This window comes from Lontra canadensis, unplaced genomic scaffold, assembly GCF_010015895.1.
Source record: "Lontra canadensis isolate GAN:19392208 unplaced genomic scaffold, GSC_riverotter_1.0 scaffold8, whole genome shotgun sequence".
Classification (NCBI taxonomy): Eukaryota; Metazoa; Chordata; class Mammalia; order Carnivora; family Mustelidae; genus Lontra; species Lontra canadensis.
The window spans coordinates 11,231,692-11,353,587 of NW_022631002.1; the positions used below are offsets into that span (position 1 = coordinate 11,231,692).

Consider the following 121,896-nt stretch of genomic DNA (forward strand, 5'->3'; position numbering starts at 1 on the left):
GTATGATTTATTTAGAATTAAACTATACTTCTAAAATAATACATTGGAAGTTTTTTTCTTTACATTGCAAACCATCAACATACCAAATGAAAAGGGTACAAAAATATTTTTAAACTATGCGATAGATTAAAAATTACCCAAACAAGTCATTATGTCATATGTAAAATACCTGTAATGTATACAGGATATAACTGCCATAAAAACAAGATGGTTGAGAGATACTGCAACACAGATTTCAAAGACTTTTTGTAACTGTGTTCCTCATTAAGGAGATAATAAATGTCCATTTTGAAAAAAGTAAAAGGGTTTTTTTTTAAGATTTTATCTATTTATTTGACAGAGAGAGAGACAGCTAGAGAGGGAAGCACAAGCAGGGGGAGCGGAAGTGGGAGAAGCAGGCTCCTGCTGAGCAAGGAGCCAGATGTGGGGCTCCATCCCAGGACCTCGGATCATGACCCGAGCCGAAGGCAGATGCCTAACAACTAAAAACTAACAAAAGGGGTTTTAAACTAAGTTTTTTTAAGGTAAATTACAATGAATTATTTATTTTTTCCCTAAAGATTTTATTTATTTATTTGGCAGACAGAAATCACAAGTAGGCAGAGAGGCAGGCAGAGAGAGGGTGGGGGGAAACAGGCTCCCCACCGAGCAGAGAGCCCGATGTGGGGCTCGATCCCAGGACCTTGAGATCACGACCTGAGCCGAAGGCAGAGGCTTTAACCCACTGAGCCACCCAGGCGTCCCTACAATGAATTATTTAAAAGAAAACAAAAGATCACCAGAGAAGACTATGAGCACAATTTGATAGATAATCTTCCAAACTGGTTTTCAAAATGTACCCTAACACACTGCTATTTTTTGGAAAGATTTGTTCATTCACTTTGATTCAAACTCAAAAGAAGGAAGAGGAGAGGGTGGAGGAGCAGAAAGTGCTGAAGAGTGTCGAAGTTGAACCCTCTGTACTGCATCCCCTCATGGTTCACTAGCAAATAGCTAATAGAGAGTTTCTGTAAGCAAACAGGTCAGTGTATTTATTTACATGTGTTAGTTCAGTAGGCCTATGTCTCAGCAAACAAGACACATCATGTAATTACAAACACATTTGGAGACCCTGAGGTTCTAGGCAATCCTACACCGCCAAGGTGCAAAAAGGTTCCCCTGGGGCTGGATTTTTTTTTTTTTCCCATGAAACATGCACGTTTATTTACACTAATACTGCCAATGTGTTCCTGGATTCTGGTTCCCTTGTGATAAGGAGAGGGTGTAAATATCATTAACATACAGGAACACCAAGAAAAGTGAAGGCATCATTGGTATGCATGTCAATAACATACTGCCACCCTACCACTCTGCTCGAAGTCAGCCACCTCTTTTTTAATAACTGAGCGTCACGTGGTTTTCTTTTCATAGAAAAATGGAAACTCTTCTTGGACGCTGTTCCAGTCAGTCAAGACTACACACGCTTACTGAACAGCATCTATGTACGTGCCAGCCACTGTTGCTGGTGCGGGCACTTATGGTAAATTATTCTATCTCTGTAACATGTTATTTGGAGGCAGATTGACACTACTGACAAGGAATTTAGGGTTTAATTCTCATCTAAAAATTTTAAATACCCATAATTGTGGATGGCCAGGAACATTACCCATGGTTAATTTGCATATTGTTCCCGTTGTCCCTAAAATGCGAGGACATTGAGCAAAACTTTATGCCACGTGACATGGCACACCAAACTGAAGGCAAAGATCATTTGATGGATGCTTGGTATGGAGGACTGGTGGAGTCACGATGAGCCACCAGGTTCAAGTCATGCCCACTGAATCTTGCCTCTGAGCTTACCTCCTGCCTAAGCTTTTGCAGATTCATCCCAGAGGTGTCTGGCTCAGTTATCTTGGTCCTGCATTGCTGTAAGCAGAATTGTATTTCAAGAGGTTCAAAGGGCTCAGGGGTTATCCTTCCGGCCAATTCCATTTCAAAAATTAAAAAAAAAAAATCTTGTGCACTCTGATCAAATTGACATTTTCCCCATCTTATGTGTCAATAGCACAAAAGCTAAAGCTCCTTCCATATTGAGATTCTGAACTTTATTCTCCTTTAATGTAACAGTCCTTTTCCTAAATCCTTTCTCAGGCTCACTGATTGCTTCTCTTGAAAATACTCTAACCTTGTATCCCTTTCTTATAATGAGTAAAACAGTTATCCAGACCTCGAGAAATTTTCCTACGTCTCTAGCACTTTCAACCTGCAACTCTATGCCAATAGTAAAAATTGAATCAAGGTTCTGTAGGGGAAAAAATTGTGCTTCAAAGGGAAACAATGCATCGTCTATACAGCACGTGTCTTCCTGTTAACTAATTATGATTCTATGACAACTCCTCCCCATCTCTGCAAACTCTAGATCACTGATAGCAATGAAGAATAATTCTTATCTGAAGAAATGCAAACCTGCCCTGTCCACAGAGAGCCAGCTGGCCTCTCACCCCAGCTGTGGAGAAGCCATGATTTTCTTTCGAATCTATTAAATGTCCACTTGATTCCCTCCTTGATTCACCAGTTAAAGAAAATCTCTAAGAATTATTCACTTTATATCAGCACAGGAGCCACAATTTTATCTTGCTTTGGAAATTGTTATTTAACAGCTCCAAATGAGGAAAAAGAAACATAACTGGAGTACTAATCAGGGAATGTATAAATATGAGATGAGGAAAGAGGACATATCCAGCAAGAGGGGACCAAGAGTCATATTCTCTCATGCTTTGCTTGCTTGCTTGCTTGCTTGCTTGCTTTTTCAGAGAGAGAGAGCATGAACAGGGAGAGGGGCAAAGGGAGAAAGGAAACTCTCAAGCAGACTCCCCACTGAGTACAGAGCCCATCATGGGGCTCAATCTCAGGACCTTGAGATCATGACCTGAGCTGAACTCAAGAGTCAGACACTCAACCAATGGAGCACCCAGGCACCCCTCATCCATTTTTAAGCATAAAAATATCATAATTTAGGGGGGATGAAAATGAAGATTTATTTAATAATTTTCTCTTAAAGTAATAACACTTTTACATTCATACTGAAGTCTTGATGGAAATGATTAAAGGGTGATGGTTAGTGTATGAAACCATTGCCAAAACCACTACACCAGACAAAGTTAAACAGGCAAGGAAGACTTTACTCAGGGTGGTTGCAGTAAGGGAGAAAGACCATTCTGAACTTGATTCCAGTAAAACTACAGGCAGGAGGGTTTTTTGAAGCTGGCCTGGGTGTTATCATAGGTCACCTGTGTTCAAATATTGGTTTTATCAAAGGGAAAATGGAAGCAGAAAGAGATTTTAACCCTGAGAGAAGGTAATACAGAGACAGAGCAGAGAGAGATTTGAGAATTGGGGTGATGTGGTCACAGGCCAAGCAATCCTGGTATCCACCAAAACCCAGAAGAGAGAAGGAGATTTTCCCCTCTAAGGCCACCAAAGTGAGCACAGCCCTGCTAACATCTTGACTTTGACCCAGCAATACTGATTTTGGGCTTCTAGCCTCCAGAACTGCAAGTGGAAAAAAATTGTTTTAAGCCACCAAGTTTGTGGTAATTTGTTATAGCAGCCACGAAAACTAATACAGGTGTGCCTGGGTGGCTCAGTCAGTTGGGAGACTGACTCCTGATTTCAGTTCAGGTCATGATCTCGGAGGTCACAGAATAGAGCCCCATATTGGGCTCTGCACTCATCTGGAGTCTGCTTGTTCCTCTCCCTCTGCTCCTCCTTCTGCTTGGATGCTCTCTCTCTCAAATTAAATAAATAAATAAATAAATAAATAAATAAATAAAATATTTTAAAAAAAAGAGTACAGATTTTGGTACTAAGAAATTGGTTGTTGGTGTAACAAATACCTAGAACTATGGAAGAGACTTTGAAATTGATAATGGACAATGGCTGGAAGAATTCTGAGGCAAAGCCTAGATTGCTTTAAATGGACTATTGGTAGAAATACAAACATTAAAGACAACACTGGGACCACTCAGAAAGAAATGAGAAGCATAATACAAGAAGCCTGGATCATCTCAGAAAATGGCTATATTGCCATCAGCAAAATATTGGAAGCAAAATGGCCACTAAAGATGCTACTCAGGAGTCTCAGAAGAAAATGGTAAATGTGCTTCTGGAAAATGGAAAGGCAATCCTTGTAATATAGTGGCAGAGAGCTCACTTCACTGAGTTGGGATGTAACACTGCATGGGAAATAGAACTTGCGAGTAATGAATGCGGGTATTTAGCTGAGGAGGTTTCCAAGCCAAGCACAAAAAATGCAGCTTGGTTTCTTCTTGCTGTTTATGCTAAAATGCTAGAGGAAAGAGATAAAGTGAGGAAAGAATCATTAAGCGAAAAGGATCCAGGACTTGATGACTTGGGAAATTCCCAGACTGTCTATATTGCAAAAGATACTAAAATCAGGAGATTCGATGTTAGGAAAGCGTGCTCAGGAAATTAAGCATGCTCAAGAGATTAAGCATGAGCTAAGAGGAGCAACAGTTGGGGGACTGGAGCAATCTAGGTGAAAAGAAGGGTGCACTGGTCCAGGAATTATGCGTGGTGATCCACCACTACAGGTCCTGAAAAGTGGTTCTGGATATATGGTTTTTTTTTTTAATATTTTATTTATTTATTTGACAGATCACAAGTAAGCAGAGAGGCAGGCAGAGAGAGAGAGGGGGAAGCAGGCTCCCCGCCTAGCAGATAACCCAATGCGGGGCCGAGCCCACTGGGATCATGACCTGAGCTGAAGGCAGAGGCTTTAACCCACCGAGCCACCCAGGCACCCCAAGTTCTGGATATATGTTGAAGACAGAACTGATGATATTTTCTGATTGAATGCACATAATTTGTGAGAGAGAAAGGTTGGGGATTGTTTTAAAGCATTGGGTCTAGATAACTGGAAGGATGGAGTTGACATTTCCTAAGATAAATGTATAGGAAAATACCAGGAGGTCAGTTTTTAGCATAATAGATTGATATTTCCATTAAAAAAAAGTGGAGATTTTGGAAAGATAACTGAATTGAATATGGGAGTTCAGAGATCAGCTTCTAGATCCAGACAATAGCTATAAATTTGGCATTATCAGTATAGAGATGCCATCTAATGGATAAGACTAGAGGAAATCATCTGGACCAGACTGTAAATACAAAATAGAAAAGGCTAAAAAAACGTAGTCACGACAGCCCTCAAAATTAAAAAGTCTAGAAGAGAAGAGACCGAGCAGAGGAGACTGAGAAGAAATGTGGTAGGAGAAAATCCAGGAGATTGTGGACTTCTGTTAAGCCAAGTGAAGACACTTTCAATGAAGGGGAGATCAAAAATGTCCAGTCCTGCTGCGCAGGTGAGTTAGAAGAGGTCTGAGAAGTGTCTATGGGACTTAGCAAATGCAAGTCCTCAGAGACAGTGTCTAGAGAAGTTCTAATAATGGAGATGGAAGATTAACATGATGATGGCAGAGAGGGGAGGGGATAAGAGAGAATTTAAATATAGTATCTACAGGAAGTGAAATGAAATGGACTGGAAAGTCAATTAATTTTGTTTTTAAAAAAATCCACAAATTTGGCCAGATTAAGCTCATTACTAAGTGAAAAGAGAAAACTTATGCTGAGAGACACCAGACGGCTAGAGGTACGGAGGAAATGAGTAACCAACATGACTCATTCAATTAGAGAGTTTGCTAATTAAAGAAAGAGGTAGTAAGTGCAGCATAATTTGCAAGATCTAAGGGGAAAGCAAATGTGATTGTTTTAATCTGTTAAATCTGTGCGGTAAAATGGAGTCAGAAGAGGCTGAGTGGGGTTCTTGAAGGATGAGAGGCGATGTGAACAACAGGCAAAGGTGAAGGAAGGAATTGATTTTTGGAAAGAAGTACCTTTTCCTTAGAAACCATAAGGATGGGCAAGAAGGTAAATGTTCACCAGGGTTTCTCAGTCTGAGCACTACTGACATTTTGAGCTGAATGATTCTTTGTTGTGGGAGAGCTGTTCTGTGCACGACAGGACATTTGGCATCCCTGACCTTGACCCACTAGGTGCCAGCAGCACTCCCTCCCATCGTGACAACCCCAACTATCCCCTTAGAGAAAAACCACCTTGGCTGAGATCCCCTGATAGAGAAATATATTGAAAAGAGAGAATTTCCCTGTTGAACTTAGAGCACTAAGAGCATACAAAGCCTGAGAATGGGCTGGGTGATTAAGAGAATTTCTTGGAAAGACATTTTTAATAACAGCTGATACTGTGGTGGCTTTGCTCTGTATCGATTTAGCTGACCACAGACTGTGTTTGCCGGAATCCCTCTTTCTGTGTGGTTCTAGACTCCTGTGGGCCACAGGGGATGTTTTACATGAGAATTGGAAGGGGAGGGAGTCAAGCCCATTCCTTCCATACTCAGAAGGCTCCGTAGCAGGCTCTGGTGCAGCCCACGGAGCACCCCTCATCTGTTGATTCACCTGGGAGTGAGGTCACAACCATACCACAATTCCTCCAGATACCTCCAAGTGCCCTCCTGCTGTCTCTCCTGCTTGGGGAGATCCATCTCATTGAAGGGGAAGACTTGGAAGCAGTGCGAAACCCGTGAGGGTTCCAATTCATATCTGAGGGCTCCAGCCCATCCTTGGATTTCCAGTTTGTGCCTACTTGCCCCTGCTTCCCATCCATCTTTTTTCCTAACTGCCAACCCTGCTGACTCCAAGCTGTAGTGTCTAACGTAGACGCCATAACTGTACCTAAACTCTTTAATGAGATCTCTCAGTTGTCAGAGGTGAAATCCCCCCCAACGAATCCCACATTCTATACCGCTTCCTTACTACTGCCTGTATGTCTGGTATAACAGCACTATAAACTATGTTTTAGCATCCTTATTTTATAGAGGAGGACACTGACGCTCAGGAAGACTAACTCCCTCTAGGTCCCATGTTTAGTAAGTGGTGGACATAGAATGTGAACAACATTCACTTTTCTTTAAAATCCTCTCTCCTTCCACTACATTGGTCTATCATGCTGTCAGTGGCTTTGGGAGGTGAAAAGGAGTAGAACTTTTTAAATGCATTAACCTTGACCTATGGATAAGCGACTCTCTATTGTATTCTAATAACGGTAGCAACTAAATAAAGGCTCCTTCCAAGATAGCATTTAATGATTACTAGAGGTAGGAGGCACAAAACTCCAAGATACAATTTACTTGCTCTTCACAGATAGAAAATAAGAAGAGTTAAAGTTTCCCATCTTTTATGACTGCATAATGCTTATGAGACACTAACATTTGGTGGTAGCAGATGTCCTAGAAGTTTAGAAGGGACCGTAATCAACCCATCAACATTCAGTTTAATCAGAACTAGGAAAGAGTGATCAGGGGTTTTATGGCTGTACTCATGCCACCATCAATGCCCTGGCTCTAACTTCCTGTCTCTTACTACCACAGGCAGAGCTTCTAAGCCTCTCCCTCCCCAAGTTACATTTACAGTAACAAAGCAGCCATATACACAGTACACATGGACGGTGGCAGTAGACCAAGATAGAACGAGTCTTTATTTTTATTTGCTGGTGTTGTACAAATCAGCGGCATAACCAGCCAGGCATTGATGAAAACATATTAGGTTCTCCGGGTGAACAATCTCAGATGTACATCTCTCTTGTGTCTGCTGTAAAGTATAAAGTCCTAAGGTACAGGGACAAATCTATGAATTGCTTTCCCAATAAAGCTAGACTCACAGAATATCAACATTGGAAGAGATTTTTTTTTTTTTTCAGGTCACCTAACCCATTTCCATTCCAAATGGTTGAATCCATTCTAAAACAAGCTAGCTGTCATCCATGCTCTTTTTGCACTCCAAAATGCCAACCCAAAAGAGAGCCCACATTCTCCTCTGATAGCTAAAATCTAGGATGCATTTCTTGCTTTGAGCAAGACTCAAATATGCCTGCCCATGATTGTGACCCGAAGGTGTTAGAAGAGTCATTTTGCATCATTCAGAGTATATTTCCTCCATCCACTGTGTGCCATATTTAGTATCTAGTGCATGCTCTGTTGTTATAATAATGGCAATAATAACGAGATTGACATTAAACCAGCTACTTTGCACACCAATTTGTTCCATCAGTAAAATCTTCATTAGAGTGATTACTAGAAGCATAAATGATTATTGTTTTTGCCATATTTTTCTCACTTTATATCATAGTAGCATGGTGGTTATAAAAGCTCAAAAAAGGTAATAATTGTTTTAGTAGTCATTCTGAAAAGTCTCTTTTTCATGGATTGCACAGAAAATTATTCACTTGAACAGTTTTTTTTAAGTCATAGTAAATATAGGATATGTGGGTGTTGGGGTTTTTTTTATCTTCTAAAAATAAGCTTAGTGTTCCAAGCCACCCTAAGATCACAGTTGTATTACCTGAGGACAGGATAAAATTTTAAAATTGTGTATCTTCATCAAAGAGGGAGTGTAAGTTGGCAGAGTAGGACTCCAAGCTCCAAACGCAGATATCCCACGTTTATAACTAGATATCACTCACATCCAAGGAAATGAACCAGAGAGCCATCCAAAGACTGGCAGAACAAGCTCCGCTAGTAATTGTAGAGAAAAAGCCCTATCAGAGAAGTTAGGAAAGCAGAAACGGTGGTTGGGAGCTGCTCACAGGCAAGAAGGAATTGGGTCATAGACAGGCAAAAGCATCAAGGAGTCCACACAGGTGAAGTATCTGGTTTATCTGGCCTTTACCATACTCAGTGGGGAAAAACTGAGACCTTTTCCCACAAGGTCAGGGACCCCGATAAGGATGTCCACTCTCACCGCTTTCATTCAACATAGTACTGGAAGTCCAAGCCACAGCAATCAGACAACAGAAAGAAAGGAAAGGCATCCAAATTGGGAAGGAAGAAGTAAAACTTCTACTATTTGCAGATGGCATGATACTATATAGAGAAAACCCTAAAGACTCCACCAAAACACTGCTGGAACTGATAAACAAATTCAGGAACGCCACAGGATACAAATCAATATGCAGAAATCTGTTGCGTTTTTATACATCAATAATGAAGCAGCAGAAAGAGAAATTAAGAAAGCAATCCCATTTATAATCGTGCCCAAAATAATAAGATACCTAGGAATAAGCCCACCCAGATAGTGAAAAGCCTATATTCTGAAAACTATAAAACACTCATAAAAGAAATTGAAGATGACACAAAGAAATGGAAAGACCTTCCATCCTCATGGATTAGAAGGACAAATATTGTTAAAATGTCTAAGTACCCAAAGCAACCTACACATTTAATGCAATCCCTATCAAAATACTAACAGCACTTTTCACAGAACTAAAACCAAAAAACTCCTCAAATTTGTATGGAACTACGAAAGATCCCAAATAGCTAAAGCAAACTTGAAGAAGAAAAGCAAAGCTGGAAGCTTGACAAATCCAGAGTTCAAGTTATATTACAGAGTTGTAATGATCAAAACAGTATGGTATTAGCATAAAGATAGCACATAGAGCAATAGACCAGGATAGAAAACCCAGAAATAAACACACAACTATCTGGTCATTAATATTTGACAAAGCAGGAAAGAATATCCATGGAGAAAAGACAGTCTCTTCAACAAAGGGTGTGGGAAAACTGGACAGCTATGTGCAAAAGAATGAAACTGGGTCACTTTCTTATACCATACACAACAGATAAATTCAAAATGCCCTAAAGACCTAAATGTTAGACCTGAAACCAAAAAACCCTTGAAGAATACACAGGCAGTAGCTTCTTTGACATTGGCTGTAGCAACTTTTCTCTAGTTATGTCTCCTGAATCAAGGGAAACAAAAGCAAGAATAAACTATTGGGACCAAAAAAAAAAAAAAATCTTCATTACAATGAAGAAAATAATCCACAAAACTAAAAGGCAACTTACGGAATAGGAGAAGATATTTGCAAACGACATATCTGATAAAGGGCCGGTATCTAAAATATATAAAGAAATTATAAAACTCAACACCCCAAAACAAATAATCCAATTAAAAAATGAGCAGAAGACATGAACAGATGTTTTCCAAAGAAAACATCCAGATGGCCAACAGACACATGAAAAGATGTTCAACATCACTCATCACCATGGAAAGGCAAATCAAAACTACAGCGAGATATCACCCCATGCCTGTCAGAATGGCTAAACTCAACAACATAAGAAACAACAGGTGTTGGTGAGGATATGGGGAAAAAGAAACCCTTGGGCACTGTTGGTGGGAATGCAAACTTGTGCAGTCACTGTGGAAACAGTATGGAAATTCTTTAAAAGTTAAAAATAGAACTGAGGCACCTGGGTGGCTCAGTCAGTTGAGCGTGGGACTCTTGGTTTTGGCTCAGGTCATAATCTGAGGGATGTGAGATTGAGCTGATTGGGATTCTCTCCCTTTCCCTCTGTCCCTCCGCCCCGCCCCACCCCACGCCCCCCCGCCCCCGGGCTTGTACTTTCTCTCTCTCTCTCTCAACCTCTCTTTCTCTTTCCCTCTCTACCCATCTAAAAAAAAAAATATATATATATATATATATATATATATATATATATATATATATGTATATATCCTATGATCCAGTAATCACACTACTAGGTATTTACCCAAAAAATACAAAAACACTAATTCAAAGAGATACTAAGGTCCTGATGTTTATTGCAGCATTATTTGCAATAGCCAGACTATGGAAGCAGCCCAAGGGTCCATCAAGTGATGAATGGACAAAGAGGTGTGTGTATATATATACATATGTATATATATAATGGATATATAATATACATATTATATATATATTATATATAATGGATATATAATATACATATATATAATGGAATATTATTCAGACATTTAAAAAAAAGAATGAAATCTTGCCATTTGCAATGACATGGATGGAGCTAGAGAGTACACTGCTAAGTGAAATAAGTCAGAGAAAGACAAAGACGATATGATTTCATTCATACGTGGAATTTCTTTTTAAGATTTTATTTATTTATTTGACAGACAGAGATCACAAGTAGGCAGAGAGGCAGGCAGAGAGAGGAGGAAGCAGACCGCCTGCTGAGCAGAGAGCTGGATGTGGGGCTGGATCCCAGGACACGGAGATCACGACCTGAGCAGAAAACAGAGGCTTTAACCCACGGAGCCACCCAGGCGCCCCTCATATGTGGAATTTAAGAAACAAATCAAATAAGCAAAGAGGAAAAGAGAGAGAGAAGCAAATCAAGAAACAGACTCAACCATGGAGAAAAAAACTGGTGGTTACCCGGCGGGGGGCGGGGAGGTGGAGCGGGGTGGGGGGGGTGGTTTGGGTGAAACAGGTGATGGGGATTCACGGGTACACTTGTGACGAGCACCGGATGTTACATGGGATTGCTGAAATCACTGTATTGTAAGCCTGAAACTAATAACGTACTGTATGTTAACTGTACTGGAATTTTTTTTTTAATTTTTAAAAGAACACCTTCATCAAAACTAGGAACAATTAACTCTTGCGTATTATCTTCTGCTAGTGCCCGATGGATTTTGATTCATGTTGTACCCCTTTCAAGATTGGAGAAATCAAGTCACAAAGGGCTCTTACTATTTTTGAGATCTCACAATCATCTGCCAAATACAGCAGGAAGGGCTTTCAGTGGCCTCTCCTGGTACTGAGAGCACGGTCCCTCCGGGAATGCCTGATTTCACCTCATCAGGCTCTGTCTCCGCTGAGGGAAAGTGGATAGTGCAGGTATGGACAATATAAATGACCTCAAGAAGAAACTTGTAGGCATGACCAACATGTATTAAAGCACAGAGTTTATCAGGATTAAGAACTGATTCATGGGGCGCCTGAGTGGCTCAGTCAGCTGAGCGTCTGCCTTCAGCTCAGGTCATGATCCCAGCATCCTGGGATCGAGCCCCACATCAGGCTCCCTGCTCGGCAGGAAGCCTGCTTCTCCCTCTCTCACTGCCCCTGCTTGTATTCCTGCTCTCACTCTTTTTCTCTGTGTCAAATAAATAAAATCTTTTTTTTTTTTTAAAGAAAGAACTGATTCATCAGTTTAATTTCTCAGTAACTGGATTAGTATCTGTCCTCTGAATAAATCTGCTTCAGGGATGCCTGTGTTCTGCTCAGTTACAGGTAAAATAATGTTTGATATGAAAATGAATGAAGGATCACTTCTTTCAGATAAAAGAGTGAAAAAGTCCTAAAGGGGAAAAAAACTAGAAATAAGAAGCAAATTTAATGATTCAACTTTATATAGCAGTACACAATGGAAAAAAACACATTTAGTAAAATTCAATAAATAATTCCTTTAAATTAAATTATTTGTTAAAATTAAGCTGTGCTCTGGGTTTTTAAATCAAAATGAATATACTATGGTAATTGGGGATATGAGAAAAAATAAATTAGCGCTACTTGGAACATAGTTAATGTGTTTGAATGGATGCCAATACCTGTTTGTGAAAGGGAATAATATTCTAGTAGATGAAAGTTGCAAATTATGTTTTAATAGGTTCATATACAATGATAGGCACATTCTGATACTCGTTTTCTTCTGAATACTTCAATTTGCACTGTTTTCTTCCAATAATTTCTGCTTCAATGATTGTATATTGATCTTTACTATGTATTATTTTTCCTTAAATTAAATACTCTATTTGTAAGTTGCAGGGGAGGTAGGGGACGACACACATGAAGACTCACCCAGATTCTCGTGAAACCACCCAATCTTTCATCACTATGGTGTTTCATTTTCAAAAATAATTCCTGTGGGGTTTTTTTGCCTTGAATATTCAGGCATTGGCTGTCCAATTCATTTGTATTTATTCATCTTGCTTTTTCTTCATATTTGATCTTTGTTTCTGCCTTGAGTCATTTCACAGCTAATTAATTTCTCTACCTCCCAAGTGAGAAAAAGACAAAATAATGTAAGCTATTCTGGTAGTGTGGAAGGAGAAAAAAATTAGAAAGGGACTACAGTTGCTCCAAATGTCTGTGGCGCTGACCCTGGGTCCACCTCCTTCCTTCCGCGCTGCCCTGAGTAGAAACAACTTTTGACACGCAGCTCTACCTCTGCCCTACTCAGAGATGCAGCAATTCTGCCAAGCCTGGCTATTTATGTGGAAATAAACATGACAGCTCCATGCCTGTGAGGTTACCAACAATCTTGGTTCCCTAATACAAGATAGCCTTGGAAATGGCATGCTTACTGAGAATTCCCTCCATTACCTCCAAATCAATTTCTCCTAAAGAATACAGCTCTACCTCCTTTTCCTGACTGGTAATCTGTCTTCTTTGAAGGGTCTGGAGTTCTCCTCACTCTTGCCCTCACGTAGCTAAATTTCCAACCACACACCAGCTGGCTCGCCCTTGCCTGCTCCCTTCTCCCAGGGATGAGAATTTGAGCCTGTAACATCAGACACTGTTTCGAACTAGACATACCCTTGGGAAATCTGTACCACTCACTTACGACAAGTATGTCCACCACCTAGAGACCTCAATAAAGCAGCCCTGTAGAAAGCCATAGCTGGCTAGAATATGGTTCTCTTCAGCGCTTCCCCCACGGATAATGTTTGGAGACTTAGCTACTTCACTGAAGGCAACTCAGCCTTTAATTTGTCCTACCAATTAGTTATCCCCTGACCTTTCTTGGTTCTCTCTGCTCCCCCACACCAGCCAACATTCTAAGTCCTATGACAGCTCATATAATTTAGGTTAATTTCATCTTTTTGTCACTGTTTCTTACTCCAAATAACCAAAATTTGCCAGCAGTTATAGTAATGGCTCAGAACCAATGTCAGGTCTCTCTATAGAAAGTTTCTTTTTAGCAAGGTTGATAAAGTCTACAACAAAACTGGTATAAAATATTGACCCACTCTCTCTGTATGTCTATGAATGTTTTGACTAATATGAAGAAGGCCTGGAGAGATACCAACTAACTAAAGGGATTACCCATACATTGATATTTTAGTTGGCCTCGTGTTACAGAACTGAAGGATCCCCAACGATACAGAAGCTTATTGTCTTAATCATTGCTGCATCCCTAGGACCTATTGCAGTACATTACTAAAGGTGGGTTTCTAAAACTTTAGTTAAATAAATAAGTGAATGGATGAAGACAGGACCTTGTGTCTGAATTCAAGGTATCAAAAATAACTTGAATAAACACCAGGCATGAAAGAATAGTGCAAAAATAGTGAGTACTATAAAAATCAGAAGAAAAGAGAGAATGGAATTTAATGAAGAAGTTGGAAGAGAATACATAGAGAATTTGGAACTATTCAGCCTTAAATTTTGGGTAAGATTTAGCATCAGGTAAGGGGAAACATGTATTCTTAGCCCAGAGAACAGAATACATTAGAACCCACAGGTGCGTAAGAGAATGGACCAACAAGGAGAATGACTCTTTGGAGTGAAGAACGTGCAGGAAATACAGTTAGGTGGAGAGACTGAGGCTAGAACATGGAGATTGTGAAAATTCAGGCTAGGGAGGACTGGAAAAGCACCAGTAAAGTTGAGTCTAGTCAAGAAAGATGTTTGTTGTGCATCAAGACATCAACTTCCTCTCCATTCCACTAAGTCCATTTTACCAAAAGATGCTTATTTCTTTCTCATCCTCTGTGTTGAACATAAAACTCCCAGATAAGCAAAGGGTACAGAGTTCATGGTGGACTGAAAAGAGAAAGCCACAATCAAGTACACGACATAGTAACTTGGGCAAGGATGTTGTCAAGTGCCTGTTTCCCAAACTGTCACCAAAGCATCTATTGATAAAACAAAGCAGTTAATTGCTCACCATGGTACCGGAGAACACTAGGTCAACAGAGTCTAGTAATGTCCTAGAGAGGGAAGGACAAAGTCGGGATATCTATTGAGATTTTGGAGTCTGCTTAAGGCAGGTGTTTCAGTGTGGAAGCTTGATGACTACTGAGCAGGAGTCATGATGTAATGGCTTAGACTAGTGGGTATAGCAATGTGAGACCGTTGAGGTGAGGGGTCAGGGTCTGGTATAAATTGTCCACAGGTGCTTTCGGTTCATGAGCTGATAGAACTATCTGGAAGTCCTTGGAATGAAAAAGCTAGTTACATGTTGTATCTTTCTGGGAAAGAGTCTCACGAAATATTGAAGTCATGTCAAAGACAATGGAATAATTAAGTCATGCTGCAGAGATAGTGAGCCACAGAGATGGTTTCAATTCTCAATGTACATGAACGCAAAGAGTAGAGGAAGCAGAACCAAAGGAAGAGGGGCCATGCTGTGCTAAGTAGATTGGGAAAAGTCTTCAAAGAAGACATGACCTCCGTGCTACCTCCTGAAAAAATGAGCGGGAGTTTGACCCATGTACAGAAAGAAGAAAGAATTTCAGGGCATATCACTGTGTACAAAAAGGTCTGAAAGAATGTGTTTGGTCCAAAGGACTCTAAGGAGTTTCCATAAGCAGAAGGCTTTTATTCTGGTTCTAAAATAGCAATTGGTGTCCTTCTATTTTATTAATTTTAATGATTCAGAATATATTATTGGGAATGATCTTTGTGTATAAGAATGATTTTTTTTCTAATTATTCCTGAAACCCCTTTAGTGTTTTAAGATTAGTTCAAAATAAATATAATTTGGAGAGACAAACTTAAACTCAAGTCGGTTTTTTTCAAAATAGATTTTTTTTAAAGAACGAATTGTTAAAACATATAGAACCTCACTCTCACCTAGGGAGAGCTAAAAAGAAAGGAAGCATGTAGCTTCCAACAGGTTTCGTAGTTTCTCTGATACAGTGTGATAGCATTCTAACCCTCCAGGAGAGAAAAGGAAATATTCTGTCCTACTGAAAGCCAGAGTTGAGACCATTTAGATCTCTCTCCTCCTGCATGTCAGGGGATTCTCGGTAAACTAACTTAGAAATAAAACCACATAGGAAACGACTGCCATGCTGTATAATAAAAGAAATGGCTTTGAAAGAGATTTAATCAGAAAATAAATTTCAAAATCAAAAGCATGTTTCACCTGGATTCACCATTCCGGACTCAAACTCTGGACCACAATGGAGCCCAGCAACAAGGAACTAAAATCCCTCTGTGAACCCAGAAAGAACCTCAAACTAGTCTTGAAGTGACTAGATAAGTCTTCTTAAATGTTATTTTCCCTATATCCCATCAAAATCATATCCTAAAAAAAAAAAAATCTTAATCCTTAATGCACTCCTTTCGCCTGCCCTCTCCTCACAGCATGCAGGAAGTTCACTAAAACAGCCTCTGTCTCCTTCCGGACCCCTGGCTGTACCCTGTCTTGCATTGTGCTTTGGGCCTTGCCTTCTAAATGCCCTAACCTGCTTTATATCCTCTGGAATAAAGGTCATCAAACTCCAAATGGTGGTTCAGATGGAGCCTCCCATGGAGGTCAAACCAAACATTGACAGGGACCCCTTAATAGATGGGGACAAGGGGAACCCTGACTGCTGCCCCATCCAATCACTGCCCCTGACCAGCAGGAAGTAGCTACAATCAGTGGTCACTCTTCTTCCCTAACAGCAGTTAGGGTTACCTCTTCAAGGGGGAAAATGATGAAGGATAGTTGGAAGGCAGGCAGTCAGGGACAAGGGCCCCCACCCCACCCTAAAAGGAAACCGCCCTTAAAAAGATTTTGCACCGGGCACCTGGGTGGCTCAGTCATTAAGTGTCTGCCTTCAGCTTGGGTCATGATCCCCAGAGTCCTGGGATCGAGCCCCATATTGGGCTTTCTGCTCAGCGGGAAGCCTGCTTCTCCCTCTCCCACTCCCCCTGCTTGTGTTCCCTCTCTCACTGTGTCTCTCTCTGTCAAATAATAAATTTAAAAAATAATAAATAAATAAATAAATAAATAAATAAATAAGGATTTTGTGCCACATTTATGTTAACTTTAAAAAAAAAAAAAAAAAAGGATTTTGCACCAGGCTGGAAGGAGCCCTCCACCCTTTCCCACATGATAGATAGGTGACAAAAACCTGATTGGATGACAGGCGCCAGGAAGGTTCATCAGATTAAAACAACCTACCAGCAAGCTCATAAAGACCCCTCGACTGAGAAACTCTGGTGGCAAACCTCTTGGGTTCCCTCCCTCCTTGAGAGCTTTGTACTATCACTTTGCTATGGAGCAATAAACCTTGCTTTGCTCTCCACCAAAAAAAAAGGCATGCTTTGGTGCCAACCAGCATTTGATCTCAGTAGCCTCACCTAGAAAACTGCATCCTTAACTCTTTAGTGTCCTTGTCTGATAAAGGTCAAGGCCCCACAACCTGGCCGTTCCGTGAGGTGTTCGGACCCAGGTCCTCCAGCCAGTGATGAGCACAGCTCAGACTCAACAAGCTGCCAGCCTGCTAACCCCACACCTGAGAACCCAAACAGATTCAAAACAACCAGCTAATTAAACCTGGAGCACCAAGCTATCATCATCCAAGATTCATGGGCGTCCAACAAGCAGAAGAACTAGCAACACGGCATTCAGCAACAGCTGTCACCTGCTATAATGTTCTTTAATTATCTTAAAATCTCTAAGAACTGACAAATGGGTGACAAAATGCAATTTTCTGTGTCAGGAAGCGAGAGACAAGCCCGTGTTACTTTGATGAAAGGAAATACTGTAAAATCATCTCTCTCAGCTCTTCTTATTGGGAAGGGGGGCTGTTGTCACTCAATCCTAGTCTGCAAACACTGTTTTCTTCTTCCTAAAGATGAAATGGAAGAAGTCAGAATGAGCACTGGGCTGTGCCAGGCTGTCCCCTGACCCATCTCCAGTCCCAGCCGCACAATGTTACTTACTTCCTCCCACCAAGATGCCCTCCTGGGCTGGACAATTAGCAAAGACTGATTGACCCAAGTTCCCTGGATCCACATCATGCCTCTTGCCACAGATTTCTCCAGGTGCCTGTCCAAATTGTGACCTAACCCATCTAGGTTGCCATAATGTCTGTTAAGACCCCCGTAAGGATTTCCAGTGGTCCCTAATTTCTGTTTTGGTCATTACATTCTACCAAATACACATGATGACATCATTTGTTCCTCTGGGGCAAGTTTACTTCTACCATTTACACAGCTTTTCCAGCCTTTATACGTAAAAAATGTTCATAAGAACACAAAATAAACTGTAGAAAGAAGGTCACTGTGTAGTAAACAGCTCTTAACATCAGCTAGAAAACCACATCATCTATATAGAGTAGCAGGTCACTCATAAGCCAAGAGCATTCCGCTACTCATGGTCACAGAAATAAAACAGAAAAATATGATCAAGCTCACATTGCCTGAGAGTATAAGATAGCCCTTACAGCTGGAGGAAAACATATATTAACAGTGTGCTACAACAGATTGTTACATACAATTAAAAGTGATAGATGTGTGTGTAGTTTTTGTATTTGAGAGACAAATAGCATAACCAATCAGCATGCTAGTGTGTTACCAGGTGTAAACAATCCAAAAGGATCACTAATAATTCTCGAAACATACAGTATTTGTGACTTGTTCTTAAAACATGTGCAAATACAGACCTGTACCCCTGGCGCTAATAATACATTATATGTTAATTTAAAAATTTTAAAAATAAAATAAAATGAAAAAATTTTTTAAATGTGCAAATATATTAATGCATGTAACAAGGACTGCAAGCTCTGGTTACATTTTTGAAACACCAAAACACAGTTTTTATATTAAGATGTTAAATTAGAGTGCTAATAGCTGATCCATGAACAACCACTTAAACTTTGTGTTCGAAAATATTTTATATAGGGACACCTGGATGGCTCAGTGGGTTAAGCTGCTGCCTTTGGCTCAGGTCATGATCCCAGAGTCCTGGGATTGAGTTGTGCATTGGGCTCCTTGCTCAGCAGGGAGCCTGCTTCTCTCTCTGCCTCTGCCTGCCTCTCTGCCTGCTTGTGTGCTCTCTCTCTCTCCTTTTCGCTGACAAATAATTAATTAATTAATTAATTAATTAATTTTTAAAAAAAAGAAAAGAAAATAGTTTATACAGTTAGTACATTATTTTTTAATGCCTGTTAATAGTTAAATTAGACTGTTTTGTGATCTCTGAGATGTTAGTTCTCTGGGGACAAGGCCAAGATCTGTCAAGAAGTTTTGTTAGTGACATCCTGATAATGTTAATATTATCAACATTTGGTATCTGAATTTCTTAGAGAGAGAGAGAGAGAAAGAGCACATGTGTAAGCAGTGAGGGAAGGGGAAGGGGCAGAGGAGAGGGAGAGAGAGAATCCAAGCAGGCTCCACACCCAGCACAGAGCCCAACACAGGGCTCAATCTCATGACTATGAGATCACAACCTGAGCCAAAATCAAGAGTCAGACGCTTAACCGACTAAGCCACCCAGGGGTCCCTAATAATTTTTTTTAACGGTTTTATTTATTTATTTGACAGACAGAGATCACAAGTAGGTAGAGAGGCAGGCAGAGAGAGGGGGAAGCAGGCTCCCTGCTGAGCAGAGAGCCCAATTCGGGGCTCAATCCCAGGACCCTGAGATCTTGACCTGAGCTGAAGGTAGAGGCTTAATCCACTGAGCCACCCAGGCGCCCCCCCTGATAATTTTTGATGACAGAGAAAAGTCAACTGTTTTCTTTAAGGCCATGTAGTCAAATTCATCCATTTTTTTCTTTTCTATTTTCAATCTCACTATCCATTCCCATCACTGCAGCTCACCTTATCACTTCAGAGCACAGGTCTGGGAATCCCAGTGTTCAGCACATGATTAGGCCAATTATTGAAATGGCACCTGAAAAAAAAAAAAAAAGAGAAGAAGAAATGGCACCTGAAATGGACATGCCACTAATCTAATGAGATGAGAAGATATTTATTTTCTCCATTGGACATCCACTGAAAACCAAGGGTGGGCATGATGTTGATAAGGCACAGCACCAAAAATAAATTAATTAAAAAAAAAAGAAAAGGGTGGAATCTATGGATTCAGAGAGACTTAAAAAACATATTGATAAGTGCAATTTGGAGCCATTTAGGTCCTTATTATTTTGCCCCAGATGTAGAAAGAAAGAAAGAGAAAGAAAGGAGGGAGGGAGGGAGGAAGGAAGAAAGGAAGGAAGAAAAAGGAAAAAGGAAGATAGGAAAATTTATACAAGCACCAGGTGTTTGATTGCATTAACTATTATTAACAATTTAAGCCTAACAATGAAATCACTTTTATATTTTAAAGATATACACTGAAATATTCATGAACAAAACAATATAATTTATTTAAAATTCATTCAGGTGGGAGTGGGGTGGGTTTATTTTTGAAACAAAATTTTTGAACCAGGAACGTGGCTGATCACTAAATTATTCCGTCTTTTTATATGTTTGAAATTTTCATTAAAATTTTTTGCAAATAAATAAAAAATAAAACTCATGGTTTGGCTTGTGGTCCAGAGTCATGTATTTTTTATTCCAATGGGCTAACTAGATTCTATTTAGAATGGAATGTGGTTTATATAAAATGCAGTATTCGGTTCAGTCTAATTAATCTACCTGTCCACCCTTGAAAAAAGGGAATAAGATAAGAGACACACAGCTTTCCCCAGTAGTTCCTACGCCATGTCCAAGGCCAGGTTTCAACAGCCCATGGTTGAGAGCATCAGCGAGCCACCTTTCAAGTGCGCCAGGCGACTTCCCGCTGCCTCCATGGACAGGATGGCCCCTGAGGGCCACTCCCTGCACACTGGCCTGGCAGGCAGGAAGTGCTGAGGAAGTAGCAGCCCAAGGAGTGGTCCTCAGCAAATGACTATCAGGAGTTGTACTTATCTTCATAGCCTGTTCACTAGTAAGTTCTGAAGCATGAGCTTTGCATGTTTCCCAGATTCCTTGTGGGATCATTCCAGCTGACCCATGATGGCGACTGGCCTGGGGACCCCCCTTCATCTGGTTCCCTTTGATCCTTCCCTTCCTACCAGTTTCCTACCAACGTCCCCTTTGCTTCCCTACTTTGCATCTCAGAATCTGTTTTGGGGAGAACCCGAACTAAGAAAAATAAATATAAGCAGTGAGCTTTCCTTAAAAATAAACTTATTCAAAAATACTGATATGAAACAACTAATAACGACAAATACCTAAATATGCTAACACATACTGAGTATTTACCGTAGGCCGTGAATATATGTATATGCATATGTATATATGTAATAAATACGTGTTGTATGTAATAATTATTATATATAATTATATAATATATAATAAACATGTATATTGTATATATTTATCTCACTTGATATTCACAATTACCTTATTTTATACATAAAAAGAGATATTAACCTGACCAAGCTCATACAGCTAGTAAATGATGGAGTCGATAATAATATTCTTACATTTTGGTATTAAGTTGATAGTGTTAGTTGTTTTGGGGAAAGTTTGGGGAGGTGTGTGTGTGCTATGATAGTCTCACTCGGCAAAATAAAATGTGTACTGTAAGTCCTTCTCACTAAAATAATTATGAAAATAACCAGGAAAACTACATTAGCCATATTTTCTGACAAGGAATATAAACAAATGAATAGTCCTTTTATCCGAACCTCCTCCCCCACCATCATAATGATGCCAATTGTTTTCTCTCAGAAAGAAACATTTTGAAAACAGAATGAAGGGGAAATGTACACCAATAGGATAATTCCATCACTCCAGGCTTCCGCCCTACAGAGAAGAAAGCCTTCCTGAAATTAAAGCTGTGGCCGCTAACAGAGCACCAAAGACAGCTCAAGATAACTCAAATCGCCACATCAGTAGAACAGAGCTGAACCTCAACATGTAGCTGGCTCTGAGATTTGCAAGAAGTAGACCCAGCTGTCAGTCAAAGGACATCTACCTTTAAAACAGAAATACTTTTTAAAAAAAAGAAAGAAAGAAAGAAAAAGAAAAAGAAAGACCTCAAATACAAAAGATCAGTGATACTAAGGGAACTGTTTTATAGCACATAGCAAAAGAAGTAAATGCTAATGATGTCTGGCCCTGGGATATATCCATCCTGGACAGCGTGAATTAAAATGATTCATCCTAAGGTCTTCACATTTTTGACAATGCGGATGGACCTAGAGGGTATTATGCTAAGCGAAATAAATCAGACAAGAGAAAAACAAATACCATGGAATTTTTATGTGGAATTCTATGTGGAATCTAAAAAACAAAATAAATGAACCAAAAAAAAAAAAAAAAAAAGAAAGACTTACAAATACAGAAAACAAACTGGCGGTTGCCAGGGTGATGGGAGGAGGATGGGAGAAATAGGTGAAGGGGATTAGTAAGTACAGACTTCCAGTTACAAAATTAAAAAAATTAAAAAGTCACAGAGACGAAATATAGGACAGATCATCAATAATATTGTAATAACATTGTATGGTGACAGATGGTAACTCTATTTATTGTAGTGAGCATTGTATAATATAATCAATTGTTGAATCACTATGTTGTACATCTGAAAGTAATAAAACATTGTAAGCCCACTATACTTCAATAATGAAAACTTAAGTTACTAAATAAATAAAATTATTCATTCTTAGATATAGTTGTTCTCTGCTTTAAGAGAACCCCAGTGGAATACTCAGGTGAGTGCATTTTTATATTCATAAAACTTATCAGGCAGTAGATGGTAATACATATCAAAATGTACGTCTGTTTACATTTTGACTTGGAATTTCAATTCTGGGAATTAATTGAACAGAGATAACAAATATAGTAATATGTATCTATAGGATTTTTTATTAAATTGATAATCTTGATAGCACAAAACAGAAAGAACTAAATTGCATACAGTATTGACTGAAGTATAATATACATATAAAATGCAATCACAGGCATCCATTGAGAAGAAGGAATGATGCCATCTTTGGGCATGGAAAGTATTCTACCAGAGAACATGGTTAGTGAGGGCTCTTCATGTTCTAAACATATATAGAAATATTTAGAACTTTGCATAACAAATTCTAGATAGCTTTATCTCTTCAACTAAAATTAGTAAGTTTTCATTTCAAACCTCATTAATTTCATTATTTTCCAAGTGTATATTTTTACACCACTTTTTTACACTTTTGCAACCAACAGAAAGTAAAGATGTTTCAAAAATCTAAAAAGGCAATATAACACAAAAGAAACTGAGCCTACCTGTAATATTATAGCCCTAACAAGGAAATTCTATCCACATCAAAATTCTTCATCAAAAGATAACCTGAGGAATGAATTGTGTTGGCGCTTTTATACTTAGTCACAGATTATAGGCTCCTTGACTGAAGGTGCCAGAAACAGAGAAATTCAAGATTGAAGTCTCAAAGGCTATTGTCAAAAAGTGAAAAAAATCTCCAAATTTATATCACTACAAGTATTATAAATTGGAAAAAACATAAATTTGCAAAACTCCCACTGAAATTCAACTCATACAAGCCTATGTCTATAGCTGCTTAAAATAGGGTCCAAAAGCCATTGTGCCAACCCAGCTTCCTTCAGGTCTCATTGGAGCCCAGGTCACAGCTGTGCCTCCTTAGGGGCCATTACACCTGCATAGACAACAAAGCAGCAGCACCAGAGCACAAAGGTAATGGATCCGAGTCCTAAGGAAGGAAGATAGAAGTCATGGGCAAGATACAGGAAGTGTGGTGCCTGCTGACTTATTACAGCCTTCTGGTTTTTTATTCTATTAATTCTATGTTATTTTTTACCTTCCTCTTGCATAACCAAAGAAGACATCTTTGTAAGTCTTTGGCACCCTCTTTTGGACAATCTGATAACTTCCAAACTGAAATTTGTTTCAATGAAACAGATTTCCGAGTATGTTATAGGCAAACTGAAATTATGGACTCTGAAAAACAATCTGAAGGGTTTGAAGAGGTGGGGGGGTGGGAGGTTGGGGGAACCAGGTGGTGGGTATTAGAGAGGGCATGGATTGCATGGAGCACTGGGTGTGGTACAAAAACAATGAACACTGTTATGTTGAAAATAAATTTAAAAAATGAAAAAAAAATCTGTATTGATATTTTTAATATTTTTGTTTTCTATAATTGATAGACTTTACTTTTAGAGCAGTTTCACATTTGCAGAAAAATCAAGCAGATAATACAAAGCCCCCTTACCCTCCTCTCCCCCATAGTTTCCTCCATGATTAACAACTTGGGATTACTATGGTACATTTGCTAAAGTTAATGACAGACTATTAGTATATTACCGGGAATAAAAATCCATAGTTTACAGGAAGGTTGCACAGTCTCCTATGTCTGCCACTATAGTATCAGGGAATAGTTTCACTGCCAACTTCATCCTTCCTCTCTTCACCCCCCCCCATCCATGTAACCGCTGATCTTTATTAGTGTCTCTACAGTTTTTTTAATGTCTCTATAGTTTTCCAGAATGACACATACACATATACTGTATAATAAAATATGTATTTTGGGGGCATGTGGGTGACAGAGACAGTTAAGAGTCCTGAGATCAAGCCCCAAGTCATGCTCAACACAGAGTCTGCTTGAGTTTCTCTTTCCCTTTCCCACTGCCCCTCCCCACTGCTCTTCTGCACCTGCTCTCTCTTTAAAACATAAATAAATAAATCTTACTGTGAGTGTGTGTGTGTATGTGTATTTTTTAGACTGGCTTATTTCATTTAGCAATATGCACTTTAGGGTCTTCCATATCTTTTTGTGGTTTGATAGTTCATTTCCTTTTGTCTGAATAATATTCCATTGTATGGTGTACCAAAGTTTGTTTATCCATTTCCCATTGATGAACGTTTTGATTGCTTCCAGTTTGGACAACTATGAATAAGACTGCCATAAACATTTATGTGCAGGTTTTTTTGTGTGCATTAATGGATATGTTTTCAATTCATTTGGGTAAACACCAAGAAGTTTGCTGGTAAGACCATGCCTAGAAACTGCCCAACTACCTTCCGAAGCGAATGCACCTTTCTGTATTCCCACAATGTATTCTGTATTCTCCCACAATGAAGGAGAGTTCCTGTCATCCTATATCTTCACCAGCTCCTGGTATTACTGGATTTAGTCGTACACACTTGACATATATCCTACTTAGTCATGATGTATAATCTCCTATTCACTGTTCAATTCAATTTGCTAATATTCTGTTGAGGACTTCGCGTATATGTTCAGAAGAGATGTAAGTCTGTTGTTTCCCTTTTTATAATGTCTTTATCTGGTTTGGGGCAGGGGAGGTTAGTGTAATGTGAGCTTCATAGGATGTGTTAGAAGGTGTTTTCTCTCCTTCTAATTTCTATAAGAGGTTGGAGAGAATTGGTGTCATTTCTTCCTTAAATGCTTCATAAAATTCACCAGTGAAGCCATCTAGAACTGGTGCTTTAGGTTTGGGAATTTTATTAAATAGTGATTCAAAATCGTTAATAGATACCACCCTGTTCAGATTATCTATTTCTTCTTGTTTGAGTTTTGGTGGTTCTATTCCACTGACCCATTTTATCTAAGTTACCAAACTAGTGTCAGAGAGGTATAAGCAAAATTCTTTTATTACCCTGTTATTGTCCATGGGATGAGTAATGAAATTTCTTTTTTTTTTAAAGATTTATTTATTTATTTATGAGAGAGCATGTTAGTGGTCAGGGGGGCAGAGGGAGAATGAGAGAGAGAATCTCCAGTCGACTCCCCACTGAGCAGGGACCATGATGGGGAGCTCGAGCTCACTACCCTCACAATGTGAGCTGAAATCAAGAGAGACTTTTAGCCAGCTGAGCCACCCAGGTGCCACAGAGTAATGATCAGTTCTATCAGTATTTTTTTTAAAGAGTTTATTTATTTCTTTGACAGACAGAGATCACATGCAGGCAGAGAGAGAGAAGCAGGCTCCCTGCAGAGCAGAGAGCCCAATATGGGGCTTGATCCCAGGACCCTGAGACCATGACCTGAGACGAAGGCAGAGGCTTTAACCCACTGAGCCACCCAGGCGCCGCCTTCTTTCAGTATTTTACTTCATGTATTTTGATGCTGTTTTGTTGGGAACATGCATATTAAGGATTGTCCTGACTTCTTAGAGCACTGACCCCATTTTCCCTGTGCAATACCTCTCTTTAACCCTGATAAGTTTCCTTGTTCCGAAGTCTGCTTGACCTGAAATATAGTTACCCAGTTTTGTTTTGATTGAAGTTGGCATGGTGGAACTTCCTACATCCCCTCCCTCTTTATCTATCTGTGTCCTTATATTTAAAATGGCTTCTGGGGCGCCTGGGTGGCTCAGTCATTGGGTGTCTGCCTTTAGTTCAAGTTTTGGTCCCACGGTCCTAGGATCCAGCCCTGCATCCGGCTCCCTGTTCCCTGCTTGTGTTCCCTCTCCTGCTGTGTCTCTCTCTGTCAATTAAATAAATAAAAATCTTTTTAAAAAATAAAATAAAATGGCTTCTTTATAGACAATATATAGTTGGGCCTTTTTTTCTTATCCACTTTAACAGTCCCTATCTTTTAATTGGTGTATTTAGACCATTCGCATTTAAAGTAATGATTGATATTTTGGATTAAAATATGCCATATTTATAACTTTTCTATTTGTTGCCCTTCTTTGATTCCTTTGCTTTAATCCTCCCCTCTCTTTCTGCCTCTCTGGTTTTAACTGAGCATTTTATATGATTCCATTTTCTCTGCCCTCTAACATATCAATTATACTTCTTTCTAAAGTTATTTTCCTGGCTGCTATAAAATTTGCAATACTTATTTACAACTAATCAAAATTCACTTTCAAAGAACATCATAACCTTTCTTCGGTATTGCAGGTATCTCATGACAAAATATCTCCTCCAATTCCTTCCTTCCATCTTTGGTAACATTGATGTCACTTATTTCACTTAAAATCTCTACCTAATGAGTGCTGTGAAGTGTGTAAACCTGGCAATTCACAGACCTGTACCCCTGGAGCTAATAATACATTATATGCTTATTAAAAAATTAAAAATTTATAAATGCAAAAAAAATAATAAAATTTAAATAAATAAATAAATAAATAAATCTCTATCTAAGGGGCGCCTGGGAGGCTCAGTCAGTTAAGCAGCTGCCTTCGGCTCAGGTCATGATCTCAGAGTCCTGGGATCAAGCCCCACATCAAGCTCCCCGCTCAGCAGGGAGCCTGCTTCTCCCTCTCCTTCTGCCTGCCACTCTGCCTACTTGTGCTCTCTCTCTCTCTCTGTCAAATAAATAAAATCTTTTTTAAAAAATCTCTACCTAAAATCACCCAATACATTGTTGCTATTCTTGAATAGTTTTCTATCATATCAATTAATAATAATAATATATCTTATTTCATCTTCATATATGTATATCTGAGTTTCTGACATGATTTTCCTTCTCCTTTTGACATTTCTTATAAGGCATGTCTACTATCAATAATTTTCCCCAGTTTTCTTTGTCTGAGAAAGTAGTTTTTATTTCTCTCTCACTTTTGAAAGATGATTTCTCTGGACACAGGATTCCAAATTGGTGGGTCTTTTTTTTTTTTTTTTAAGATTTTATTTATTTATTTGACAGAGAGAGAGAGACACAGTGAGAGAAGGAACACAAGCAGGGGGAGTGGGAGAGGGAGAAGTAGGCTTCCCACCTAGGAGGGAGCCCAATGTGGGGCTCAATCCCAGGACCCTGGAATTATGACCTGAGCTGAAGGCAGACGTTTAACAACTGAGCCACCCAGGCACCCCCAAACTGGTAGGTCTTTAAAAAAAAAAAAAAAAAAAAAAACAACAACATGGTGAGGATATGGACATTGGGGAGTGTATGTGCTATGGTGAGTGCTGTGAAATGTGTAAACCTGGTGATTCACAGACCTGTACCCCTGGGATAAAAATACATTATATGTTTATAAAACAAAATTTTAAATTAATTAAAAAAAATTAGGGGCACCTGGGTGGTTCAGTTGGTTAAGCATCTGACTCTTGGTTTCAGCTCAGTTCATGATCTTAGGGTCATGAGATCGAGTCTCATGTCATGCTCTGCACTCAATGCAGAGTCTGCTTGTCCTTCTTCCCCAACCTTTGCACCTCCCTTGGTGCTCGCTCTCTCTCTCTCTCTCTCTCTCTCTCACACACACACACACACACACACACACACAGTCTCTCTTTATCTCTCTCTCTCTCTCTCTCTCAAATAAAAAAACAAATAAAATCCCTTTAAAAAAACACTTTAAACATTTCACTACACTCTTATTTGCATGGTTTCTGACAAGGAGTCGAATATAATTCATATAGGGGTCCCTCTAAAGAGAAGTCTTCCCACATTCCTGACTTCTTCCTCTGTCTTTGTTTTTTTGTAGTTTGAATATAATATGTATAGGTATAGTATTTTGGTGTTTATTCTTCTTGATATTACCTGAGCTTCTTGGTTCTATTATTGGTGACTGACATTCACTTGGAAAATTCTCAGCCTTATTACTTCAAGCATCTCTTCAGCTCCTTTTTTAGTTTTTCCATCTGTTATTCCCATTCTGTGTATGTTACACCTTCTGCAATTGTCCCACAGCCCTTGGATATTCTGCTCCACATTTTCATTCTGTTTTCAGTTTGAGAAGAGAGAGTATGGTGTTTGCTTTGATGGTATCTTACTCATTTTTTATGAAGCTAATTTGATTCATGGATTTCAAATTCATAGCCCTAACCCCCAGTATCTCAGAATCTGATTATATTTGGAAACAGGGTCTTTAAAGAGATAATTGAGTTAAGATGAGGTCACTATGGCAGGTCCTAATCCTATATGACTGGTTCCTTACAAGAAGAAGAAATTAGGGCATAGTTACAAAGGGAAAGTAATGTGAAGTCAGCGGGGGAAGACACTCATATACAAGCCAAGGATAGAAGCCTTGGAAGAAACCAACCAAGCAGATACATTGATCTCAGATTTTTTAACCCCCAGAATTGTGAGAAAAATAATTTCTGTTGTTTAAGGCACTCACCTTTATGGCAGCCCCAGCAAACTAATACAAACACCAATCGGAGGATGGGCCCAAGTTCTTCCAATGTACATTCATGTACCTACATTGCAGCACCAAACTTTTATTTTGAAACCATTTGTTTTCTTTTTGGCTTTGTAGAAATAAACAGGAAAAGTAATAATAAGCAGGGAAAGTTAGACAGAAATGTGTCTGCCACCATACAGATTTCACGTGGCTCAAGTGCGGCTGCTTCTTGGAGACTGGGAATGTTTATAATCCCCAAATAATACCAAGGTCAAAGCCAAGTCCATGAGAAGAGCTGTGGGGCTATGCAACGCCTTATGGTATCTCATCACTTTCAAAGTCTCACAGGGACTTGCCACATGCCCAAGTGAAAAGGGAAAACACGTATAGAAGGCTGGGTGATGAGACTTGGGAAAACTGCAAAGGTTATGTACTGAGCATTTTTGTTTGAGCTCTAACCTGTCGTCTGACTTCGATTCTAAGCTCAACTACCAACTACAGGAAGAAGCCAAACAATTCACTTCACTCCACAAGAGGTGCCAGTTTTCTCATGTGTGAAACAAAAGCATCAATCCATTAGCCACCCTCTGAGGCTTTTAACAGCTCCCAAACTTTATAAATAATAAAAGTAGAAGAGGCTAATACCCAGTAAGAAAGATCTGTGATGACAGACTTAAAAGAAGCTTGAGTCAATCTCTCCATAGCATCCACACGACTTCGACAAGTCTCTATGAAAATATCCAAAGGCAAAGCAGTGATCTCACTGCTGTGTAAGTCAAGGAATTGAAGTGATAACAGAAAATGTCAGAATAAGAACCTCTGGAAATTTTACGCCCTCATCAGAGCAATGAAACACTAATGGCAAAGATCGTCAGAACCAACTTTTTCGGAGCTTGGATATTAAACCAAGACCTGCAGTAACCCAAGGAATATTTATCCAAGAGAAAAAAAAAAAAAAGGCTAAGTAGTTGTAAGAACAGCAAGATTCTGGTGGGTTTTGTTTTTTTGTTTTTTGTTTGTAAGATTTATTTATTTATTTTAGAGAGAGAAGAGATGGAGAGGGACGGAGGAAGAGAAACTTTAAGCAGACTCCCCACTGAGTATGGAGTCTGACTCACTGCTCAGCCGCACAGTCCTGAGGTCATGACCTGAGCCAAAACCAAGAGCCCAACGCTCAACCAACTGAGCCACCTAGGTGCCCTGCCTTGTGGTGTTTTAACCTATCCTAGTACCATCCTCCCCTGCCCATCTGACAATAGCCTTGGAGACCAACAGTCTGAATTCCTAGGTGCCAGAGAGAGCAAAGGGCATCATCAAGAGACACACCCCACAGAATGGGAATTGGCTATAATTTTTTTTTTTGTTAGTGGAATATAGCAAGTGTTGACAAGAATTTGAGAAACTGGAATCCTCATACATTGCTGATGGGGATGAAAACTTGCTCATCTGCTGTGGGAGACAGTTTGGTGATTCTTCAAAAAGTGAAACACAGGGGCACCTGGGTGGCTCAGCCAGTTAAGCATCTGCCTTTGGCTCAGGTCATGATCTCGGGGTCCTGGGATCAAGCCCCAGCACCAGGCTCCCTACTCAGCAGGGAGTCTGCTTCTCCTTCTCCTTCTGCCTCTCACCACCACTCATGCTCTCTAACAAAGAGATACAATCTTTAAAAAAAAAAAAAAAAGTAAAACATAGAGTTACCACATGACTCAGCAACTCCACTCCTAGCTATAAACTCAAGAGAAGTGCAAACATATGATCACACAAAAACATGTACACGAATGTTCACAGCAGCATTATTCATAACAGCCAAAGAATGGAAACAAAGCACATGTTCATCAGTTTATAAATGGATAATAAAATGTAGCACAGCTAGTTGTCCAAAGGGCTATAATCCATCCATAAAAAGAAATGAAGTATTGACCCTGGCTGCCACATGGAGAAACGTGGAAGTCTTTGCTAAGCAGAAGCAGTCAGGCACAGGACAGGACTCTGCTCACATGACATGTCCCGTATAGGCAAATCCATAGCCACAGACGGTATATGGGTGGTTTCATCTTTTGGGATTAATGAAAAATTCTGTAATTAGTTACGAAAGTTGCAAGACCTGGTGCATGTACTCAAAATCACTGAAATGTACACTTCATTTTTCTTTTTTTTTTTTTTTTTGAGAGAGAGAGCATGCGTGGGAGGGGAGGGGCAGATGAGAGGGAGAGAGAGAATCCCAAGCAGCCTCCACACCTTGCGGGCTCAATGTCAGCACCTCGAGATCATGACCTGAGCCAAAATGAAGAGTCAGACATTTAACCAACCGAGCCATCCAGGAGCCCCCAAAATGTCTACTTTAAAATGATTAATCTTACGGTATCTTAATCACATCTCGACAACAGCAACAACAACAACATGCAATTAAACCAAATGCTGTTATGGATTCCAAAAAGTTGACCTTAAGCATGGCGCAAAAACCAGCCACATCAATAAGAATAAAGAGAACACGAGCACTGTGGCTTTTCTGATTCTGACACACATCCTCAACCTTTCAAAAGTCCAATAGTGTTGCCAGGAAAGCATTTTCATTTTAAGCTTCATAATCAGCCGGTCCATTGTTGTCATCATTCCTCGCCGGACATGTGATTTTATTTTATTTCCAAAACATAGTAAATTTTGATAGATCACAGTAATTTCAATCCATGAGGAACTTTCAGCTGTAGGAGTGAATTAGAAAGATATTTTTATATTGCCTATCTAAGATAACAGGTCCTAGCACCATGCTTCGGGCAAAATACATCAAAAGAATGACCTGAAGGTTAAGTTTCCTTTTAGATCTCAATTTTTATAACATCACAAAAATTCTTGCCTAAAAGCAATCCAAATTATTCAACTGCAAGACATTCTATAGTCACCTCGTTCAGCCTGAAGGAAAGAACAAAGCCAGGAGCTGGAGACACTTCGAAGGCTGAAGCACATTCATCTTCTCGTTGTGCCTTTCTCAGTCACCAATCCCCGAGCGCGACACTGGCCCCTCAGAGAGAAAATGCAAGTAAGAGCTCTTTGAAAAGTTTTCTATGATGTCAGATTTGCAGAGGTAATTCTCACGTGAAAAGGAGCCATGAGAAATTCAAGTAGTGAAATTTAAATACCATGTCCGACAATTATTGCCATTTTACCCTACCCAAATCAATTAAATTTAACTCTCTCTCTAGTGTTAGATAGCACTGGATCCCAATTTGATTGGTTTTTTGTTTTTTGGGGTTTTTTTTTTAAGATTTTACGTATTTATTTGACAGAGAGAGGGATCACAAGTAGGCAGAGAGGCAGGCAGAGACAAAGAGGGAAGCATGCCCCCCATCGAGCAGAGAGCCCCATGTGGGGCTCGATCCCAGGACCCTGAGACCATGATGTGAGCCAAAGGCAGAGGCTCAACCCCCTGAGCCACCCAGGTACCCCCCCAATTTGATTTTTTAAAAAATACTTTGTATACTTGTTTCTATTTTTTGATAATTTTTCTTGTCATTTACTTAAGTAAATAAATTATTTTTTATTTCTTATTTTTCTTAAAGATTTTATTTATTTATTTGACAGAGAGAGAGCGAGCGAGCATGAGTGAGGGGTGGGGCAGAGGGAGAAGCAGGCTCCCCAGTGAGCAGGGAGCCCCATGCAGGGCTGGATCCCAGGACCCCCAAGATCATGACCTGAGCGGAAGGCAGAAGCCTAACCGGCTGAGCTACCCAGGAGCCCCTACTTGTTTCTATTTTTAAAAGTATCTTGCTGTGATGATGAATGAAATGTGGGAACAAAGTGTGGTTTGTCTGCCTCTAATGCTGTGTATGACAGAGCAGGGTTGGTACTCAGTGTCAGAGGGCTCTATGGGGATCTTTACCCGAAAGGGTTTATCTACTGAGCCACCCAGACATCTTCATTACGATATGATTCCAAATATAAAGGAAGCCACAGGCACATGATCCAGGAGCTACTTAGATGACAAATTTCTATATAGTCGGGTCCTCCTGGCATCAGTCCGTTCTGCGCTGGGCCTGGTCTTACACACACACACACACACACACACACACAGCCCACTGGGGTTGTGCAACACTGTGGTGCTGCTTAACAAACACTTCTTTTTAAAAAAACAAAAACAAACAAACAAACAAAAAACAAAACGAACAACAACAACAAAAAAAACAGAACAAATCTTGAGGCGCCCGGTTGGCTCCATTGGTTAAGTGACCGCCTTCCCAAGATCGAGTTGCGCATTGGGCTCCCTGATCAGTAGGGAGTCTGCTTCTCCCTCTGACCCTCCCCCGTCTCGTGCTCTCTCCCTTTCTCATTCTGTATCTCAAATAAATAAGGAAAATCTTTTTTTTTTAAACTTTATTGGGCTATAACTGACATATGAAAGGTTGCACACGTTTAATGTATACATCTTGATGAGTTTAGGCATCTGCGTGTACCCATCGTACATCACCACAGACAAGATAGGAAACATAACCATCACCTCCCCAAATTTCCTTCTGTCCTTTTGCGGGTTTTTTGTCTGTCAGTTCGTTTGTTACTGGTTTGGGAGTTAGAACACATAATATGACCTATTCAGTCTTCACGTATGTTCCACTTCACAATGCCATATGGGCACAACGTTGAGTTGAGTAAATGCTTCATGACAATGAACATGACATCAGGTACTACTGCATATGTTCATTTACTTACACAATCAATGATTTGGTATTGACCACTCAGTTTGTGCCACATCCGGTCTTGGCAGTGGTGACAGGCTGAGGAATAGGAAAACAAGGCCCCTGACCTCCTGTGGTTTTACATGTCAGTGAGGCCGGGGAGAAAGTAAACACAGCGTATGTAAACAACATCATTTCATATACCGGTAAGTGCTATGGAGAAAATACAGTTGAATAATAAGATAGGAAGTGATCAGGCAAAACCGTGCCCAAAGGTTCACTGAAGTGCACAGGGGAAGTGGTCAGCTCATCGGGTCATCCTGTGCTTGCAAACACCAAGGGAGCTCCCATAGAGAGAATATTGTGGAAACATGACATATGCCAACAACGGATGTTTGAAGGCCAAGTAAGAAATCAATTTATCAATAAAAGCATCCCACTCACATCAGGTTTATACCGGGGTCTGCTTTAAAAAGTCTCCCCTAAGATTTGGTGCATATACCTTTATACACATGTAGCTCCAGGCTTTTTCAGCTTTCAAGATTTTACTTATTTATTTATTTATTTATCTGGGGGAGAGAGAGAGTGAGAGAGAGTACAGGCAAGCAGGGGCAGGAGCAGAAGGAGAGGGACAAGCAGACTCCCTGCTGAGCACATAGCCCCATGCAAGGTCTTGATCTCAAGACCCTGAGATCGTGACCTGAGCTCAAACCAAGAATCGGTCACTTAACTGAGTGAGCCACCCAGATACCCCAACCTGTTTCAGCTTTCAAAAGGTGTTTGCCTAAAGACTAGCCACAATTCTGTTGTTCAGCAGTGAGAAAAAGCATACTTTCAACTTTCTCTGGAAGACGGAATTCAGAAACTATAAATCCTGAAATGCCTCACTGAACTGATATCACCCTCACACTCAGAAGTAAGAAAAGGGATGCAATTTTCCAATCAACCAATGAACAAGGTCAAGATGCAATCTGGGCATGAAGAAGTGGCCGCTGCAAATGGTCTAGCTATAAATTTTTACGACCGTTTCTTTCAAGCCAGCGGTCTTAATACTTCACATGATATTAATTAAGAAACAAACCTTCTCTGAATTTATTTAATATCTCTCATGTACTTGATACAATTTATAAACAGTAATTTATAAGGTTTACAATAAAGCTACCTGGAAAATTGAGGCGGGAGCATGATGCTCCTTGCTACCTGGGAGAGGCTCAGCATCTTCAGTGAGGTAGGCATGCGCATTTATGAAGGGCTAGTGTTTGGGCAGAGAGACAGAGAGATGAATGCCAATTCAAGTCTCCCTGGGCACCTTCTGTAATACTGCAGCAGAGAACCTAGGTTAAATATTCCTGTTCATCTTTGTTCTTGGTCCTGGTCCATTTGAGCTCCTGCAACAAAACATCACTTGTAACTAACAGATACTTACTTCTCACAGTTCTGGATGCTGGAAGTCCTAGAACAGGGTGCTAGCATGGCCGGGTTCTAGGGAAACCTCTCTTCTGGGTCACAAGCTACTGACTTCTCGCTGTATCGTCACCAGTGAAGGGGTCTTGTTTCTAACACACTGACCAGAGAATCTATCACAAAGTATTGTTCCAAGATAATTCTAAACTATGTTCACTTATAATACCTGAACTTTGGGGGACACAATTATTATTTTTAATATTTTGCTTTGTTAATTTACAAGAGGCTGAAGTGAAATATGTATTATTTGAATTGTCCGGTAACTGTTTATCTCAGATTTAATTGATCTCTGCTCTGATTACTAACAGACAAGCAGCTCCTATTGGTGTCTGCGTTGGTCTCCCACCTACGTTCTGCAGCCAGAGCCACAAAGCCTGGGGGTGTGTGAGGACACGGGTATTGTAGGCTGCCCAGATGCTCCACAGGGGACAAATCAAACAGTAAGTCTCCAATTTGCACTTGTCTTATATTAATAAATAAGAAAGAAGTTAGACCTCTAATATTGACTTGGGAGAACAATCCTACTGTTTGTGTGTGAGGTGGGCAGTATGCCAGGCTTGAAGAAAGAGAGCAAATTCATTGCCATGTTCAAATACCTTGAAGTGATCCAGAGATAAAGAGAAAGACATTGAGACTCAGATGTCTTCCGTCCCACTTAAATTAGCTCTGCTATGACTGAAAACACAGATCTAATCAGACCTGATGCGTAATCCGCAAAAAATTCTAAATTGTCAAAGGCGATGTCATTATTACCACAAGCTTCATAGTTTTGTGCATCTTTTATAATCTGCATAATATGTCTGCATAGTGCTACATATGTATACCTTATATATACATAAAAATTTATTGGATGTTCACTAAAACAACATTTATTATAAAGGCTGTTCAGCATAGTAAGTTAGAGACTCTAGTCAAAAACACCATGTTAATCACATCAATCACTTAATTGAAAACTATTATTCACTCTCCACTGGCTACAAGTTCTATTCCAAGCCCTTAGGTAGCAAATCTGGCCCTTCCCGCTGTGGTCCCGGTCCGCTTCCTTATCCTTATTTCCCACCACTCTTTTATTCCTCCTAACTGCGTGGACCCACTCCATCGTCTCTGATCTGGTTATGATATTTTGAGTACCTACCTCCTTCTACGTAATATTTCTACTGCTGGGGTTGGACCATTATTTGCCCCCTTCCCCAGTGAAAAATTTCTACACATCTTTGCACCCCGATAGATGGTCACCTACTCTGTGAAGCATGCCTCGTTGGTCACCGCGGGTCCACATCTGTGTCTCTGCCATGTGGACAGGAGCCCTCTGAGGCAAGAAACACATCTTATCCTTCTCTGCACGTCAGGAATGAATGTTACTTGACGTCTTCATAAATATATCTAAATCCATTTAGAGGTGGAAAACTACCCTTAACAACGGTAGCATTTCTCCTACAAGGTCCTAGTAGACATGACAGTCAATCTAGGATATGTATGATTATAGGCAAAATATCTTTATAAATTTTACATGGAAGTAAAAAGAGACATAGAAATAAAGTAGAGCTCAACAAGACAGACGTGTGTACCCAAACTAATGACGACTATGTGATGTCATAGATCTCTTAAAAGAACTTAAAAATCCGGGGGGCGCCTGAGTGGCTCAGTTGATCCAGCGACTGTCTCCTGCTTAGGTCATGATCCAAGCCCCACATCGGGCTCCATGCTCTACGGGAAGCCTGCTTCTCCCTCTCCCATTCCTCCTGCTTGTGTTCCCTCTCTCGCTGTGACTCTCTCTGTCAACTAAATAAATAAATAATCTTCAAAAAAAAAAAAAAAAAAAAGAACTTAGAAATTCTGTGTCCTGGGCCTTTTCTGAAAAGCATCTCAGTTGTACAACATCGCCACCTAGTGGTAGACTTCAAAACACAGTAAATCAATCCTGTCTTCCCAGTTTCAAAGATACTCTCTGTAAGACCTTAGCTTCTGGCCATAATGGAATGATACAAGATGAATTTGCCCTTTCCCCAGAGAGGGGGAAAAAAAAAACAGATAAAATACACCACACAACTACTTGCAAGACACTGGACATCGGGCAATAAAGGACAGGAGTCCTGTGAAACAGGAAACAAACAAGGTCGGCCCTACAGTTTCCTCTGATTTCTGCCTTGAAAGAGATCCTAGGCCACAGGCAAGGAGAGGAGGAGAGCCAAGGATCTTGACTCATTAATGATAATGTGTCAATATTTGCTTATCAATTGTAACTGTGCCACACTAATACAAGCTGTTAATTATAGGAGAAATTCTGTATTTATAAGAACTCTTTGTATTTTATGCTCATTTTTTTCTGTAAACCTAAAATTGCTCTGCACAGTGTGTGGGGGCAAGGTGTTTGGAGCTCTGGGGGTGCCCCTGGGGACCCAAGTAAAGTTGTTTGAAAGAAGAGCACTGGCCAGGGTTTTGTATTTGTCCCTCTCCCCCACGTCGGCTGAGGTCCGCCTGGCTGCCCAGCACTGGTTTGGTTCCAGACATAATGCTCTTGATGTTCTCTGAAGTTAATGAAACTCTGGATGTGAGGTGACTCCACAGTGGCCTCATGTCATATTCATGATGCTCTGTGTCCTGCTTGTCCTGGGGCCAATCAGTAGCAGCACGTCCAGGGCACCTTAGACCAGACCCCGCTCCCCACTCACTGCTGTGTGCAGTGCAGTTGTGATAGTCAAGGTCGGATTTTTCATTATCAAGATCTAAGTTTAAAAATAGATAAATAAAGATTTTTTATTTATTTATTTGACAGACAGATCACAAGTAGGCAGAGAGGCAGGCAGAGAGAGAGAGGAAGAAGCAGGCTCCCCACTGAGCAGAGAACCTGATGCAGGGCTCGATCCCAGGACCCTGGGATCATGACCTGAACCAAAGGCAGAGGCTTTTACCCACTGAGCCACCCAGGCGCCAAAAAAAAAAAAAAAAAAGATAAATAAAAAGATCTGACTTCATACAGAGACAAAGTGGACACTGGAGGGACGCCTAGGTGGCTCAGTCCATCGGGCATCTGCCTTCAGCTCAAGGTCATGATCCCAGGGTCCTGGGATCAAGCCCTACTTTGGGCTCCCTGCTCAGTGGGAGCCTGCTTCTCCATCTCCCTCTGCCTGCCGCTCCCCCGTGCTCACTCTCTCTTGTGCGTGTGCATGCTCGCTCTCAAATAAATAAATAAAATCTTTTTGAAAAACAAAAAAGAAAAAAGTGGACACTGGAGATTCTGTCCCTCTGGAGGAAAGACAACACATTTTTGAGTAGCTATGACTAATTAAAATGAATTTGAGGGGTGCCTGGGTGGCTCAGTGGGTTAAGCCTCTGCCTTCCGCTCAGGTCATGATCTCAGGGTCCAGGAATCGAGCCCACATTGGGCTCTCTGCTCAGCAGGGAGCCTGCTTCCTCCCCTCTCTCTGCCTGCCTCTCTGACTACTTGTGATCGCTCTCTCTCTCTCTCTCTCTCTGTCAAATAAATAAATAAAAATTTTTTAAAATCTTTAAATTGAATTTGAAGGGCCTGAGTCAAGTTCAGTGGCACATTTCTGAGAGACACGGTATCAGCAACAGGAAAGCTGGAGACCATGAATAAAGACCGAAACATCTGACCTTTTACTTGGGTGTAAAGTACACATTCCAAAACTACCAAAAGAGGACAAATGTCAAGATAAAAAACAAGTCGAGCTAATCACCAACATACGAGAAAAACGCAGTCTTTACCAGCTACATCAGAGTACCCAAATCGAGTCCCTGCAGCTGTTAACATCTGCAAAAACCATTGGGGAAAATGAAGGAAAAATTCAGGGAGCTCTCAGAGATGCTCTGAAGAAAAATTCTCATCTTCAAGGAAGCCTGACACAGTTTTCAAAAGAAGCCAAATGAATGAACAAGAGAGTGAAGACATTTGTTGCACAAAAGAAAATAATATTACAAAACTCTTTTTACAAAGTCAGATCAAGTTTCTGGGTAGACAATGATGAAGATGAGGGCTGGGGCTCTTGCTCCAGGAGAAGACCTGGATGGTGGAAGCCTGGAAGTGAATGATATAAGTTCACCAGAAGGCGGGACCAAGTGCAAGGTGAACCAAAGGAAAGACAATGATTGGTGTGGCTTGAGTTTAAACACTCATTTAAAAAATCCTAAAGAAACCATTCTAACTGAACTGAAAAATAGGAAATAATCAGTGCCTTGAAAGATCATCTGAAATGTCTCTAAACCAGAAAAGTTTCACAGAAATCAGGGAAAAAAGAAAAAAAAAGGCACAGTTAGAAAGGGAGACACCACAGCTCTTATCCTCCTTCAAGTGTATCTGCATAAAAATCATTTTCACCAAATACCTGATTTAGAGACGATATACCCTGCAGAGATGTAGGACACTCCTTCAAAATCATATGACAAGACCATTAATGCAAAGAGCTGGACACCTACAAAATACAAGCCAAAATTCTGTCAGGAAAATTCTAAAGAATCATGTGTTATTATTGAATCCTATTCAAAGAGCTCATGACTATGAGTCAGGAGCACTGTTGGCTGAGAGACACCTCCATAGCTTAAGAAAAGAAAGTGCATACCTGGTGGGGGGTGGTAGAGAAGGAAAAAGAAAAACTGAGAAACAATGTAAGTTTCTGAAAAAAATATCTTTATGTCCCTGATGTTACAAATAGGACATTTGGCAGAGGACAGAGACCACCAGGACATCCTCTGGATGTCCAGATCCCCAAGGAAGGAACCCCCATTAGGCTATGGCTGACTGAGGATCCAGGGTCCTTCCAAGGATCGGGAGACCAGGGGAAAGAGCCCTCTGGCAGGTCAGCTCCATCCTGACACAGATCTTTTTCAAGATCTCAGGATAGCCAGGGTATCCTGGTCCTCCTGGTGCAGACAGCAGCTTGGGAATTTCTTTTGACTCCACAAATCACAGGATCCAAATTCCATTGACCTAGACTCTGGTCCTCCCCCTTGCCCCTTGTCAGACTTCAGATGTTTTAGAGAACCTTAAGGGGATTGCTCATGGGGGATAGAACTCTCTGGTCTTCCCCCATTCCAGAATTTCAGAAGAAATTGCCTAGGAATCTTCTCCACCGAGGGGCTTCCCTGGCCCTGCACACTTCCTCTCCATCCTCCATCAGCCACAGGAAATGTCTCCACATTGAAGGCTGTCTACACGGCCTGAAAACAGAAGTGAGTCACCACTGAGCTGACTCCACCTTCCATTGATCCTACAGCTACAGAACCAGACCACAGCAAGATGTTTTCTCTCCACTCAAATAATTTTCTAATACTATTTGAGTCTTATGGCTATTAATTGATTCTGTAATGTCTACAGTGAAAACCACTTGGGATTATACTACATAGACAATGTTCTATAGTTGTGGATTACTTCAATGTGACACTAAGTTAATTGCTTCATTTTATCCTATTTGCAAGCAGCATAATTACAGCTTTTTATTGTTTTTAGCAAGTCTTCTAAAATAATCCAGGAGGCCAGTATTTCATTTTGCCTTTTTTTAAAAATAATTTTGATGTTGTTCTTCTGGTTTTATTGTCATTGTAGAAAGTGATTACACAACATCTCAATGGGGGACCTGATCAAATTACAACACTGAGGATTGTGGATTATTTTGTGCCTGATGTGAATGGGAATCAGATTTAACCCTGCTCAACCTGCCTTCCTTGGGGTGCTTGACTGGGAGGCAACCTTAACCTTGACACTGAAAGGCGACCCAAGTTCATAGGTCAAGCCCAGCCACTCTTTTTTTTTAATTTTTTTTTAATTTTATTTATTTGACAGACAGAGATCACAAGTAGGCAGAGAGGCAGGCAGAGAGAGAGCAGGAAGCAGGCTCCGTGCTGAGCAGAGAGCCCAATGTGGGGTTTGATCCCAGGACCCTGAGACCAAGACCTGAGCCGAAGGCAGAGGCTTTAACCCACTGAGCCACCGAGGTGACCCTAGCCCAGCCACTCTTTACCCAAGGCCTCCCCCAGATAAAGTTACAAAGGTGACCCCACCTCCCTTCCCTGTCCCGTGTCCTGTACCACTCTGCCCCATCACAAGCCTGGATTTGGGACTAGACAGGATCTCAGAGGCTGTCAACCCTCACCTCTCCTTCCCTGAACTGTCTCACCTTTACAACAGCACAGCCAGTGGAAACAATTTAACACCCTAAATGATACCATGAGTCCATGACGCTTAAAGCCCACCAATGACTCCAAATCATGCTGAGAGTCAAATCCATGCTCCTGGTCTGGACATGCTTATGTCCAAGACCCTCCTACTCAGACAGTGACCATCCTTCTATCCAAAAAGCATCTTAAGGTCACTTGAATAATTTCCTCTGCCAGAAACACCTTTCCCCAGATGGGTGGGTGCTGCCTCTTTCATTTAGATACCAATTCTGGTCCTATCTTCTGAAGGTGCCCTTTCCAGACCACCCCAGGCCAGTGGCTCTGCCCACTCATTCCTCTCTATTCTCTCACCCTATTTATGACCTCAGAACCATGATCCTTTCAGAAATCATCTATTTCCATGTTTTTTTTTTGTTTTTTTTTTTAAAGATTTTTTTTTATTTATTTATTTGAAACAGAGAGAGAGAGATCACAAGTATGCAGAGAGGCAGGCATAGAGAGAGAGAGGAGAAAGCAGGCTCCCCGCTGAGCAGAGAGCCCGATGTGGGCCTCGATCCCAGGACCCTGAGATCATGACCTGAGCTGAAGGCAGAGGCTTAACCCACTGAGCCACCCAGGCGCCCTATTTCCATGTTTATTCACATGTATTTCTGCATCACTCTGTACTACAAGGGCAAGTAGGGCAGAGAGATGATCTTATTTCTGCTAAGCCCTCCCTCCTGTCAAGCACCTGACAGTCACTCAAGGATTTGGGAAACTGAGCATGAAATGAACAAGTGAATCCAGTGGAAAGACACTCATGAAACCTCAGACCTGACCAAACAGCCATTGTGGGCCTCCCAGGGCAGGACCCACATACGTGCGATGCCTCCTTGGAGACTTGCCTGGACCCTGCTGCTCCCATGGGCCAAATGTTCCCTGAAGAACACAGGCTTTGCCCTAGAAACGGCTCCTCTCTCTGGTGTGGGTTTCAGGCCAAAGATTCCACATTAACACTGCTCATGGAGAAGGGAGGGGAAGGTCAAGATTGTGGGGAAAGGAGAGGAGACGTGGTAGGGTAGCCTTGCTTCCTGTCCTGGGCACTGAGCAGGAAGGAGCTCAGGTGCTTTTGTGGTAAAAGAAAAGGCACCAGGGATGCCTGGGTGGTTCAGTTGGTTAAGCATCTGCCTTCAACTCAGGACATGATCCCAGAGCCCTGGGATCAAGTCCCACATTGGCTCCCTGCTCAGTGGGGAGCCTGCTTCTCCCTCCGCCTGCTCTGCCTGTCGCTCCCCCTGCTTGTGCTCTCTCTCTCTCTCTCTCTCTCTCTCTGACAACCAAATAAATAATAAAATCTTGGAAGGAAGGAAGAAGGGAGGGAAGGAGGGGCGGGGAGGGAGGGGGGGAGGAAGGGAGGGCCACCAGACCTCCAGCCCAGGTTTTTCACAGGTTTGGAGAGTCCCTAGCAAGGAGGGACTGGCAAGCACTCAACACTCAGCTCTTTGCTAAGAGTCACAGCCAATATTTGTGAGGCGCGGAACTCAACAAAGCACAGACCTTGACAGGAACTCCACCCTGTTCTCTACTTTACCCCCTCAAAACCCGCTGATGAACCCATTTCGTGCAGGAGTCCCATGTAGAGATGAGGAAACTGAGGCTCAAACAAGCTCCAAATTATGCAACGTTGAGATGGGGTTGTCAGCTCGTGCTCCAAAGCCCAAGGATGAGGCTCGCCTCTACACCTTCCTAACTGGGTTTCTTGGGGCCAAGTCCCCTAAACCGGGTCACTCAAATCCCTCAACTCTGACCGAGGTACTCAGGTTAATGAAACGAACTTGCAGAGAATTCTTAGCACATGATAAAAGAAGTTGCTGTTTTTATGATCCCCTTCTAAGTTATCAGCACTCAGTCTGGGTGAAATTCCACTCATTTCCCCTTCTCTGAAAAGCTGCCGGGCAGGGCCTCGCCTCTGCGGAAGCTGCTATTGGTTGGCAACGAGAGGCAGTACGAGGACCTCTCGTGGAGGGAAATGGTCATTTACTCAAGAGGAGCTGCTCCAGAGACTGCAAGTATGCATGCGTTTGGGCCACATGTGCACAGGTTGGAGGCCTACCAGCACACTCTTCCGAGGGCAAAGCCAGACCTCAGCAGGCACAGGGCGAAGGGGCTCAGCCTTGAGTGCACATCCCGAGAACAGGTCCGGGAGCTGAGCAAGGTCAGGGAAGAGGAAGTCGGCCATTCCCGGCTCACCGAGAGTGGGTAAGAAACGACAGGAGTGTAACCAGCAAACGAGCAAATGCAGTCCTAATTAGAGGTTCTTTCCGCCAAGTGGCAAAACCGTTTTGGAGGTAACCATGGGAACAGAGGGGAGAGGGCCCGGAAAGCAACACTGGAAATTAACTTGTGTTGCTCTGCAATACTGGCCGCTGAAACCCAGGGATGCTCCCTCTGCCCGAGCCCTCACATCCACTTCGGTATCACCAGCGTTAGTGTCTGAGCCTTTTATCGAGTTCAGAGCGTGGCAAGATGTCTGCCTCCCCCCTGGCCATGGGTGGCCCCGAAAAGCTTTCACTCAGACCACTCACTGCCCCATGTGGGAACTTGATAGGATTGTAACTCTTAGACGGTGTTCTAGAACAGTGGGTGTGGCTCTCGAAATTCAGCGTCTCCCTGTTGCTCTATTTGTAGGTGGTATTTTGTGGCTACTAACGAGTCCACTAACATCATCGGAAACACAGAATTTCCTTTTTTCTTAAAATGAGACTTTTTCTTTCTTCTGCTTTCTTTGCTGGTGTGTAAGTAAGAACAGAATTTTGGTTGGCTTTGTTTGACAAGGCCCCGTACCATGAACGCTAAGAGGGAATTTTACAGGAGTGGGCTCTCCAGATTTGGAATGTAACATTTATTTCGGTTGTAACAAGAGCTGAGCTACTCTAGTTACAACATTAATATGTTTAACAAGATCAAGTTTTGACTTAAGAAAGGGTAAGGGTATGAAACATTTTGTAAGGCCAAGCATCTCGTTCTTCACTAGTCATCACGCGTACTTGTATTGATGCCGCTACCTTCGCCGCTTACCCTCAGAGTGGAACTGTGGCACGGGGTACCAGCTCTTAGAGGTGAGCCAGTTTCCTACACTTGGGAGTCAGTGTTCTCCACCACCAGAAGCCTGATGTGGTTCTCCACCACCACACATGCCAGAACCAGCCTTTCAAAGAATACTTTTCAGTTAGGTTGGCACAGAAGAAATGGGGTCATCAGATTGTGTAAGAGAAACACTGAACTCATATTTAACCCTAAGGCCAAGCGCTTCTCACTGTCCACAAGCTAAACTCCCTGGGATGATCCTTCAGACGGAATCTCAGTCTTATCTCTGAAAGGTGTCCCAGGCGGGCCCCTCCCAAATTCACTGGACAAACCCAGCACTCCAGCCAGGCCAGCTCCCAGCAGGATTTTGATGACTCTCACAGAGACATTTTTAGGACCTTGACCCACTGCTCTATTCTGTGCCCTTCACCTCCTGTCCCAATCACAAGTCTGGCCTTGGGGCTGGAAAGGACATCAAAGGCCAAGCTGTCAACCTTTGTCCCTCGTAGATGGCCCCATCCACCTTCAGCAACTGCCTGCCAGCCCAGTGACAGCTGGAACGAAGGTTCACAGACAGTTTAGAACTCTAAGCCTCCTAACGTTCTGTTAATATGTCAAGGTCAGTTTTTGTCTATTTGTCTGTTTTGTCTCAGATCCCACACTGTTTCCTCTGCCAGGAACACCTTTCCCCCAGACAGGTGGGTGCTGCCTTCTTCATTGAGATACCAACGCTGCCCTGGCTTCTGGAAGCGCCTTTCCTGACCACTGCAGGCTAGCGTCTGTGCTCGCTCACTCATCCCCTCCCTTCCTTCTCCCTATTCAGGGCCTCAGAGCATCCATCCTCTCTGAAGGAATTTTATTTCTGTTAGGGTCCGTAATCAAAGCAGCGAGACTGATACAAAGCGAAGGTCAAGCAAAGCTTTATTTCGCGCCAAGCATCGAGAATCAAACTGACCGGTCAGGTTCGCCTCTTTGCAAGAGATGGCCCTGACCGGTCAGTTTGATTCTCGATGCTTGGTGCGAAATAAAGCTTTGCTTGACCTTCGCTTTGTATCAGTCTCGCTCCTTTGATTATGGACCCTAACAATTTCCTCATGTATAGTCTGCATTTTCCTCTGAATGGTACAGGTTGTTACAACAGAGTTTATCTTATCCCCACGGAGCCGTCCTGTCCAGCCCATGGCAGGCACTCATTAAGGATGTGAGGAATTGAGCAAGAAGTGAATGTGTGAATCCAGAGGGAAGGACCTGAAACCTCACACAGTTCCGGCAGTTCCGGGCCTCCCTGGGCAGGACACACACACCTGTGGTGCCTCCTTGAGCCTCACCTGGGACCCTGTTGTTCCCCACTGCCCGCAGTTTCCCCGAGGAACCTCAGTTTTTATCAGACCACTCTACCTTTTCTGCATGGGTGATAGGCCAGCCCCCTTGAGATCGACCCCTGACAGTGAGTCGTACACTCCACAGTAATGTGGGCAGTGGGAATGGGTGCCAGTCCCAGTATTGTGGGAAAAGAGGAAGATGCTAAAGGAGACGTGGTAGGGTACCAGGACTCCTAAACCACAATTAGGCAGCAAAGAGCGTGGGTGCCGTTGTGTTGAAGGAAAAGCCACTGGATCTCAGGGACCCAGAACATTCCACCAGCCTGGACAGTCCTAAGTGAAGGAGGTGGGGAAAGTACAAGCACTTAGCAAGTCTCTCGAAGCCCGGAGTGCTTGCCCCCACACCAGGTTTCTATTTATCTCATTTAGCCCCACTGTGGCTCGCCTTGAGGAAAGGAATGGCATAAGAGGTGAGGAAACTGGGTCTCAAACAAGTTCTAGAACTCTAAGTTTTTTCCAAGTGTCTCTCGAAACATGATGTTTCCATGTTATTCTATTTGTAGGTGGTGTAATGACAGTATCTTCTTTCCTGTTAACAATACCACTAAAATAATCAGAAACACAAAAGGAATGTGGTCTTTCTTTTGAAATAATTTTGATTTCTTTCTCTTCGTCTTCCTGCTTTTAAGTGATTGCACAATATGGAGAACTAATAGGATTATAATGTTTAGGACAGTTTTTTATAAATGTTCATTACATAAAACATGAATATTACTTTTGTCATTACTATTTCATCCAGAAACAGGAACACTTTTTCTCTCTTCTGATGTAATTTTGGACTTTCTTACAATTGTTTTCACTGCTGTTGCTAAATAATTGTATATTTGCTCAAATTAAGCTCAATAGAATGATTATTTTGAAGACAGTACTTCATAAATGAAATTCGTTTGGAAGTAAATTTGGTGAGTGCCTTGTTTCTTTGTCCCAGATGGTGTAAGGACAGTATTTCGGAGATGGCAGTTTAATAAGGTCCCATAAGGAGGGCTTATCGTGCGGGATCTTACCTAGAGGGATTAGAAACACAGAGTCTACTTCTGTGTGCCAAGAGCTGAATTGACTCCACTTAAAAAGATGGATATGGCTAACTAAGCTGTTCTTGAAAGAGAGCAGTCTGTGAACCTTCTATAGGCCAGGCACCACATCCTTCAGTATTCATCTTGTATTTAATTGTATGAACACCTCCAAGGAGACGTGCCTGCGGACTCAGAAACCTTTAGCCTCCAGCCTCAAAATCCAGCTCTGCACAAAGATGACCACACAGAGAAGGAGTCTGCCTTCAGAGACAACCCAGTCTTATCGTTTTCTTCATGTGGCACCCTATGCCATGCCCCTTGCTTCCCACTGACCCTGCTGACCTCGATGACCTTGACTAACAGTCCTCAAAACCAGCCTTTCAGGGCACACACTTCAGTGAAGGAGAAAGTAGGTAAAGTGGAGTCACTGGGATGCAAGAAAGGGAATCTGAACTCGGATCTAACCAGAGGCCACAAGGCGCTGGGCCTCCCCAGGCATACACTCCAGCCCATGGCCAGCCTCAGGCCAGATTATGATGGTGAAAACACTTCCTAGGACTCTTAATTCCCTTCTCTGTTCTAAAGTCCTTCACCTCTCCCTCCCCACCAGAAGGCTTATCTTGAGGGGGCGCCTGAGTGGCTCAGTGGGTTAAAGCCTCTGCCTTCAGCTCAGGTCATGATCTCAGGGTCCTGGGATCAAGCCCCACATCAGGCTCTCTGCTCAGCGGGGAGCCTACTTCTCTCTCTCTCTGCCTGCCTCTCTCCCTACTTGTGATCTCTATCAAATAAATAAATAAATAATCTTTTAAAAAAAGAAAAAAGAAGGTGGCTTATCTTGGGAATGGAAAGGCCCTCCATGAAGCTGTCCCATCCTCTGCCACTGCCAGGCCAACCCAGTGACAGTTGGAGCTGATATCCACAGTCTAGAACTCTGTCTTCCACCAGGACAGAGCAAGGGCACCGAGCCCATGCAGAGGAGGAGCCCAACACAACTGGGCCTTGGGAAGCCCTCCTTCTCCCAGGATCAGTTTCCTGTTACTACCACAGGACTGCAAGGAAACATAAACAAGGCTATGGGCATGCCACTGCCCTTCGGCCCTCACAGTATTGTCAGCTCATGGGTCATGGCAAGTCACAGGCAGAAACGACCTTCTACAACAGCAGGTCACTTTCCCGAGGACACTGAGGTCTTTGAAAATGGTGATCTTAATGAGATGGGGTCCAGGAGTAAATGTATCCCATTGCTCAAGTTATCAAAATGCAGAGTCCTCCCAGTCTTGTGGAGACGGGCATAACGCACGCAATAGTGTGCATCTCTAACCTTGGCTGCAGGTGAATGAGACTATTAGAGACACACACAAAAAAGTCCCAGAGTGGCTCCTATTCAGTTTCTAAAGACAAAACGCCCAGTTGTTACTTGGAGGGAAATAGTAGCCCAGAGGAAGCTCCCTCCTTCCACAGCAGAAGAATCGCTGTGAGTTTTTAGCGGTACCCTGACATTTCACTTGATCACGTGACTGTGATTTTTCTTTGATCATCTGAGTTGTGAATGTTTTGGAGATCGGCAGATTTGCCCCCACTTAAAGCAAGGACTTGGGGTCTCCATCGGTTGATGTATTTTCTTTTTTTTTTTATATTTTATTTATTTATTTGACAGAGAGAGAGAGAGATCACAAGTAGGCAGAGAGGCAGGCAGAGAGAGAGGGGGAAGCAGGCTCCCTGCCGAGCAGAGAGCCTGACACAGGGCTCGATCCCAGGACCCTGAGATCATGACTTGAGCTGAGGCAGAGGCTCAACCCATGGAGTCACCCAGGCACCCCAGGTTGATGTATTTTCATCCTAAGTGACTATCTAGCACGGTCTCTGCCTGGAGGCTTCCTGATACAACCTGTACCTGAACAGATTATCGTAACGGCCAGGCCCGATGCCCTGCACCCCTGACATGACACAAGGTGAGACCTGACACCCAGACACATCACTGAGTACTGATTTACATGAAGTGTCCCTCGATATCAAAGGTGCCTGAGTGCCCAGATGGTGTCCAGGACGAAGCCTAACATGGGCCCAGACAAACAAGCTCCCAGGGAAGAACTGTTTGTGAGCTCACCGTGCTGGGCACTGTGTCCACCCCTCCCTTTGGTACCCTATTCCCAGTTATGCCTTTCTTCGTAACTTTAGTTTATATTCCTCTTGATGTGGGCGTAAGTTTGTGAATTTTGATTAGGATGTTGAATTCAACTTAAGGATGTCTTAGAATCAGATGTTGTGGGGAAAGTCATGTAGCAAGTGAATATACATTCCAGAATAAATCAAAAGCTATTCAGCATGACTTCATGGTTTGTTCTAAAAAACAAAAACTTTTTAAAATAACTGCATTAACCAAGGTGCCTTAAAACAAAATATGGAATCTGAGTTTCAGCAGATAGGAGCATTTTCTTTAATGATACTTTGTACTTCCTCAGTGGACTGAGAGATATATAAATAATCAAGAAAAACAAAATCAGAAAGGAGGAGAGATTTTAGAATGAGGCGTGATTATTTGGTTAAACCATTCTTTACATATTTCTTCTGTTAGAATATTATCAAATAGAATATCTAATTTATAGAATTGTTAGAATATTTGGGACACTTCAGGTTTCAGAAAGGCAACTGGACTTTTCTTTCTCTCTTTTTTTTTTAAAGATTTTATTTATTTATTTGACAGAGATCACAAGTAGGCAGAGAGGCAGGCAGAGAGAGAGGAGGAAGCAGGCTCCCTGCTGAGCAGAGAGCCCGATGCGGGGCTCGATCCCAGGACCCTTCGACCATGACCTGAGCCGAAAGCAGAAGCTTTAACCCACTGAGCCACCCAGGTGCCCCAACTGGTCTTTTCTGAGACAAAATAACAGAAGAATAAAAAATAATAAAAGAAGAATATTATCAGAATATATAAGTGCATAAGTGTTCTATAAATAAATATATATACATATATATTTATTCATAAATAGTATGCATTCTGTTCTAAGGAATATGAAGAAAGTGCTACCCTAGATTATTAGCAATAAACAGTAAGGTATGTGCTATAATGAATGCAAGATGAGATAAGAAGATGTGATAGGACATAATGTATGTGCAATGGAAATCTTAAGATCTGAACACATTATGTTATTTCTGGCCACTTATGTCAAGTGCCCAGGGCCTCACACTTTCTCGCATGTTATTAGCATCCCAGCTTCCCCAATTTATTCATGGAGGAATGCCCCTGGCCCCCCATGGTCATACACACACAAGAGAGTTCTGAAGGATCCCAGGATCCTTTTAATAAAATGTGAATTTTATAATTTATAATAAATTTAATAAAATTCACATTCTTGGGAATTTCACTTTTTATTTTGAACTTGTTAATTTGAATACTACAAATAAAATATGATTGACAATAGAACTTACATATCTTCTGGTAGCACCCAGACAGTGAGAGGCCTCAGATTTTAAGACAGCAGGATTCAGTGATATGTTGATTTTTATGAAGTCTGTAAGTCAAGAGAAAAGTGGCATTAATATCTTAGGAAACCAGAACAATGTGAAAGCATCTAAAATAAAAGGGTAACTTTAAAAGATATAATAATAACTATAATTTAAATGATAGAATAATTAACAAAAATATTAAACAATTATAACTTAGTGTTCTAATAGGAAACATATCATAAATTCTAAATTTATTCATATATTTATATCATCTGGCTCATATATTGAGACAGGGTTATGAAATAATTAATAATTATATTTTATCAATTTAATGAGGTAGTACTATTAAAATATTGATTAATAGAAACTTAATTTGAATAAAATTATTGTTACCAATGTTAGTGATTGGTAAAATATATTTTCATAATTTTTAGGGCAATACTTCCTAAGTTTAACATTAATACTTATTCATAATCACATACACTATCTCTTGGCTAATAAACACAGTGACATTCCGTATATTGATGTCATTTTCTTTTTGAAAAAAGAAAGTGAACCACTGGAAATGAATGGATGCTTTTGAGTTATGTTTTAATGTCCTTTCATTTTCAACATTAATCAGATTGTATTATGCATTCCATGCTTTTGAAATTTCCAATATTTGGGGTGTCTGGGTGGCTAAGTGGTTTAAAGCCTCTGCTTTCAGCTCAGGTCATGATCTCAGAGTCCTGGGATAGAGCCCCACATTGAGCTCTCTGCTCAGCAGGGAACCTGCTTCCCTTCCTCTCTCTGTCTGCCTCTCCGCCTGCTTGTGATCTCAGTCTCTCAAATAAATAAATAAAAAGAGGGGCACCTGGGTGGCTCAGAGGGTTAAGCCTCTGCCTTCGGCTCAGGTCATGGGCTCAGGGTCCTGGGATCGAGCCCCGCATCGGGCTCTCTGCTCAGTGGGGAAGCCTGCTTCCTCCTCTCTCTCTGCCTGCCTCTCCGCCTACTTGTGATCTCTCTCTGTCAAATAAATAAATAATCTTTAAAAATAAATAAATAATTAGAAAGGAGAAAAAAGAAATTTCCAATATTTGTCGGTATCTTCTTTGGAGTTATCCACACAATTAAATGCATAAAAATTTTTTTTTTCTGGCTAAAGATATGTTATATAAGTACTCAAGTTACAGCAAATGAGATGATTTTAATCTAAAATGTGTGCCCTGTGAATATAGTACGTTGACAACCATTAATAGCAATGGCCTTAAATTTGATAATAGTGTGTGACTCCTTAATTTACATGTTCATTGGAAGCAGTTTTTCAATGTGAACTGTTTTTGGAAAGTTTCCTCCACACATTCACTTACTTGGAGGGTAAACATTTCATGGCCCTTTCCATTATACTGTCTTTCTATGAGTTGTTCTCCATTTGATAACAGAGAATGGAGATGTAATTTTATCGAGATGTAATTTATTCACCATAAAATGTATCCTTTTACAGTGTGCAATCCAGTGGTTTTCAGCATATTGGAAGAGTTGTACAACCATCAACATTGGCTAATTTTAGAAAATTGTTATCATCTTTAAAGAGAAATCCTCTATCAACCAGCGCTCAGTCCCATTCTCCCTCCGCCCTTAGCAGGTAGTGGAAACTACGCACCTACTTTCTGCCTCTATGTATCTGTCTACCCCAGACATTTCAGTAGGAATGGAATCAAACAAAAGGTGGCCTTCTGTGTCTGGCTTCCTTGATTTGGCGTAATGTTTGCAAGGTTCACCCGTGTTAATAGCATGTATTTCATTAATTTACATGTCTGAATAATAGTGCATTGTAAAATACGCCACATTTTATTTGTCCATTCATTAGTTAAAGGAGGCCTCCGAGGCTAACATTCAGTGATTACCAACATCTTTACTCATCATTCTTCTTAAGAGCTTGAGAATAAAATCTGGGAAACAGGTGTGCCCTCCTGGAGGAGAAAAAAGTCTTCAGGTGCCACTCCCAAAAACTGGATAAGACTTGTTTTACAAAGATACAACATAAACTCACAAGGAAATTTGTCTCTAAGAGACTCAATTCGCTGTGCACAGGCAAGAATGACTCAGTAGTCAACTTGGCACCCAACATTTATCCAAGAAATACGTGTGCACACATAGGCACACACACTCCTACTGGATCCAGCATACAACTGCCATTTTATTCTCTGAAGTCACGAATGGCTTTAACATTTATTTAGGGTAAGAGCCAATTTTTTCCCCCTGAATTGAAGTACTTTTTCAGTGCTGTGAATATTTTACTCAAAATGCTTTCCATAGTAGAAATTTCTGTTTTGTATCAGTTCCACTATCTCTTTGGAATATTCCTAGATGTGCTACAGGACAGACGCTGCGGTGTTCCAATGGGGTCACTGCTCAGCCTCCTCTACCCCCTCACCCTCCCCAGGTGGCATCTAGCAGTGAGGAAGCTCAGCACTTACCAGCCCTAAGCTGCCATTTCAGCATTTTCCAGGACTGAGATGGCCGATGTGAGAGAGGGAGGGGAGAGCAACAGATGGAAGAGAGTTGGAGAAAGGGGAAGGTAGAGAAGGGTCAGACATCGGGAGAGAATGGAAAGAGGTGGTTCTCAGGGGAATGCCCCAGAGCACCGTGGCTGCCTGCATACTGGTTCTTCCCTTTGCAGCAGGTCTTGGATGTTACCAGCCCAGGTTTCCCTCCTCCCCCAGTTGGACTCCTCATGGCTCCATTATTTTCTGACAACACTTTTCTTTTACGTCTTTACTCCAGACCCATACTTGAGAGCAGACAGCACAACGGCTCCAGCAGATGGGCTGTAATTCTCCAGCTCACCTCCTGCCCCTACTTCTTGATGAAACGTATGAGAAAGAGCAAAGCAGCACCCGATGGCCAGGACCAGGCCTGGTACCCTCAGTTATGTCTTGGTGTTCTTCTGCAGAACAGACAAACTAGAACATTGTCTAAACCACAAAATACCAACTGTCCTCTCTCCTGACCAACACAGGTGACGGCTTCTCCTTCACAATTATGGCACCGGCCTTGCTCAAGCTTTGGTTCCTAAAGATAAGATTTATTAAAATACCAATCATAGAGTCATCCCTGTATGTGGTAGCACAAAATCCAGAGAAAAATGTCTGTTTCCGTGACCTCACCCCAAAATCACCCGGCCTCAGTGGAAATCCTATAAGGACTTTCTTCAAGAGTAACAAATGCCAAACCATGGGGGATTAGGAAGATGGGCAAGGAACTCAGCAGCAGGACCGGGAACACTGATGGCGGGCCCTCAAAAGGGTCAGAACAGTCCCTTCGACCCCTGCAGCCTGGGGCAGGGCCATCAGGAAAATGCTGGCTGGAAAGGTGCCCTCCTCCCTGCCCCTCTCCTACAGGGGCTGTGCCATGCAGGATCCTTGTCACTCTATTGGGGGAACAGGGTTGGATTCCATTCCCCCTGTCACTTAAGGTCTCTTTGACCACAGTGTCCCACACAAGTGCATCTTCCTTCTTAGCTGGAACCCCACTCGGGGTTGACACCTTCCAGGCTACTGCTGCAGTGAAATTAGAGCCGATGGAGTAAAAAGAGCATTAGGGAAGTTAAATGAAATAGTTAGGGTCCTACAACAATCTGTGGTCAAATCTGTGAATATCAATTACCTAAGAACTGTGTGCATAGAAGAAATCGATATCTGGGGTATCAGAAAGTGTGTCATTACCTCACCTGGTGGGGCAGCTTGAGCAAAGGAACGGTTGTAGGAAAGATGCACTGTGTGGGTGGTATGGGCTGGGAGCCTCTTGTAGGACAGAAAGGGCTTCTTAGTGAACAAGGGTCAGGGGACTGCAAATGGGTCAGATTCTGAGGGGCCTTGATTCACATGTAAACCATAGGGCCACTGCCTCTACTGGAAGAGGCTGTGGTTCTAGAAAAGGGTATTGCAGCACCACAGTCCTGGGAAAGATAGCCTTCATTTTTCACATGCTCAACCCACTGTCTACGTCCTGACATCACTCTGTCCCATCTGCCACCAGGGAGAGAGCTCCTCACCCCCTCTGACGAGGCCCAACACTATGTCATCTCAGTTACTTTCTGAACCAAAATCCCCCTTCTATTGGCCCTGAGACTGTGAATCTGTCTCCAGTTTTTAATAAACTGATCAGGGTAACCGGATAACGAAATCCAGTGATGTCTTTAATTCTTTGTGTCCTTTCTTCTTAAAGAACAAGTAAACATCTTTTCCAGGATGAAGGACACATATGGATTCCCTCCTTTCTTGCACATGTACGCAACATTCTGAGTGTCAGATCCAGGGAGATTCCCTCATTTTCTGCAGGTCACATGACCAGCTGAGCAAATAACTTCCCATGATCTTCAACCAAATGGATCCCATCCTGCTAGTGCCCCCTTAGGTTTCACACCTGAGATAGGGTACGTCTCTTGGAACTTTCTGTTTAGAGAATGAATTTCATGCCCTTCTAAATTTCATGGAAATTTACTGCAGTTAAAAGAGAAGGGGCTATAAAAATTATAAAAACTTGTTTCTTGGAATATTCAGATAATTGTTTAAAGCCTTAACTCTGATCTAAGAGATTAAGATACAAAAAACAAATTTGTATATCCACCTTAGCCTCAATTCTGTCATGGCAATAAGTGACCTCCAAACACGAGTGACTTACCTCAACAAAAGTCTATTTCTCATCTTTCTGGGATTCAGCTTAATGGGATCATCATTATGTAGGACAGAGAAGAGTCGTGGCAGTGAGAAAAGAGCAATGGCCCCCCAAAATGGAGGATTCTGCTCAAAGATGGTACAGACTGCTTCCTTAAACCCATTCCTATCTCACTGGCTGAAAGAAATCACAGGGCAAAGCCTGAAATCAATAATTCGTGATGTCCAGTCCCCCTGGAAGACAAGGCCTAACGGGGCTAGTGACATGAGGCTGGGCATGAAATAAGTGGACTCTATTAAATACACCATGGTTCATATGTTTGGTCAAAGTTATTAGCTTCCATCTCTAAAGTACACCAAATAATCTTACCCTTCTCCACCAGACACAATATGAAACCTCCATTCACACCAAAAGCAACAAGAAGATCCCACTATAGTTCCTTTATCAAGATCTCAAGAGCAAAATCCCAGGCTATGAGGCAGTTGAAATAGGGACTGGACCCATGTAGTGAGCATCCTCTCATCTGTGGAGAAGAGGGGGGAGATGGCATCCGTTGGAACAGAGCAGTAGCAAGGTTCAGCTGGGGAGATGTTTAGGCGTAGACCTTTAAGGGAGCATGCTTCCCCCCTTTTTTAGATCGATTTCTGCTTCCTGGCTAAAGTACCCAGACCAGATCCTTGATCGTCCCTTATCTTGCTTGGCCTCATTAGTGGGGAACCTAGAGACTGCAGTATTAAAAAAAAAAAAAAGAAAAGAAAAGAAAAAGGAAAACAGAAGTACGAACCAATTACCCTGATTCCATTTACTTCCGGGTGCAGTTAACTCACCCCCTAACTCATTACACCTAATTTCTCTCTCATCTTAACTAAAATATCTCGAGCTTATCAGTTGTCTGTGGCAAAAGCACACTTCATTTTCCCCCCGTGGTAATTTACAGGAATGCTTAAATAATAGAGAAATGACTTACTGGTCGAGGTTTTGATGCAATCCTTGCCATAGACCAAAGGTTTTAAATCACAACCCAGCTTTGATTTTTGCATTTCTTAACTATGTATAAAATTTTTCTTAAAAAGTAGGTCTCCAACTTTTTATGTCTTCATTTAAATGAGTATAAAGTCTACCTGTACCCCTTACCCTGAAGTTCATGAATTCTCCTACCCTTCTTCCTGTTGAACAACACATTCCTTTCTTTTTTTATATAGTAATAGATTATGCCTTTATTAACACATTCCTTTCTGAGCTCATTTCTTTCTAGATGGTCCCAGGCAACAGTGGCCAAGAGCATGTAAATAATGACAGAAAATGGAGCGCCTGGGTGGTTCAGATGGCTAAGCGTCTGCCTTTGGCTAGGTCATGATCCCAGGATCCTGGGATGGAGCCCACCTCGGGCTCCCTGCTCGGCGGGGAGTCTGTTTCTCCTCCCACTCCCCCTGCTTGTATTCCTCCCTCTCTTATTGTCTCTCTCTCTCTCTCTGTCAAATAAATAGAATCTTTTTTTTTAATAAATAAATAATGACAAAAAATTATGTTATCCATAATTCAAGGCACAAGTGGGTTTCACCTATTTTCTGCCTTCCAGGTTTTCGCAGCTAACATAGCTTTACCAAAAAAAATGTATAGTGGTGTAACACGAGTAGGCATTTTTCTAGGATTCAACAAAGTTTTCCACCACCCATGGTTTGTCTCTGTGACAAATCCACATATACACTTTTTCCCTGTTAAATGTCATCATTTCCAAATAAGGCAGAGTTCAGCCATCCAACTAGAGAAACAGAATCAGTATATATAATGATTAATTGCAAGGAATTAGCCTATGGGACTTTAGAGACTCACTGGGCAATTCCAAAATTCCTTGTATGGGCTGAACTCTTGAGCATGAGCTGAACATCAATTATCAGGAACAATGTCTTCACAGGGAAGTCTCCACTGGCCTTTCAGTTGATTGACTTAGGCCCAGCCAGATTACATAGGATAATCTCCCTTAAAGTTAAATGATTGTGGACTTTACTCACTTTTACAAAATACCTTCACAGAAACAACTAGATGAGAGAATAAGTTCTATAGATTAGCCTTACTGACACATAAAACTAATCATTTCTGTCTACACGTTGTTGAGCTGTATAAGCCATACACCTCTCCTGAAACCATATATGACTTCCAAATAAAAAAAAAGTGATTATTTCTGCTTAATATAGTACAACTATCCTGCCTATAGTAGAAACACACTAAGAAGCCCTTCCCAGGAAGAAGACACAACCTCCTTCAGTGATGTGCATCATTCTCTTTTCATACACCTTAAATACGGTGATTTAAAGTGAACTATTGGGGTGCTTGGGTGGCTCAGTCTTTAAGCATCTGACTCTTGACTTCTGCTCAGGTCATGATCTCAGGATCCTGGGCTCAAGCCCCATGTGGGGCTCTGTGCTCAGTGTGGAGTCTGCTTGGCATTCTCCTTCTCCCTCTGTCCCTCCACCTGCTCGTGCTATTTCTCTCTAAAATAAAAAAATAAAATGAAAAATCTTTAAAGTGAACTATTACTGGGATGCCTACTGGCTCAGCCGGTGGAGCATGTGACTCTTGATCTCAGGGTCATGATTTCAGACCCCCAAGTTGAGCATGGAGCCTACTTGAAATAATAATAAAGTTAACTATTATTAATGGATTATTGGGGATAACTGTGGGAAGAAAACAAAATATTTTACCACATATACAGATTCATAGCAAAACTCTCAAAACTAGTATATCCTCAATTCTGCAAATGGTCACAAGGTAGTAGCTGGTATTAAAAGTTTAATATTAACAGTATTTCCTTTGACCTCAGCAACGACCTCACATGGCTTTGATTCTGGCCAGGTGACGCAAGTACTTATTTATATTTATATATATTTAAATTATATGTAATATATACAAATATTTATCTATAAGTCTGTTCTTATAGAACTACCTCTAGTGCTAACACCTGTATCATTTAGTCTCAGCCAGAGAAACAGGATCAGTAGCATTCGGAACTCATAGGAAACTAGTGAAATTATACATACACATGTGTGCTCATGTATATAAACATATATAGACTTTTGTTATTATGGGCTTATACAATTGTAACACCTGGATAGGCAAGAATGAGATTTCTGGGGCAGACCCTGCAGAAGGCTGAAACTCTCATGTGAATGAAGCTACTCTCCACAGCTGCACCTTTCTTTCCCACCAGGAATGCCTAGCTTTGCTCTTAAGACTTTTCCATGATTCTGGGTGTCTGGGTGGCTCAGTGGGTTAAGCCTCTGCCTTCGGCTCAGGTCATGATCTCAGGGTCCTGGGATCAGGTCCCACATCAGGCTCTCTGCTCGGTGGGGAGCCTGCTTTCCTTCCCCTCTCTCTCTCTGCCTGCCTCTCTGCCTACTTGTGATCTGTCAAATAAATAAATAAAATCTTAAAAAAAAAAAAAAAAAAGACCTTTCCACGATTCTATCAGCCCCACCTGGATTATCAAGGATAATCTCCTTTACTTAAACCCAACTGATTGTATAATTCAATCGACAAAATACCTTGAAACCTAGATTTTTTTTTTTTTAAATAACTATGGAGTTCAGACTGGTGAAGATGGCATGTACACCTTCCTATCAATGAGGGAAAGAAATGTGTTTTGGGGCGCCTGGGTGGCTCAATCAGTTAAGCATCTGCCTTCCACTCAGGTCATGATCCCGGGCCCCTGGGATGGAGCCTAGTGTGCGGTTCCTTGCTCAGCGGGGAGCCGGAGCCTGAGTCTCTGTCTGCTTCCCACTCCCCCTCCGCTCACGCTCTCTCAAATAAATAAATAATACCTTTTTTAAAAAGTGTTTCACTAATGAATCATTGAACACATATCAAAAACTAATGAATGATATACTTACTATACAGTGGCTAACTAAACAGAATTTTTTAAAAGTGCTTCAGTAAGAACTCAGGAAAAGTATCAAGTGACATATGTATATCCGTACAATATCATATCATCATCAAGCCAAAATAATTATAGAGTACTAAAACATTGTGGAAAACAAAACACTTAGAAATGTGTGTATGTGTGTGTAAACTAGAGAGCACAGATTCTAAGTCATATTTGGAAAGACATTAGAAGAGATGTAAAATTGCCTGGTGGAATCTGTACTTCTTAATCTGATTACTTCAAGTTTCTTTCTAAAAGTGCTAAACATTTAATGAAGGGATTAAATAGAAGGGCATTTAAAAAATGGATGGGTCACCCTGGGTGTTGATAAGGTGTGTTTTTGAGTCCTGCTCAGTTGCCCACTCACTTCTGTGAGATCCAGGCAGCTCTTCCCAAGATGGATTTGAACAGCACTAAAAGCGGTAAGTTTTCATCTGCAATTTGCTCTTGGATAATGCCACATGCTTTATTTTCAAGAGTTTATAAAAGTTAAAAACACAATCATAATTAGAGAAGCATATTGTTGGAGCAAGAGCTGTTTGCATCTGTAAGCTGTGTCGGGGGACTGAAAAGTGCTTTCAAGTTGGAGACTGGAATTTCAAATTTAAAATAAGAGCCATAAGTCCCACAAGTGGATTGTCAAAAGTTCTGAAGTTGACACTGTAAATGGAGAAAATACACATGGAAAACCTAATGTTTCATATTAAAATATATTTTACCACAAAGTACCAGCTACTGTGTAATTTATCTCAATTTCTTAAGGTTTTACTTGTTTATTTCCATTAAGTTTCCCAGCTCCTATTGCTTCCTATTTTCTCTGAGTAATTTTTCGTATTTTCAGTAACTCATATCACAGATTGTCATTTTTTTTCTATTATATGTACATACTTAACATACATGTCTCCAATTCAGCATGACTTTAGCTGTACCCCCAAAGTAAAAATAGAGAATCATTGTTGAACCTATAGGCTTTCAACCTGGAAAAAAAAAAAAAGTGAAGACTTAGGTTTACACAGAGTTTTTAATCCATGAACATATCCTCCATACCCCTCTTCTCATTTTCTCTTCATCGGGCATACTACAAAAAGAAACCTGGCAAGGCAGGATTGTTTACAACCAGAGTCAAAAGGATATCCTCCAAGAATGGTTTAAACAAAACCCTTACCCTGACAGAGCTACCAGGAAACAATGGGCCAAAGAAATTGGTATTTCGGATTCCAAAATTCAGGTAAGCATAAGTTTCTATTTCACTATCTGTCAGATTAAAGGTAAAGAGAAAGACTGGGCTCGGGACTTCCAGGTCATTCTTAAGTCCAGTATGTTGCTCAGGGGCTTTTTGTTGTATATTAAAAACAAGAACTGCGTTTATATCTTTTACCAGTTGTGGAAGTTTTGGCTGGGTATGTTCACTGATGGCAGGAGAATACACAGACTGGTTCAGGCTCTCCCAATAGGAGGTAAGTTTTTAAGATTTACATAATTTAGGAAATTATAACACTATGTTAATGATAAGGTATCATTAAGTATTGAAATGTACCGGGGCACCTTGCTGGCTCAGTTGGTAGAGCAAGCAATGCTTGATCATGGAGCTGTGAATTCGAGTCTCACATTGGGTATAGAGATTACTTAAAAATAAAAATTTTTTTTAATTGATAAATACTGCAGGATGAGGATTAACATGTAGTTATAAGGAAACCATGGGGCAAGAACTCACATACATTCCCAATTTTCAGGCTAGTTTTTTTTTTTTTTAAATACCCAAAGTGTGATTCATACACAGAAGTATACAACATAGGGGCGCCTGGGTGGTTCAGTGGGTTAAAGCCTCTGCCTTCAGCTCGGGTCATGATCCCAGGGTCTTGGGATCAAGCCCCGAATCAGGCTCTCTGCTCAGCGGCATAGGTAAGCATAGGTTTCTATTTCAGGCTCTGAAATAGAGATTTCTAATCGAGCTCTCTGCTCTGCTTCCCGCCGCCCCGCTCTCTCTCTGCCTGCCTCTCTGCCTACCTGTGATCTCTATCTGTCAAATAAAAAAAAAATCTTAAAAAAAAAAAGGAGTATACGAAATAAAATCCCATACTGTATTATTTGAATAGAGCTACTGATATGAAAATGAAACTAAGTTGGATTTCTTCAGTTAGCAAGGCGATAATTGTAGACAACATAATTATACCTGGTGAGACAGCATTTAAAACAATGAAGATCAGTAAAAATGTGCTCTTACAGGAAAATAATCAGTTCAGATTTTTGTGTCTATATATAGAGAGCCTCCAATTAGCCATTGGCTCTAAGGTCCTTTGTCTGAAGGATGCTGGAGAGAAATATTTTACTTTTCATGCATTTGTTCTAGGTGTAAAGAGACCGTTTACTCAAATCCCAGTAATAAAAGTGGATCCCATGGGACTATCTGGTGATGTGCTTAAGACTTACCTGGAAACATTTTAATTTAGAGCACAGATAACCTTTTAGCACAATGCCTAGATAAAGGAGTGGTTTATTAAATATTGGTGGTCATTAACACTAAATCTTATCACAAATTATCAAAATAAAACAAGTAATTAGAAAGTACATTGCAAACCCTACTCCAGAAATGAGGAAACAAGGAGTTCCATAGGTTTTATATGTGACAAGTTGCACAGCAAGGTATACAAGTTCCCAGGAGTCTCCTTATCTGTTGCTGATTATAGGTAAGAGGGAATATTGAGGAGTGTTAGTACAGCTCAACTTTGCTAATTTACTCTCCATTTAAAGATATTCTTGGGGCACTTGGGTGGTTCAGTCGGTGGTGTCCAACTCTTGATTTCAGCTCAGGTCATGATCTCAGGGTTGTGAGACTGAGCCCTGGGTAGGCCTCCACACTCATCAGGAAGACTGCTTCTCACCCTCTTCCAGTGCCCTCCCCCTGGTTCACACACTCTAAAATAAATAAATAAATCTAAAAAAAAAAAAAAAAAATGTTCTCTCTCTCCCTCTGCCTCTCCCCACCCTGCTCACACATACTTTTTTAAGATTTTTTTTATTTTATTATTTATTTGACAGACAGAGATCGCAAGTAGGCAGAGAGGCAGGCGGGGGTGGGGGGGGAAGCAGCTAAGCAGCCAACCTGATGTGAGGCTCAATCCCAGGACCCCGGGATCATGACCTGAGCTGAAGGCAGAGGCTTTAACCCACTGAACCACCCAGGTGCCCCACACTCATACATACTTAAAAAAAAAAAAAAGGAAACTCTTTTCCACAATCAATTCTATATGTATTACACATTATAAAATGGTGTTTCTTATAAACAGATGGTAAGCCAAGAAGACATTCACAGATTGAAGACCTGTTATGAGAGAGTTTGGAAAGGGAGAAAAAGAAATATTGATCTCCTGCAATAGAACTGACAGTGTCTCTTAAGTCGGAATTTTTCCTGAGATACCATGATGTGATAAAAGAAATGCTGTCCTGAATGGTAAGCTAATAGTAATGTAACTCCTAGGATAATACATCACTTTTTCTTATGGATATTATCACAATGGTAGTTGATCAAATCAATTTTAATTATACTGATATTTGGACCAACACAGATTGAATTACATGGCTTTCACATCTTCTCCCACTTAGGTCTGGTTTAAAAACCACAGATAGAAACAGAGACAATTGGAATTGGGATGCTCCTTAGGAAAAGACAAAACCCAAGGACAACACCATCATCAGTCTTGGACTCAAGGTGAAAAAAAAACCACTGGCTCAAATGCATTTCTTCAGCGGGTCCCAGTGAAAATGGAAACAACTCGGCATGTCGTGCCCATGTTCTCAAAAAAATAAATAAATCATTATCTTGAGAGGCACTTATAGCTTGTTCTGGCCACCCTAGTGTCAGAAAGATAAGCACAGCCCCATAGCTGCTAGGACAGACAGGTTCTCAGCAGGCAAGGTTCTGGGCCTTTTGGTCCTTCGATTCCAAGCATCCTCTTCTGTCACCATCGGGGATTCAAGGAGAGTAAGTGTAATCAGCATGACCTTACCAGGCTCGAGTTTCCAGTTTAAACATGAAAACTGTTCTAAAAGATATCTTCTGCTCCCATGTTCTCCTTTAGAATACTTACCAACAGCAGCCAGACAAGACTGGACATCTGTCCCAAGATCTCAATCACAAGTCCTACTTCAAGCCTTTGAGAGGAACCGAATGCTTGATATTACAACCAGGAAAAAACTGGCCAAAAAAACAGGCATTCAGGAACCAAGAATTCAAGTAAGTTCTGTGTCTGTGACATGAAATATGTGATATTACCCCCCCGTGGGTTGCTGAAAAAACTGACCTATCTTAGATTATCACAATCATCAAGGCTATGTAAAGGTATGGGATGGTAAACATCTAGCACTACAAGTCCCACTCCTGCAAAATGAAGAACTCTTGTCAGTGGTATACCCATTAAGAATCACCAGCCGCAAATACATGAGGAAATGTGAAAGTATCTATTTTGAGAACACCCTGTGTCAAGTTTTCTACAGTTGGAACTGCCATTTTGTTCCAATAATTCCTTTATTGTGAGGCTGTCCTGTGCCTAGTAGGTATTTTCAGCACTCCTGGCCTCTACCAACTAGATACCCTGCCCACCTCCCCTCCCCCACTTTGTGACACCCCCAGAACTCTATATACTTAGTCACATGTCCTCCAGCTGGGAGAACAAAATCACTCTCATTGGGTACCTTCTAAAGTTAGGGAGACAGTGGTTTAGTATGTGTTAAATGCTCATGACAAAGCAGCAATCATCAGTTTATCAGCACAGAAACAATCCTTGATCAGATTTATACATGTGTATATAACTTAGGGACTTTTATGCACATGTTAGCAAAGAGAAAAATGTCAACCTGTCAAGAAAATTTGTTTCTGATCCACTGTTGAAATTAAAGGGAGGAAAGGATCCAGATCATAAGCCTCTTCAGCCAGTTTCAATTCCTCGATCGTTGATTGCTGAGTGTTATGACCTCAATTTATGTTTTTATGTGTATACACACACATTTGTACATACACACACACACACACAAACACACACATATATATATACACACACATACATACTGAACACATGAACCAGAGTAATGAATTTCACACATACAGAATACTTATATTTCTGATATTGGGGCCTATATTAATAGCTCCTTTCCAATTTACACAGTATGAAAAACAGAGCCGCAATCACTTGTCCTGTATCTTCTCTCTTTTCTTCATGTAGATGTGGTTTCAGAACCAAAGATCCCTATACCCAGGGCAGAGCAGAAGTGAGTCCATGAATTCCTTGGCAGATGGCCCAAATGGAAGACCAGATCTGACAGCTCAACAGTACCAAATTCATTTGTCCACTCCCCTGGGCAGGTCTCATCAATTTGCTTTCTCCACTTCTTTCAGCAGGAACCAAACATTTCTACCTGCTCCTGTCCCTTGTGTGAGCCAAGGACCAAGTGTCATGATGGTGCAGCCTACACAGGATACGCAGGGAGAGATTCTCTCTCTACTCTGACCCTTAGGAACTACCTACCAATACCCTCAACTTCAGGAGGGGACCTCTCAGACACTCAGACCCTTTTCTGGTTCCCAAACCAAGAAAATGCCAGAATCACATAGAACAGACTGGCACAGGAGTATTGCAGTTGAAGGACTATTCTGAGCCTCGGCCTGAGCATCAACACCAGTCGCAGGATCTGCCACAGGTGGACATAACTCACGTTCTGCAAAGGTGGGATGAGGTCTGCCAGGCTCTGATAGCAAAATGGGATCCTCAAGAAGGTACATACTGAGATACACACGGCTACAGCAGTCAGCTGAAGAACTAGCCCACTCCCTCAGCCAACTGCACCAGCAATGTGTAGAAACCTCAAGCCTTATGTCAGCTCCTGTTACCCACAGATGTTGAGGAAAAGGTTACCTTTTCTGAGTCCCAATCCACAGAAAGAGAACCCTCCAGGACCCCAACTGTGCTTCAGTGAAGATGATTTTCAGGCTATGTTCCATACACTACAAAGCTCACCAGGGCCTGAGTTTCAGAAGGAAGAAGTCATTCTCAGAACCTGGTCCAGGCCTCTCTTCTTTTGATGGACAATCAGTGCAACTTAAAGAACAGTAAACAATGAAGTCATCCTGTTTGGTACAGGATTAATGCAAGAGGAAGGAGAAAACTACTGGAAACCCAAATGGAAGTCTTAACTTCTTTGTGGGCAGTGGTTATTTTCCGTACTCCCTTCACTGACTAAGCTGCATCTGGCATCTGGAAGCACCATAGGCATTAGCCATCAGACAGGCCTGCGGAATCCTTCTGAACCAAATATTTTTCTGACAAACATGACCTCCTCTCTGTAATCACCACGTCCACCAATCGGGAACATCCATGAACCGTAAACAAACCCAAGCGAAAATAGGTCTACCAGGGACATATCAGCACACCCTTCCCCGCTAGCAAGATGGGAAAGCAAACTTGAAATTAGTTTATCATGTAGAAAATGAAAAGGATAGTGTATTTCCTGATGTGAGTTCATAAAAGTGAACTTTTCTCCAAAGCTCTGAGGGCTTTAATAGGAACTAGAAACTTAGTATCTACCAATAAGAGAATGATCAAATGTGGGGTGCCTGGGTGGCTCAGTGGGTTAAGCCTCTGCCTTCGGCTCAGGTCATGATCCCAGAGTCCTGGGATCAAGCCCCACATCGGACTCTCTGCTCCACGGGGAGCCTGCTTCCTCCTCTCTCTCTGCCTGCTGCTCTGCCTGCTTATGATCTCTGTCTGTCAAATAAATAAAATCTTTAAAAGAAAAAAAGAGAGAGAGAATGATCAAATGAATTAGGATAGATCCACGATACTGAGTAATCTTCACTTGTATTTTTTTCCTTTGTCTATTTAAAACATAAAAAATTTTACAATGAAAATGCAGTAGTGACACAACTACTTACTCTAATACTAATATTTCTACATTTTTAGGTTTTTCATATATTCACCAGTGTGTGTGTCTATATATACACACACACACATATATGTATATATATATATACACACACACATAAACATCCAGAAAATTCCTCATTTTATTATAAATTCTCTATTAAACTAAAACCTGAAGATAACCATTGTCATTTTCATTTTTCTCTCTTCTGAAATGGTAACTTTTCAAAGTAGATTTTGATGTATGAAGGTGTATTAATGGTTTACTTTGGTACAGTAAAAATATCTTTGAAAAGTATTTTTTTGTTCATTTTATCAATCTGCATTGTCATATTTGCTGTTTACTTTCCATATGAAGGTGTCAGAATAAGGGCCTTGCACATACATCCAGTACTACAAAGATAGCCATTTTACACTAACACAAACAGGTATGAGGTATACATCCTTACCGGTGATACATGCGTGCGTTATGCGCAAGAGTTTCTCTAGATGTTCACACACTAACACTCAAGCGCCAGAATATTCCAACATCAGTATTTATGGTCAAATTACACTCAGCAGAAATTACTTTTCCTAATATTAGCTGGACTTTACCACCTAACAAATTAAAACTCACACATACACACAAATAAGGGACAAATTACTGTGGCATCTATCAGAAAAAACAAAAAAAAGAACCTGACAGATTTGGTGTTTGTGAATGAACAGATTACGTTGCTTGAATGATAGAAATTCATTTTCTCACAGTTCTCAAAGTATCTTCCGGTTTGGTTTCTTCTGAGGCTTGTTTCTTTGCTATGCGAATGGCCATCTTCTTCCTGTGTCCTTACATGGTCTTCCCTCTGGGCACACACTGCAGTGTGCCTCTCCACGTATCCAAATTTCCTCTTCTTGCATTTGGTTTTCTTAGCTTTCAGTATATGGTCTCTGGTTTAGGTTTTGGTTTGCTTGCCAAAGGCACTAGAGCCACCCCCGTCTAATGAGCTCCATGTTTTAACTACTTTAACCTCTGTAAAAATTTATTTGTAAAAAGTTTCCACTGCCTGCTTTAAAAATATTAGAAAATAATTTGATTTACTTGAGTCTATATTGTGGAAAAGCCACCAGTTAAATACACAAAACAGGCAGAACAGTTAGCAGCAAGCTTCTCTGAAGAGCCCCGATGAGCTCTTCATATCTTTGGACACAAATTTATGACCTGAGGCAGCCCACGATGCCAAGGCGCCAAGCTTGTAAAACCTGATTCATTCCCCAGAAACACCCCAAAGGCAACAAACTATCAAAACTGAATGCTGCAGAACTTAGGAAGCCCTCCTTGTTGACAGGCACAACCATACTGAAAACTAGAGAATCTGAGAGGAAAAGAGCAAAAAGATAAGCAGAATGAGTTTTATGGTAATGTTTATTATTGACAGAGAAGCATAAATGGCATTTGCTTCAAGAAAATATGCTCAAGGGGCACCTGGGTGGCTCAGTCAGTTAAGTGTCTGCCTTTGGCCCAAGGTCCTGGGATTGAGCCCCACATCAAGCTCCCTGCTCAGCAGGGATCTGCTTCTCCCTCCCCTTCTGTGCTAGCTCTCTCAAGTAAATAAATAATTTTTTTTTTAAGGGGGAGAATAAAAGAAAATATGCTAAAGAAACATATTAAAAACCCTAAGGTAAAGCACAGAAAAATGAGAACTCAAAAGGTTAAGTCCAGGCTGATGATAACAGATAATAACAGATAACAGATAATAATAAAAAACAGGGTGGATATTCTTGTTTCTAGAGAAGGTCACTAGGATTTATCTGTACAACTGAAGGTTTTAGATGACTTTTATTTGGGGATTTACGTTCCCCTTCACACATTCCCAGGGAAGGTTATACAATCTGCAGCCCAAGAAAGACGACCTTGAAATTTAAGTCAATCGAGTCATTTAAGAAGTTAGGAAGGGGCATGTGCCAAAATTCTAGCCAATGAGAAGTCTAGGGGCTTCTGAGAAAGGTAGCCAGCCAATAAAGGAGAAGCCAAGGAGGAAACAGTTCCCTCTTCCACTGTTAGAACTACAGCAGCCAACTTCTGACCATGAAGTAAGCAGCCTACAAGACAAACTAGAGATAGCAGAGCAGAAAAAATTAAAAAAACTCTGAAGCTAACTGCCTCAGAACTTCTTATTATATATACAAAATATAATCCCATTTCCCTTGTTTGAAGTCCTGTAGATTAAGTTTTCTGTTATAAGCAATTAAATGCAACTTATGGATATAGGCAGAGGAGGGATATGATCCAGCAAACAGCATTAGACCAAAAACAAGAGATCTCAAGAATTCAAGGAGCAGCTTAAACCCTTAAAATGCAAATGAATCTGCTTTAAAGGGACAGGGAACAAAGGAATACTGAACACCAGTAGCATAATCCACTGCTGCAGTTTGCAAAGAGGAGACAGGAAAAAATGTTTCTGCCACTAATGAAGGTATAGAAGTTATTTAAGTCCTAGAAAATTTCAAAAGCTTAAGTGGGGGTGGGGGAATAATGAGGAAGGTCCAGAATTCAAGAGCTAAAATGAGTAAGAAATGATGTTTCCCAGGGGCACCTGGGTGGCTCAATGGGTTAAAGCCTCTGCCTTTGGCTCAGGTCATGGTCCTGGGGTCCTGGGATCGAGCCCCTCATGGGGCTCTCTGCTCAATGGGGAGCCTGCTTCCCCCCTCTCTCTCTGCCTGCCTCTCTGCCTACTTGTGATCTCTGTCAAATAAATAAATAAATAAATAAATCTTTTAAAAAAAATTCTTATAAAAAGAAATGATGTTTCCCAGACCACAAATCTCGTAATGTCCAAAAAATGCAAATAACAAGAATTTGGGAGCTCAGGGGAGAGATATCCTGACTTTAGGACTTGAACAGCTGATCTTTACAGCAGATGTAGCCATAGCTCAATACCATTAACCATTAAAATTCAATTCATTTTCCTTGCTTAGACCTGTGCTCCCAAAAATACTTCTGATAATGTTTCCCCACATATACTTCTCAGCCTAAAATAAGAAAAGCCAGAGAAATTGCAAAAACAGTTATTTCAAAGTTATTGGTTTACAACGAGTGCTTTGGTTTACACATCTCTTAGGAGTCTAGATAAGACTTTCACAAAACTGAAATTTCCAGCCCTATAAAAGCTGTACTAACTTTACTAGATTATAAACAACCCAAATAACATCTCCATTTTTATTTATTTATTTGAAAGAGAGAGTGTAAACGCATGAGCACAAGTGGGGGGGTGCAGAAGGAGAAAATCTTAAGCAGACTCTGTGCTGAGTACGGGGCCCAACGTGGGGCTCAGTCTCACAACCCTGAGATCATGACCTGAGCAGAAATCAAGAGCTGGATATTTAACTGACCAAGCAACCCAGATGCCCCTGGTGAGAACACATTTTAAACAAATGTCCACCATCCAATCCTTCCCAATACTTACTTAAAAATTACTCCTGGAGTGAGCTAGGTACTACTGGGAGCAGTTGTAGCCTTTCAACATACGAAAGAGAAGAACAAAGGAAAGCATTTTGATTTAGGCGGGTTCCCCCAGAACTGAACTCTACAAATGTGTGTGTAACTGATGATTTCAAGATGTACTGATCAGGGGAGTGGAGACGTGAAACAAGAGAAGGAAGCCTATGCAGGGCACACGTATACACAGACTGCCACTGAGGGCCACTATGCTTATTTCTGCCGGGAATCTCTAACAGATGGCATGGGCACCATTATCCCACTCAGGAGTTAATTCTCAAAGATTCAGTTGTGTCATTTCTCTGGACAGCAAGGACAGGGTCTGCATCCTCTAATTCTCATTCAACATCAAGTGAAAGCCACTCCCCGGGGCACTAAACTCCACAGCACTTTAAGCAGAGGGAAAGCGTCAAGCAGGAACTTGCCATGGGACTCCTATCAATGGAATAAGCTGGAACGGTGAGTGCCCAGAGAACATGGGTAAGGCACTGACTCCTTCTGTTACACACCTGTTGGTTCGTGACTCGCTCCTCTCCACTCCAGCTCTCAGCAGTTCACGGCGTTCTGCCTTCTCTCACAGTCCTTGATGCAGATCTTCTCTCTGCTCCATCCGGAAGAACTATCATCTTTTTAATAGCCTACTAGTTCTAAAATGAAACCACTCTGTTCATTATTGACCTAATTAAGATCCAAAAAATGTCAGTTCCTTCATGGTTTTTACATTAAAAATGTAAAACATTTTGTGAACACAATCAAATAAAAACACTTGGAGACTCAAAGTTCTATTTATTTTCAACAATAAAAGCAATACAACAAAGAGGAATCAATTCACTAATTTGTAAATCTAACACAATCCTTAGCACAAACTATTTTCAATAAATAAAAACACATTACTAGTAACTGAGTAAGACTGTTCTTAAGACTCTCTAGGGTTTTTTGTCTGTTTTAAACAAAACTGGGTGATAGATAAAGAAACACGTGTCACAAGTATGACTGACAAAGACTGGAAGAAAAGAACAGCCAACGAGCAGGTCCCCAAATAGTAAGTTAGCAAAGGGAATATGGGATTTCCAAAGCAGTTGAGAAATCAGAGCTCACGAGAAGATGCAAGGGTTTAGGGAAGTCTGTATTCAAGGCCTTGTAATTAAAACTTTCCACATTTCTAGATTCTTGATTTGGAATCTATACAATCTAGAGGAGCTTCTGCCAAAAGACTAGAAGCTCTTTATTCATGCTGCCCGGGAAGACCAATCCCCTAATCTCCCTCCTTTGACTCTGTCCCTAGCTCCTGAAACAATATAGTAAGGAATCCATTCAGAAAGGATTACTACTACACAGCCAACCTCCCCCTGGTTTAGATTTTCCTTTCATAAACACGCCAATACTGCCACGGACAGCTCTAAATATATCCAATGTCTTTTACTTTTAGCCTCCTACACAACTCTGCTTGGCTACAAAATCTAAGACTCACAGAGAAGCCTATGCAGGGCAATGGCAGCATTGGTCAGAAGACAAGTGTCAGTTCCAATGTACAAATCTCTGAAGTTCAATGATCACAAATCTTTTTTTTTTTTTTTAACCTCACTTGCCACATGTTTTCTCTTTTCTCATATCCTGCCAATTATTTCTTTCGGAATTCAATCCTCCGAGCTACATTCTGAGCACCAAATTTTTTGACCAATGCATCTCGGGCATCCTCATCATCTTTTTGCAAATCTAAGTCATCCTGTCGGGACCAAATGGGATACCCATCAGCCCTCTGACCAGACTCTAAAAAGGAGGAAGTAGCCTCCAGCTCACCACTATTTTTTAGGAAGGCTTGTGTTACTGTTGACAGATCCAAGTTAAACTTTTCCATTAACTGCCGGATGATCTTAATAGCAGCTCCCACCTCTGGTGCAGAAACTTTTTCTTCTTCTTCTTCTTCCTCATCCTCATCAGGCTGTGTCTCAGAATCTTCCTCAGGTGTGGGTGGATCGTCGTCACACATGGTTATGTGTATTTCAAAATCAGGGCTCTCGTCAACCTAGAGAAAGTGATGAATATGACCAGTTCCTAATTACCAAGTCCCAACTTACTCTTTCAGTATCTACTCTCTCTCAACCACAGCAACCCCCCCGGGCTTTGTCCTTTTCACGCCAATCACACTGAACTTCCCTCAGACCCTTCAGTACCATCATGCTCCTTCTTATGTTATTCATGTTGGACGTGTTTACATATACTTACAGACAATGGGTTAAGGGGGGAGTGACCATGTGTGTGTACGTGGAAAATATGCAGTGTTTATGCATACATTATGAGCACATACATGTATACATATAACTACAGTATTCCCACAAAACACTAGAAGCTACGCTAAATATTTAAAAATATGTTTGTGCATACACATATTCATTAGATGGTCTGTTAAAAGTTTGACTTCACTCTCAGATTGTAAGCTCCATAAGAGCAGACATTGTCTCTGTTTTACACATCACTACGTCCCCTATACCTACTAATGCTTTCACTTAAGTACTCAAAACACACAGCTGTACAAGCACAACCATACTAGGACCTCCACGCTGTACTACATTTAGGCACATTGCAAAGCATGTTATGTGAGAAGAGAACTAGGTAAACCATGTTTGCATTTGAAAGTTTATGGACTGGGGCGCCTGGGTGGCTCAGTGGGTTAAGCCTCTGCCTTCAGCCCAAGGTCATGATCTTGGGGTCCTGGGATCAAGACCCGCATCCAGCTCTCTGCTTGGCGGGGACCCTGCTTCTGCCTGCCTCTCTGCCTACTTGTGATCTCTCTTTCTGTCAAATAAATAAATAAAATCTTAAAAAAAAAAAAAAAGGTAAGTTTATGGATAATAGACCAAATATAAAAAATAAAACAAAACTCAGACTACAAAAGACAACAATCACTAAATTCTGCCAATTCTTGTGCATTCCTTCACTCACCAATTACAGAACTTTACATTTTTTCCTGTTTTACAATGAGGCCCAATCATTTTATTAATAAGAAAAAAATTAATTTACAAAATCCTTTTTTTGGAGAAGATATGCACATATAATTTGGACTTTCTTTTATTTTATTTATTTTTTTTAAGATTTTATTTATTTATTTGACAGACACAGATCACAAGTAGGCAGAGAAGCAGGCAGAGAGAGAGGAAGAAGCAGGCTCCCCGCTGAGCAGAGAGCCAGATGCGGGGCTCGATCCCACGACCCTGGGATCATGACCTGAGCCGAAGGCAGAGGCTTTAACCCACTGAGCCACCCAGGCGCCCCTGGACTTTCTTTTAAATTACTCCTACTTTATAGCTCCTACCTTTCCCTCTAACTATGATTAAATATGGGATTCCAACTGACTAACAGAAGCTCAACTAAATATGGAAGCATTAAAAAAATCCCAAAACCACCCTAAGTACACAAAAAGCTAAATTTGCTTATTAAAAAAATTAAACTCTTTTAAAGACTCCATTTATTTTCCTTAAAAGCCTCAAAATAAAATTTAAAAAATAATTTATTTAAAAGATAAATCCAGGGGTACCTGGGTGGCTCAGATGGCTAAGTGTCTGCCTTTGGCTCAGGTCATGAACTCTGGTCCTGGGATTGAGCACCACATCGGGCTCCCAGCTCAGTGGGGAGTCTGCTTCTCCCTCTCCCACTGCCTCTTCCCTGCTTATGTTCTCTCTCTAATGAATAAATAAAATCTTAAAAAAAAAAAAAAAAAAGATAAATCCACAGTCTTATTTTGAAAACCCTAAACTGAGAACAGTCCTTGAAATGGGGTGCTTTATATGGTTTAAAAATAATTCTTCCCGATTTTTCTCCCTCTCCCCCTCTGAAGTTTTCCTACCAAAACCTCAAAGCTACATATCTGAAACCAAGATCAATCCCACTTTCTATTCTCCCTCTCCCCCACCCCCACCCTTACCTTGCAGGGCCTCAGGTGTACAAAAAGAGTTAATTCAATAACCAATTTTAAAGAAGAATGGAAGTAGGGAAGAAGTTAAACCTAGTCAACATACCACAATCTCCTCAAACTCCCGGGTGGCTTCTACAAGCATCTTTTTGACTGCTTCATCATTCTCCTTGATCTCTTCCTTTACATATTCTTCCTCAGGTAAGTCTGGAGTTCTCTTATTCTGTGGTTCTATTAAAGAGAAGAACACCACCAAATTAGAAGTAGCCTCTTTTACAGAAACCAAAAATACAATGCATGCTCTATGAGCTCTTAGCCAGAAGTGAGCCTGTACATTTTTTCTATTAGAAGACACCAGTTTTGGATCTGAAGGATTAGAAGAACATAAGATATGCATATTCAAAAATTTCTACCTTGATTCTGAAAAGTTGTACTATCCAAATGATGATATTTTTCCTAGGTTCTAACACATAAAATAAAAATACTCTTGAAGTGTAATTCATTTTTGCTTTCTATTTATAAATGTGTAAATTAACAAAATCGTGCCATAAATCGGGTTCCCTTCTCTGGGAAGCAGATTGTGAAATGGAGATTAACACATAGGTGTTTAGTAGGGTGCACTTCTGGCAAAACACCTGTTGAGAAGAAAGCAGGAATGGGAGCGAAGTTGAGTGGTGAAAAAGCTCCAACAAAGCCTCAGCTGAAACCATGGGGAAGTTTGGAGCTGGCCAAGTTGAGGTGAGGAAGCCATGACAAAATCCCCCATAGATCAGTCCCTAAAAGCTAGCCATCCTAAGATGACAAGACTTTGGGCAAGATGGCTCTCCCAGCCATTGAAGACAATTAGGAGGGTGCACCACAAGCCACCACATACCATCTACAGAAAGGAGGGTCTCCTAAAGCTCAGCATCCTCTGGTGTCTCTTTTACTCTTTGTTCCCTAAGGATTTAATTCTGCTTTCTTTTCCACTTAACAAAAACTGACTACCAAGGAGCAGCAGGAGAAAGCTGTGATGTAACTGCTCTGTATCCTGATTTAGGTGTGGTTACAACAATTATATACATACTAAAATACACAACTGGAAAATAGTATGGTGGTCCCTCAAAATACTACACACAAAATTACCATATGATCCAGCAAATCCACTTCTGAATGTATACTCAAAAGAAATGAAACCAGAGTCTCAAACAGCTATTAGTACACCCATATTCACAGCAGCATTACTCACAACAGCCAAGGTATGGAAATAACCTAAGTGTCCCTTGACGGATGACCAAAAAAACAAAATATGGTCTATACATGCAGCAGAATATTCAGCTTTAAAAAGGAAGGAAATTCAGACACACACTACAACATGGATGAACCTTGAAGACACCATGCTAAATGAAATAAGCCAATCATAAAAGGACAAATGGATGATTCCAGTTACATGAAGTAGACAGACCAAATTCATAAAGACAAAAAAGGAGAAGGGTGGTTGTCAGGAGCTGGGGGAAGTAGCAAAGGGGAGCCAGTGCTTAATGGGTACAGAGTTTTAGTTTCAGAAAAAGTTCTGAAGACAGACAGTGGTGATGGTTACATGACAACATGAATGTACTTAATGCCACCAAACTGAACACTTAAAAATGGTTAAAATGGCAAATTTTATGTAACATATATATTACCAAAAAGATATCTCTAGATATTACCCATTTTGTTCACGTACCCACTGATAAATAAAAAACAACACCTCTTTGTTCTGATTTACTTTCCTGAAAAACATCACCACACACATTTGTTATTTAAGTTTCTATGGGTCATAAGTCCAGGCATGGTTTCTATCGATCCTCTGATCAGGGTCCAGTTTATTTTTATTTAATAACAATATTCTGCATTTGCTTATCGGCCATTCATTTCCTTTTCCGGAAAATCCTAGTTCCATTTCTTTTGCTCATTGTTCTATTAGTTTCCTTTCACTAACTTCTACAAGCTCTTTGGACATTAAGGAAACTATGCTGCCATGTATTAGGACTATTTTTCCAGTTTGCTCTCTGACTTTATCATGAGAAGTTTTTAATTTCAAATAATCGAACAAAATTTTTTTTTTAATCTCTTTGGTTTCAGGACTACCACCATGCAAATATTAAAAAGTATATTCAATGGGGCGCCTGGGTGGCTCAGTGGGTTAAGCCTCTGCCTTCGGCTCAGGTCATGGTCTCAGAGTCCTGGGATCGAGCCCCACATCGGGCTCTCTGCTCAGCAGGGAGCCTGCTTCCCTTCCTCTCTCTCTGCCTGCCTCTCTGCCTACTTGTGATCTCTGTCTGTCAAATAAATAAATAAATAAAATCTTAAAAAAAAAAAAAAAGTATATTCAAGGCAACCTACTGCAAATCATACATCCAATAAGAGGTTAATATCCAGAAAAAAGAACGCATACAACTCCTTAACAAAAAAAAATTCCAATTAAAAAATAAACAGAGAATCTGAATAAACATTTTTCCAAAGAAAACATACAAATGGCCAAGAGGCACATGAAAAGATGCTCAACATCACTAATCATCAGTGAAATACAAATGAAAACCACAATGAAGTATCACAACACACCTGTCAGAACGGCTATTAACAAAAAGACAAGAAATAACAAGTATTGAACAAGATGTAGAGAGAAGGAACCTTTGGGCACTGCTGGGGGGAGTGTAAGCTGGTGCAGCCACTATAGAACCAACGAGGTTCCTCAAAAAATTAAAAACAGAACTGCCATACAATACAGCAATACCACTCTGTGGTATCAATCTGAAGAAAATGAAAGCACTGGGGAGCCTGAGTGGCTCAGTGGGTTAAAGCCTCTGCCTTCTGCTCAGGTCATGATCTCAGGGTCCTGGGACTGAGCCCCGCATCGGGCTCTCTGCTTGGCCGGGAGCCTGCTTCTCCCTCTCTCTCTGCCTGCCTCTCTGCCTACTTGTGATCTCTGTCAAATAAATAAATAAAATCTTTAAAAAAAAAAAATGAAAGCACTAATGTGAAGATATATGCAACCCATCATTCACTGCACCATTATTTACAAGAGCCAAGATAGGGTAACAACCCCAGTGTCCATTGATAAAAACGAATGGATTAAAATGTGGTGCATGCATACATACGCAGGTACACACGTACACACACACACACACAGGACTACTACTCAACTGGTGTGTAGGAAAAAAGAAACAAACCCAATAAGGAAATCTTGCCACTTGCAACAACATGGCCAGACCAAGAGGATATTATACTAGTGAAATAAATCAGAAAAAGACAAATACCACATGATTTCACTCATAAGTGCAATCTAAAACCAACCAAACTAAACAAAACCTAAGTTCACAGATACAAAGAACGGAGATGGAAGAGGGTTGACATGGGGGGTGGGGTGGGATGCAGGGCAGCAAAATGGAGGAGAAGGGGATCAAGAGGTACAAACTTCCAGGTATAAAATAAATAAATCATGGGGATAAAATGTACAGTACATGGAATACAATCAATGATACCGTATTAACCTGCATGATGACAGATAGTAACCTAACTTACTGTAACAGCTTGTAATGTATGCAAATGTAGAATCCCTAGGTTGCATACTGGAAACTAATACTGTATGCCAAGTGTACTCCAGGTTTTAAAAAAGATCAATAAACAATACCAGAATTGAAAAATAAACTTAAAATGTATTCAGGCATTATTTTTTCCAAGTTTTTTTTTTTTCTTTTCTTTTTTAAGTAATCTCTACACCCAAGTTAGGGCTCAAACCTACAACCCTGAGATCAAGACTCACATTCTCAGAGTGCCTGGGTGGTTCAGTGGGTTAGGCCTCTGCATTCTTCTCAGGTCCTGATCTCAGGGTCCTGGGATCAAGCCCTGCACTGGGCTCTCTGCTCCGTGGGGAGCCTGCTTCCTTCCTCTCTCTGCCTGCCTCTCTGCCTACTTATGTGCGTGCGCGCTCGCGCTCTCTCTCGCTCTCTCTCTAATTAATTAATTAATTAAAAGATTCATATGCTCTACCAGCTGAGCCAGCCAGGCACCCCTTTATCCATATCTTCTTAATCATTTTAGGATTTTAATCTTTACAATTAAATACCCGACCAACAAAATATTAGAGTATGGTGAAGCCAGCTTAATTTTCTCCAAAGTTCCAAACAGCCTGTCTATAGTCCCAACACTACCGATTTAAAAGCAAAGCCCTACACAACCTACTCCACCCATACACACAGCCTCGTCCTCTCTTGCAAAATTCTCTGTTGCTTACTCCATTCTAGCCACACTGGTCTTTATTGCTCCAAGAACACACCAGCTACATTCCCACCTCCAGGCCTGTGCACTTAATATTCCCTCTGCCTGAAACACTTCCTCAGATAACCACCTGGCTTGCTCTTTTGGTCTCTGTTCAAGCATGTAGTGACCTTTCCTGATCACCCTGTAGAAAACAACCTCCTCCCCAGCCATTACCCTGATTTTATTTTTCTCTATAGCACTTACCACTGCCCAGCTAGCATGTTAAGTTCCATGACCGCAGGGACTTTTACTTATTGTTATATCCCAGCAGGATAACAGTGTCTGGCACTCAAATATCTGTTGAACGAATGAGTCTGAAATGTCACTTTTACCAAAAACAAAATTCCTACTAAGCATGCTGAACTTCGAAATAAATTTACCTCCCCAGACCTGAAGCGTTCCATGGAATAGCCAGCCACCTAAGGAAAGGGGGGAAGGGGGGAGAAGGGGAGGGTGACATGCTTCTTTAAACAAAAAGGTCTGTCGGTTTAAGCTCTCAATACCGGTTACATCAGAAGTGAAGCATCTTCACAGCTCTGCACTAAGTCCTAACCAACCTGAATCCCCACGTCCAATTCAACTGCATTAAAAACTCATTTCACCTGAGCCAGAGACCAGCAAGACCATTCCAACCGATGAAACCTGCTGTGAATACGCATAGAAGCCAAAACATGAAATAAACTGGTCCGGCATGCCTTTAAAAAGGCATATACTCTATCTGAACACATAGGAATATATTTTTTTAACGAGTTTCTGGAAAAGAAACCCTAAAAGCTGGTAAACAACACTCTGCCTCTGGGGAAGACAACTGGGTAGGTGGTTCGTAAGAAGGGGGGGTAGGTATCTCTATATAGTCTTTTTGTACCTTTTGAACACCAAACCACGTCAATTCCCTAGTTACTGGAAAAATACATCTAAGTGCGATTAAGAAAATGGTGCAATTTTACCCGGATGTCTAAAGGGGCGGGGGGAGGGCCGGGCGACGCCACCAGCCGCGCCAACATGGATGCCCATCAGAAAGAGGAAGGCGCCCCGCCCCCACCCGCACAGGTGCAGCGCAGGTCCCGCGTTCGCGGCCGAGGCCTCACCCCCGCTGTCAGCAGCTTCGGGATCCTGCTCAGCTTTCCGCTTGAGCTTCTGGGACGAGGGGCTCACTGGGGCGTCCCCCAACAGGTACTTATGCTCCTGGCCCCGCAGGTGCTTGAGGTAGCGGTCCTTCAGGGACTGCCACGAATGCTGGGTGAGCGAGCTTTTCTCCATCGCCTTCCACAAAGCGGTGCCGGTGACGGAGCTCGCCGAGCGGGCATTTTCCTTCACGTACGTCAAGATGGCCACGTCGTCCGCGTCGGTGAAGGCAATGCGCCCCCCGTGCGGCTGCGGCTCGGACTGCGCGGCGGCCGCGGCGCCCCCCTCGGCCTGGGCCCCGGGCTTCGTCTCCGATGCCTGGTCGGCCGCCGAGCCGAGTCGATAGTCCTCCAGGTCGAGCCTCTCGTTGCGATCCACGCAGTCCATGATGTACTGCGTGGAGATGAAGTCGCCCGAAGCCTCGGCCGCCGCCTCCCCCGGCTGGGCCAGCAGCACGGCCCCGGGCTCCTGCACCCGACACAGGGTGCCGCCGCCGTGCAGGATGAGCGTCGAGACCCGGCGCTTGGCTGGGCTGGGACGCACGTAGAAGGATATGGAACTGCCATCTTCCCTCACGAACAGAGTCGAGGAATGGGTGAGCCCGTTGGGGTCTTTGCCCAAATCCATCGTCTCCGCCATAGCTGACGCCAGGTACCACAGTAGCGGCCCCCAAACGAGCTCTGACGCGCAAAGCAAAATAGAACCAACAAGCGCTCCCTACGCGGCGGCCGCGAAGCCCCGCCCTGCGCCTGCGCAGTAGCAGCGTGCGAAGAGCGCCCGCCCCCTCCTCTCGGAAGAGGCGGAGCTTCCAGCCGTGACCTGGAAATTACTGAGCGACTCTCGTCTCTTTTAGATCCCGCCGCGGGAAAGATGGCTGCGGTGCAAGGGGCTGAGGTGAAAGTGGACGGCGGGGAGCCAAAACTGAGCAAGAAGTAAGTGTCGCCGCGAGTTATTAGAGTCTTTACGGCTTGACAGTCCGAGCTAGAAAGCGCCTCGAGGCTCCGGCCGAGGCGGCTGTGCCTGGGGCCTTCCTGCCGGTTCTCGTGGGTACAGCCACGCCGGGACGTAGCCGCTACGCCCCGAAACTACATCCCCCAGGTTGCCCCGGGGTTGGGCTCTGCTGGAGCCCTGTGGTCGTATTTCTGGAGTTAGGAGAAATGAGAATTGACTAGAGAAAAGCGAAACTTACTCCTTCCTTGCCCTCCCTCTGAAAAAATGCGTTCTTTCCTTATTAAGCCACGCCTCGCTACCCTTTGGAGAAATGCTAAATACCAGAGCTTTTCGGAAAGACATTCCAGTTCTCCTTGGCCTCACTCTGGTTATTCTGAATATTATGTATTAAATGGATCCTTTTTAAAACTGTTGTGCACCTATCTACATGGGTTATTTAAAGGATCTGTGAGTATTGAGTGAATGACCGAAGTCTAGCAGTAGGGTCTGATTCAACCGTCGCACTAAGGCTGCACTTTGGAGCACTGCTGGATAGATCTTGGTTAACCACCCTAAATCCTTGGAGTGTGACGATAAATATAAATGTATCAAGATGAGCCTTCCGTTAACTGGCTGTGTCCTGTATTTCTGGGTATATATAATATATTCTCTCTCAACTAGCTTTCTTCAGTTGAAGCACAGAACACAGGCAGTGATTTGTTTTCTTAGTACTCCCAAGTTCGGTGCATAACTAGTACCATTCCAGAGGCATAGGAGAGCAGTTAATTCATTAAAAATAATGGCTGCCTTAGTGCATTAGGGCTCAGTTCTTTTGCTGAACCCTGATGGAATAGACAACTTAACCAGTAAAAATTGATTTTCCTCTATGTCTCTGGATTTACGCATCAAATGTTCTAGAAAAATGAGAAAGGAAACATCTCAATTGATGGTTTGATAGCACCCATTATGTTGTCCTTCTGAGAGCATCTGATGTTTGGAACCTGGTCTTGGACTTATGCCTTTAGGAAAGTTGCTTGGATTTTGATCTGTTACATCGGTATAGTTGAGCCTTGAGCAACTCAGAGGTTAGGGGCACCATCCTCCTGTATAATGGAAAGTTCGAGTGTAACGTTTGACTCCCCCAAAACTGAATAACCAATGTTGACTGGAAGTTTATCAATAATATAAACAGCTGATTAACATGTGTTTTGTATGTTAAATATGTGCCGTACTTTTACAATAAAGCAACAGAAAAATGTTTTTTAAGAAAATCATGAGAGGGGCGCCTGGGTGGCTCAGTGGGTTAATCCTCTGCCTTCAGCTCAGGTCATGATCCCAGGGTCCTGGGATCGAGCCCCGCATCGGGCTCTCTGCTCAGCGGGAAGCCTGCTTCCTCCTCTCTCTCTGCCTGCCTACTTGTGATCTCTCTGTCAAATAAATAAATAAAATCTTTAAAAAAAAAAAATCATGAGAGAAAATGCATTTACAGTGCTATACTTTATTTATCCCCACAAAAATCTGCATATAAATGGGCCCTGCACAGTCAAAACCCAGGTCGTTTAAAGATCAACTGTAATTGAATTTAAGGGTTGTAAATCATAAATGCCTCCTAAACAGGTTTCCAACTGAGTACAGTTTTGAAATAAATTGAGGAACTTGGCTAATTCCTTTTACTCACTCCCTAGATTAATTACAGCTACCATTTTTTAAAGCAGATTCTGTGTGTCAGACACTATGCTAGAACTATAAACTTTCTAATCTCAAGAATAACCTTACAGGGAAAGTATTAATGTCCATTTTTCAAATTAATAAAATGAGGCTCTGAGTGACTAAATACATTGAAGTGTGCATCCCTAAAGTGTGGTCAGTCACCGACTCAGACTCTGGAGCAGAGATCTAAAACCAAGTCCAGAACTCCACAGCCCATGCCCTTTACACTGCCTGCACCTTACCTCCTCACGTTGTCTAAAAAAAAAAAAATCTGCTGTTGATGTATATTCCTCTAGTTACCAGGGGCTAAACTAATTTTTTTAATGACTAACATTTCCTTCTGTATCTTAATTGTTCTTGGGACTTCCTTGGTCTGCATTTTTCGTGAGCACTGTGCTATATGCCAGTTATCTTCTCCAAGTTTAAAAACAGATGGGCTGCCTGCCAGGTGACTGATACCCAAATGAAAGGTCAAATTAATGTAGTCCAGGGCGCTTCCTGAAATTCTCCTTTCCTCCTTATTCCTAGAGTTCAAACAAGTCTTATCTTTGACTCAGGTGCTTTTACGTGACTTACTTTTAGCTTCATCTAGAGTTTGCAGTTGACAGTGACATTTCATATGCTTCCCATTGCCATCTTTGTGGCCACATATTTAATCCCCAAGAAAGAAGCCACATGTCAGGGGCTTCAGAGACACTGCTTCTGGTCCTGTCTTCCTATTTTCTAGATTGTTGTGATCATCTCTACCTATAAAGTGTTGAGTGCCTTGCTCTTGCGTTTTGACCCAGGTATGTAGCTTACTACCATAGCAAGAACAGACCGTTGTCAGAGGTGCAGCACAGTGAGTGTCACAGGGTTGTTGTCAGTGAAGAGGGTCTTCAATGGAACACTAAAAGCTTGTGCAACCTCCCCTTGCCCCCTACCCGTAACAGTAGGAGTGCTGGTTGGGTGTATTTATACTGTTTTGTCCCATCTGACACCACATCTCTGTTTCCTGTTAGGTGGTGGTAATCATTAGTTCCGGGGTGTTCTGCCATGTTGACGCAAGCTGCTGTAAGGCTTGTTAGGGGGTCCCTGCTCCAAACCTCCTGGGCACTGTGGGGGCAGAGGGAGCTGCGACTGTATCAACTTCCTCCTTTCACAGCGCTTCACAAGGACAAGCCACTTTCTGATAAAAGAAGGTTGGTGCCCTTATCTTTGTTGTTGCTCTGGGAGCAGAAATCCTTCCCTTACTTAGGTCCTTATCTGTTAAGCCTCTGCTTAAGTCTTTGGACTTGTTGCTAAGGAAAGAGCGCTCCACTACCAAAACCGGTAGTTGTTTCTTATTTTCTCTTTAATAAATTCAGATCCTAGAGGTGACTTATGGATCTTATACTAGAACAATGTTGAGAACAAACGTTATTTTCCCTTTCCTGTCTTTTTGACTTGGTTTGCTCCTGAGATTAATTTGGTTTCTAGTCTTTGTTCTATCTCTAGGACCTTTTTGGATTTTCCTTAGGATTAATTTGATTTAAAGAAAAACATCTGGTTGAATGGAAAACAGGTTTTTTTATGTTAGTGCTAGGAAAAACCAAAAAGGCTCCAGTGCCAACTGACTGAATTACAGCACAATAGGCCTAGCATACAGTTCTGCAATGATTGTCTTCACAGCTGTTACAGGACAGTTTACATCCAGAGACACCTACTTTGAAGCCCCTGGAGTCAGTCTTCTTACTTAAAAATCATTATTTTACATCACCAGTTTATTTTTTTAACTGAGTTATTCTAAATTCATACTGAAAATTAAGAATGTGCCCTCAAGCCAGATAATATGCAAGCATGACTTGGTATCATTTGCCATGGTTCATTTATTATAGAATATTTGGTGAACACTGGTGGTTTGAATGAATGATCAATTCTCTTTGAAATCTGTTTGGTTTCTGGGTTCAGATAGCAAGATTTCAGATCAGAGTGTAGATTGTGAGGGGTTTGACTAAAAATGTATCCAAATCTAAGATTTCTGTCCTAGGTGCAGAGAATGAAGGGTTTAAGATAGTGAAGGATAGCCAGGATGGCTCACATTTGCGTGTTTACTAAATGCTGAGGGGAGGGTCATCTCAGTCCTCACAACGTTTGGGGAGGGGAGTGTCTTCTGTTATTTCCATTTTACATATGGGGGTCCTATAATTCCTAGGCAGGTATGTCAGGATTTAGTCCCAGGCAGTCCGACTCCAAAGCTGTTGTATGATGCCCTGCTCTATGCTGGTTTATACACTGTCCTGCCAGTTTGTTGTCAAAGTCAAGCTCCAGCAGACAGACCAATACTGAGGGCCATTGTCAGTGCATTGACCAATGCTGAGGGAGAGATTGTCAGTGACATGTCTCCTTGAACTCTGAAGAGCCACCTCTCCCCCACCCGTCCTAACCCCAACTAACCCATTCCTTGGAGAGATGTAGAGACGGGTGGCAGACAGAGCTGGAGATGTTGCCTGTTTCAGTTTTTCTTCGTCCTGGGGTATCTTGGTTTTAATTAGGATCTCACACTGGAAAGCAGAGTCTGAGAAAGACCTTTCACATCTTTAGTCTAAACTTACTTTTCCTTTATCTTACTCATTTATATCGTTGACTAAGAGACTAGAAGTGGGGGTGTAGAACCAGGCAAGAGCATTTCCCCCCAGGCTGTTCATATTTTTGATAAGTGGTTATGGGGCAGAACATAGTAGAGGACTCTCAGGCAACTGTCACATTGAACATTTCCATCTTCCCAACAGTGAGCTAAAGAGACGCCTGAAAGCTGAGAAGAAAATCGCAGAGAAGGAGGCCAAGCAGAAGGAGCTCAGTGAAAAACAACTAAGCCAGGCCACTGCTGCTGCCACCAACCACACCGCTGACAATGGTGTGGGTGCTGAGGAGGAGACTCTGGACCCAAATGTGAGTCCCCTGGGCCACCACTCTGGCTGAGATTGGGGAAGCTTCTGATGAGACTTAAGGCAAATTCCTTGGGACCAGTCACTAAGAAAATAAATAGGAACTGGAACAAGCAGTGAGCCTTGGGTCGCTGCAAATGGGGTGGGGGGGGGGCAGGGAGGTCTGTTACTCCATCCGATTAAAGGCACAGGCCATGAGCATTTTCCTGATGAACTCTCAGCGGGCATTTGGGAGGATTCAGGACTTTCAAGTGTCTAGCTAATGTCCCCTGAAACTAGCTGGGCCTTAGGGTAAATCCAGAGAGGCTATCTCCCTAAAGATTGGCTAGGGTTTACTTTGGACTATAGATCAGCAAACTGTAGTCTGTAGGCCAGATCCACTTTTCCTTGTCTTTCCTCTCATCCCCCCTCCTTGGTTTTGAAAATAAAATTGTGTTGGAGCCCATACCCATTTGTTTACATTGGTCTAAGGTGCTTTCACATAATAGCAGAGTTGGGTGGTTGCATCCAAAAAAGTGTGCTGGCCCCTGCCTTAGAATATTCCCTTTGTACATCTTCCAGGCCCCAAAGGCTGGTCTTGGGGAAAATCTGATATGTAGCCAGAGGTGGGAAAGTAGGAAAAAAGGTACATAACTCACCATGCAGATGTATCCACAAAAGTGCTAACCAAGGCCATTGGTACAAATTAAACTTATTTTAGGCAGAATTCCGATTTTTCTTTTCACTGAATCTTACGTTTTGGAGTTCTGGTCTTGATTTCCACCTGTGGATTTGGCCACTGTGCATAACTTAAGTGCAAATCTCAATCCATATCAAATCCTGGGATTTCAAAGATCTGGAGGTTTCGGGTTAGGAAACCTTAATGCATTGGAGCCACTCTGGGGCAGAATACAGTACTCTGCTTGATGGGCCACTGGTCTGACCAGGTTCAACTTTTCAGAAGCTTTTTTTTTTTCCCTCCAATAGCAATACTTCAAGATCCGCAGCCAAGCAGTCCAGCAGCTGAAGATCAGTGGGGAAGACCCGTACCCACACAAGTTCCATGTTGACATCTCGCTCACTGATTTCATCCAAGAATACAGTCACCTGCAGCCTGGGGACCACCTAACGGACATCACCTTAAAGGTGGCAGGTACGAGGACTCCCTGGCAGTTTGCTGAGCTCCCACAGCACAGGCCTCTGCAGGAGCACAGAGGAAGGTCAGGGTTGGTCTTGCTTTCAAGTAGTCTGTGTCTGAGGCTACTACTTAATGAGGGACAGGGCTGCTCTCTTTCCATCACAGGAAGAAACAGAGCAGCCCTAAGACATGAGCGTGTATTCTGGATGAGGGGATACAGCAGAGGAAGGTGAGTTCTCTGAGCAGAGCTCCTGACCTGATGCTGCTGCTGAATCACAGTGCTTCAGGAGGACTTCCTCTTTCCAGTGGGAGCTGTGGCCCCATGCTCCTAAAAATTCCCACCTGTGGCCTGAGAATGTTTTGCACTGAGACTGTATTTCTAGAACATGGTTATTTTGGAGTTCTAGTATCTTGCATGGGATCTTTTCCTTAATTAAAAAAAAAAAAAAACCTGGGGCACCTGGCAAGCTCTGTCCATAGAGCAGGAGACTCTTGATCTGGGGGTCATGAGTTCAAGGCCCACCTTGGGCATAGAGGTAACTATAAAAAAAAGAGAATGTCTTTGGGGTGCCTGGGTGGCTCAGTTGGTTGAACATCTGACTCTTAGTTTCGGCTCAGGTCATGATCTCAGGGTCTTGGTATCAAGCCCCATGTCATGCTCTGCGCTCAGCACAGATGGAGTCTGCTGGAGAGACTCTCCGCCTGCTGCTCCCTCTGCTTGCGCACACGCTCACACTCTCTCTAAAATAAAAAAAATAAAAAAAATAAATGTCTTATTTGACCCACCCCCAAAAAGTGAAACTATTAATAGTAGAAAATTTAGAACATTTAAAGCAGCAGGGAGAAAAGTTTAGTTACCCGTAATTTCAGCTACCCAAAGAAAACTTCTACCAGTACCTAAATGCCCAAAGGTTCAAGCCTAGTAATTTTATTAAAACATGTCAAGATGTTAGTCATTCTGAGTCAGTATTCTCAGGCACACAGTGTACTCTTCAAATATGTATTTTCAAGTCTTTTAGGAAATTTTTCTTAAATACAATTTTTTTTATGTTCTCTTTCTTGCTTTGGTTTTCTTTTGGGACTCCTTATATCCATATGTTGGATCTTCCCTTTTTAATATTTGTCACTTTTCAAGCCCTTTTTATCCTTTATTTTATGCTTTGATATTTAAATTTTATTCTTCTAATCCACCTGGTGTCTTTTAAAGCATTATTGTATTCACTCTTATTTTTCTCTAGTCTTCTTTTCTGAAATGACTTTATTTCTGATTTTTTCGTGTGTCACTTCATTTCTTAGTTTTTCTGTTACTTTAATTTGTGAGGCTTTTGGTTTCATGTCCCTTTCTACAGGTCTTGCAACTCACTGTGAAATAGAATTTTTTTTTTTTTTTAAGATTTTTTTTTAATTATGTATTTATTTGACAGACAGATCACAAGCAGGCAGAGAGAGAGAGAGGAGGACACAGGCTCCCTGCCGAGCAGAGAGCCCGACACAGGGCCTGATCCCAGGACCCTGGGATCCTGACCTGAGCTAAAGGCACTTTAACCCCCTCAGCCACCCAGGCGCCCCAGCATTGTTTTTTTCTGAGCATGTCTGTCACAAGTGCTTTTTTATTTTTTATTTATTTATTTGTTTGTTTATTTTAAGATTTTATTTACTTATTATTTTTTTAAGATTTTATTTATTTATTTGACAGAGATCACAAGTAGGCAGAGAGGCAGGCAGAGAGAGAGGAGGAAGCAGGCTCTCCGCTGAGCAGAGAGCCCCATGCGGGGCTCGATTCCAGGACCCTGGGATCACGACCTGAGCCGAAGGCAGAGGCTGTAACCCACTGAGCCACCCACGCGCGCCAGCATTGTTTTTTTCTGAGCACTTGTCTGTCCCAAGTGCTTTTTTTATTTAATAACTGATATTTTACTTCAGTGCTTATATCTTGTTCATTTTTATGTGAAATTAGTTTTCCTGAAATATTAAAAGGAAATTTAGTTTAGATAGCTTTTCCAGCTTAGCTGAGCTCCCTCTTCTGTTGTTTTGTCCAGTGTTCGGAATTAAAGCAGCTTGCTTTTTGAGATTTCCAGGCTCTCTTCCCTTTCCTCACTTTTGTTGGACCTTCTCTTTCCTTTGTCTATGTGTTCCTGGTCTTTTTCAGTTTTGTGGGCCTTGCCCTAGAAGGGAGCTCTGGCTGTTAAGTTTAGTAGGTTCCTGAGGCTACCCTGAAGGGCGTCAGCTCATTTAGACTCTATGCAGCCCCAGCCCCCTATACTTACACATGTGGCAGTGGGCACATCCCCTCCTGGGTTCAGCTGCCACATTTCCAGTGACTGCCTATGGCTATTTTGGAAATTTCCAGTTCTCAGACTCATCAGACACTTTATTGCTCCCTACAGCTTTTTCCTTAGGTTTCTTGGTGGTTTGCCCCATGGCTTGTATTTGGAGATTTCTGGGAATATCTTCCCACATAATTTTGTTGTAAATTTTGTCCATAACTTTTTGGCCTTGCCTGTCTAGTAGTGCTTGCTTTCTTGCTTTCTTTCTTTTTTTAAGATTTTGATTTTTTTATTTGACAGGGAGAGAGAGATCCCAAATAGGCAGAGAAGCGGGCGGGGGGTGCGGGGTGGTGGGGAAGCAGGCTCCCTGCTGAGCAGAGAGCCCACTGCGGGACTCGATCCCAGGACCCTGAGATCATGACCTGAGTGGAAGGCAGAGGCTTTACCCACTGTGCCACCCAGACGCCCCTGTGCTTTCTATTTTTATGTGAGGATTGAGATAGATACAAAGACTATGCTGCCACTGACACAGCCATGTTCCAGGAGTCCAGTAAACAGCTTTAAATCCTAATCTTCCTGCACATTTTTAACTGATCTAATGAGGATCGTTGCCATGAAGAAAAAGACTGAGCTTAATTCTCAGGCTAAAATCAAACTATTCTAGTCTATGGTCATAGGACATTGTATCCAGACATAAACAATGGCAGAGGGAACTTTTCTAGCACTGATACTACAAAATGGCTTCTGGTTTTATTGGTCACTATTTTTGTTGTTCTTTTTCTAGGTAGGATACATGCCAAAAGAGCTTCTGGGGGAAAGCTCATCTTCTATGACCTTAGAGGAGAGGGGGTCAAGTTGCAAGTCATGGCCAATTCCAGGTATGTAGAAATACCCCATTACAGGCCTTTCAGATGGCCCCAAAGCAACATGGTTGGGGACAAAGGCCCATGTGGGTCTCCCTTTCCTGTTGGTATTTAAAGTTAAAAAGTAGCTTATGGTTGATTAAGGCTGAAAAAGAGAATAAAAAGGCCATCTGGTCACCTAGAGAATAACAGCTGCTCTCAGGTTGTGCAGCAGTTACAGGTGGCAGATCACAATACAGCAGTTGACAGAAGAATCAGAGATTCTTCTCAGGTGCACACTATCTAGGCATCTGCAGTTTGGTGAGGATTCCAGAGATCAGTTTGAAAAACTAAACCAGTGGGGAGTGAAGTCAGTTAAGCATCCAACTCTTCATTTCAGCTCAGGTCATGGGATAGAGCCCCGAGGGAGGCTCCATGCGCAGCACGAGTCTACGAGGAATTCCTTTATTCCTCTCCCCTTCCCCCCACTTGTGCTCTCTCTCTCTCTAAAAAATCAATAAAATCTTAAAAAAAAAAAAAAAAAAAACTAAATCTGTGGTCAGTTTTAATTTGGAGTATTGTATACTGAAGTATGTTTTACTTTCAGGAATTACAAATCAGAAGAAGAATTTATTCACATCAATAACAAGCTGCGTCGGGGAGACATAATTGGAGTTCAGGGGAATCCTGGGAAAACCAAGAAGGGTGAGCTGAGCATCATTCCCTATGAGATCACACTGCTGTCTCCTTGCTTGCATATGTTACCTCATCTCCACTTCGGCCTCAAAGACAAGGTAAGCTCTTGTGGCCTCTTCACTGCGATTTATTGTGGCATTGAATCAGACTTAGCAGTGATTTCTGTCTGTTGCTTTTGGTTTAGGAAACACGGTATCGCCAGAGATACTTGGACTTGATCCTGAATGACTTCGTGAGGCAGAAATTTATCGTCCGCTCTAAGATCATCACATATATAAGGAGTTTCCTGGATGAGTTGGGATTCCTAGAGGTGAGGGAGAGTTCTTACCTTGCATGATGAGCCAGCTGCCTTGTTATGCCTGCCTCTAATTCCTTCTCTTCCCGTCTCCATGTCCTGTGTCCATATTGTTCGTGCTCAAGGAAAAGTCCCCTTTCTCCATACTGTCTTCATCCCACCTTGTTTTTTTTCAGTGCCCTGATTAAGAAGGCAGGACCTGAATTCTGAAACAATGGACAAAATATAGGGCCTTCCACACACTAATGATGTCACGTTCAGTGTGTTATCGACTCATTTTGCTTTTGCTTTTTTGTAGCATTAAAAAAAAAAGAATAGGTTTTAATTGTGCAAGAAAAGTAAATTCATGTTATTGTAAAACAAATTCAAAGAAACAGGGATGTATGAAAAATATATGCTGGCATATGTACCTGAGCTTGCTGCAAATGAGGTTTGTGGTAAAATGTTTTAGAAGGGTTTTATTTTTTGCTTTAAACATAAATGAAGTAATACTGTATGTATTCTGATGGACCTGGTTCCCCTTTCCCAATATATTCTGGAGCATTTTGCATGTCTGTAATAACTGAGTCAAAAGATAAAAGCATTTCAACTTACAGTGTTTCTTAAAATTTTAATTTATGGGCACCTGGGTGGCTCACTCAGTTAAGCATCCGCCTTTGGCTCAGGTCAGAACCCTGGGGTGCTGGGATCGAGTCCCCCATCAGGCTCCCTGCTCAGACAAATAAAATCTTTGAAAAAAATTTTAATTTACAGTTTATGAAAATTTATGGTACTATATTAATGGTGTTTGGTGTTAAAAGAAACTGAGATGCTTCTAGAAAATCAGGTCATCTCTACTTTTTTATCAAGCACCACCTGCATATGACTATTAGACTTGACTTTTACTTGGGGATATGACAAGGATAGAACATATCCATGCAAAACCTGAGTTAGCCCAAAGGCCTCTGGTTTGAGGACCTCTGTGTGAAGACTAAATGTTTCTCCCTGTCGTTTAGATTGAGACTCCCATGATGAACGTCATCCCAGGAGGAGCAGTGGCCAAGCCTTTCATCACCTACCACAATGAGCTGGACATGAATTTATACATGAGAGTTGCTCCAGAGCTCTACCATAAGGTAAGCAGTAAGAGGATGCCTTGTTCCTTCAAGAAGCAGAAGGCTGGAAACCCACTGGCTGGGTAGGTGCAGTTAGAAATAAGAGGAACAATGAGGGTAGAACAGCCAGGAGAGTATTATAATCTGCCGGTCCTGTGAATGTTATACTTCCAAAAGTTCTCTACAAGATCAGTAAAGCATTGCAGGTCCGAGGGCAAAGGGATTGTCTTTCCCAGGTGTAGAGCTCCTCCTAACCTGCTTTGGTTCTCATATTTTAAGTTTATAGTCCTCCTTGGATTAAATCTGATTTTAGTCTTTTATAGAAAAGTTTGATCTCTGCCTAGAAGTTGACAATAAATGTTATAAATGACCAGAGCAAATATAGAAGACTGTCATTGGAAATTGTTGCAGACAACAAAAGCTGTTACAACTAGTTTTTGGTTTTTTGCTTTTTGTTTTTTTAAAGATTTTATTTATTTATTTGACAGAGAGAGAGATCACAAGAAGGCAGAGAGGAAGGCAGAGAGAGGGAAACAGGCTCCCCGCTGAGCAGAGAGCCCAATGTGGGACTCAATCCCAGGACCCTGAGATCATGAGCTGAGCCGAAGGCAGCGGCTTAACCCACTGAGCCACCCAGGCACCCTGTTACAACTAGTTTAAACACAAGAAGAATGTATTCAAATATATAAGGAAGCTCACGGTTCCCAGGAGCCAGAGGGATCAGAGATTCAGGCTTGGAGACCACAGGGCTAGGAATGATTCTCAGGCCTATCTGGGCTGTTCCTATGGAGAAGCTGGATCTTTTCCACGGGGGACAACTAACACAGCTCGTGACCCTGGCTCTTGGCACAGGTTGTTGCCATTAGGACTTCTGTAGTACTTATTTCTTTCATCATTTCAAAAGCTGTATGGTCATGTCTGACTGGTGGGGAGCTTAGGATGCCTGCATCCTAACCCCAAGAGGCTCCTTTCTTGAGGAGGCTCACACTCACAAGAGAAAGTCCTCTCCCAGCAGAGGAAGAGTATTCAGAGGTCCTCAGCAACCAGAATGAATGATGACTGTCCACTACAGAGGTCTGAAGAGGGTAGGTTACTCAGCATTTGGTTAGAGACCTGAAAACAGGCCTGAGCTATGAAAACCAAATTAGCTTTTGTAGACAGACTTTCCAGAGTCATTACTATTAGCTGCCATGACTTTGGCCATGTGTTATTAGATATTGGTGGTTGGTGGCATTGACCGGGTTTATGAAATTGGACGCCAGTTCCGGAATGAAGGAATTGATTTGACTCACAATCCTGAGTTCACCACCTGTGAGTTCTACATGGCCTATGCAGACTATCACGATCTCATGGAAATCACGGAAAAGATGGTATCAGGTGACCTGTCCCATTTCCTTTGTCTTTCACACATGTCTGAAGGGGTGGGGTGCTGCTTTCGGGAGGACTTCCCGTGGGTCCTCTTTAAATGACAGATTTCTTTCCCAGGGATGGTGAAGCACATTACAGGCAGTTACAAGGTCACCTACCACCCAGATGGCCCAGAGGGCGAAGCCTGTGAGATTGACTTCACCCCGCCTTTCCGGAGAATCAGCATGGTAGAAGAGCTGGAGAAGGCCTTGGGGATGAAACTGCCAGACACCAGGCTCTTTGAAACTGAAGGTAGGTGAAGTGATGCACGCATCCACGGAACGGTTCCTTCCTGTTCAGCCCTGAATTAGATGAGGTCAGGGCAAGAATTTCCCACGCCATTTCTTATATACTTTTTTACTGTGTAACGCCTTCTGTCCTGACGTGTACATTTGTATTACAGAAACTCGCAAAATTCTTGATGACATCTGCGTGGCAAGAGCTGTTGAATGCCCTCCACCTCGGACCACAGCCAGGCTCCTTGATAAGGTGACAGACTGTGCTCTGCAAGTACATGCCCTCATCCCGTGCTTACCAACCCCCTGCTCCATACGAAGGTGAATTCCGCTGTGGAGCACCAGCTTCCCCAGCCTCTCAGGAAAGCCCTCACAGAGAGAAATAAGAGAATTCACAGGTTTTGAACTCCTGTTGTACTAAGCTCTGTGCCAAGAAGTTAGGTAATCTCAGTTAAACTGTACCAGCCAGGGAGAGACTTAGGATAAACCCCAGTAGCAGCAGGTAGTGAGTGGGTAGAGCGGAGTCCTCCTCCACCAGAGCTGGGACAATCAAAATGCCATTCAGAAAGGATCTCTAGCTCTGCTTTGCTTTTTCCTTAAGCTTGTTGGGGAGTTCCTGGAAACGACATGCATCAATCCTACATTCATCTGTGATCACCCGCAGATAATGAGCCCTTTGGCTAAATGGTAAGGTAAAACAAGGTATTTCAGTTAACTGTTACTGCCTAACAACTTCAGAATTTAGTGACACAAAGCAGCAGTTCTCAGGAGTTTGTGGGTCCATTGGGTACTCTTCTCTACTGAGTGGTAGCGAGGGTGACTAAAGTGGCTGTAACTAGGAACTCAGGTGCCTCGTGTCCCCTCCACATGGCTTCTCGTCCTCCAGAACCTCTTCATGTAGCCTCTCTCTGGCAGCATAGCCTGGGCTCCCTTACATGCTAGCCGGGTTCCAGAACCAACCCCAAGGTGCAAACACATGTCAAGCCTCTGCTGATGTCCCAGTGGCCAAAGCAAGTCCTGTGGGCAGCTCGGGGTCAGCGTGACAGGGCACAGCAGGGCCTGAACACAGGAGGTATGGGCATTGCACCCATCTCCCACACAGGCATGTTGTGAAGATGATTAAAGCTTCCACGTCTCTCACCCTCCTCACTACTGTACCAAATGACTTGGTGCTAGAGTGCATACGGGCCTCAGGTCTCAATTTGCAGCACTGTGGAATCAACTGGAATTCAGGAACTCCTGTGATTGTAGCAGATGTTATTAGTGAACCTGTATGTTCAGCCTCCCCTTTGGTCTCCTACCCCAGGCACCGCTCTAAAGAGGGTCTGACTGAGCGCTTTGAGCTGTTTGTCATGAAGAAGGAAATCTGCAATGCCTACACCGAGCTCAACGACCCTGTGCGGCAGCGACAGCTGTTTGAAGAACAGGCCAAGGTGGGGCGGGGGGGCAAAGCGGGGGGCAGAGGCAGCTGTTTCCTCCTGTGCCCACTCACTAGACAATGTCAGTCTGAACCCTGGTCTCTGTCATTGTCTGCATCTCTTGGTGGCTTCAGCAGAAACGAAGGGTAAAGCCACCAGCTTCACTGGAGGAAGTCCCATTTCAAGAAGGAGAACTTGGCTGGTTTGGGCCCTAGAATTTCCACATAGAGGAAATAGCATGATCATATCTGTGTGGGGAGTGTGATGCTTGCCTTGAAAATACATTTGCCTAACAAGAACATCATTTTTCTTAGATGATACTTTTATTAAGGGGACTTTGGGGCAAGAGGCAGATAGATTAATGAAGACAGAGCCCCCACCAGCTGCCTGCACCAGCACTGCCATGGATGGGTAGTTTCAGGAAATGAGGGAAAGACTCTTGGGAATCCTCAGTCTCCGAATATCAGTCTCACGGATATTCTGGGGCAGTGGAGGTGTTTTCATTTCACAGACAAATTCTCATGGGTTCTGAAGTGGAGCTCACCTGCCCCGACCTGGTCTTGGAAAGAAATGGCTCCATCCTGAAGTTACTGGGAAGCCAATTCCCGAGACATGCTGGGTGTCCAGACCATTCCCGGAGTGGTTGTCCCTGGGAATGTGCTGATGCGCTCACTCAGACCCTGAGAGACCGTGCGGCCTGGAACACTGTCGCTCTTTGGTTCTCTTGCAGGCTAAGGCTGCTGGCGACGACGAAGCCATGTTCATAGATGAAAACTTCTGCACTGCTCTGGAATACGGGCTGCCCCCGACGGCTGGCTGGGGCATGGGCATCGACCGCGTCACCATGTTTCTCACAGACTCCAATAACATCAAGGTACGTGGCGGGCCTCCAGTGCGCACTGCCCCAAGGAGCTCCGCACTCAGAGCCGGGGTAATGTGGGCCTGGAGAAGAAAGGAGGGGTCTCTGGGCTGGAAGGAGGACAGTCAGGGCATCTGACCTCATAGGATTTGGGTTTTTTCCTACCTGAGGCAGAAAGCGTACTCGTCGTTTGCATTTCTTGAGGATCCCAGGAACACACTAAGCCGTGCATCATGTAATTTAAGTCGCCCTATGAGGGAGGCACAGAAACTGGTACTCCCATTGTTACAGACAGGGAAATCCTACTGTCAGAGAACCTCTGTGTTCACGCATTCTTTTCCATCCCCTGTATTTGAGAGGGACTAAGTTGAAGTAAAAGCCGAGATCTCTGGATTTGGGCCACAGTAACCAGAAGCAAAAGGAATGAGTGGACAGCTGTGAAAAAGAGCATGCTGCTTCCTTCAGAATGCATTTTCTCTCCTGTAGGAAGTACTTCTCTTTCCTGCCATGAAACCCGAAGACAAGAAAGAGAGTGGGGCCACCACTGATACGTCAGATAACACAACAGCTGGCACTTCAGTCTAGAAAACGATGGCAAGTCATATAACTCAGGCCTCAGGCAAGTCATATAACTCAGTCAAGGACTACGGGGGAATTCTTGTGTGTTGCTCTCCATTTAACGATCACAGTTCGGTTCTGCCACCAAAAGAGAGAAGAGGAATTAAAAATTCCTTTTTACTTCTTGTTCCCAAATAAACCATTTGTCTCTACTCGCGTCTCATGACTATGTTTTCTGTAGAATGTCAACTTTTACTCAGACAGCTGGCCTAGTGGATGTTTAAGATTATACCACTTCATTCATTCAACAATTTTGTATTCATGTCTGCTCTGTGTCAGGCATTGTGCTGAGGGGTTGGAGACAGCAGTGAGCAAAAGCCAAGTTCCTACTTTTGTGGAACTTGTATTCATTTAGGGGTTGAGGGCAACTAGACAAGAAACAAGTAAATACACATTTCTGGTACATACTAAGAAAAAAAACAGGTCAGGGGACAGAAGTGCTATTCTAGAAGGAGGTGGTTGGGGGACAGTGCTATTTTAAATATATAATCAGAGAAAACTTTTAGATTACCCTTTTTTTTTTTTTTTAAGATTTTATTTATTCATTTGACAGAGACACAGTGAGAGAGGGAACACCAGCAGGGGCAGTGGGAGAGAGAAACAGGCTCCCCACCAAGCAGGGAGCCCGATGCAGGGCTCAGTCCCAGGACCCCGGGACCATGACTTGAGCCAAAGGCAGAGGCTTTAATGACTGAGCCACCCAGGCGCCCCTAGGTAACATTTTTAAGTAATCTCTACACCCAACGTGGGGCTCAAACTCTACCTGAGAACAAGAGTTGTGTGCTCTACCAACTGAGCCAACCGGGCGCCCCGAGGACTGTTTTTGATGAATAGCAAAGCATCTGGTGTGGCTGGAGAGGAGTAAGCAAAGGCTGTAAGGGGCCAGATCACCCAGGCCGCTGTAAGCCATGCTGAGGAGCGTGTGTTTTATTATGCGTGACATGAGTAGCCATTGGAGGGTTTCTGGCAGAGTGCTTTGAAAATACTGCTGTAGTTAGCACAGGGAGGGCAAGAGTTAGAGGGAGACGGTAGCTGATGGTTTGAAGTAATGGAGTTGGTTACATGTCATTGGACTCCGCCTGGTCCTGAGGTTCGTAGAATTTGGTGAGGGGACTTGGGTTGTAAGAAAAAGAATTCAAATATATGATTTTAGGGGCGCCTGGGTGGCTCAGTGGGTTAAGCCTCTGTCTTTGGCTCGGGTCATGATCTCAGCATCCTGGGATCGAGTCCCATATTGGGCTCTCTGCTCACTGGGGAGCCTGCTTCCCCACCCGCCGCCTGCCTCTCTGCCTACTTGTGATCTCTTTCTGTCAAATAAATAAATAAAATCTTTTTTTAAAAAAATGATTTTACAGTTTGGGGCCTGAACAACTGAAGAGTTGTCATTTACTGAAATGGGACAAACCAGGAAGTGCAATTTCAGAGGAAAGAATGAGCATTGGGTTTCAGACCTCATTTAATGTCAGGAACAGTAAGTATGATGAACATAAGTCTGGACTTTTCTCATTACCTTCGGCTCATTTCAGCTGGGCTAGGAATGAGACAAGGGTACGGCCGAGAGCCTGCTGTTAAAATGGAGCCCCCAGGGGCGCCTGGGTGGCTCAGTGGGTTAAAGCCTCTGCCTTTGACTCAGGTCATGATCCCAGGGGCCTGGGATCGAGCCCCGCATCGGGCTCTCTGCTCAGCGGGGTGCCTGTTTCCTCCTCTCTCTCTCTGCTTGCCTCTCTGCCTACTTGTGATCTCTGTCCGTCAAATAAAATAAATAAAATCTTAAAAAAAAAAAAAATGGAGCCCCCAGCCCCAACATGTGAGGCAGCTGGGGGAAACTATAGGTGGAGCCCCCAGCCCCAACACGTGAGGCAGCTGGGGGAAACTATAGGTGAGTCCTACCCTGAACAACTTGTCTTTCTCATCTCAGCAAAACCTGCAAGTGTCCCAAGGAGTCTACTTTGACAGCAGGGTGTCACTTCTATAGCTGGTACACTGATCTGAGCACACAGAATCCCCTCGCTGGGAATTAAGCTCCGTGTTGAGCACCTCCACCCCTCGCTGGCATTTAAACACAGGCTCTGGGAGCACTTGGCATTGGTGGTGGATGACCAGGTGGCATTTCAGAAGAAACACTTCCAGATTGCACATCCTTCACAAGACAGTATTCAATTAAAATGAAAACCACCTCCCCAAAGGAGACGGCATAGGTTCAAGATAAACGTTACTGGACTGCAAGCCACGCTACCACTGGAAAAGGCAACAAGGACCATCAAGGTCCCAAGTGACCTTAGAAGAGCTGTTTAGGGTCGCCTGGTTGGGGCAGTCGGTTGAGCATCTGACTCTTGGTGTCTGCTCAGGTCATGATCTCAGGATTGCAGGATCAAGCCCCACTTCAGGCTCACACTCAGCGGAGAGTCTGCTGGAGACTCTCTCCCTCTCCTTCTGCCCCTCCTACTTGTGCTTGCTTTCTCTCTCTCAAGTAAATAAATCTTAAAAAAAAAAAAAATAGAGTTGTTTAGTAGTAGGCTGGGCGCAGACACCAGCTGTCTCCTCAAGAAGGCTGGAGACTTGGGGCACCTGGGTGGCTCAGTGGTTAAAGCCTCTGCCTTCGGCTCGGGTCCTGATCTCAGGGTCCTGGGATCGAGTCCCGTGTCGGGCTCTCCGCTCAGCGGGGAGCCTGCCTCCTCCTGTCTCTCTCTGCCTGCCTCTCTGCCTACTTGTGATCTGTCAAATAAACAAAAAAAAATTTTTTTTTAATCTAAAAAAAAAGGCTGGAGACAGATGAACTGAAGCAGTAGACAACATGTTTGTGGGGTGTGACGGAAAAATGACAAACAAGATGAAAGCCAGAAGGAACAGAAGGATTGCAATTATAAAGTCCTCATTACCTCCTTCAACAGTTGAAGCTCACAATTTGCTAACTGTTATACTGGAGCGAAAACAAAGGCATGGTCTCCAGTTTTATCGAGCTTCTAGAATTGTATGGAAAACAGACATTTATTAAATCATTTTTCAACTGTGTAGAATGGCAGTTCTAATAAATGCTTTGAAGGAGAGATCCATGCGGTATTGAGAAACTCTAACAGACTCAGTTAAGGAAGGTTTCCCCAAGGATATCAGAATCTGAGATCTGAAAGAAAATGGAGCATTAACTAGTCAAAGGAGAGAGTTTTCCATGGTGTAACAACAAGCATAAAGGCCCTGAGGTAGGAAAGAGCATAGAAAAGGCCAATGACACTAGAGAGAGCCCATAAGACATGCCACCAGATGAGGCAGGAAGAAGTTGGTCATACAGGGGTATGAGCCCTATTATGGAATTTTGAATAATCTCTGAGCCTTGCTATGGGATTATGTATTTTGAGAGTCCTGGAAAGCCACTAAAGTATTTAAGCAGTGACATCACATTTGTGTTTTAAAAACAGCAGTCTGGCTGCTCTGTGAAAAAGAATTGGAGTTGGGCAAAGAAAGGTCTAAGTCTAGAGGTTAGTACAGCAATCCAAGGGGAAGACAGACTGGGCTATTGCCATGGAAATGGACAGAAATGGATATATTCAAAAGACAAGAAGTTACGAACAGGACTTGGCAGTGGATTACATTGTGGGGGTTACGGGAAGGAAAATGACAAAGAGAGTGACTCATTTTACAGTGTATTTGACTACACTGATGGTGGTACCGATCCCTGAGATTGATGACTTTCCACCCCACCCACCGCCAGGATCAGTGCCTCTTTAAAGGCAGAAGAGGGAGGCAGTTGCAGGTTAAAGATGTTAGAAAGGGATAATGAGCAGGGTCCTTAGCCTTGGAGGAGGTCTGTGGCCCTTTTCCCCTGAACTGGAGATAAGAATGGGGTCAAGTAAGTTGCACTCCTGTCTCCTCTAACTTTTGAAGTTTACGGAGAAGAAAACTGAATTCTCTCACCTTTAGGAACTGAGGTATACAATTGCTGGATGGCACGGGCTCCTGAATCATCCAGACAAAGTATGCTACTATTCCTGGCAACCTGACGGTTTTAGACCCAGGCTATCCATTAGAGCAGCCACTAGCCATGTGTGGCTATTGAGGATCTGAAATGTGGCCAGTCCACATTGAGAGGCATTTTAAGTGTAAAACACATACCAGATTTCTAAAGTATGAAAAAAAAATGTAAAATATCTCAGTTGGTTTTTTTTTTTTTTTTTTAATATTGGTTACACGCTGAAATGACAAGACTTTGGACACACTGGGCTAAATAAAATATATGATTAAAATTAATTTCACCTGTTTCTTTTGACTTTTTAAAATGTAGCTATAGAAAATTTTAAATTGCACTATGTGGCTCATCGTATATTTCTGCAGGACCTTACTGATTTAGACAGAAATTCAGACTAGTGTTTCTTTTTTTTTTTTTTTTAAGATTTTATTTATTTGACAGAGAGAGATCACAGTGGACAGAGAGGCAAGCAGAGAGAGAGAGGAGGAAACAGGCTCCCTGCGGAGCAGAGAGCCCCATGTGGGACTCGATCCCATGACCCTGAGATCATGACCTGAGCTGAAAGCAGCGGCTTAACCCACTGAGCCACCCAGGTGCCCCAGACTAGTGTTTCAAGATACGACATCATTCTACTATTTGAACCATCTTACCAGCTTCCGTTGGGCCATTTCACACTCCAACACGCGGGGCTCCAACCGAGAAGGACTACAAGGGCCAGAGTGCACAGCGCGCCCTTGGGGGCGGGGCCTGAAAGAGCGGCCTCCTTGGGAAGTTACGTCCACTACGTCCCGCGATTCTCTTCGCTGCCCCTCAGGGCGCGTACCTTGGAGGTTAGAGGGGAGCGTCCGGCAGGTGGTGGGGTGGCGGGCCGAGGGCGCGCCAGTGTGGGGGACCCCCTCCACCAAGGCTGCTGGGGGAGCTGCCTTCGGTCTGCCTTCCCGAGCCGGTTTTGTGTGTGAAGTGGTGGCATGGACCGTGCCTCCCCGGGCGCGCGTCCCGTTTCCCGGAAGCGCCGGTATCCGCGGCGGGCGGGCGTGGTGCGGGTGGCCTCGCTGCCGCTTGCGCGCCTTCCGAGGAGGTGGGCGCGCAGGTTGTCGCTGTTTCACGGGCCCAGAGCTTCTCTGGCCGAATGGGCCCCACTCCGGCTCTAGAGCCTGCCGAGGAGGGGCTGCGGTCGGGGTTACTGAGGAGAGGGGACTACAGCCAAAGCCTTTTCTCCCGTGTTAGCTGAGCTGCCTTCACCTTACTTTGAAAAGGGAGTGGGTTCTTGGGCTTTTTGTGCGTGTTGCCACATGCGATCTTGTGGGCAAAGACCTGCCTATTTAACTGAGCTGTTGTTTCATAGGACGTTACTCAAGACCTAAGAGAGAGTGGATTTGGAGTTTGGATTTTAGCGGACCTAGTTTAGCAAAACATGGATTCATTTCAGCTACCGTCCACGCTCACCCAGACAATTACGTGAATGAGAGGATGGAATAGTTCCGGGCTGCATCATCTTAGGGGGTCAGTGGTACTTCTGGCAAGTTCTGTCTTCCCTAGCTACTATGGTTCGTGGTATGTGCCTCTGGTTTAATTTCTCGTTGATGCCTTGAGATGCCCGCTCTCCCCCACCCAATCCCAAAATGAGGGGGGAAAATCCCTTCCAAATAGAGGATTCTAGGATCTCCCATACTTTTCTTTTTTTTTTCTTCCCTCCCCCCACCCCATACTTTTCTTTTGCCTGGAGAGATACATGGCCTGCTGGTTCTCTGACTTTATTTTATTTTTTGACAGAGAGAGAGAGAGAGATCACAAGTAGGCAGAGAGGCAGGCAAAGAGAGAGGGTGAAGTAGGCTCCCTGATGAGCAGAGAGCCCCATACGGGGCTCGATCCCAGGACCCTGAGATCATGACCCAAGCCGAAGGCAGAGGCTTAACCCTCTGAGCCACCCAGGTGCCCCAATGCCTTTTTTTTTTTTTTTTTTAATGCTTAGCTGTATCCATCACCATATGATCTCATTTTCTGCTGAGAAGCTTTTCATACATTTCAGTCCAAATGAAATTATTGAGTGAGCACAGAGTCAAGAGTAGACAGGTTTCTAGCAAAGTAGCCTCTCTGGTCTGATATGCTTAATGGTTTTTTATTCATGGCTTTACATTGCCTTTGCAGCCCCCTGCTGCCCAGGGGGCTCAAGACAATCAGGAACATGAAATGTTCCTTTTTGAAACATTAATCACAGTTGACATTAATTATGCTTAACATTGTAGCAGTAGCTTTTTATAAATATTACTTAATCCTCACAATAACCCATAGATTAAGTACTACTGTGATCCCTGTTTTAGCAGATAAAGACACAGAAACAGAGAGGTTAGGTAATCTACTCAGTATCACCCAGTTGGTAGCAAAGTCGGGATTAGAATACAGAAAGGGTAACTCCAAAGCCCACACTCCAGCACAGACTCCTGTGAGGAGAATGGTTGACTGGTGAGAAAGCTCTGGGCTTTGTCATTTCTCCCACCTGCCTCATAAAACATTATGGGAGAAATTAAAGTGTTGTTTTCTTGATGGGGTCATCGGAGATTTATTAGAGGGAGATCAAGAGTCAATCTGCTGGGAGGAAGTCGGAGAAGAGAAAAAAAGTCGGAAAAAGAGGATGTAAAAGAAGAACATCTGCCCAGAAAGATAAACCTTGTATGGTTAGAGTCTGCCCGAATCCAGCTGAGGTGTGCAGTATCTGATGTGCTACTTCCAAATGAAAATTGGAGTAGCAAGGATACTTCCCTCTCATGCACTTTTATTTTTGAGTAGTAGGTTGAGATTCATTAGATACATGTCAGTTGTCCAACATTTAAAAAGAAACATCTTTAAGAAACTGGGACTTCTTGGATCTTTCCTTAAAATGAAAAGGGGAGGGGTGCCTGGGTGGCTTAGTGGATTAAGCCTCCAACTCTTGATCTCAGCTCAGGCCTTGATCTCAGGATTGTGAGTTCAGACTGTGCGTGGGGCTCCATGCTGGGTATGAAGCCTGCTTTTAAAAGGTGGGGGGGCGGGGCAGTGCGCCTGGGTGGCTCAGTGGGTTAAGCCTCTGCCTTTGGCTCAGGTCATGATCTCAGGATCCTGGGATCGAGCCCCGCATGGGCCTCTCTGCTCAGCAGGGAGCCTGCTTCGCCCCCTCTCCCTGCCTGCCTCTCTACCCATTTGTGATCTCTCTGTCATCAAGTAAATAAATAAAATCTTTTAAAAAAGGGGGGGTGGTGTGTGGAGAGGGGACAGGGAAGTAGTAGAAGAAAGTGACCCATTAGAGTTCCAGAGAGAGAAACCTCTGTATGAACACGTCAGGCTACCCTGAAAGCCCATTGAAACGCCTGGGCAAGTTGTAGCATCTTGCGTTGCTTCTCTTTTCTGTTCTTCTGATGGTTGTGATTTTTGATCAGGCTCAGCACTAACGCGGACCATGTGGACTGCAGATGAGATTGCCCAGCTGTGTTATGAGCACTATAGGACCAGACTGCCCAAGCAGGGGAAGCCTGACCCCAACCGTGAGTGGACATTACTAGCAGCCGTGGTAAAGATACAACCTGCAGCTGACCAGGCCCATGGCATCACTAATAAACCAGCACAAGGTGAGGCCTTTTCACCTTCCATCGCTCCCTCTCACTATCAGAGATGGTAGGAGAATTGTTCATGGCTGTGCAGGGACAGTCCTGGCGGGCGTCCGCCACAGCAATGGGCATGTTCCCCCTGCTCTCCACCAGGGGGCGCAGTACTTGTGGTTGGAGCCTGCGGTGCTGCAACACAGTCCTGGGTTGAGTCCCCTATAGGAATGCCCTGGAGGAGTGTGCATGCGTGAAACCTGAGGGCTGGGGACCATTCACAGTACGGGAGCTCACCTAATGATTCGTTCTTTCCCTCTCAGTGACAAAGGAAGTTGTCTCAATGGGAACAGGAACGAAATGTATAGGCCAGTCCAAAATGAGGAAGAGCGGTAAGCCCGGGTGGTCTGAACAGCATTCATCCAGGGCGCGTTGGAAAGCACTTTGCATTTTGTCCTTTCCTCTCCTCATCCTGTTAAAAGGGGCCACATCACTGAGGTGGCTGACCTTTCCTTTCCCACTGTTACTCCACTGGGAAGGTCAGAACTCAGTTTAAGAATCAGAATAAACAGTGGAAGCAAAGGCGGCCAGGAACATGCTTTCTGCGTAGATTGGAAGTTGGCCGGTATTTTCCGGCGCAAACCAAAATTTCCCTGGAGCAGCTCCTCCCCATTAGGTCTGAACCCCCCCCCCCAAAGCAATCTTGAATTGATGGAGATTTGGACAACAAAAAGAATATGGAAATCCCTTGGAAAGCTGGCATCTTCACCTCCTGCTTCCAGTTAGATTCCTTCCCAGGTTTGCTTTCCCCATTTTCCCAGCCTTGCCTCCTGTGTGCCTGGACCACTGTGGATTGAATTTGATGGAATCGTATCACCACAAGCTCAAGTGTGATATCAGGCCACAAAAGATTTGGACCCCTTTCCTCCATCTATTTTCCTGTAAATTAGTCCTTCTCAGCTGTGGGGAGATTTTGTCCCCTGGGGGACCTCTGGCAGTGGTTGGAGACATTTTCCATTTTCGGTTGCCAGAAGTCAGGGGAGGGCATTACTATGCTACCTACCTCTAGTGCTAGAGGCCAGGAATGCTACTAAACATCCTCCCTTCCACAGGACAGAGCCTCACAACAAAGAATTTTCTAACCCAAGGTGTCAGTAGTACTGATTTGAGGAGGCCCTGTATTGCCATCAGTGATCGCAGTACTTCCTGACAGAGCCCTCCAGGAGCTCCAGGGCCATCCTGGTAACTGGGGAAACTGCTGTGTTCTACTGCAGGGAAACAGGGCCTCTGGTTCTCTGTGTCTTCACTAGTGTCCTGTCTTTGCCACAGGAGACATCCTCAATGATAGCCACGCTGAGGTCATAGCCAGGAGGAGTTTCCAAAGGTAAAGGGACAACCCCAGAGAATCTGACTTAGCCTGCCATGGGGAGCCCCAGAATTTGCATTTCTAATAAGCTCCCGAGTAACACTGATGATGTCGGTCTGTGAACCGCACTTTGATTAGCCCTGGTCTAGACCGTGGTCCTTACACTTGGTGTGCATCAGAATTACCTATGTTTGTGAAAACTCAGATTGTTGGGCCCTTCCCTGGAAATTCCGATTCAGCAGGTCAGGGGAGGGACCTGGATTTCTAACAAATTCCAGATGATGCTGATACTGCTGGTCAGGGGCCACACTTTTGAGAATCACTGGTCTGCATCATCCTGGAAATTCCAAATCACTGCCAGTCCCATCGGTCTGCAGTAACTCTCGCTTAATCATCAACCAGCCAGTCTTACACTTCACCAAAGTGTTTGGTTGTTCATTCTGGCCACACCTTGTGCCCCAATTAGGTACCTTCTCCATCAGCTCTACTTGGCGGCTGCCTTGAAGGAGGATAGCATCTTTGTCCCTGGAACTCAGAGAGGGCTGTGGAAACTCAGGCCAGACCTCTCCTTTGTGTTTTTCTCCAGCCATACACCCTGTAAGTATAGCCAACCCTTTGGATCATTATTACATTGTCTACTTCCTTATGTCCTCTTATCCTTAGATATATTCCTCAGAAAAGCTTTTCTGGCTGCAGTGTAGCTGCAAGCAGTGGACACTGCCTTTTTCTGAACGGGCCACGGTGCCTGACCACTTCTCCATCAAGGAACAACGCTGTGGTTCTCGGTTCCCAGTCAGGATTGGGAAGCTTCAAGCGGAAACTCCACAAAGGTCTGAAACCAGCAGTTGGGCTTAGAAGTCCAGAGCCCTGAGTTCTATAGTAATTTATCCTGAAACTCATTCCATTCATTCACTCCTTCAACAGTTATTTTCTGCTACTTGTCAGGTACAATGTGACGTTGGGTCTACAGCAGGGAGTAAGACTCTTAGCCTCATAGAGTGTAGACAGTCATGATCAGTTAAGTTAAATTTTGACGAGTTATATGGGGACATTCAGGGGCTGTGGTTGCATCAAGCAACCTAGCCTAGAGGAGACCACTGTTTTTTTTATTTTGAAAATGGAGAATTTCTGCTCTCTTTAGATAGCAGCTCAGGGATGGCCGTAAACTTCACCCACTCTAAAACCTTTGAAGGAGGGCTCTAACAGTGTTCTCTAAGTATTAAACTTTAAAACTACACATGCAATTAGAGCAGATATAGGTACTTGCTCTGAAGAGACAGAAGAGCCGTCAAGACTTGTCATAATTCAAATCCAAAATATAATACAGCTTAAGGAAGGATGAGTCTCATAAAAGAATCGGTTGAGTCAAAGGCCAGAAAATGACATACAGAGAAAGGCAGGGCTCATCTCCGCTTTCTTACTAGCCCTGGATACCCTGGTCCAAGAACCAAAGGATGTTTCTTAACTCAGTGCTTCTCACACTATAAAATGCAAGTGAATGATCTTAATAAAATGTGGATTCAAATTCATTAGGTCTGGGATGAAACCTAAGGTTCTGCATTTCTTTTTTTTTTTTTAAGATTTTTTATTTATTTATTTGACAGAGATCACAAGTAGGCAGAGTAGCAGGCAGAGAGAGAGGAGGAAACAGGCCTTCCGCGGAGCAGAGAACCCAATGCAGGGCCCGATCCCAGGACCCTGGGATCATGACCCGAGCCCAAGGCAGAGGCTTTAACCTACTGAGCCACCCAGGCGCCCCAGGTTCTGCATTTCTAACCAAGTTCCCATGATGTCAGTGGTGTTCGCCTATGGACCACACTTGGAGTAGCTAGGGCTTGGCTGACCCAGTGGTAGGTGTAGCCTTATGATGGAGAGAGATGCATCTGTGGATCACAGCTAGCCTCACCCACTAATCAGACCACATAGGTCAGTGGTCCACAGGCTGGTCTATAGCCAGATGGGAAAAATCTGGACTATAGTGAGTTTTTCAAAAAGTTTAATTTCTGGGGCACCTGGGTGGCTCAGGCCTTAAGCATCTGGCTTTGGCTCAGGTCATGATCCCAGGGTCCTGGGATCGAGCCCCACATCAGGCTCCCTACTCAGCGGGAAGCCTGCTTCTCCCTCGCCCACATGCCCTGCTTATATTCCCTCTCTCGTTGTCTCTGTCTCTCTCTTTCTGTCCAATAAATAAATAAAATCTTTAAAAGTCAAATAAATAAATAAGTTCTTTTTTTTAAGAAATCTAATTTCTTTCCACAAAAAGGTTATGAGATTTTGATTTATTTTATTTTAAATATTGGTAATTAGGAAAAAAAAATAGTAGTAATTAGGATTTTTAAAGACCTTAGTTGATGGAATACAAAATTGACCACCCCCTTTGTTGATCTTAAAATCTTCTGGAAATTTTACTGGTCTGTGAAATAAAAATCTAAACCCACCAACCCAACTACCCTGGGCTAATAGGTCATCTTTTGTACTGCGATGCCCATGCATGGTTTGTCTGCAGGAGAAAAGAATACTACCTGGAGAATGTAACTGTCTCCCTTTGCATTTATTCCTCATTACTAATTGATAATTTGGTGCCTGGATTAGCTATTTCAGACTCTTACTTGTGAGTTTTATTAGCATGAGTCAGCCTCTCAAGTTTAGGCATCTGTCTGGATCAAATATCCGAGCCTTCAGAGTGGGAGGTGGGCCCAGTCAATTCTCCAAAGTCACTGTCCCCTTGTGAGGTCTCTGGAAGTCCGCCAGCCAGCCTCTCTGGCCACAGTCCCAGTTCTACATTTCTTGCCTTTCCCACTCTTAGGTTATAAAGGCTACAGATGTATTATTTACACACTTTAGAAAAGCCATACACACTAGGTTAGTGTTTGAAGAAGTAGCTCCCTTCTCCAGAGGACGCTGTGCTTTTTGCTAACCTCTGGTTTTCTGTGTTTCTGTTTAAGCACAGAGTTGAGTCAGAAATCTCTAACCCAGCACAGGGAAACACCACTTGTGTAATTCACTGCAAAGCCTTTACTGTGAAGATATGCACGTAAATCTCCAAGATGGGGAATTTGGGAACATATTTGCCAAATATTTAACCATGAAACCAACCTCCCACTTTTATTTTCCAAAGCGTCTTACAGGATAACATTCCACAAAATGCACTTGGGAAATTGTGCTCGTTGTAAACCAAGGGTTCTCAACTCAGGACAGTTTTGCTTCTCAGAGGCCATTTAGCAACATCTGGGGACATTTTTGATGGCCAGACTTGGGGTGCTATTGGTATCTAGTAGGTAGAGACTGAGGAGCTGGTAACCATCCTATGATGTAAAAGATAGCCCCCACAAAAGGAATTACCTGGCCCAAAACATCAGTATTATGAATGTTGACAAACCCTGGTCAAAGCTAGTGTTTCCAAAACTTCCTGTGATGAGCATTACCTGGGATCTTTGTTAAAGTATTCTGCTTTCCAGACCCCCCACCCCCACCCCAGAGTTTCTAACTCACTGGGTCTAGGTAGGATAGAGCCACAAAGGATTCTTCCTCGGGAAATTTGGGCAAGTGTTCCTAATCTCAAGTGAGCTAGGAAAATAGAATTAGACTTTGATTCAGACAGTGGTTCTCCGGTCCTCAGAATGACCTGGAGAGCTAAAATACACACTGCGGGCGACCACCTCCAGAGTTTCAGACTTAGCAGGTCGACTGTGGCTTCCGAGAATCGGCATTTCTAACAAATTCCGTAGGGACATTGATGTGGCTGGTCCTGAGGCCTCACTTTGAGAACCACTGGCTTTTAAGAGGTCTCTTCTTTTGCAGGTGGGGATGCCTCCATCATTCCAATGCTCGAGTTTGAAGATCAGCCCTGCTGTCCTGTCCGTAGAGACTGGGCCAGTAAGCCATCAGAAGCCAGTGGTGACCTGGAAGTTCCTGAGGACACAGAGAGATGTGAGGGCCTGGGTAGTCCTGTGACCAAAAAGATGAGGCTTGAGCCCGGGACTCCTGACAGTATAGCTCAGCATCAGAGTTTTGGCCATCAGGAAAGTGGCCCAGTCACACCAGACGTCAGCGGCTCTCATTTTACTGCACAGGAACAGGTCCCTGTCACCAGAATGGCCCCCGGTGGTGTCAAAGTGGTGGACGTTTATAGAACCGGAGCCAAGTGTGTGCCCGGAGAAGCTGGAGACTCACGGCAACCTGGTGCTGCGTATCACCAGGTGGGGCTGCTCCGAGTGAAGCCTGGCCGGGGAGACCGGACTTGCTCCCTGTCCTGCAGTGACAAGCTGGCCCGGTGGAACGTCCTCGGATGCCAGGGGGCACTGTTGATGCACCTTCTAGAAGAGCCCATCTACCTATCAGCTGTGGTGATTGGGAGGTGCCCATACAGCCAGGAGGCGATGCATAGAGCTCTGACCGGGAGGTGAGCCAGGAGGGAAGGAGGGAGGGTACAGCTGGAACAGCCTTTCCAAAAAGCGGTCTCAGAAGATGTCCGAAGAGATTAAAATACCCATACGTTTTGATCCATTGGGTCTATTGCTGGGAATTTGTCCTAAGAAATAATTAAGAAAGTGCTCAGACATTTAGCTTTGTGTGTAGTCATGTTTTTTAAAAAAGAAAAGGAAACCAGTGAAATGGTTTAAAGCTAATATTGATGACTGTTGGACCTGGAAAGATGCTCATAATTTTTTTAAAATTTTATTTTATTATTTCAATGTTCCAAGATTTATTTATTTATTTATTTGACAGATAGAGATCACAAGTAGGCAGAGAAGCAGGCAGAGAGAGAGGAGGAAACAGGCTCCCTGCTGAGCAGAGAGCTCGATGCGGGGCTCGATCCCAGGACCCTGGGATCATGACCTGAGCCGAAGGCAGAAGCTTTAACCTACTGAGCCACCCAGGTGCCCCCCCAAGATTCATTGTTTATGCACCACACCCAGTGCTCCATGCAACATGTGCCTCCGTAATACCCACCTCCAGGCTCACCCAATCCCCCCTTCCCCTCCCCTCCAAAACCCTTAGTTTCTCAGAGTCCACAGTCTCTCATGGTTCATCTCCCCCTCCGATTTCCCCCAACTCACTTCTCCTCTCCTTCTCTCCATGTCCTCCCTGTTATTCCTTATGCTCCACAAGTAAGTGAAACCATATGATAATTGACTCTCTCTGCTTGACTTATTTCACTCAGCATAATCTCCTCCAGTCCCATCCATGCTGATACACAAGTTGGGTATTCATCCTTTCTGATGGAGGCATAATACTCCATTGTATATATGGACCACATCTTCCTTATCCATTCGTCCATTGAAGGGCATCTGGGCTCTTTCTACAGTTCGGCCATTGTGGACATTGCTGCTATGAACATTGGGGTACAGATGGCCCTTCCTTTTACCACATCTGTATTTTGGGGTAAATCAGTAGTGTAGTTGCAGGAGATGGTCATAATTTTTAAAGAGCAAGTTTAAAGATACAATGAGTTCGTGTTGGTCGTAAAGTATATATGCACATAGTAAAAAAATCATGGGAGGATATGCACCAAGGTATTAGTATGATTATCTCTGAGTTGTGTTATTACGGGTGTTTGTTTTTTTTTTTCTTCTTTGTGGTTACTCTGTTTTCTCATTGTTCTGCCCCGTACATATATATTGCTACTCTAATTTTTAAAAACCACCAGTGTCTTTAAAAGATAAAAGACAGGGGCTCCTGGGTGGTCATTGGGTTAAGCCTCTGCCTTCGGCTCAGGTCATGATCTCAGCGTCCTGGGATCGAGCCCCACAGCAGGCTCTCTGCTCAGCGGGAAGCCTGCTTTCTCCTCTCTCTCTCTGCCTGCCTCTCTGCCTACTTGTGATCTCTGTCAAATAAATAAAATCTTTAAAAAGAAAAAAGATAAAAGACAAAGGATGATCACTCAAGTGTGGTCTCCCTAAGGAAGCGTGGCCAAGCCCAGTTAAGGCTGTGGTAAAAGAAGGCAGGGAGAGGCCACTGCTGGGGGGAGGCCCGTCATGTCGGTTGTACTGCTCCTGAGACCAGGGCCAGGGAACACACCCAGGGAGTGTACCCAGGAGAAATGAAAACATGCATCCACGTAAATACCGACACATGAACGTTCACAGTGGTACAAGTCACACCAGCCGCAAAACGAAGCAGCCCAGATGTGCATCAACTGGTGAACAGATCAACGAAAGGTAATAATAGATTGTTAGATCATCAGCCCCAAAAAGGAGCAAAGGCTGGCCCAAGCTACCACACGGATGAGCCTCGAAAGTTCCGTGCTGAGTGAGAGGAGCCATGTAGCGGATGATTTCATGGAGCGAAATGTCCAAAATAGGCAAATCCAGAAGTAGGTTGGTGGGTGCTGGAGAAATGCATGGGGAGTGACCGCTGATGGGTGCAGGGTTTCTTATCAGGGGTCAAACATGATAAATTCAGATTATGGTGACAGTGGCACAATTCTGTGAATATAGTAAAAAACAAACAAAACCTTAAATTGTACACTGAGAATGGATGAATTCTGTGGTATACAACTATAGCCCAGCATGATGTTTTCAACAAAAGCACTCTTAAGCACTCTGCCCAAGACATTTTCGGTGTTTTCTGTGCTTTCCCTAGTCTGCTCAGTTCCAGAGCAGTGTCATGGTAGCCTCTAGATGGTGTGAAAGACCCAAGAAGGAAAAACGAAGCTTGTCTGTTACAGGAGAGCTTTGGTTTCTGGTGTGTTTGGACGATTCCCTAGGAAAAGATACTGACAAGTTAATATTGCTCTTTGAGGGTTTGCAGTCTTTCAAAACCAGTACCAGGACTGGAGTTTAGTGTCCCTAAAGTCTCTGAGGGGTGGTGACTCAGCTAATCATTTTCACTTCAGAGAGATAGGAAGGGATCTTTCTCTGGCCACATGGCTCGTAAGATCTCGATTCGGTTCTTTCACACCCTCTCACTGAGACTCAGGGGCGGTGAAGTGGTCCATGGGTGTAGACACTGTCTTCCAGAGGACCATGCTGAAACTGAGTGCATTCTCCCTCACATTTAGGTGTCGGAACGTCTCTGCGCTACCCAAAGGCTTTGGAGTTCAAGAAGTGAAAATACAGCAGTCTGGTTTACTGTTTGAACAGGGCCACAGCGCGGTGCAGGCAAGAAGGGCTGATGGCCCAGGACGACTTGCTCCTTGTGGCGCAGGTAAAGTATCTGCCCTGTTCCACTTGCCCTGAGTAACTTTTGCACAGACCATGGAGTGGCCTGGAGGGGGGCTGCATCCCCCAGCCCAGGGAGGCAGCTTCTGACCTGAGTCCTCAGTAGCAGAGGCTTGACCACACTGAGTCAGGGACATGCTCTGCAAGACACCAGGCAACTTACTTTTCCTGTCTTAGCCTCAGGCTCTTCATCTTCAGATAAGAACGTCATTTCTTAATTAATTAATTATTAATTACTAATTAATAGAATTAAGGAATTCTATTAATTCTTAATATCATTTCTTAAAATTAATCCAATTAATAAAACGGGCAGAAGGGATGAACAGACATTTCTTTAAAGAAGACATCCATGAAGCAAGATGGGATTGGGAGGGAGATAAACCATAAGTGACTCTTAATCTCACAAAACAAACTGAGGGTTGCTGGGGGGAGGGGGGTTGGGAGAGGGGGGTTGGGGTTATGGACATTGGGGAGGGTATGTGCTATGGTGAGTGCTGTGAAGTGTGTAAACCTGGCGATTCACAGACCTGTACCCCTGGGGGAAAAAATATATGTTTATAAAAAATAAAATAAAAATATAAATAAATAAATAAAATAAAATTAAAAAAAAAAAAAAAAGAAGACATCCAGATGGCCAACAGACACATGAGAAGATGCCCAGCATCACTCATCATTGGGGAAATGCAGATCAAAACCCCAGTGAGCTATCACCTGACGCCTGTCAGAATGACTAAAATCAACACGAGAAACAAGTGTTGGCAAGGACGTGGAGAAAAAGGAACCTCTTTGTGCTGTTGGTAGGAATGGTGGGAATGCAAACTGGTGCAGCCACTGTGGAAAACAGTATGGAGGTTCCTCAAAAAATTAAAAATAAAACTACCCTATGATCCAGTAATCACACTAGCGGGTATTTACCTTAAAAGTACAAAAACACTAACTGAGAGGAAACATGCACTCCTGTGTTCACTGCAGCATTATTTACAGTAGCCAAGCTATGGAAGCAGCCCAAGTTTCCATCGACGGACGAATGGATAAAGATACTGCTCAGCCATAGAAGAAAATGAAATCTTGCCATTTGGAGGGACTTGGATGCAGCTAGAGTGTATTATGCTAAGCAAAATAAGTCAGGCAGAGAAAGGCATACCATATGATCTCACTCATATGTACAATTTAGGAAACAATGAGCAAAGGGGAAAAAAGAGACAAACCAAGAAACAGTCTTTTTTTTTTTTTTTAATATTTTGTGTATTCATATGACAGTGCACAAGCAGGGGGAGGTGCAGAGGGAGAGAAAGAAGCAGACTCCCTGCCGAGCAGGGAGCCCAATGTGGGACTGGATCCCAGGTCCCAGGGATCATGACCTGAGCCAAAGGCAGACACTTAACTGACTGAGCCACCCAGGTGCCCCAAGAAGGAGAGACTGTTAGCTCTATAGAACAAACTATAGAACCTCTTTAAATCACTGTATTCTGGAGGTCGGGCATCAGAGTGGCAGCTGTTGACTTTATTTTGGAGAGAGGGAAGTATTTTTGTGAAAACACTTCTGACATTCACAGGAAACTGAGGAGTTTTAACTCTAGAATCTTGTCTTTGCACAGCCATCAGCTGGAGCGCAGTTCCCGAGCAGCCGCTGGATGTCACTGCCAATGGCTTTCCGCAGGGAACAACGAAGAAAGCCATCAGGTGCCTTCAGGCCAGGTAAGCAGGTTGAGGCAGAAGGAGATGGTGGCTGTGCAGGCACCCTTTACCACTAATTCCAGAACGTCTTCATTGCCCTACCCCTCTTAGCAGTCATTCCCCAGGCCCTACTCCAGCCCCTGACATCCATGAATCGACGTGATGTCTCTGTGGATTTGTTCTTTCTGGACATTCCGCTGTGTAAGATACAGGATGCGGCTTATTTTACTTAGCGCAAGGTTTTCAGGGCTCGTCCGTGTTGTAACACGTATCAGTCGTCCATTCCTATATACCATTGTGGTATTTCTTGGGGGTCTGCCCGCTGCTTTTTGTTCATCCGTCCTTTTGTCCATGGCCATTTGGGTTATTTCACTTTGGGGCTATCAGAAATGGTGCTGCCGTGAACATTGATATAATGAGCTTTTAGGCAGGCATATGTTTTCAATTCTCCTGGGTATACCGTGGCATGGAATTGCTGAGTCCTGTGATAACCTTGGGGTTTTTTTGCTTTTCTGCTTTTTGGAGGAACTGCCAAACATTTTCCGTAGCACCTGCAGCAATTTAAACTCCCACCAGCAATGGATGCGTCTCAGTTACCCGACATCCTTTACGACACTCACTGTGGCCTGATTTTTTCATTGGAACCACTCTAGCGAGCATGAGAGCTATCTCGTGGTTTTGATGTGCCTTTCCCTAATAACTGTTCGAGCTTCTTTTGATGTTGAGTATTCTTTCGTGTTTTATTTGCCATTTGTGTATCTTCTCTGGAGAAATACCTATTCTGATCCTTTGTCCATTTGTTTGTTTATCTTTTTATTGTTGAGTTGAAACATTTCTTTGTATAATCTGGATGCCAGTCTTTTTTCACATATGTATTTGAACATATTTTCTGCAATTCTGTGGGTTATCTTTTCACTTTCTGAAAGGGTCCTTTAAAGCACGGAAGTTTTAAATTTTGATGAAGTCCATTTTATCTGGTTTTTTCCTATGGTGGTTTGTACTTTTAGTGTCGCAGGTAAGAAACCATTGCCTGATTTCCCAAGGGCCTCCTGGCTCCAGGCCATTGTTTGCATCTCTCAGGAGACCAGCTGTTAGCCACCGACCAGAGTGTGTTTTACCTTCAAACCTCAACTCAGCTACCACTGCCTTCTGGCTCACAATTACCGTCCTCTTTTCAAATTCCCATAGTGCTGTTCTGTAGCTTGTCCCAGTATGTTGGCGCTCTCTGTTGACTGGGAGCACCTCATATTCCCATGCTCTCTCTGTCTCCAGTATCCACGTGACTTTGGACAAGGCCAGTTGCTCTCCAGGCCTCCATGCGTGCATCTCTTGTCAGATGAGGATACTGGAGTAGATGATCTGAGATCTGTGACAGGCTGTAGATGTCTCTCCGTTTAGAAGGCAGACTCCGTAAGGGAGGAAGTAGAGCAGGGCAAAAACAGAAACCTTACGGTTCAAGAGACTGATGTTTAATTCCTGGTTCGCTTCCTCCCCAGGGTGTGACCCTGGGCAAATTACTTTACCTCTCTGAGCCTCCGTTTCCCCAACTGTAGAGCAAGGGGAACTAAAAGTATGTTTCACCCACGAATGTGGTGAGAAGTCCTGGCGAAGGTCGTGCAGGCTTAGGGCAGATATCTTGTTAAGATTGATTTCCCCTTCCCTTCTTCAGAGAAGCTTCATATTCTGTGTGGAAGAGTCAGTTTCTTCCAAAGACTCCCAGGTTTTCTCACGGCTCATGCCCTCATGCTGGCATCCTGGGACCACCTTCTTTAGAACTGTGGGGAACAGGAACGTGGACTGGGATGTTAGAGACATTTAGTATACTAATGCAGTACAAGAAAAAAATATTTCATTTAAGTCTTTGTGTTCTTTTCTACACAATGCAATAATAACAGACCCTCATTTTCAAGAGGTTTCATTTTACTCTTCCTGTAAGTGGCAGATCCTCTTCCCATCCCAGAGGATCCCGGAGAGATCATTACATGCCTCACTGGATTATAAAAGAAAAGGATGAGGAATTAAAAAAAAAAAAAAAAAAAAACAGAAAACCTAAGTGCATCTGAGTTTCTTAAAGATAAGGCTAGATTAAGAATACCAATGTTGGGGCGCCTGAGTGGCTGAGTCAGTTAAGCCTCTGCCCTTGGCTCAGGTCCTAATTTCCGGACCCTGGGATCGAGCCCTGCATCGGGCTCCCTGCTCAGTGGGGAGCCTACTTCTCCCTTTTCCTCTGTCCCTCCCCACTGCTCATTCTCTGTCTCAAATAAATAAATAAAATCTTAAAAAAAAAAAAAAAAAAAAGAATACCAATGTAGAGGGTGCCTGGGCAGCTCAGTTGGTTAAGCGTCTGCCTTTGGCTCAGGTCATGGTCCCAGGGTCCTGGGATCGAGCCCTGTGTTGGGCTCCCTGCTCAGCAGGGGGCTGCTTCTCCCTCTCACTCTCCATCTGTGTCCGCTCCCAAAAAAATAAAATCTTTTTTAAAAAGAATACCAATGTAAATGTGTAATCTTAAAGAAAGTATACTTGTGTGTATATCTTTTCTAGCTCCTTGATGCACCAACCAGCAATGTTTTTCCTGAGGAAAACCTAATACCAAGAGTGTAATCCTTGCTGCTGAAAGGAACCAGGGCTCCCTGGAGAGTGGCAGCTGCCATGATTGCTGTGGAGGGTTGCTGTGCTCCACAGATGACCCGAGTGGGGATTACTGAGTAGGTCTCATTGACGGAGGAGTAACTAGTATGGCCACTCCGTTCTGCTGTTGAATAGATCTTCAGAAAGGTCTTACTTCTCTTGAGGGAGCTCTGTTTCAGCAGAGGAGAGGTTCCCAGCATCTCCCTTCTGTCTTTATAGGTATATGTACCTTAACGTTACTCACAAGGCCGTTGCCTTAGGTTGGAAACATTGATAAGAGAAAGGGCTTTGTTCCTCCCGAGGGAAAAATGTTGGAACCATTTACAGACCTGGTCTCCAGAAGCTGTTAAGCTCACTCACACTGATGGCTTCTTACGGTGAACCTGGAGGCCTTGACATTGCACTACAATGTTGGTGGTAAACGGAATCCATTAGGGCTCCTTCCAGGGAGGTTTAAGTGATGTGTTTCTTTAACACACCTTGATGGGGAACCATCTCCAGCTCCGGATAGGCATGGCTGATTGCTAAGGTTTCTTATTTGGGTGAATGAAAGGCCTTCGTATGCTCCATTCACACTCTGTAAAAATAAACCCAGATGTTCTCGCATAGTTGCACATCAGTGGCCCCTGGGCTATAGCAGAAGTTTCAAGAGCTCACCTTTCAGTGTTTCAAAAGGAAGCAGGAGCGTCAGGCAAGACACTAGTTTATTTTTGATGTTTCTCCTTTACCTATTCTGGGTAAGGTGGGCAGCGCAAGTGTTGAGTCTGTAAGAGAGTCTATAAGACTCTCTAGACTTCTTGAACAGTAAGATGTATGGTCCTGTCCCCTAGAATGATGAAACAGACTCAGAAATACAGAACAGACTGGTGGTTGCCAGAGGGGAGGGGAAGGGTTCGGGATGGGCGAGAATAGAGGAAGGGGATTAAGAAGTACAGACTTCCAGGGGTGCCTGGGGGGCTCGGTTGGTTAAGCCTCTGCCTTCAGCTCAGGTCATGATCCCGGGATCCTGGGATCGAGTCCCACATGAGGCTTCCTGCTCCTTTGGGAGCCTGCTTCTCCCTCTACCCCTCCCCCAATTTGTACTCTCTCTTTCTCTCTCTCTCTCAAATAAATAAATAATATCTTCAAAAAAAAAAAAGTACAGACTTCCAGTTATAAAATAAATCATGAGGACGAAGAGTACAGCATCAAGGTACAATCAGTAATCCTGTAATAACTTCATGTGGTGAGAGACAGAAACTGTGTTTACCGTGATGAGCGTTTCATAACATAAATAATTGTCAAATCACTGTGTTATACACCTGAAACTAATATAACATTGTAAGTCAACTATACATCAGTTTTTTAAAAAATCACCATGGGGCACCTGGGTGGCTCAGTTTGCTAAGTGACTCTTGATTTTAGCTCAGGTCGTGCTCTCGGGGTCCTGGAATTGAGCCCTGTGTTGGGTTGTGTGTGCGTGCACGCAGCTGTGTACTTTCTCCACCCCTCCCCAAATAAATCTTTAAAAAAAAAAAAAAATCATCCTCTTTGAGGTCAGCTACTACAATGCTATTTTAAGTAATTTCTTTATATTTCATTTTCTGCTCACTGCTGTTGTAATCAGTTTTTTGTTTTTCCCTGTTGCAGCTAATGTTTGTATCCAGCAACCTTGTTAACTTCTTACTCTCCTAATTTATCTGGGAATTCTGTTGCTTTTTTTTTTTTTCCCCCAAAGTAAACGATTTTTTTTTTTTAATTTATTTGACAGAGATCACAAGTAGGCAAAGAGGCAGGCAGAGAGAGAGGAAGGAAAGCAGGCTCCCCGCTGAGCAGAGAGCCCGATGCAGGGCTCGATCCCAGGACCCTGGGATCATGACCTGAGCTGAAAGCAGAGGCTTAAACCCACTGAGCCACCCAGGCGCCCCCAAAGTAAACGATCTTTTGCAAATATTTCCTTTCCAACCCTCCATTCCTTTTATTTATTTATTTTTCCTTGATTTACTCTCCTGGCTAGAACTGACAGTCTGCCGGTCATTGGCAAATAATGATTTTGGTTTTTGTGTTTTAATCCTTACTCCTTTTATTTCTTGTCTTACTGGCCAGAACCTTCTGGGTAACATGGGATAAAAGCAGTGCCCTTGTCTTATTCCTGATTTTAAGGACGTGAATTTGCTGCAGGTTTTTATAGACATCCCTTACAGCCATAAATACTGTCTTTTTCCTAATCCTCATTTGCTAAATGGTTTTAAATCTTCTGTGGATGTTGAATTCTAACAGATGCTTCACTGCATGTTTTTTCTCACAAAAAATTTTTCAAAGATGTTATTTATTTATTTGAGAGAGAGAGAGCGCATGAGAAGGGGCAGGAGCAGAGGGAGAGGGACAACAGATTGCCCTGAGCATGGCTCCTGATGCGGGGCTCGATCTCACAACCCTGAGACCATGACCTGAGCCAAAATCAGGAGCCAGGCCTTAACCAACTGAGCCACCCAGAGCTCCACCCCGCCCCCCGCTTTTTTTTTTTTTTTTTTTTTTAAGATTTCACTTATTTATTTATGGGGTGGGGGAGTTTCTCACGATTATATTACATTTCTCCTTTAATCTGTTAACAAAATAAGTTTCATTAGTTTTTTGGCTTTGGGTTTTTGTTTTGTTTGTTTTTTTCTTTTTTTTAATGTTAGAGGAACCTTATGTTCCCAAGCTCCAGCTGCCACACCAGCTCAGTGAGGGGCCAGGGAGAGCAGCGTGTGAGGGCTCAGGGCCCCCTGCTAAGTAGCCTAGGTGCCAGCCAGGTAAGGGAACTTCTTGACAGATGGTACACTTCCCTATTTCACATATCCCGGTTTGGCCACGGCGTCCAAGCTAATGGTACAGTGTGTGAGAACAGCGAAGCCTCTGGTGTGTAAGGATGAGACCACCCATTGTTGGCCGACATGCTTCCCTACTCTCAGTCAGCTCGGGAGCTGTGTAAGGGAGGGAAAGGAGGCACATACAGGCCAGATCCTGGCAGCATGGATGGCCAAAAGCAAGAAGGCCCTGGTGGGCCGGTGGCCAAGTGGCCTGGCCACACTCACTTTGCCCGATGTTCCAAAATGGGGCCTGCATGAGGCTTTGTGGTGGAAGCCAAGGGTTGGCCTCAAAGGCGCACAGTGCCCAGAGGATAGTCAGGAGACTCTGTGTCCAGAGCTCATCCAAGTGGACTTTATGACCGCAGCTCCCACAGGGAACAGCCCTCGAGGCTGAAACCACTACAGTGCCTTGAGCAGTATTACCCACCGGCTCAGCTCCCTTGAGGAGAGGTAGCCCGGTGTGGCTGTGGGTGTCCTGGAGAGAGTTTAGTAATGCCATCTCCCCCTTTACCTCACATGAGCATGTCATCTTGATGATTTTGCTGCTGATGACACTTCTTTTTGTTTTGTTTTATTTATTTGACAGAGAACACAAGTAGGCAGAGAGGCAGGCAGAGAGAGAGAGAGAGAGAGAGGAAGGAAAGCAGGCTCCCTGCTGAGCAGAGAGCCTGACACGGGGCTCGATCCCAGGACCCTGGGATCATGACCTGAGTCGAAGGCAGAGGCTTTAACCCATTGAGCCACCCAGGCGCCCCTGCTGGTGACACTTCTTAAGATGAGATTGCTTTTTCTCCCTCACCCCAATCAGGTCTAGATGTCCTTCATGTGAAGAACAGGTGGAAATGGGGCCTTGGTGCATTCAAGCATAAGAAAGCTCCGTGTGAAGCCCAGCATCTCGGAGGGGCTGGTACGCGCTCAGCACTTCTAATAAACCTCTTTGTCCTCTGCTTCCAAACAGATCCCGGATCAGCAAAGTGGAACTCTTTAGATCATTCCAGAAACTGCTAAGCAGTATTTCGGAGGACAAGTGGCCAGACTCCCTCAGGTGATGTTGTTGACCCATGTTTTTTCATATTTAGGAAGATTTGTGGGTTAATTCTGCCTTACGAATGGCAGGAAGCCTTGGCGGGAGTCCGTGGGCACTTAATTACCGCTCGTGCGCTGCTCTCTCTCTGGGGCTCTGATTGCCAACACACATCTGAGGTGTGCAGGATGGTTGGCTTAGTGGTGCCGTTACAGAGGATATTGTGGAGGGGGGGAGGAATCGGGGTTTGGCCCGTTCCAGGCTCTCCTTTCACCCTCCTCCACATGGAGAGCCAGGCTGACATGTGAGGGTTTGGGGAGAGTAGAGTGTGTTAGGAGCGTGACTCCCTTCTCTTCCGCTCACGTCAGTGGTTGTGAGCTGCAGCTCCATGAATGAAATTGCCACCAAGCAGGAATGTACAGAACTCTCAGTCTGCTGCTGGCACGGCTGGGTGGGACAGTTCAGACACTAACTACTGGAGGTCGGTGCCCCTCACTTCATAGGTCAGACACAAGCCGCTCAGGCTTCTGACCGCTACCTACAGACTCACTAGAACAGCTCTTGAATTCAGGAAAGCACTGTACTGAACAATTCCTTTGTATTGTGAAGGATATGAACCAGAAGCAGCTAAAAGAAGGGTCACCCCCCAGCACATCACTTGTTATCACCAGCCAGAAGGGGGACCCAAGTTTCAGTGTCCAGAGTTTTCGCTGGTTTCATTAAGTCAGCCTGACCGAATAGTGGGCCGCGTGATGTGACTGAACTCATTCACCATCTCCCCCTCCGGTCAGGAGATCAGACCGATAGAATGACCCACTGTACTCTGTGGTTAGTCTTTCTGGCATGGCAGCCGCACCCTGATCAGTTAGGGCCCACCAGGAGTCACCTCATTTAGTGTAAACTCGGGTAATCACAGGGGTCCACCATGAAAAACAAAGACGTTCCTGCCCCCAGGAAAATTGAGAAGGTTTGGAGGTTCCATCTCAGCAACTGACAGCAAGACCTGCCAAATTCTTTATCGTTCTGTGTACAGTGGGGAAGCTGAGGCGTTGCTAGAAACTTCTCCCCGAGCAGGCTAGCCCCTTGCTGTCACCACTGTGCACACTATAGTCAGTAATGCTGCCCTGCAGTCCATTTGCTCGATTTTTTATCTAGAAAAATGAATCAAACTGACCAGGGGGCGGGTTCCAGACATTTTGTGTGTCAGTGAAAACAACTCTGAACTAAGATCAGGAGAAACTTGATTCCAGAGGATCACTGCAGTAAGAGAGGGGCCATTAGAGCAGCAGCAGGCCTGATGCCAAAGTGAGGGCGCTGAGGTCGTTTGGTTTGTAAGCCTCCAGGGCAGGTGGGAAAGAGCCTTCCTTTGTGGGGAGCCGTGAGCGAGGCTAGAAAGAAGCGGGAAGGGGGCATGGGAGACTCAGTCAGTGTGAGGGGACAGGTGGACAGGAAATGGGAAATGTCTTTTCTTGAGATCAGTCGATTCTCGGTGGGGTGGAGGGCGCTGGGGGGATAGTTTGTTATGAAGGGCTCACTACACATTCTGATGCTGGCTCAGGCTGAGGGTGGATCAGAGTTAAGGGCCTGGGGGAAGGACAGAAGCATAACTAATGTTGGTCACAAAAGCGAGAATTTTGTCCAGTTTGGTGTAATGTACAAGCAGTTCAGCTAGTCTCTGAGACAGAATGGGAGTTTGGAGCATCTGTCATAGGTAGGCCTAGGGGGCGTCCGTGAGTCTGACAGGGAAGCGGACTTCTTTGCAGGAAGCCATTTCCCGGAACACTTTAAGCCAAAAAGTAGTTATTTGTCTGATTGCACCAGGACCAAACAAGACTAGCATTATTGATTATCACCTGTTTCAATCCATGTTGCCTTCTGGTGAGTTTCTTACACTAGAGAGAGTTGCTGTAGGAAAGCATACAAAATCCTCCTGTTCCGAGGTCTGTTCCTAGGTCTCTGGTTAGAAGTCTGTCCGGCCGCTGGCTCAGTTGGCCGCCCTGCTGACTGATCGCGGAGAACCCGTGTGCTTGCTGGTGTGTGTGCATTAGGCTGCGGAAGCTGGAGACATACCACGAGTACAAGGAGGCCGCATCTGCTTACCAGGAAGCCTGGAGTGCGCTCCGGAAGCAGGCCTTTGGGTCCTGGCTCCGCAACCCGCCAGATTATCACCAGTTCACATGAGAAGCGCAGACTGCATCAAGCACGTTGGTGGCAGAGTTTTCCAGCTCTTCACACTGGACCGCTGCTTGCTTTTGTGCTGGACAAAACGGAGCTTTTCTTGTGGCCGAGTCAGGCAAGCGAAGATCGCCAAAAAAAGATCTGCCATCTACCAGAGTGACCTGTCACTTCAGACAGAACTCTGGAACACGGAACAGGCTATCCTTGATTGAAGTCGCTCTCTCTGCTGAAATGGCATCTAGCTGGTGACCTTCGCATCTGTGCTGCCTTGTGTGTTATTGCTTCTCTAAAATAATGGAATAAGAACGTGGAAAGCGATGCTTTAAAAGGACTCTGTGGTTGCTCTGTTTTGCGTGTTCTTGCTTTGGCAAGTGTTTATGGGGTGGAGATGATGTTCAGATCGGCAAGTTTTAGCGCTTCCTTTGGTGCTGTGGACGGGTTTTCTCTACCCAGCCTTTCTTCCTGGGAGAACTACCCTTTCCTGCTCTACCCACGGCACTTGGTTGAAGCAGACCTTTCTCCCTGGCTGTGAGAGTGGGAGCCAGCCCGATAATCCCGGAACCGCTGCGAGAGCTAGCAGGAAAGAGTCTCTCTCTTGTACCAGGAGCTATAAAGGCCACAGAGTCGTGGGACCACCTGTGGCTGCTTTTGCCACCACACAGCAATGGGCAGCTTGAGAATGAAGGCAGTCGAGAAGGAAATCTGTTCCCGTGACCTTGTCTGGATGCCCCTGCTCACCCTGGACTCCCAAGTATGTGAC

The 121,896-nt window shown here is 43.1% G+C and overlaps 4 protein-coding genes across 5 annotated transcripts; 3 read left to right on the forward strand and 1 right to left on the reverse strand.

The window, feature by feature from the left end:
- The first annotated feature begins 59,033 nt into the window (after positions 1 to 59,033).
- On the forward strand, positions 59,034 to 64,475 carry DUXB (double homeobox B). Its single transcript, XM_032854609.1, is given in 6 exon segments — positions 59,034 to 59,058; positions 59,653 to 59,864; positions 62,240 to 62,345; positions 62,716 to 62,870; positions 63,856 to 63,962; positions 64,225 to 64,475. Coding segments are annotated over 6 exon segments (798 nt in total). The 3' UTR covers positions 64,418 to 64,475.
- A 5,316-nt stretch (positions 64,476 to 69,791) lies between these two features.
- TERF2IP (TERF2 interacting protein) lies at positions 69,792 to 79,047 on the reverse strand. The gene is made up of 3 exons (XM_032853935.1): positions 78,305 to 79,047; positions 73,042 to 73,166; positions 69,792 to 71,051 (listed from the first exon to the last, which is right to left on the reverse strand). The coding sequence occupies exons 1-3, from the start codon at positions 78,978 to 78,980 to the stop codon at positions 70,647 to 70,649; spliced, it is 1,206 nt and encodes a 401-aa protein (XP_032709826.1). The 5' UTR covers positions 78,981 to 79,047; the 3' UTR covers positions 69,792 to 70,646.
- A 95-nt stretch (positions 79,048 to 79,142) lies between these two features.
- Positions 79,143 to 94,888, forward strand: KARS1 (lysyl-tRNA synthetase 1). 2 transcript variants are annotated; one of them, XM_032853933.1, is made up of 15 exons: positions 79,149 to 79,273; positions 81,983 to 82,162; positions 83,732 to 83,891; positions 84,854 to 85,019; positions 88,056 to 88,149; positions 88,721 to 88,907; positions 88,994 to 89,119; positions 90,100 to 90,219; positions 91,413 to 91,575; positions 91,684 to 91,857; positions 92,009 to 92,094; positions 92,443 to 92,528; positions 93,148 to 93,274; positions 93,990 to 94,133; positions 94,605 to 94,888. In XM_032853933.1, the coding sequence occupies exons 2-15, from the start codon at positions 82,017 to 82,019 to the stop codon at positions 94,701 to 94,703; spliced, it is 1,878 nt and encodes a 625-aa protein (XP_032709824.1). In that variant the 5' UTR covers positions 79,149 to 79,273; positions 81,983 to 82,016; the 3' UTR covers positions 94,704 to 94,888. The 2 variants fall into 2 exon arrangements, with proteins under 2 accessions (XP_032709825.1, XP_032709824.1); XM_032853934.1 differs by lacking the exon at positions 81,983 to 82,162 and having other exon boundaries at positions 79,143 to 79,273.
- A 4,603-nt stretch (positions 94,889 to 99,491) lies between these two features.
- ADAT1 (adenosine deaminase tRNA specific 1) lies at positions 99,492 to 121,139 on the forward strand. Its single transcript, XM_032854610.1, has 11 exons — positions 99,492 to 99,712; positions 100,043 to 100,251; positions 102,111 to 102,299; positions 102,593 to 102,661; positions 103,599 to 103,653; positions 104,102 to 104,232; positions 107,437 to 108,037; positions 110,639 to 110,784; positions 112,397 to 112,496; positions 118,893 to 118,979; positions 121,007 to 121,139. Exons 2-11 carry the CDS (start codon positions 100,242 to 100,244, stop codon positions 121,137 to 121,139), a joined length of 1,521 nt encoding a protein of 506 aa, XP_032710501.1. The 5' UTR covers positions 99,492 to 99,712; positions 100,043 to 100,241.
- Positions 121,140 to 121,896: the final 757 nt, after the last annotated feature.

What these genes read in the sequence shown, in the direction of transcription:
- TERF2IP (XM_032853935.1), bottom strand. Translation starts at nt 78,980, where the DNA reads ATGGCGGAGACGATGGATTTGGGCAAAGACCCCAACGGGCTCACCCAT. An exon ending in CGAAGCTGCTGACAGCGGGG is followed by an intron (nt 73,167 to 78,304) that starts GTGAGGCCTCGG and finishes TCTCTTTAATAG; the next exon opens with AACCACAGAATAAGAGAACT. An exon ending in GGGAGTTTGAGGAGATTGTG is followed by an intron (nt 71,052 to 73,041) that starts GTATGTTGACTA and finishes CACTTTCTCTAG; the next exon opens with GTTGACGAGAGCCCTGATTT.
- KARS1 (XM_032853933.1), top strand. Translation starts at nt 82,017, where the DNA reads ATGTTGACGCAAGCTGCTGTAAGGCTTGTTAGGGGGTCCCTGCTCCAA. An exon ending in AGGAGACTCTGGACCCAAAT is followed by an intron (nt 83,892 to 84,853) that starts GTGAGTCCCCTG and finishes TCCCTCCAATAG; the next exon opens with CAATACTTCAAGATCCGCAG. An exon ending in ACTTCGGCCTCAAAGACAAG is followed by an intron (nt 88,908 to 88,993) that starts GTAAGCTCTTGT and finishes CTTTTGGTTTAG; the next exon opens with GAAACACGGTATCGCCAGAG.
- ADAT1 (XM_032854610.1), top strand. An exon ending in ACTTGCTCCTTGTGGCGCAG is followed by an intron (nt 110,785 to 112,396) that starts GTAAAGTATCTG and finishes GTCTTTGCACAG; the next exon opens with CCATCAGCTGGAGCGCAGTT. An exon ending in ATCAGGTGCCTTCAGGCCAG is followed by an intron (nt 112,497 to 118,892) that starts GTAAGCAGGTTG and finishes GCTTCCAAACAG; the next exon opens with ATCCCGGATCAGCAAAGTGG.